Raw genomic sequence first — 124,279 nt, 5'->3', positions numbered from 1 at the left:
CCCTGCCCGTGGTGGGGAATGGGATGAGTTTTAAAGTCCTTCCAACCCAAAGCATTCCATGATTCAGACACTTACAGAGAGTGACAAGGTCCCCCCTGAACGTCTTTGTCTCCAGGCTAAGCTCCGCAGCTCCCTCAGCTGCTCCTGGTGTTCCAGACCCTTCCCTACCTCCATTCCCATCTCTGGATACACCCCAGCCCCTCCAAGTCTTTCTTTCCATGCAGGGCCCAAAATTGCCTTCAGGATTTGAGGTGAAGCTTCACCAGTGGTCACACAGGAGGATGGTCACTGCCCTGGTCTTGTGGCCACACCAGTGCCATTGGCCTCCTTGGGCACACCTGGGCACACCTGGGCCTGTGCTCAGGCACTGCACACCTCTCGGACCTTTCCCAGCCACTCATTCCCAGCCTGCAGTGCTCCATGGGGTTGTTGTGACCCGGGTGCAGGACCAGTCACTTCACCCTCTGGGATCTCCCCCCATTGCCCTGTGGCCTGTCCAGCATGGGAATGCTGAGCTGAAGGCACTGCTCCTTCCCACCTGGCCCACACCAGTAGGACAAGAGGGGACAGGGACAAAAACAAGAAAAGGAGGAAGACCCAGGTGAAACAAACATGAGCTGTTAACACAAGGCAAACTGAACACATCTCCTGTGGCATGGGAAGGAAACAAGGGAGTTCTGGATATTCAGACCCGGCCCCAACACTGGCCTTGCATGGGGACATTTGGGACCAAGGTGGATCAAGGCCATGAGTGTTCCCCCCTCCACGGGAAGGGACTGGGATTTGGGGAACCAGCATCCTGAGGGTGTGGCTGAAAGGCACTGGAATTTCTCTGCTCCAACCTCTCTGCTCCCTGAACCTGTGACACGAGTCACTGCCTGCTGCACTCTTCCCAAAGAATAGAACCATTCCTAATCCACTTTGAAGCCTTTTCCATCTGGGAAGAAAAACCTCCGACAAATCACTCCCAGACTTCTTTGACTTGCAAAGCTGCTTATTCACTGCACATTCCCAGGCTTTGGTGACAGGTATTGAATTTTCCTCCCAGCTTCCCACATCTTGAAGCCATCAGCAGCCAAGGAAGGGCTCCTGGAGTTGGAGGCCCTGAGGAAAGGGGAGAAGGAAAACTCACTAAAACTGCTGCAAGAAGTTGGAGCATCTTCCATGCAGATCCAGCAGCACTGCTTTTCCTTCAGATGTTGGGTATTCCTTCCCTGTGGATCTAGCATCTCCCAGGGAGCAGGACGAGACCAGGGACAGACATTTGTCCCATGCCTGTCATTTGTGGTCAGCATTTGCCACACGAGTGCACTTTGATCTGGCTGCATTCCTCACTGCTCCTGCTGGCTTTGCAATTTTTGGGAACAAAGCAATGGAAAAGCTTTGGATTCTGTGGGCTGCAGAGTGGGAATGGCCCTTGCATCAGGATGCAGTTGTCCCACTAACACGGGGTGAGGAAGAGAAGTTTGTGCAAAAGAGGAATTAAAGAAATAAACAAGAGCACGCAGGACCATAAAGAGGATTTCAGCAGCTCCCCAAAATCCCCTGATTTGGGTCATTTCTTTGCAGCAGGTTGGGTTCTGCTCCAGCTCCAGAGGGCTTGTTGCACAACCTGACGTGAGGAAGAGGCTGGTGCATGGAGAGGGAGGAAAAAGTCAGAGGGGAGAAATCAGAGGAGAAGCTCTCAGGTGAGGTTTGTGATAGGAAAGGCCTGGAAGCAGCTGGCAGGAGCCAGTCTCACCCTTTGGCACTTGGATACCTAGCTGCCATCCTCCTGCTCCTCATGGCATATGGAACACTGGAGTTGCCTTTTTTGGAGCAGGTGACAGATTTCCATCCTCACAGCCCAAACTCAACAGTTGTTGGGGGGTATCCACACAAACCACTCATGGTTTTTAGCCCCTGACTCACCAGATCTCCCCAAGCAGCATCCCCCATTCCTGCTGCCCAGCTTTGGGAATCAGGTGGCATTTGGCCCTAAGAACACCTCCTGGGACAGCAGGAGAGGGAAAAGGGCAACTGATGTCAAAGGAAGGAGAGGAAAACCTTTCCTGGACACAAAGCCTGCCTGCCTGAGCAGCAGGACTGGCCCTGAACCAGCTAAACCAGTCGCTACCCAAGGTTATCCGATCCATCAGCAGCAAGGTGTCTGTGTTCATCTGCTGTGTCCTGCCCCAGAGGGAGAGATCCTTATCCTCACAGCTTCTCCTCCCACAGGATCCCTCTCTGCAGGGATCCCCAGCTCTCCCTTGGCAGGATCCCAGCAATGCAGGTGCCTGAGTCTGACCCCTTTTCTGCAGTTTCACTTCAGAGCATCGACTCTGTTTCCTCACCAGACTTTTGGGAGACCTCAGAGTCAACAGAACCTTTGGGAAATCAGATTGTTTAGCAGAAATGGCACTTGGCAATCAGACTGGTGGGTTTTTGTCTGCTGAGGGTTTTCCCCCCTGGCTATTTCTGTGTTTTTATTTTCATTTTGCTAAATCATTCCTTTATTTCTGCTTCCTCTTTGGGCCTATTTTTATTTCAGTTTGCAGGGGCTCCTGTTCTCTCAAATGCCAAACTCCTTTGGCAACACGTCCTTAGCTGAGGGCAGCTGGCCCGTTTGTGCTCAGTGCTAAACCCCAGGCACAGGATGCAGCTCCCAAACAATTTGCAGGGAAAAACTGAACATTTTGTGATGCCACTAAAATGCTTTTTTCTTGCTGTGCCTGCTCTGGGCACTGGGACACGCTGCAGCTCTTACCGGGCACATCCTGTCCCTTGGCTCAGCTGGTTCTTCCCAGAACAATTTCTCCTGCTCTGCAAATCACTTTGGACAAACAAAGGTTGGACATTGGCTTTTCCCACCCTGCTTCTCCTTTCTCAGAAGTGCTTCTGTCCCAGCTTAAACCAAAGAACCCCAAAGCCCAGTTTCAAGTATGTTTTCGATTCATCCACAGCTTCTCCCTTCTTTATTATTGTGAAATTCACGTCATGAAAATAAATAATTTGCCCTTTCAGTTCCCATTGAGCTACTCCATTCAGGTTTTAGAGGAGGGTTTGATGGGATATTGGGGAGAAATCCTTCCCTGTGAGGGTGAGGAGGTCCTGGCACATCTTGTCCAGAGATTCTGTGGCTGTCTCATCCCTGGAAGTGTCCAAGGCCAGGATGGATGGGGCACAAATCCTATGACAACAGAAAGGGTTGTAAAGAGGCTGCCAGGGAAGTGGTGGAATCATCATCCCTGGAATTGCTCAAAAAAACCTGTGGATGTGGCACTTGAGGACGTGGTTTAGTGGTGAACATGGTGGTGGTGATGCCTGACGGTTGGACTTGATGATCTGAAAGGTCTTTCCTAAGCTTAACTCCCATCCAGGAGGGAGAGGGGATGGCACAACCTCCCTCCACTCCAGACAGAACAGCCCCTCCTGTGTGCCAGAAGCCAGGATTTTAGCTGGGATAAGTCAGCAGAGCCCAGACTCACACAGATTTATGCTAATCCATGTCACGAGCACATGGAATGTTGGGAACAGGGCTGTACCTATGCCCAGGCTGTACCTATGGCTGCATCAGTTCCCATCAGACCCACAAAGTAGTTTCTTAAGCACCATATCAGAGAATTCCAGAATCCCAGAATGTTTTGGGTCGTAAAGGACCTTAAAGATGGTCCAGCCTCACCTCTTGCCATGGGCAGGGACACCTTCCACTATCCCAGGGTGCTCCAAGCCCTGTCAGCTTGGCCTGGAACACTCCCAGGCATGGGGCATTCTCTGGGATAATGTTCACAGCTCAAACACAGGCAGCCATGGAGCCAAATGGTTATTGTTGGGAATAATGGACAAGGATCCTTGGTGCCAAATGCCAGGGAAATGAATAAGACGTGACTGGAGAAGGAGCCATGCAGAAGTAGGGCAGGGCTGTTCTGGAACAAACACCCTTGTTCCAGTTCACGGGGACACAACAACAACAACAACAACAACAACAACAACAACAACAAAACGAGAATGTCAGCACAGAATTCTTTCTTCCTTTATTTTGGAGCCCCTTCAGGCACTGAAAGGGGTTCTAAGATCTCCCTGGATCTCTCTTAGATCTCCTCCTTCTCTTTGTCAGTTCTGATGCAGATTGAGCCAAAGATCGGATACATCTTCACCCCACCTCCTCTCTGAAAAGGAGTTTAGGAAACTAGAGGGCTCATTCTCAATCTCCCTTACCCTTTCCTCCCTTTTACACCCCTGGCTTCCATCACAATCCCCCTACATGGATTCTGATTATTCTTTATCCTGGGATGATTTGGGTGGGAAGGAACTTTAAACATGACCCAGTTCCTTGCCATGCACTGGGAAACTTTCAACTATCCCAAGTCACTCCAACCTGGCCTGGAACACTTCTAGAGATGGAGCAGCCACAGCTTCTCTGGGCAACTCTTCCAGTGCCTCGCCACCCTCACAGGGAAGAATTACTTTCCAACATCCCGTCTAAACATATTTAAAGACAGTCTAGCACAGCCCCAGGCTGCGAGCTGGGCGATCCGCGACGGAAGCGGCCACGGGAGGACAGCAGTCACCAACCACCACCAACAGCGCTCGGCGGGACTGTGGCACTTTGAAATGGCAATTCTGGGGGGAAATCTCCCCTCGGGATGTGCCGAGAGGCGCTGGATTCCCGCCAGGACACACCGGGAGCAGCCGCGTTCCCCCGGCAGCGCCGCGGGCGCCCCGTGAGGCGCGGCCATGGCGGCGCGGGCGCGCGCGGGGCAGGGCGGGAGCGCCAAGATGGCCGCGCCCGCGTGAGGGGCCGCCGGTGCTGCTCCCCGCGCGTCCCGGTGCCCGCGGGAGCCGCCGGAGCGTCCCGGAAATAATGTGGATATCGGGGCCCCATGTCGGACCACTGTGACGAGAGGGCGACGATGATTGCGGCCGGCGACCTGCAGGAGTTCGCGCCGCGGGGCCGCGAGCAGAGCCGGCGGCACCCGAGCGCCCTGAGCCTGCAGCTGCGGCGGCTGCAGCCCGCGCCGGAGCTCTGCTCCTCCGACGGCGCCGCGGGGCTCGTGGGCTCCCTCCGAGAGGTCACCATCCACGACCGGCACCGGGTACGGGCCTGGCTGAGCCGGGGGTTGGGAGGGAAGGGAACTTAAAGCCCGTGCGGTTCCCGCCCGCCGCCGTGGGCTGGGGCAGCTTCCAGCAGAGAGAGTTGCTCCAAGCTTCTCCAGGCTGGCCTTGACTTCCAGGGATATGGGGCAGCCTGTGCCAGGGCCTCAGCACCCTTCCAGGGGAGAATTCCTTCCCAGTGCCCCATCTAACCCTGCCTCTGGCAGCAGGAAGCCATTTCCCCTTGTCTTGTCAGTGCAGACTCGTGTCCAAGTCCCACTTCAGCTCTCTTGGCGCCCCTTTGGGGTTTTAAGGTCTCCTTGGAGGCTTCTCTTCTCCAGGTGAACATCCCCAGCTCTGATGGAGATCGAGCCTAAGATTGGATCCATCCATATCCCAGCTCCTCTCTGAGAAGGAGTTTGGGAAGCAAGGGGGTTCACTCTAAATCTCAGAACTCTACAAAGGGTCTCCCTTACCCATTCCTCCCTGGCTTCCATCAAAATAAATCCAAATGGATCCTGATTGTCCTTTTCCGTGGAATGCCAGGGGTTTTTGGGTTGGAAGGGATCTTATGGATCGCCTCATTTCACCCCCTGCCATGATCAGGGACACCTTCCACTATCCCAGGGTGCTCCAAGCCCCGTCCATCCTGGCCTGGGACACTTCCAGGGACGGAGCAGCCACAACTTCTCTGTGCCAAACTCATCACACCCATGGCTCTTGTGGCTTTCCCTTGACAAACCTCTGTTTTCCAGGAAAGCTGGCAGCTGAGAAAGGGCATCAGTGATGTTGGGGAGGAGGTGGACTACGACGAGGAGCTGTACGTGGCCAGCAACGTGGTCATCTGGAGCAAGGGCAGCAGAAGCCAAGTGTCTGCCGTGTACAAGGCATTCACCGTCGACAGCCCCGTCCTGCAGGTACAGAAATGTGGGAAAGGGGCACTGAGAGAATGCACAAACCCTTCCCAGACAGGGAACACGGGAAGGTGATATTTTGTGGGAGCAGCTCGTTCTGGAGAATTAATGATGCTGTGTTGGGTTTCAGGCCTTGTGGTGTGACTTCATTATCCCCCAGGAAAAGTCGGAAAAAGCTGATGGTGAGTGTCCTGCTTCTTGTGCTGCTGGGCAAATGCTCAGAGCTCGGCTCCCTTGGCTTGGAATCATGGAATTGTTTAGGTTGGGAAAGCCCTCAGAGACTGCCCAGTCCAGCTGTTGCCAAAACCACATCCCTAAGTGCCACATCCACGTGGCTTTTATAGCCCTGTGCCTGTGTCAGGGCTGGATACTCTTTGGGGGAAGAGATTTTCCCAATATCCACCCTGAATCTCTCCTGGTGCAGCTTGGGGCTGTTTCTTGTCATCCTGTCCCTTGTTCCCTGGAAGCAGAGCCTGACCCCCACCTGGCTGCAGCCTCCTGTCAGGGAGTTGTGCAGAGCCAGAAGGTCTCCCCTGAGCCTTCTTTTCTCCAGGCTGAGCTTTCTCAGCCAGTCCTTGTTTTCCAGCCCCTTCCCAGCTCCATTCCCTTCTCTGGACACACTCCAGGAGCTCATTCACCACCACTTGAAATGTCAGAATTTACTTTTTGTGTACAAGGGATGTCTGAAACGGAGTAAAACTTCACTGTGTAATTGTTTTGTTCCTTCCTTTCCAGTGCCAGGCAGTGAGGAAACACTGGAGAAATGTATCTGCATTTTGCAGAATTCCTGCATAAACGTGCACAGCATGGAGGGGAAGGATTACATCGCTGCTCTGCCTTTCCAGGTAACTTCTGCCACGCTTTTTGTCCACAACTGTAACATTTTTATCCACATTTATGTTTCCCTGCTCTGCATAAAAACCCTGGACATCTTATTTTCCTATAAGACATCATCAACACACCACATGGTTGATTTTTTTTATCCCACCATAAATCCATTTTTTTTTATAGGTTGCAAGTGTCTGGCCAAGCAAGTATGGGTTGTTATTTGAGCGCAGCAGTTCTTCCCATGAGGTGCCTCCAAGTCCACCCAGGTATGGGATGAGGAATGTGGGTGGTTTCCTGTTGGATAATCTAATAAGGAATGGAGGAGTTGGAGGGCAGTGGTGAAAGATCTGTGTGTTTCTGATGGGAAAAGGTAAAATTGGGTGGAAAAGGAGGAAGTTGTGTTTGGGCCGTTCCTGGAAGTGTTCAAGGACAGCTTGGATGGGGCTTGGAGCAACCTGGGATAGTGGAAGTGTCCCTGCCCATGGCAGGGGGGGGAATGGGATCATTTTAAGATCCCTTCCTACCCAAACCATTCTGGGATTTTATTGATGTGCTTCTTCCAGTCTTTTTATCCCATCCCAGTGACTCTGAATGAGCACACTCAAAGCTGAGTGTTAAAAACTGTTTGGGAGTGCTGGTCCTGGGAATAGGATCTGGGAAGCACCAGCCTGATTCCATTGAGGTTTGTCCGAGGAATTGATTCCAGGCTGTCATGGACAGCTGGGAGAGCCACTGAGGCATTGCCATTGAGACATTTTCTCTCAGCTGCAGGATCCCATTTCCTCTTTGGTGGGGATCCCATCCCATTCCCTGTAGGCTGAGGCTCCCAGCCCCTGTGGAAGCCCTCTGTGGATCCCAAAGGAAGCAGTTGGGCAATGCACTAATGAGCAGCTTTCATCCCCTCTTTTGGGTTTTCCCCTGGGATTCTCTAGTGCCCAGAAGAGCTGGGATTAGGAACAGAGATCCTGAAAAAGTCTACTCAGTGAATCCAGCAAGCTTTTTGAGATGAGATCTATGTGCCTGCTGTCACATTCCAGGCTCTGATTTGTGTGCCTTTTCCCTAGGGAGCCTCTGCCGACGATGTTCAGCATGCTGCACCCCCTGGATGAGATCGCCCCTCTGGTCTGCAAGTCTGGAGGTACATTGGATGTCACCAGAGTCCCTCGGGGTGGCAGCAAATCCCAGTGTGTCCCTGTAGCAAAAAATTCGGGAAGAGTCACTTCCAAGCATGCAGTTAGAGTGGCTGCGTGAACAGGGAGGCTGCCCAGGGGAGAAACCCAGATTGTGGAAGGGAGAGAGTGTGAGAGATGCTCACAGTATCATTGTGGGGCTGATCTTTTGGGATGCATCCCTGTTTTCCAGGAGTGTTTGGGTCGTCCCGGGTGCAGTACGTGGCTGACCACACGCTGAGGATCGTGTTCCTCAGCGCTGACCCTTCCATTGTGATGACCTACGACACTGTGCAGAGCTTACACACAGTCTGGGCCCTCAGGAGAGTCAAGCCAGAGGTACACATTCCCTGGGGAATGAAGATCCCTGGAAAACAGCTCTGTTCATTTCTGTGCCCTTATGTGTGTTAGGAATGGCTGGGATTTGGGATTTGTTTCATTTATAAAAGTAAGATATCTAATGAGGCTGGTTCTTTTGGTTTTTAAGAAAATTTTTCCATGGATTTGCCTGGAGCAGGGGGATCATGGGGTGGTGATGGTCATGTATTATATTATTAATATATTATTCCATACATTGGACCAGAAGGCTTAGGAAAAGTGGAAAGTCACTTAGTGCCATGAAAACTTTGACAGTGAGGGTTGTGAGGCCCTGGCAGAGTTTCCCAGAGAATCTGTGGCTGCTCCATTCCTGGAAATGTCCCAGGTTGGACAGGGCTTGGGATAGGGGAGGGTGTTCCCATGGCAGAGGGTGGAACTGGCTGGGCACTAAGGTCTTTTCCAACCAAATCCTGTGATTTTGTGAAAAAAAAAAAAAAAAAAAAAAAAAAAAAACCAAACATTGGAGCAGTTTCTGTGGGAGTAGAGGAGCAGGGTTAATGGGATTAACTCAGTAGGCTGAGCATGAATTTGTAACACGTAACTGATGGGAAAAGCTGTTGGAAAAGCCTCTCCCTGGCTGCCCTTGCCCACATGCCATCAGTTTTCCTTCCAGGAGCAGAGCCTGGTGCTGAAATTCCCAGATCAGGGGGGCACCCCCCAGCACATGGCCACCAGCAGCTCCCTGACCGCTCATCTCCGCAGCCTCTCCAAAGGAGACTCCCCTGGGGGCTCCCCTTTCCAGAACTACTCCTCCATCCACAGCCAGAGCAGATCCAGCTCCTCTCCCAACCTGCAATCCCGCTCTCCCACCATCTCCAACATGGCAGCTTTGAGGTGAGCACCCACAGCAAATCCCAAAGGATGGCACCCATGGAATAGCATGGACACGTTTTGCTCTTGATCTTTCCATGCAAGGCTCTGGTGCCTCTTGTGTTGCAGCACCTGAAATGTCCCTTGGAATGCCCTTCCTGTGCCATTATCCCAGTAGTACAGGAGGGTGGTGCCTGTGCCAGAGCCATGGAGTCTGTTCTGGCATGGATCAAGGAATGCCTGCAGGGTATTTGAGTCCCAGGATGTTTTGGGCTGGCTTCTCTAAAGAAATTGGAGGGAAGAGTTTGGAAGGGATTTTTGATGGAATGGACCATCTGAAATCTTTTGAAATCTCATCTGTTGGATTTGGACAGAGATGCCTGGAAAATAATTAGAGAATCATTTTCTTGTGCTAGAAAACTAAAGGACATCATCAATGAGCTTTTTGCTGCTTTAGCGTTTGGTTGGGTTTTAAAGTCAGTGGATGGGCCCCCTGGGATTCTCCCTGATTTTGAGAATCCACTTTTGGGCCATATCCAGTGACTGATTCTATCCCAATTTCGAAGATCCACTTTTTGACTGCATCAATATCTGATTTTTCCGTGAGTTTGAAGATCTCCTTCTCATCCATACCCTTTCTCTGCCTGCAGCCGTTCCCATTCCCCAGCCCTGGGAGTCCATTCCTTCTCTGGAGTGCACAGGTTCAACCTTTCCAGCAGTGCCCAGTCCCCAAGGAGACCCAGCGTTACCCATTCCCCAAATTCCATTGCCAACGACTCCTTCCTCGTGCCGGAGACAGAGCCGATCGTTCCTGAGCTCTGCATCGACCACCTGTGGACAGAAACAGTCCCAAGCATGAGGTCAGCTGGTTTTCTTGGGATGAGAGTTGGGAAGCAGGAATTTAAGTGAAATCACTGCTTATTTGAGTGGTTTTTCTTCATTTGGAGCCATCTTGGAGTCTTCATGGACTTGCACTCCGTGATTTTTTTGGGAAATGATGTTCCCTTAGTGCCTGGCTCCCTTGCAGAGAACTGAGCACTCAGACCAGTTTTTCCTGGTGTGTTATTCCAGGCTTTCTGAATGTTTCATGGAGTCTCCAAAGCAAAGCACGTTCTAACCTGGTCCTTGGGCCTCTTTTCCAGAGAGAAGAATTCCCAGGCATCCAAAGTGTTCATTTCCACCGACCTTTGTGGGCAGAAATTCCTGTGCTTTTTAGTGGAATCCCAGCTCCAGCTGAGGTGAGCATTCCTTGGGGACAGGTGAACCAGGAGAAGCACTCCAGAAATTCCCAGCTGGAATCCATACATCAGGGGTTTTAATTAACTAGAAAATTAAAAATAAGTTGATTTATTTTGTGCAAAGCAGGGAAAAGGATGAAGGAACCACAAAACCCACAGATAATTCACTGCACTGTTGGAAGTCTGTGGTTTTTTTCTGTAACAGCACCCAAAACAAATCTTTTATGTTTCCTGTTCTCCCTAATCCCTAGGTGTGTAAAATTCCAAGAGAGCAACGATAAATCACAGCTGATCTTTGGATCTGTCACCAATATTCCAGCAAAGGATGCAGCTCCAGTGGAGGTATTGTTACCTGTGGAATGTCCTTGTCATGCAGCTGGTGCCTCCTTAATTAAGCACAAGGAGCTGAATGTGCTGCTTGATTATTCCAGGGAATTGACACACTGCTGGTTCTGGAAGGCAGTGGGAATCTGGTGCTTTATTCCGGAGTGGTTCGGGTAAGCGACGCCTTTCCCATCCCTAATTTATGAGCAGTGCTGGAAAGGGGAGCTCTGAAGCATCCATAGCATTAATGGGGCAGTTAAATAATTTTTGTGAGGGTTATTTTTAGAGAAAAACTTAACTTTGTTTCCCTTTTCCACCAAAAAGGTAGGAAAGGTTTTTATTCCTGGGCTTCCTGCTCCATCCCTGACAATGTCCAACCCAATGCCTCGGCCAAGCACTCCCTTGGATAGTGTCAGTACTCCATCCAAGCCTTTGAACAAGCATCTGGGACCCCTGGAAGAGGTAACAAATAAGGAAATATTCCTTTTTTTTGTAATGATCAATGTTTTTTTATCTTCTAAGGTGACTTTTGCAATTGAATCTTTCCTTCTTGTTCTGTAAATCCTCTGAATAAACTGTGTTTAAAGAAGATTTCTGTGGTGCTGCCCTGTTTATTTATTTCTGTTTGCCATAAAACTTCCAAGGCAGGGATTGGAAAGTTTTATAGTAATTTCCAAGATTCTTGTTAGTACCTCAAACCCAACAATTCTAGCTGTTCTTTGCTCAGATCCACTTTAATTCTGAATTCCACTTCAATTTGAACTCTAAACTGGGCTCATTTTTCCCACTTTCCAGAGCGTGCTTTTGTCACCAGTTCCGGAATTAAGGGATTCTTCCAAGCTCCACGACTCCCCCTACGTTGAGGACTGCACTTTCCAGCAGCTTGGGACTTTCATCCAAGCTCTGAGGGATCCTGTCCACAACAGAGTAACTTTAGTAGGTATTTCCCTGTCATTTGGGGCAACACTTTTCAGAACAAAGATTATTTCAAGATCATTCCAAGATTTCCAGTGTTTCACAGAGCTGGCGTCTGAATTCCACATTTTAATGTAGCAAAAGCCGGGATTTGGGAATATCTTTACCCACTAAGGAGTTCTGAATTGATAGAAAATTGTTCTGCCTGCACTTGATGCATTTCCTGATTTATTTCCACTTTTGTTGGATTTTCCAGGAGCTCAGCAATAACACCATGGTTCGGATCAGTATTCCTGAAATCGCCACCTCGGAATTAGGTAGGACTCCAAAGCTTTGGGTGGCTTTTGCTTTGCTTGGGGAAGGGCTGAGGTGCCAGTTCAGACATGGCTGGTTTCAGTAATAAGCAAAAAAAGGAGTATTTTTCCTTATTTTTGTTCCAAATTGGAGGGTTTGTGCTCATCTCAGGGAAGAGCTGTTGGAGTTTTGTGGCTTTATTTTGAGTTGAAAGCAGGTCCAGCCAGAGGAACCTGTGGAGAATTCCACCACTGGTGAAGCAAATCCCAGGAAACCAGAGCTGATGGATGGTTTCCTTCTTTTCCAACAGTGAAAAGATGCCTGCAGGGGCTGAAAGCCATCCTGCCCAAGGAAACAGCTGTGCAGATGTTGGTGAAGTGGTACAACGCCTACAACGCCCCGGGAGGGCCCAGCTACCACTCAGAGTGGAATTTATTTGTCACCTGTCTCATGAACATGATGGGGTACAACACTGAGAGGCTCTGCTGGACACGGAATGTGAGTAAATCCATTCTTCACTTCTAATTTTCAGGCCTGTTTTACTCTGTCTTTGTCATGAGGTACATTTACAGGGTGCTTATTATAAAAATAAATGATGAAGATTTGATTCCACCTCAACATGTAACACTGTATTAAATTTGGTTAATCCCATCCATATTAAATCAATTCTGAGTTTAAACACAGGTCACAACTCAGATTGTTGTTTCCTAAAGAGGATTTTGTATTTCTGGGGTTTGTTCAGCAAATCCAGAAGTACCTCAAGCCACATCATGTCCTACTTGGCTTGAGTTCAGATGTTGTGATTCACCTAGGAAACCTTGGTTCCAAAGAAATTGCAAGAAACCCTGGTTCCTAAGAAATCACAAAGAAACCTCTTTATTTAACTTTTCTATTTATTTCTTCTATTTTTATTTCTTTTTCTTTAATTTGTTGCAGCTTGATTTTGAAGGATCACTCTCCCCAGTCATTGCTCCAAAGAAGGCAAGGCCATCAGAAACTGGGTCAGATGAGGTAAGAAATGGTTCCCTCTGTTATATTTGGATTGGTTTTTAGGGAAAAAATTCCTCTGTAACAGTGCTTTGGAATTACCTTTCTGGAAATTATTTTCACCATGGATCCTCTGTCTTTCTTTCTGTTTCTTTGCTCTAGGACTGGGAATATCTCCTGAGCTCTGACTACCACAGGAATTTCGAGTCTCACCCCATTGCCAAAGCTCTGCGCCTGGACCCTCTGGAAGTTTCAGCTTCCAGGGATGACTTTTCCCAGAGCCTCAGTTTGGATTCCTCCACCCTCCTTTTCTCCCACATTCCTGCCATTTTCTTTGTTCTCCACCTCATCTATGAGGAGCTCAAACTGAACAGTCTGATGGGAGAAGGACTCCGCTCCCTCGTGGTTCTCCTGGTTCAGCTGGCCAGGTATTCCCACTGGAAAATTGTTTCTTTTGGTGGGATTGCCCAAATTTGAGCAAACTTGCCCTGTATTTGAAGGAAAAGAATATTTAAAACCTTTCCTGTTTGTTCCATGGCTCCAGATTCTCCCCCAGTAGCAGCAACTGCCCAAAGGTGGCATCTAGGAGGTTGGAATGGTTTTTTCCCAGTCTGTGACTCCCCTCTGTCTCATTCCAGGGATTTGAAACTGGAAGCTTACATGGATTATTACTACAGGGACTACCCAGCCCTTGTCAAAACTTCCAGGCAGACCTGCATAATTGACCAGGGTGAGTTTAAGCCTTTGGCTATTCTGTGATACTTGGGTATTCCCTTTGTTGTTAACATTATCCTCATTCTGGAGGATTATCCCCTACGTATTCCTTTGAGATAATTCTCCTTCCTTAAATAGATGCCTTGAGTTTTCCTTCCTGTCATAAAATCCCATCTGACACGGGGGATCTGTGACATTTTGTGGGGAGATGCTGGATTTTTGTTTTTGAAGGAAACGCTGGAGGAGTTGGGAATGGTGAGGAATTCTTGTGCCTTTTCCCTGAGCTCATGGTCTTTGCTGTTCATCTTAAGTCCAAACAGGTTTCATGCTACATCCTTCCTTTTTTTCTGCTGAGCCTCCAAGTATCTTCCAGTGGCTGAGTTCCTGCCTGAAGGGAGAGGGAGTGCAGCCTTATCCCTACTTACCAGGGATCTGTGAGAGGAGCAAACTGGTGGTACTGGTGAGTACTGGGGGACAGGGAATACAGGGAATGTGCCTCGTTCTGTCAGCACTGCCCTGTGGGCAGGGCTTGCTCCAGCTGCTGAATTTCCTGGGAGTGAAACATCCCTAAAGGAGGGTGAAATAATAGAGGGATTCATTTACTGGATGTATTGGAGCTGAGCAGCTTCACCACTTCTGTGTTTTTCTGTGGTTTGTGCAAAGTAATAATGGAACTTGGAATTATCTATATTTGGGGAATGAGAATTCCCCAGTTTTCTCCTTGGGCATGCCCCAACATCAGTATTTAGTCCTGTGAGTGCCCATGGTATCTCCTGGTCAGCATCACTTCCTGAGTCATTGATGGGAAAACCCTTCCGACTGGGAGCAGAGGTGTCAAGCCTGAGGTGCCTAAGGAGAAAAACAGGGAAGAAAAGCCAGGATCTATTTTCCTCCTCTCTCTGCCTGATCTGCCCTTGTAGAGCTCAGAGTTAAAAGATTTTCATAAAGCCAACAGAGTCATTTTACCTGGATATGATTTTTCCCAGAATTTTCAAAATGTAGTGACTGATCCCTTGGATTTTGCTGGCTGGACCCAACAGCTTTTCACTTGGAACCTTCACAAAATAGCCAAGATGTGGAGGAGACCAAGTGGAAAATGTGTGTGTCCTGCAAGAGAAATGAAATATGAGAAACACAAGAAGGATAACTGGGAACATGTTTTTCTGTTGGGAAGATATTTATCTTTTATCTCTGAAGCAATGAGGGAAAATTCAGTGCATTGTTTCAGGGTGGATTTTTTTCCCCTCCAAAATTTAAAGCTTCAAAGTTTGTTGTTGTTCAGTTGTTTCAATCTCCTTTTCCCCACAATACACCTGCACCATTTCTGAGGTAGTATTCCAGTTACTTCCTGCCTGTTTTTCTGGGAAGCAAAGGAATATCAGGAATATAACCCCAAATATATCAGGAATATAACCCCAAAATGATGTTTTTTGGTGTCTCTCCTCCCCAGAGTGTGGCTCTGTACATCCTTGGGGATGAGAGTGCTGTGCTGAATGAAGCCTCCCATTATTTGTACAAGATCACATCAGGTAAGGATGCTTTGACTCCATCCTGGGAGTGCCTTGAGCTTGAAAAACATGGAATTAACACAGCCTTGTCTTTCCTAGGCCAACGGAAGCAGCAGATGGAGCAGGATGACAATCGGTATGGAAACTTTTTTGGTGTTGTTCTGTTGAGTCTGTGACTTCCTGCTGACTTCTGGATGAGCTTTTATTGGCTTCTCCTTAATTTTCCAGGTGCAATTTCAAATCCAGCACTTCTGTTTCCAGCCTGGCTGAAAAATTGGTCCTTTGGATGACCAGTGTTGGTAAGAGCGGATCAACAACACTCCCAAATAACCACATGCTTGGATAACAGGAAACACTCTTTTTGTCTGGGATTGATAACACTTATTTAGGGGTTTTTTTTTCCTCCTTAATTTTTAAGGTTTCACCTTGAGGGATCTGGAATCTCTTCCCTTTGGCGTGGCTCTTCCCATCCGGGATGCCATCTACCAGTGCCGGGAGCAGCCGTCCTCGGACTGGCCGGAAGCCGTGTGCCTCCTCATCGGCCGCCAGGATTTGTCCAAGCAGGCCTGGGAAGGGAGCCTGCAGAAGGGGAAATCCGTGAGTATGGCCACAAAGGGATTTCCCAATCCCAGGGTTTGGGCACAGCAGGCAGCTCAGGGATTTCCAGCTTAATTCCCAAACTGAGGGCGACAAAATGGAGGATTTACACGTACAAGGGTTTTGGTGTGAAAAGCAACATCCAGTAGGGATGGGTAATCATGGATAGCTGGGAAAAAACTCAAGATAAATCACATTTTTAAATTTAGACAAAAGTTTTACCTCCAGAGCTGTTGGATTCCTCCTCCTCCTCCCATTCTTTGGTGCTTTCTCCAGAGGCTCTGCCATCAAGCCATGACAGAAGGAGAAGGAAGTGAGTATTTGTCAGAGGCTCATTGTGTTGGCATGGCTGGCATCCTCCTTTCCACTAGAAGAGCTGGATTTGGAAATACACTTGCCACATTTCTCTTTTTTTCCCCAAAAAAGGTTTTAGTTATTTGTATCCTGAGGTAAAATGATTAAAAAAACCAGTGTGATGTTTTTCTCTTCAACATTTTCTTCTGATAGTGGCTATCACCGGCATCCCAAGGAATTGTATCTCACTGAAAGCCCTTTGTTGAAAACCAAAATTGTTCTTTAGGCTGACATAAAACCCTATCATGGCAGAAGATTGGAGCCTTTTCCAAAGTCAGGAATTGGAATTGAAATCTGAAGTTCACCTTGCTCAAGATCCTTTTTTGCTGTCTCAACTTTGGAAGGGACAATAAAGTTATTCCAGTTCTCTGCAGCAAAGGCTTTATGACTAATTGCATATAAAAACTGTAATTAATTTGGCAGAAAGGTTAATTAACTCCAGGTCAGACCCCACCTGCCACCACACGAAAAATCCTTTTTGTTTACTGCTGGTGGAAGCTGTGCCCAACCGAAACCCTCACGAATCATCGAAAATGATGATAAATTTGATTTTATCACTGACTTTATAACAATGCCTCGAATTGATGTGACCTTAAAAGGCCAAAGTGAGCTTCAAACCCCAAATTGTTTGTCATTTCTCAGGAGGGCAGGGTGGAGTTTCCTGTTTCAGAACGGACGCTGCAGCTCTGGGTGGTGCAGTTGTGTGTTGAGATTGAGTGTGGATTTACCAGAAGAAATTGAGTTTCATTCATCAGCTCTTCATTTACTTGCCTTCCTGGGGCCACACGTTCCCTGAGAACCACGGGAAGATCTGTTCCCTTTGGGTCCTCTCATCACTTGTGTGATGTGAGCAAACAGGAGAGCAGAATTTTAGAAAAGCATTTCTTAAATCTCACATAGGAAAAGGGTTTTCCAAGAGTGCTCCTAAGCTTTGGTGCTTTTCTGGTCATGTGTAGAAGTTCCAAAACCATTCTGGTGCTGTGATGAATCCCAAGTCTTCTGATAGTGAGGAATTTTGGGATTTTCTGCTGTGCAGGCTGCTTTAATGGGTAATTTGCTTTTCAAGGTAGTTGTGGAGGGAATCCAAATTGATGTGTGAAAACATCAACACTTTGAAAAATAACACATGGTTTGGAGCAGAATCTGCAGAACAGCAGCTGAGGTTGGACTCATCACAAATTGGGATCATCACAGACTGGGCTGATGGAGTAGGCAGGGAAAGGAAAACCCTTTCCTACAATTGCTCCAAAACAAGGAAAGATTTTGAAAGGGCAAGAACTTCATCACACGTCACCTCCTCAATGCATTTGAGGTGTCATATCCTCTTGTCTTTAGTTATTTATCCCATTTGGTTGTGCAAAACGACTTGATTTCCATCTTTGGAAATCCTCCAGGCCTTTAAATTCCTGTGAGGAACATGGGAATGCTGTGACCCTCCATCAGTGTGTCCATCCCTTCTGTGTACAGACCCATCACATTGTGCTGGCTGAGTTCAGGCTGTGGTGCCTTCCTGGCACTTTTTCCCCCCTGGAATTGTCTCTTCCCTTTCCCTTGCAGTCCGTGGGCACGGTGCCGTCCTCGGACATTCCGTCGGCAGCCGAGTCGGAGGAGGATGAGGATGGCATGAACGACATGAACGAGGAGGTGATGTCCCTGATCTGGAGCGAGGACCTGCGGGTGCAGGAGGTGAGGAGGCTCCTGCAGAGCGCCCGGCCCGTCCGCGTCAACGTGGTGCAGATGCCAGAGGCCAGTGACCACGAGTACATCGAGGAGAAGGAAAACAGGTAGGGAGTCCTGGAAGCATGGAATGGCTTGGCTTGGCTTGGGTCTGGAAGGACCTTAAAGCTCATCTCATTCCAAGCGTGGCCATGGATACCTTCCACTATCCCTGATTGCTCCAAGCTCCATCCAATGTGGCCTTGGAAATTTCTCCATTTCCAGCTGTTTCTATTTCCCAGTATTTCGTTCAGCTGAAAGGTTGTGGGGATATTTTTGGAGGCTCAGAATCTAATTACAAGAAAAACCCATAATCCAAGTCTTTCAATTCCATTCCAAAGCACTGTTGGAATAGGGGGTTCTTGGGAAGGGCAAACAGCACACTGAGGTCTGTTGGGTTTGAAGGGATTTTGTAGCAGTTTGTTCTGCCCAAAATATGTGAAATATAAGCAGGACCTACTCTGTAGAGACCAAACCATCCATGCCATGCCCAAAGCTGGAGAACCCTTTATGACAGGCTGGTCTTGAGACAGGGGACCTTGGAATTCCGCAGAAAGCACATTCACTGTCCCATGCCATTCCTTTGGAACCTGTGTCCAGTGGCCTTGATTATCCCTGTCCTGCTTTATTCAATTTGGGGGGAGTTAAAAACCTCTTCTTTAAAAACCAAATTGAAAAGCAAACCTGAGAACACCATTACCATGCAGCATTCATGGTTCTGAATCTGACCTAGGGAGCTGAGTAATCTAAGGAGTTTAGAAAGTGTTTCCAGACTAAGTCATAGAGAATTGTGGTCGGCATTCTTGGAAGCACCTTATCACCTCTGTACGTGAGTTATTACTCGGTGTTATCACCACTCATAGCAGGATCCCACAGGGCAACCACTTTTACTTGACTTTTTCCCCTCACCTCGCTTCCAGCACAGCTGGGAAGTGTCTGTGGAATGGATTTATTGAACCAGCTTTAAGGGAAAAATAGTGCCACGTTCCAGCAGCTAAAAGGTATCTTGGAGATGAACCTTGTTAGGACCAAAGATTTGGTTCAAAAGGAGAAGGAAGGAGCCACAGTGAGGGGAAAATGGTTCTGTCCAGTGCCTGTTGTTTGTAGGTGTTTATATTTGGGAAATTTTTCCATGTCATTTTTGGATTCACCTCCCCACCAGGTTGCTGCAGCTGTGCCAGCGAACCATGGCACTCCCAGTTGGACGAGGAATGTTCACCCTGTTCTCCTACCATCCTGTGCCAACAGAGCAGCTGCCCATCCCTAAGCTGAACCTCACTGGTACGTTTGTCAGGGCTTCCTTCCCAGTCCATCCCAGAGCAGGATGGGCTTTCTTCCAGCTGTTATCCCACTACAGTAATTTTTACAGCATCTTCTCCACCAAGAATTTCACGGCTCAGGTGTGGGTTTTGTGAGGAAGCAGCTCCTTTGGGCTTTGAATCTGCCACCTGGAATGGTGGAAGATCCTTCTGGAATGGTCAGGGCCAGTGTTATCAAACACTGAAACCTTTTATTAGGTGCAGAAGGAGAGAGAAGTAGAAAAATGGCCTAAGCAGTCCTGGGGTCATACAGGATCCTGCAAAGGGCTGTCCTGACATTCCTGAACAGAGCTGTTCAGAGCTGTTCCCTCACTTGGCCCTGGATGAAGAGCTTGGCTTTTCCTGACCCTGTTACCCCCTCTCCCATGGCAGGCCGTGCCCCTCCGAGGAACACCACTGTGGATCTGAACAGCGGGAACATCGATGTTCCCCCCAACATGGCCTGCTGGGCCAGCTTCCACAACGGCGTGGCCGCCGGCCTGAAGATCGCTCCCGCTTCCCAGATCGACTCCGCCTGGATCGTCTACAACAAGCCCAAAATCGCCGAGCTGGCCAACGAGTACGCCGGCTTCCTCATGGCCCTGGGCCTCAGCGGGCACCTCACCAAGCTGGCCACCCTCAACATCCACGACTACCTGACCAAGGTGAGGAATTCTGGCGCATCCAAGAGGCAGGTCCCAGTGGGATTGGATTCTTTAGGCAAAAAAAGCAAGGAAGGTTTCTTTGAACTGCTGCTGCATTGGGAGTTTCTTGGTGTGGGAGAATGTCTGAGTTGCTTCGTTATGGTTGGGGTGCATGGTTTGGGTTGGGTTGGAAGGATCCTTTCTCAATGTGAGGAAAAAAAAGGACTGCTTTTTTGGAAGAAGTGATAGAGAGCTGGCTGTCCAGGGAGGGCATGGAGCCTCTGAATAAACTCCATTCCAAACCCACCTGGATGCCTTCCTGTGTCACCTGCTCTGAGTGAGCAGAGGGGATGGACTGGATGATCTCCAGAGGTCGCTCCCAATCCTAATTTCCGCAGAATGAGTAACCTCCATTTCCATCCTGCAGTGTTACCACCAGACCTCTCCACCCTGCACACAGCTCATTGGGATAAGCCAGTGGAACACTGGGACAGGGGTTTTCCCATTCCTCACTGGGAATGTGCCTCACTGCTCCTTGTCCCCTTGCCCAGGGCCACGAGATGACGAGCATCGGGCTCCTGCTCGGCGTCTCCGCTGCCAAGCTGGGCACCATGGACATGTCCATCACCCGCCTGCTGAGCATCCACATCCCTGCCCTGCTGCCTCCCACCTCCACGGAGCTGGATGTGCCCCACAACGTCCAGGTGGCTGCTGTGGTTGGGATAGGCCTGGTCTACCAGGGCACTGCCCACAGGCACACTGCTGAGGTGCTGCTGGCTGAGATAGGTGGGTGCCAACACTGGAAAAACAGGATGAGGGCTGGACACTGTGTGCACCAGGGAGTTGGGATTGTAACCTTGGCACCTTTTCCCACCACATTTTCTTCCCATTTTTCCAAACCTCATGGTCCCTCTTGGGAGCTTGTGCAGCATAAAAAGGAAAGTCACTGAACTTAGGAAAAGAAACATGGCAGCTTTGTTACTGTTCCTACTTATTCCACCTGGAAATTTGGTGTCCTAAATTCCCCTGTTTGGAATTTTAAGGGTTTTTAACCACTAGGCCTTAAGAACTGATGTGAGCAGCAGATTTGTGATCTCACTTGTGCTCTCATTCTGAGTTAATTTGTTTTTCTCCATGTTTACATGGGACTATACTTGGAGACTGTGTGGTTTATTAAACAGGGAATGGGATAAATTTTAAGGGTGAAATCGTTGTGTTTCTAGAAATTGGATATGTGCAATCCTTTTATAGCAATAGCATTTGGATTGGTTCGGGATCTTAAAGTATCCTCAGTTAAACTTGGCATTTTCACCATGGCTCTGAACTCCAACCATAACATTTAGGAGGGAGTTGCTATTTGGGAGTGGATGGATGAACTGCCAGCTCCTTGTCATTCCAATGAGGACTTCCCTAAGGAGGGACAGATAATTTTTTCTCCTTTCACTAGGAATTAAGCAATAAGCTGGAATTTTCAAAGGTGAATTTTGCTCATTTGGTTTCTCCAGGGCGTCCCCCCGGCCCAGAAATGGAATATTGCACAGACAGAGAGTCCTATTCCCTGGCATCAGGGCTGGCCTTGGGAATGGTGTGCCTTGGGGTAAGTCAGGAGACTCAATATCCACTGGGATGGCATTCCAAGAGCTGTTCCATACTTGGCTCCCTGCTGCCTGTGGGTTTTTCTCCTAGAGGAAGGCACTTCCATGTTTTCCTTCTTTCCCTTCCTTAGCATGGCAGTAACCTGATTGGGATGTCAGACCTCAACGTTCCCGAGCAGCTCTACCAGTACATGGTGGGGGGACACAGGAGATTCCAGGCAGGAATGCACAGGGAGAAGCACAAATCTCCCAGTTACCAAATCAAGGTACGTGGTGCCAGTGCTGCCTCATTTAAGCTGGAATTCTGGGAGGTGTCTCCATGACTTTGGGAGCATCATTCCCTTCCAAGTGAACCTGTGGGAAGTGTTCCCTGTGTTTTCCCAGGAAGGAGACACCATCAACGTGGATGTGACGTGTCCAGGTGCCACCCTTGCACTTGCCATGATCTACCTGAAGACCAACAACAGGTATTGATTGACCAGGGAATTCCTGCAGGGTTAAACTGCCCTGGTGTTGGCTCTGCTGAGGTTTGGAATTGCTGGAATGTGACCTGGAAACCCTTTTCTTTTGCCATGCCCTGCAGATCCATTGCTGACTGGCTCAAAGCACCAGACACCATGTATCTGCTGGACTTTGTCAAACCAGAATTCCTTTTGTTGAGGGTAAGATTTCCCTTGGGTTCCTTCCTCAATCCATTTAAATGATGTTTAGGAATTCCAGCCCAACATGCCCATCATCCAGAGCCCTTTGCTTCCCAGCCAAATTCACCCCTTCCAAGAATTCCTCCTTGTAGTGTGGCAGCTTCCTTATCATGGAGACAGAATTTGGGGAGAAATAGATGAATGACACAATTTATGGGGAATGTTACATTAAATTTTAGGTATATTTTTATAGCTTTTCCCAATTCCACAGATACATTTTCTCCCTTTTTCCAGACCCTGGCTCGATGCCTGATTTTGTGGGATGACATCCTGCCCAATTCCAAGTGGGTCAACAGCAATGTGCCTCAGGTGGGTGTTTGTTTATGTGTGGTGTGTTTGCTTCTCAATTTCACACCTCCCTGGATTGTTTTCTGTGTGGGTATTTCCATTGTCATGCCAGGAGCACAAGGAAATGAGCATTAACATGACGCAGGTGACTGTCCCCTGGGATGTATGGATTTAGGAGCACCAGGACTGGAAAGGAGATGATTGAGGAGAGATGGGATTATTCCAGACACAAAATGATGTCAGGGAAAGAAGGGATTCAACTTTTCCCTGCATTGCCAGGTCCAAAACTGCTGCATGGAGTTGAGCATTAGGAGTAACTTCCCAGCAGTGGAATCAGTGATATTCCAAGATATTGTATGGAATTTTTAAGAGCTCAATACATATGAGAACTACAGGATGGTGATGGTCTCTGTTGGGGGAAGAAACAGCTTTTCCTTCCCTTAGACCTGTTTGGTATCACTTATGAACTCTTGGTGGCCAAAGTTTCAATGAGCCATCAGTTTTCCCTTGGATTTATTTTCCTTCCTTGCTTTTTACAGATCATAAGAGAGAACATTATCTCTCTTCATGCAACAGAGCTGCCTTCCTCTGAAGACCTGAGCTTGGAAACACTGGCGTGAGTAACATCCCAAAAATCTCCTCCCAGGGAATTTTACTGTCCTGTAAAGGGGAGTTTTGTTATATGGGATATCCTATAAAGGATGAGTCTTCCCTTTTATTTTTAAGGGATGAAGGGGTTTGTGCTGTGTATTCAGATGAGGAGAAGAGGAGCATTTAGTCATTTCCCGTTTGTGTTGTTCCTTAGGCAAGCTCACGTCTACATCATCGCCGGAGCGTGTTTATCCCTGGGATTTCGTTTTGCCGGCTCAGAAAATCTGGCAGCATTTCAGTGCCTGGTAAGAGGAGGGTTATTTGATTCCATTCACTTCCCAGGGAGCTGTCACTCACCTTTTGGATCCATATTCACTGGGCATTCCTTTTCTTTCTAGTACAAATATGCCACGGATTTCCTGAAGTGCTTGTCGGCTCCAACGGCGTCCATAGTAAGTTTTTCCGAGCAAAAAGATGGCTTTGTGTGACCCTCAGCAAAAGTTCAATGGGAACAAACCCAGCCCTTTTAATTTCCTGGATTACACATGATCTATAGGATGTGGCAGAGCTGCAAATCATTGAAGGACTTTGCTGGCTCTCCCTCCTTCTGGGGAATGTGGTTTTCAAGCGCTGGGGTAGAAAGTGGTGGATCATCCCACCTGGAATGTGCTGTTGGCCATGGAATTGTGATGAAACCTCTCTGTTGTGCTTGAAGACAGGTCACTATAACCTGGAAACGTGCCTGAGTGTCCTTCTCCTGGCCTTGGCCATGGTGATGGCTGGCTCTGGGAACCTCAAAGTGCTCCAGCTTTGCCGTTTCATGCACAAGAAGACGGGGGGAGAGATGAACTATGGCTTCCACCTGGCTCACCACATGGCTTTGGGGCTCCTCTTCCTGGGAGGAGGAAGGTAATGGGCCTTTTCCAAAGGCAGATCTCTGCCCTTATTTCCATTTCCTCTATTTCTCTGTTTTTATTATATGGATGCATAAATGCGCCTTCTGTTGGCAGAGGGAGTCATGTTGTCTTCATGCACTTTTGGAAATTCCTTTCCTCATCCCACCAAAATATTTTGGCCTCCTGTGTTTTTTAGAAGGAAAACTAAAGGACAATGTTGTCTTTTTCCTACAGATATTCTCTGAGTACCTCCAACTCCTCCATTGCTGCTCTTCTCTGTGCTCTGTACCCTCACTTCCCTGTTCACAGCACGGACAATCGGTAAGGCTTTCGTGGGGATTCCATTTCCTTTGGCTGAACCATCTTTTTACAAAAGACAAGTGATGGACTTTTACCAAAAATCAATTTTTAGAGGTTCTCCATTAAAAAAAAAAGTGGGAAATGGAAGAAGTAAGTGACAGTGGTAGGGATCTTTGGGCAGTGAGGAAACACCAGCTCTGCTGTGATGAGGCTGCTCCAGTTTGCTCAGCTGGAAAGATTTCCCTGGAAGATCTGTCCATTTATGACCCTTAATTACTTTTGGTTCTGCTCCATTAAGCCCTGTTCTGTTAATTACCCAATACCACGGCTACACGAGCTGTATTTGGGTGTGGAGCAGGAATTGGGTGTCTGGGACCATTCCTAGCCCGTGCTGAGCTCCTGGTTGCCACCCCAGGTACCACCTGCAGGCTCTGCGTCACCTGTACGTGCTGGCGGCCGAGCCCAGGCTCCTCACTCCCGTGGATGTGGACACCAACTCCCCCTGCTACGCCCTCATAGAGGTCACCTACAAGGTAATGTGACTGGGAGGCCCTGAGGAGATGTGGGATGGCCAAACACTCGGATTCATCCCAGTTTTCATTGCAGTGGCCTCCAGTCTTGGGTTTGGTTTCAAGCTGTGGTGGAGACGAGTTGAATTCTGCCCAAATGAGTGAAGGATTGGGCTGAACCCACTCACACCTCAGGTGTGCTTTGGTGGCGCCTGGAGAGCAGAAGGGAGGACAGGGAGAGTCACCAGAGTCTTCAAGGGTGTCCTGACTGACCCATGTTCTTCTCCCTCTTCAGAAGAATTTCCAAAGGCTCAGAGGTGGCTGGAAGCATTTGTGGTTTTCCAAGCCTTCTCCTAATTCTGAGATGAGCAACTTGGTGTTTCTCCTTGGTGCTTCCATCAGGTGTCCTTCAGGGAAGAGTCCTTTCTGTGGGATTTATTTTATATGGGAGAAGCTCAGAACTGATTTCTTGGATTTTTTAGGGGGAAGAAGTGCATCTCTGTGATTCTGACAAAGAGTTCTCCATGTTCCCATTACAGCTTGCTTCCCAAACCTTCACGTTTCAGCCTTGCCCAGCATTAGGTGTTGGTCCCTCCATCCATGGAAAATACAGCTTGGGTAGTCTGTGTTTCCTGACATGAGTCCTGTGTTTACTTAGGAACAGAACCCCCTGCCTGCTGCCAGGGCAATTGTTCCCCACAAGGTTCCCTTTTCCTTCCTTTTCCCATGGAAATGAGCTTTTCCAACCCATGGCTGTTGTGATGTTTTGCAGGGCACGCAGTGGTACGGGGAGGCCACCGAGGAGCTGATGGCACCCACGCTTCTCCCAGAGCTCCACTTACTGAAGCAGGTAGAGGAAATCTCTTTTTAATGGAAAATCACCTGGATTTTGTGTCACAAATCTCAAGAGCTGAGATCTGATGGGTTTTGATTCCTTAGCCTGACTCTGGATGACATTGTCCCATTATGATTCCAAAGAAAATTCTCTGTCTTGATCAAGATCTTCCAAGATCTGATGCAGCAGGGAATTCCCTGTAGGAGACACAAACCTCCTCCTGAATTTTCTGTGTGGGCAACACTATAAACCAGCCCTGAAAAAAAAAAAGTAAAAGCCTCTTAATTCAATGATTCTGGTTATATTTAGTAATAAAATGTTTCTATTGACAGATCAGAGTGAAGGGCCCCCGGTACTGGGAATTATTAATAGATTTAAGCAAGGGAACGACTCATCTCCAGTAAGTGTTTTTAACGCTCAACTGAATCATGACCTCGTAGTAATCGTATTTCATGGTTTTTTTTAAACCCTCCCACAGCTCTGGGTTTCATCAAGTCACTGTTGTGCATCTGACAGCACTTTAGGGGTAAAGGAAGAAACTGCAGAGTTGGGTTTCACCCATTGAGGTGAATAATTCATGCAAAAAAACAGGTCGGGGAAAACCTGATAGTAAAACCCGCAGAGACTGGCAGTGGGATGGAGGCACCAGAGAGCAGCTACTACTCATGGTTTTGGTTTGGTTTTGAGTGGTGGTGATATCACATTTCCCAGACTGTTGGGGACTGTTACAAAGCCCTGTGAAGTGCTTTTTCTCGTGTCACCCCATGTCACAAAAGTGCCACCCGCCCTCGTGACGCACTCGAAAGGTGGCGGGCAGCTGTGGGAACCAGAGATTTTATCGGAACACAGGATCTGGGGTGGGGGTGTGGAAATCATTCTCATCTTTGCACTCCCAGTGAAGGGTGGGAGAAACCAGCTCAATCTTTGCTCAGCAGTGGGGTGCTTTTAGGTCATTTACTTGCCCTTGATCAATCCCAGAATCATTTAGGTTGGAGAAGACCTCCAAGATAATGAGTCTAATCGTTGATTGCCCCCTTGTCAAGTGGAAGGATTAAATTAAGCTCAGTCCATTAGTACAGCATGGGTTGGGAGGGATTTAAGGATCACCCAGTGCCACCCTGCCATGGGTAGGGACACCTTCCACTACCCCAGGTTGCTCCATCCAACCTGGCCTGGAACACTTCTATGGATGGGGCAGCCAGAGCTTCTCTGGGAAACCTGTGCCAGGGCCTCCCCACCCTCACAGGGAAGAATTCCTTCCCAATATCCAGCCTGAATTTCCTCCTGATTCCATAAATCAGCCCCATTGTGCCATTCCAGGTCGATCCTTTCCAAGGGTGGCATCCTGTACGTGAAGCTCCGGGCTGGGCAGCTCTCCTACAAGGAGGATCCCATGGGATGGCGCAGCCTCCTGGCGCAGACCGTCACCCACCGCAGCTCCGAAGCGCGCGCCTTCAAGGTACTGCTCCCAGGGTGCTTCCTGCCAGGAACGCTGCTGAGGGAGGGAATTCTGGTGGCTTTCACAGGAATTCTTGTGTAGGTGCATCTGCATGGGCAGACATGAGTGTTGGACACGTCCTGCCCATGAAGTGCTTGATCGTGGAATCATTTAGGGCGGAAAAGTCCTCCAGGGTCATGGAGTCCAACCTTTACATGATTGAATCCAAATTTTAGATCATGGAATCCAGCCTTCAGATCGTGGAATCCAACTTTTAGATTGCATCCAGCCTTTAGATCATTGAATCAAAATTTTAGATCACTGAGTCCAGACTTTCAATCATCTAGTCTAGCCTTTAAATTGAGTCCAGCTTTTAGATCATTGAGTCCAACCTTTAGACATTGATTCCAACTTTTGGCATGGGTTCCAGTTTTCTCCCCTGTGTTCTGGACGCTTTGGAAATCAGTTGTTGCTACCTTTGTGCACAAATTCAAAAAGTTCACTTTAGGAATGTGTTTCAATCCTTTTTTTTTTTTCCAGCCAGAAGCAATTTCCGCTTTCACTTCCGATCCCGCTCTCTTTTCCTTCGCCGATTATTTTTGCAAACCGACTATGGACATGGGCCAGGTAGGATGTGTTGGTGTGGACCAGCACTTACTCCATGGATAAAAAGTTGGGAAAACCTGCCTTAAACTCTAGAGCAGAATTTAGCCCTGCAACCAGCAGGAGCAGGGAATATCCTGCAGGATGTTGTGTAATACGAGGATGATCCTCTGATTCCTGTTGGTTGATATCGGGATTTTTTGTCTCATTCCTTGAGGAATGTGTTTAACAAATCCAGAGAGCCATGAAGCATTTAGGGGAAGTCACAGAAGGTGCTTTATATGGAATTTCTTTAAAAATTATTTAAGGGAAGGCATAAAACCCAGTTTAATTATCCCAAGGATGAAGTCAAGTGGTATCATTAATTATCCCAAATTCCTGTGATGCCACTGCATGGATTAACTTCAGTCAATTAATTCCAGGCAGGGACCTGGAATAAATTGTGCCTGACGCCTGTCTTTCTTCAGAAACAGGAAATCCTGGATCTTTTCTCCTCCATCCTTTACGAGTGCGTGACCCAGGAGAATCCAGAGATGCTGCCCACCTACATTGCCATCGACCAGGTAGGAAACTCCTGTTCCTGGTGGAAGCAACACTTTTCTCCACTTTTTGGGGGGCACACAGTGGCCATTCCTCACTTTTCCAGAAGAGTGAGGGCAGGGGTTGAGGAGTCATTTACTTGTTTCATTCCTGCTCCAATTCCCACTACCAGGCCGTGAGGAGGCTGGAAAGGAGGGAAATGTCCGAGACCTTTGAGCTGTGGCAGATGAAGCTGGTGCTGGAATTCTTCAGCTCCCGGAGCCACCGGGAGAGGATGAGCAGGAATCCAACCCGAGGGCTCTTCATGAACTCGGAATTCCTGCCAGTGATGAAGTGCACCATAGATAACACCTTGGATCAGTGGCTTCAAGGTAAGGAGGAATTTCAATCCAAGAATCCTGAAATGGTTTGGGTGGGAAGGGACCTTAAAGACCATCTCATTCCACCCCCTGTTGCTCACCTGGTTCTTGTCTTGTTGATTGTTCTTGTCTTGTCCATGTTGATTGTTGCCTCAAAATTGTGGAAAACTGATGAGGGAAGGGAGGGCATTTTCAGTGCAGTGTGGAACATTCCCTGGAGAATTGTGTTTGCCTGGAGTGATGGGGGTTTTTAGCAGGGAAGGTGATGTTTCCCGGGGAAAATTCCTTCCTCATCTTGGACAGGGAGAATTTTCCCAGAGCAAAAGCAAACAGTTACCACAGCAGGGTGGCCATGGCAGAAGGAAGGAGGTGGGAAAACAACCTCCCAGCCCACCTTCTGTGGGGAATGGAGACTTCGGTGGGGTCTATCTGTGGAAATCCTGCTTCCCAAATGTCACCAAGGGTATTCCTTGTGCCTTGCAGCCGGAGGGGACGTGTCCCTGCATTCCTACCTGAGCGGGCAGGCTCCAGAGGAATCCCAGCTGAGCATGCTGGCGTGCTTCCTGATCTACCACTCTGTGCCCACACCGGGGCAGCTGGCAGCTGGAGGCCTGGAAGGTGAGTCTGGAACTGGGATTTGGGGAAATCCTGGATCCTTCACTGGGCAGCTTCTCCTTGCTCTCCAGCAGCCTGAGAATACACCAGTCCTGAGGTTACTGAGGGAAAAGAAAGGCAGCTGGACCTTAATTTTGGGAGCTCTGTTCCTTGCTTAGGGCTGGGGCAGAAATGTCACCACATCCATGAGGGATCAGGGGCCTATCCCGGGAATCCTATGCTGGCCTCAAATTCCTGTGTCTGGGCATGGAAGATTCCAGTTACCTGTTACAAATCCCTTTCTGGCTGTTCTTTTCCTCTGTGTTCTCCTTCTTCCTGGATTTGGGATCTCTTTTCAAAGAGATTTGAGGTCTCCTGTAGAATTTCACTTTCCAACCAGCACACAACAGACGGATCCATGGGATGACACCTCCAGAGCTCTCTGGAGCTTCCCCCTCCAATTTTGTGCAAATCTTTGCTCATTTTTACACCCTTTTCCTTTGCTTTGGATGTTTTTAGGGAGCAGGAACTTCTCGGAGCTGCTGCTGAAGCTGAGGAGGCTGCACGTGCCCGTGCGGGCGCTGCTGCGCCTGGCCCCGCTGCTCCTCGGGAATCCCCAGGCCATGGTGCTGTAGTCCCACCAGGCTTCCCAAAAATCTCCCTCTTTTTGTACCTTCCCAAACAGCAGACTCGCTCCCAGCTGTGGCAACCACGACCAGGAGTTATTTATAAATTGTTATGAGGAATTTAAAAAAAAAAAAAGAGCTATAAAAGTGAGGTCATAATAAATTTACTTTTGTAACGAAGGTTTGTTTGCAGATGTGTGGTTTCTGTGGGGGATTTGGGAAAGACCTTGGCTGGGAATGGTGCTTTTCCTTGGCTGTATAACTCCTTTGCTTGTGGATCTTATTTCCGGACAATGGAAATAATTCCTGGTTTAAACACTTTGTGTTCCCTTCCTTCATGTGCATCCCCCTGGATGAACTTGGAGCAGGGCGCATTCCTTGTTGGTTCTGGGCAGAGCAGATCCTTAATTTGTCACCAAACACATGGAATTACTCCATGAAAAGCAGCCAGAAATTGAGGGATTATTCAGGCAGAGCCAAAGGCTTGGATTCTGATTGTTTTTCCAAATTTAATCCTGTTCTGTGGGATTTGTGCCAGTTCCTCCCTGGTTTTTTCCCATATCCTCAAGGATTTTGCAAAGGGTCAAATGGAGGGAGGAGGACAACCAAGAGTGATTAAAAATAGAGCAAAAGCAGGAAAATGATGCAAACCTGATTCTTACAAAAAACCAATTTATTGTGTATTAACTGAGGTTTTCCAATTGCTTGAGGTGTCCTGAAGGAGGCGGAGCCTGTGCCAAATTCCAACCCTCATCCTTTTTTTTTTAAGCTGTTCAGAAACTTCTCTAATTTAATAAAAACAGTTTAATTAATTTAATTTGTCACACCTCTTCCACAAGCACATTTAAGTAATTTATCACACCTCCACAAGCACAAGCACCCAATTTCAATGGACCCTTGAATAGATGGGAAATCAGAGGAGCCAGGAGGTCTCATGGGACAATCCTGGATGTTCCTTCCCCTAGGAATTGGGTGCAGCTCAGGGAAGTTCCTTCTAAACTGAGGAAATGGGAAGCATGAAGTGCTAATTTTCCAGAGGGAATTTCCAGACAGTGGCATATCATGGCATCCTGGAATGGTTTGGGTTGGAAAGGACCTTAAAGACCAGGAGCAGGGACACCTTACTTAAAGCCCCATCCAACGCTGGCCTCAAACACTTCCAGGGATGGGGAATTAAATTCCCCACAAGTTTTCCAAGGACAAACACTTTTTTGCCTCCTCAAGCCTCTACCCCAGCCCCAGAATGAACCTCCGGGTTTATCTCAGCTGGACAAAGAGGCAAAAATCCAAATGCTGGATTTGGGGTGGAAAGCTAAGGTGTCCTAAACCCTCTGGCTGTCCCGATGGATCCATGGGGTTTATCCCGCATTCCCAGGGTGATGCTGCCTTGTGGCCGAGCAGGCTGCAAGGCGACGATCCATTTCACCACGGATACGATGAAAAATGACAACACGAAACCGATCATCTCCAGCAACTCCCCGCCGCGACCCCGGCGCTTCGGGATGCTCCCGGTTTCCGCCGGATGCGGGAACAGCCCCATTCCCCATTCCCGGCGTCTGGCGATGGGGAGAGGCGAGCTGTGGGCGGGGGTGGGCGCGGGAGGCTCTGGCGAGGAGCTCTGGGGCTTCCTGTTTCCTTCCGAGCGCGATTTGAAAGCAGCGGCTCCGTGAGCTGGACCAATGATCGGGGCACAGCGCGCCCGGGCCGCCCGCGCCCGTTACGGCCCCGCCGCGGCGCCGCCCGGCTCCAGCGGGAACACCGGGAACGCACACCGGGAACGCACACCGGGAACACGCACCGGGAACACACACCGAGAACGCACACCGGGAACACGCCGCCCACTAAGGTAAGGCGCTGCTCCCTTCGCCTGCTGCCAGGAATTGCGAGGCGGGGGGAAAAAACAATCCATGGAAGCAGCGGGGTAGGTTTGGGATGTGGCGCGGGGTGCATCGCCCCGCAGGGATCTGCTGGGAGGGATTTAGGGATGCTCCGGGAGCCACAATGGGGGAAGCAGCGCTGCTCGGGCACGGAGAAGGGGGAGGTGGGATGTGCAGGTTCTCCTGCACCCGGGTAACTCCATTCTCCATCCCTGGAAGTGTCCCAGGAAAGGTTGGACAGGGCTTGGAGCATCCTCGGCGAGGGGAAGGTGGCCCTGCCCATGGCAAGGGGTGGAAAGGGATGGGCTCTATGGGACATTCCCACCCCAGTCATTCCCTGATAACGGTGATAATGGCACAGCTGGGAGCGGAGTTTGGGCTCCGCTGGCGTCATGCTGCCCCCACAGTGCTTAGTCACCTTTTTGGGTGTTTTGTGCCGCCTTCTCCCGCTCGTTCTGCGCTCTCCTTTGGGACTTGGGCTGGGGAAGGCAGCAGCGAGTTCCCCTCCTGCCTCTCCCGCTCTCCCGCCACCCGATACATCCCAAACTGCGGTTCCCTGTGTCCCATGGGCTGTCCCGGAGCTGAGGGGCTCTGCCAGGGCTCAGCATTCCCGAGCTCCCTCCTTTTCCTGCTCTGGCTCCGCTTTCGCCCTCGGGATCATCCGGCGGCAGCACATTCCCTCTCCAGGGAGGAATTATCCTCCTGACCCTTCTTTAGTCCTGGGATGTCCCGCGGTGGCTGCGGGCAGAGCGCGGCTCCTCCAGCCCAGCCCAGCCCATGGATCGCGGTGCTTTCTTTTCCCGCTGCATCATTCCCGGGAAGTCCCCACACAGCTGGGACGCGGTGCTGTTCCAGCCCGGCCCCATCGCCGCCTTCCCCACCGAGTTCCCTTTGGGTTTTTTGGCTGGGCCTCGCAACTTTTCGGCAACAGTGACCTCTGTCGGCATCGCCACCGCGGCCCCGCTGTCACCCGCCTGCATCCCGCAACTCCACCGCAATTCCCACCTCGGGCACGGGCGGGACGAGGTCATTTGGGACCGATCCCACCGTTCCAGCCGCTGCGGGATCCCACGGAGGCGGCTGCGAGGCCCGGGCGCCGCTTACCGAAAGGTGTCCCCGGGACAACCCCGGAGCCGGGAACCCGAAAATCCCGGGTTTACTGGGCGGCCAAACCTCCGTGACTCATGTCAGAACCCGTGACTAATCCCGGGAGCGCTCTCTGCCCGGGCTCGGCTCCATCCCCGTCCTCACCAGCGTTTGGCACCGTTCGATAGCAATAAAAATAAAAAATCCAGGTGAGGTTATGGGAGAGAAGGGATGAGTGGAAGCTGCCAGGTTGGTTTGGGCATCCCCTCAGCTCCTCCATCCATCCTGTGCGCTCTCAGAGAGGCTTTCCCTGCTGGGAAACCCTTCCCAGCCCCTTTGGAGCGGCCTTTTGGAGCACGGATCAGCGGCTGCAGGTGGCGGCGAATTTTGGGAGGGCTGTGGGGCCGTGGCGGCGGCCGGGGAGTGACTCAGAGGCGCTTTGGGGCTCTGTGGTTTTGCTTTCATGGTTTTGCTGTGACTTAGCAACTTGTTTGTGCGCTCTGCGGGAAGGCAGGTGCCGGCATGCCCGGCAAAGCAGCCCGATCCCGTGGGGGATCCCAGATATCCCGAGGGATCCTTTGGGGTGCTGCGTCGCCCAGGTGGATGTGGCTGAACCCTACAGGTGATGCAGGCAGTGGTGTGACATGATTCTTTTGGGATCTGTATCCTCCACAGATATTCCATCCCACTGGGAAAATCCAGCAGGAGCAGTTCCCACCCCTTTCTCTTTAGAAGGAAAATGGGATTTTTGACGATGATTCTGGCATTCCCTAAAGCTCACAGTCTCTCTGGGGGTTTCTGGAGAGTTGGATCTGGAAGCTGGGCTGGCATTTTCCAGGGAGATGCTAATGACTGCCAGCACATTTTCCTGTTTTGTTGCAATATTGGGGAGAATAAAAGGTGGAAAGAGAGCAGGCTGAGTGTAGAAAGTACTCCCGTTCTCGTGTTTCTCCTTCCCATAGGATGCTTGTGATGGGATTTCTTCCAGGCAGGGCATTTCCCACTGGCTTGTGCTGTGCTGGGAGGAGCTCCAGGGATGTTGGTGGGAAGCACTGGACAAAGAGGAGGAATTTTCCATCCATCTACCAGTTTTTTGGGGGGAGTAGCCAAGCTTTTGGTGCCACTGTAGCCAGTGTGGTGCTCCGATGCCTCCAGAATTCCACAGTTCCTGAGTTCATTTGGAGGTTTGTGATCCCTGGAGTCTCAGGCAAGGGAGCTGGATGGGAAATGGGTGAAAGCCACAGATGAGGACAAAAAGGGATGGTTTTTGGGTGGTTTTCCTCCTTCAGCTAAGCCAGGCCATCGCTGATCCCGTGTCAGCTCCCTCAGGCACTGCTGGGTTTTTCCTTGCGCTGCAGTGATGGTGCTGGAAGGGTTAAAGCCACCAGCAAGTCCTGAAGACAGGGATTGAGGTTGGAATGCTCAGCCGGACCATGGCATGGCCATGGAGCACTCAGTGCCAACCCCTCTGCATCCGAGCTGCCTCTCCGGTGCCATAAATCCGAGTGTGATTAGCGTGGATTTGGAAAAGGCTGATTAAAGGTTCCCCGAGTTTCCTTTCCCCTTGTCAGCCCCTGGGGCTCCCCCTCTGCACTCTGTCACTGCTCCCAGGGCTGCTGGTGCCCCTGAGTCATCTCCAAACTCCAGCTGTCTCCAGCAGCACGGCCCTGCCCCAAGCAGACCGTGGGGCGCGTTGTTTTCCCAAAATACATCAGCTCCAAAGCACATGGAACAGAAACTTAGTGGGAAAAACCCAAAGTGGGGACAGCAGCAGGGTGACAGCCACCCCCGTGCTGCAGGAGAGAGGGAAAAGGGCCCTGAGCTGGGAGGGAGAGGGCTTGGAGTGGGGTGAGCATCTCCGGAGCTGTTCCCTGGGGAATGGGGATGGTTTCCATCCCTCCCGTGCAGCCAGAGCCTTTCCTGGGGGATTTGCTGGGAGGTCACGGCTTCTTTTAGATGGCAATGGGGGAAAAACGGGGCTTTCCAGGCTGGAAGAATATCCAAGGTGCTTGAGAGCTCAGGGATGCATTCCCTGGGTGAAAGAGCCTCCCACTCCCATCCTGGGATTTCTCATCCCCTTCCCAAGCTCCTCAGCCAGCAGTCCCCATGGATTTGGCTCCAGGCCCTGGGAAACGAGACCTTTCCCAGCAAAAGCTCTTTCTGATGAGAAAAAACTCCTGATCCTCTCCCGATGGGGGAAGTGGGAGAGCCCCTGGGCCATGGGAAAATCTCCCTCCCCACATCCTGGCGGGAGGGACGGGGCCATAAAAACCCTCGGCACATCCCGGGCTGGGAGTGCGGCGAGGAGAGGCCAGGTAGGATGGGGCATGGATTTGGTCTGCTCTGGGATCCACGGAGGGATCCCATGGCAGGGGATCCATGGGTGGCCTCGGGAATTGGGGTGTGGGGAATTTGCTCCTGTGCCTGGGAATTAGGGGGCTCTGAGCAGAGGGAAAGTGAGACTGGAATTAGTGGAATTCTTACAGTTTTCCCTGGCTGATGGATTTTTTATCCGTGCTTTGCTCTGCCTGCACAATTCCTGCAGCCCAGGGAAGGATGCTGTAGCCAAGGTTGCTGCTCTCATCCCAGCATCCCCCCACTATTCCCCTTAATCCTCAATATCAAAGGATTCATTCCAGCAGCAACTGTGCTGGATGGGATTGGAGTTTCCCAGGGAAGCTGATCCTCACCCCTTGCCATCAAACGACTGTGGAAGGAGAAGTGTGGGAAGCACAGGGGTGAATCCCTGTGGTGGAGCATTCTGCCTGTGATCCCAGGGCCACAAAGCCATGGATCATTCCCACCCTGCAGCCCAAAACCCACCGGCATAAACCTGGGAGCAAAGGGGCAGAAATCCTGCTCTTCTCCTGCTTCCAGCATTCCCAGTGCTGCTTCCTCCATAGGTGATTCCCTGCTTCTGGAACAGAAGAAGCACCAGGGGTTTTTGAAGCAGCATAAACTAAAAAAAGCCTTTATTCCTTATTTTTCCCCAGGGAATCAGCAGAAGCATGGGATTAAGACTGGAAAGGGGGATCTTGTCCCCTTCCCAGTTATTTAATGGTGGGAAACAAGTGCAGCTAGCACTTTGGGATTTTTCCACCCACTGCCATGAAAACATACCCAGTTCTGGATGTTCCCTCTTCCCATCTCAGATGCTCCAGAGGATGTGGGGAAGGAGCCGTGCATCCGGTGAGTGCCTCCATGGGATGGATAAATGTCTCTGTGGGAAGGGCAGGGAGTGGCTTTGGGATGAGTTTTTGGCATGAGAGCACCGAGCTGAGGGGCCCAGCTTGGGAATGCCAGGCGCGCGAGCGGTGTCGCGCTGCCGGAGCAAGGCTCTGGGTGCCACCAGCACTTCCAACAGCACCAGTTCAGCTCCTGGGCTGGAAACCGGGCTGTGGGGAGCTGAGCAGTTCCTGGAACTGCAGCCCCACGTCATGGAGGGGTTGGGTAATTCGGTGGCAGAGGAGGAAGGGAAAACCCCACGGAGCAGCAGCACCGGGAGGCTCCGGCAGAAAATGAGTCAGCAGCGACTGGGTGGCTGCCAGGGCTGGGGATGCTGGGGCTCCTGGGGCTGCTTCTGTGGGGGCTGCTGGGTGTGCTGGCACTGGTTCTGGTTGTGCTGGGTTTGCTGGGGCTGGTTCTGGTTGTGCTGGGTTTGCTGGGGCTGGTTCTGGTTGTGCTGGGTTTGCTGGTGCTGCTGGTGCTGGTTGTACTGGTGATGCTGGTGCTGTGGTGCTGCTGGTTCTGGTTTTACTGCTGGTGCTGGTGGTGCTGGTGTTGATCCTGGGATTCCTCATCTCCCAGCTGCTCCTCTCCCTCTCCCTGCGCCCATTCCCAGGACTTTTAGGCAGCTGATCTTTCCTCTTGCCGGCCATTCCCAGGAATCCCATACAAGGATTTTGCCCAGCACCCAGATCCAATCCAGGTCCCCCTGGAGCCCATTCCTGGGGTGTTGTGATGCCAAGGGCACCCAGGCCATGTTTTTTAGGGATTTGGGGCTTTCCAGATGTTTGGGATCTATTTTCTTTTGAAAATATTAGCCAAACTTTTAGGACTACTTCCTAGCACAAAAGCGCCTCTTCCCGGGCTCTCGGAGCTCTTCCACACTTTTCCATGGCATTAAAATCAGGGAGGGGAATTTAAGTCAGGAAAGACAATTAAAATCCAGCAGGACAATTAATTAAAATCTGTCAGGGCATAAAATGTATCAGGGCAATTAGTTAAAATCCAGCAGCTCCCAACATTCCCCTGCTTTTTATATTTGAATAAATCCTATATTTGTATATTCATTTAAAAATTAAATTTATGTAAATATATTTCTACTTATATGTAAATGTATTTTTCTATATTTATATATTGCATACAAAGACATTTATTTCTGTTCAAATAAAATTATTAAATGTATTCTCACACATAAACTGTTTGTATGTTTATTGAATAATATGCTGATTAATACATCAAAATATTTGTTTATTAAATAAAGTTAAAATATAAAAATATATTTAGTAAATTTAATTTAATAACAGTGTGATAGAATAGAATTAATGTAATGTGATAAGTATAACGAAAATAATATAATTCATATAATAGCAATTATATTTTTAATGATATAAATAAGGCCAAGTGGGGGGTTAATTTAAAAAAAAAAGTGAAAAAAGGATTATTTTAAAAGGATTCTTTTTATAATGGGAAAGGATTGGGAATAAATGGAAGCATTGGGAGTAAATGCAAGGATTGGGAATAAATGCAAAGATTGGGAATAAATGGAAGCACCCACAGATTTAATGGCTACTGCTGAGAGAATCATGGCAGGTGGGTTTCTTTGTATTGAATTTTCCAGATTAATTCCTAGAGGCAAATCCCCGTCTCTGGGAAAGGCCTGTGTGATTTTCCAGCAGGGTTTTTTGATATTGAATTTTTCAGCTTAAATCTCAGAGGCAAATTCCCAACCCCTGGGGAAGTCCTGCACGATTTTCTGGGTGGGACATTTTTAAGCCAACTGTTACCATTTTCCTGGGATAAAACCCCTTCCCCCTCGGGTCAGAGTGATCCCTCTCAAGCATCCACTGAGAAATTATGATGGAGCAAAATCAGATCAGCCACAAATTCCCTTTTCTCCCTTATTTTTCCATTCAGCTGCCCAAGGGATGCTCAGGGAGCAGTGTGGGCAGGAGGGCAATTTCAGAAGTGCTGGAAATTTGACTGGTAGAATATCCCGAGTTGAAATGGACACACAAACGTTATCAAAGTTCAATTCCTGGTGTTGAACTTCCCAAAAACCTTGTTTTCTTCACCCGTGGTGAACGGAGTGGGAAAAGCCTGAGGATTTTGGGGGCTCTCAAGTGTTCCACTCTCCCCAAGCAGATTTGCCTCGATTTTCCTTCTCTGCAAATATTCCCAGCCTGTGTGTCCCCCGCACAGGGAAATGGATGAGCCAAACCCCAAATTTCTCCCCTGTCCCCCCCTTTTGCCACCTTTGGCTCAGGTTTGAGATCAGTGACGTGGGGAAGGAGGGGGGAAGGAGGTGGGGGGAGACGAAAATAGCGACGTGGAAATTCAGCCCAACTCGAGATTTGCACTGAAATCGTTTGAAATGACACATTCCGTGCCTTGCTGAGGCTGCCCCGTGCTCAGCCCGGGGTGTGCACGGCTCGGGAAAGGGAGCAGCATCCCGGCAGGGCTTGGAGGGCGCCTTTGGTCATCGCTTCTCGGCACTAAATAGAGGAAGAATGAGTTTCAAACGAAGCGTGTTTTGTTTTGTCACAGGAAGTGGAGAGAGCTTTGGGAGAGCCCTGAGACATTGACTTGAAATTCTGTATTTTCGCGTTTTCCCGGCCCAGCCGGTGGCGTGGATCGGTGCCTGGGGAAATCCGGGGGATAACGGGATGGGATGAGCGGGGCGACGCGACCCCCCCATTCCCAGTTATCCCGAGTGGGGAGATGTGGGGCCGGAGGGGTTTGTGGGCTGAGGGCAGCCCTTCCTGAGGGAGCTGCAGGCTGCTGCTCCCGCTCGGGGGAGCCCGAAATTGTGCCGTGTTTTGGGCACGGGCCGGGCTGCCGGGGGTGTCCCGGCCCCGGGAATCCGTTTGGAGCCGCTGCCCGGGATCCCGGGGGCTCCCTCCCGCCGGCAGCCGCAGCGCCAGGAAAAGGAGCCGCGTTTCACAAAGGCTCAGTGCTCCCCCGGCCGGGCAGCCCGGGCCGGGCCCCTGTTGCCCTGGAAAAGCCCGAAATTGGTTTTTCCCCGTGCCCGGGGCCGCTCGGCGCGGCGCTTCCCCCGGCGGCGCTCCGGGACAGCCGCGGCTGCTGCGGCATCACCGAGCCCGGCCCGGCGGGGGCACGGCCCCGAGCCCTCCCCTGCAGCTCCGAACCCCAAAAAACCCCTGGGGTATCCCCCCTGCTCCTCCCGATCTGCTGCTGCTGCTGGCCAGCATCGCCTCCCACACCGAGCGTGGCGCGCCCCGGGGTGACTCTGCTTGAATTTCAGCCAAATCGCCGAATTCCCGCTTGCTCCTGCGGTATTAATTTGCTTTTTGGTTTCGCTATTAATGTTGAAGGGCTGCGAGGTCGGCGGCGTTGGCTTTCGGTGGTAATTGACAGCCCCACTGATTTAATTCACGCTCTGCTCCCCAAAAGCGGGGCTCACCCCGGGGTGTTTGGGCTATTTGGGGGTGTTTGGGATGGGGTGGTGCCCGCTGGTGTGAAAATGCTGGGAAATGCTGTTTGGGATCAGGAAGAATCCAGTGGGTCAGGCAGGGCTGGGTTTGGCTTCTCCTGCGAGGGGGAGATGGAATTAATTCCAATTAAACTGAGGGGGTGGGCAGGGGCAGGTTTGGTGTCACCCAGCACTGCCCTGGGGCTCGTCCCTGCCTCGGGGGCACAGATTTGGGCAAACGCTGATTTTGGGGTTAAATCTGCCCTTTTTCTCGTTGTGCTGTGGTTCTGCTGTGCCTGTCCTCGCCACTGTACTGCAAGCACTTTTGGGAACACGTTGTCTGCTTGAAACATGTCAGAATCGGCCACAAATTGCAGATGAGACTGATAACAAAAGCCAACAACAGAAAATAGGTAGAAAAACAACACGGTGGAGGCTGAGACCACTGAAGGGCTTTTTTGTGTGTTTTTTTAACCAGCTCTCTCACGATGGAAGTGAAAACACATGAAAAGAGAAATGTCTTTTGTTCTCCCACTCGAATTAAGATGCTCCAGCACCAAACCAGGGTTGAACCCTGTGGCCAGAGCTGCTGCCCAGTCCAGGGACTCACAAATCAGCATTTTGGCACCTATGAGGGTGCTTGGATGTGTTTTGGGGGAAGTTTATGGTATTTTTTAACCTTAAAACATGTGCCCTGCAGCACGTGGGTAACACAGCTCATTTTCTCGACCCAGGCTGCTCTACCTGAACGTCTCTGCTCGAATAAATCAGGCTCCAGCTCAGAAATTAGGATGAGGTTTTTGTTTTCGTTCTACTTATTTCGTCTTTGTTTTTATAAATAAATACAAATCACTCAAACTGAAACTCGATGGCTTTGGTGATAATCAAAGAGCAGCCCTGGGGAAATTTTTCTTCATTACCATGTTCTTTCACAGCCCACACTTGGGGTTTCGGGAGGAAAACTTCTTAACCTTTGCAGAGCAGCAGCACCCGACAGTTTTTGAAGTCCCGGCACGCTCAGACATCGCGGAGCTGCTTTGGCATCACCTTTATTTCAGGGCCATGTGGGGAGCAGAAATTATCTCAGCCCCCAGCCCTTTTCTCCCCTCAGTTTGCCCCTTTTCCTTCCTTCAAAAAACATTTAAAAATAAACCCCCAAGAAAATGTTGGACTCCCCCCTCGCAGGAGTTCTGTTGTTGTTTTTTCGGTTCTGTGGGGCAGCTCTGTTCTCTACCACCTTTGTACAACATGTTTTAGTATTTGCAGCTCACTTCCTGTATGAGGTTACCTTGTTTATCATAAAACCCCTATTTTTAAACCCATTTCTGCCAATAACTCATTTGAATGGCAATAGCAGGCGCGTGTGACTGTCCCCTCTGCCCCTGGCTGACAGGGGGACTCTGGTGGCTCCAGAAGGGACAGGCTTTGGAATGTGGGCCTAGGGCATCCCGTGGCTCTTCCCTCAAATCTCAGGGGGATTATTTGTGTGAAAATCACCAGGATTTCTGAAAATCCTGACTTTTTCAGCATGGGGTCACACGTGGTGTGAGGATGTGGAAAGGCAGAGCTGCAGCCCTCACCATCCCTTCCATCCTTAGGGAATGGCCTTGTTGCCATCTTCCAACTTGATTTCCATTAATTACCAGCCAGGAGAAGTGTGGGATTGTCAAAGCAGTGTTGGCTCGGCCCTCTCTGCCCATAATTGAGGTGTGGGTTAATGAGCAGCCTGCCAGGCCGGGAAACACTGGATACCTGTGTGTGCTCCTGGGAAAAGGGATGGAGGAGCCTGTCACAAACCCAGCCAGGAGAAATCCATCAAATCCAGGAACAACAGGCCCTGTTATCCCCACAAGGGCTGTGTGAGGCCCCCGGAGCTCCACAGGACCAGCTTGTGTTGGAACAGCAGTGTCTCCATCAGGGGTAACCTCATTGTCTGCCTTTCCTTGGGTTGCAGGGCTTAATTTTTCAAAATTCCACAGAAAAGAGGTTTGGGGTGCTCAGGAAGGGCAGCAGGAAGGTCTCCTTGATCCAGCCATCCCTGAACTTATCTTACACCCTATAAAAACCCTGCTAGAACACTTTTAAGATCCCTTTACTGCTTTTAGGAACCTCCCTGGTATCCAACACTTCTGTCTGCACCAGGTGTGACCCCCAGGAGAGCTCGAGCATCCAAGGAGCTGCCAGAAAGGCAGAAAAGCTGCTGGAAAGAGTGAGCTTTGTTGCAATATGAAAATCAAATGCAAAGCTCTGGGGGTATTTTTAGCTGGTTTAGGCTGCACAGGTGTTTGAAAGGTCAGTGGCGAGTCATTGGAAAAAAAAAATTCTATTTATTTCTGTGTGTGGGGAGAGCCTGGTGTCGCTCCCGTGGCTCTGGATGACTGGAATCATCCTCAGCTTGGGTTGCTTGGCATTCCTGAGGCAGGCAGGGGTGTGGGAGTGCAGGAATGTCCCAGTTTTGTGTGTCCCCACCAGCATGAGCACGTGGCAGCCATGAGTGTCCAGCTCTGACAGACACAGGGAGCTGTGGCTTTTTCTATGAATAAAATCTGGGAGTTTGCTCCTTTTCAAGGAATGAAGGCCTCCTTTTAAAACAATTGTGTGGGGGCCTTTATGAGCTCCTGGAATTTAAGAGCATGGAAAGGGCCTGGCTGGTGATGTGGCTTGGTGGGCCTGGGCCATGGCCAATGTGGCTGAGGCCAACCTGAGTTTGGTGGAACTGTGACCACTTTGGGCTTGGCCACGACAAACAGGCCACAACCACCTTGTCTGAGCCAGGAACACCTTGGGCTTGGCCTTGGCCAACCTAAACCATGACCACCTTGGATTTGGCCATGTCCAGTGTGGGCTGAGGCCAGCCTGAGTTTGGTGGACTATTTTGGGCTTGTCCATGACCAACAGGCCGCGACCCCCTTGCCTGGGCCAGGAACACCTCCAAGGTGGTCATGAACCCTTCGGACTTGGCCTAGCTGGACCGTGACCACCTTGGATTTGGCCACATCCAATGTCGGCTGAGGCCAACCTGAGTTTGGTGGGCTATTTTAGGCTTGGGCACGACCAACAGGCCACAATCACCTTGTCTGGGTCAGGAACACCTTGGACTTGGATTTGGCCAACCTAAACTGTGACCACCTTGGATTTGCCCATGTCCAGCATGGGCTGTGAGCCGTCCTGAGCCTGGCCATGGCCAAACTGGGCTGGTGACACCTCCAAGGTGACTATGAACCCCTTGGACTTGGCCTAGCTGGACCGTGACCACCTTGGATTTGGCCATGTCCAGTGTGGGCTGAGGCCAGACTGAGTTTGTTGAACCATTTTGGGCTTGGGCACAACCAACAGGCCACGACCACCTTGTCTGGGCCGGGAACACCTTGGACTTGGATTTGGCCAACCTAAACTGTGACCACCTTGGATTTGGCCACAGCCAGCAGGGGCTATGGCCAGCATGAGCCTGGCCATGGCCAAGCTGGGCTGGGAACAACTCCAAGGTGGCCATGACCCCCTTGGACTAGGCCTTGGCCAGGCTGGGCCTGGCACGTGCCGAGGGCAGATCCCAGAGAGGGGCTTCACTTCCCTCCTGTGCTGTCACCAAGGTCACCAGGTTCCGGCAGGACATGAGCTCCTCCCAACCTGAGTGACAGCAGGGCCACCTCCATGAGCTCCCAAATCCCAACAGGAGCGCAGAGGCACCAGGAGAGCAGAGACAGCAGCTGCCACAGGCTCGGCTGGGCAATTAAACCTTTTTTTTGTGAGTTAAAGAAGCCCCCTAAAATAGCACCTGAAACCAATAAACTTCCCTTTCAGGAACTTCTGTAATTTGAAACATACTCAAGAACAAAACAAAAAAAAAAAAATCCAGAATTTTTTTAGGTTGTTTATCAAGTAGGACTTGGTGGGGTTGTTTTTAAATCCCTTCCATGTGGTGACTGCTGAGGAATAATATTCCTTCCTGAGGGATAGGAAGGCCTGGAGGGACAAATGGGATGGAGGGTCCAGGCAGAAGAAAGGTGGGATGGGAATTTTTAGGAGCAGATTTTAAACTACAAAATAAAAACTGCCATGTGAAATAATAAAAGGGAAAAAATAGTGATGCTCCATAACAAAAAATAATGCTAATAAATGCATTAAATAAAATAAAAATAAAAGAAGATACAAAGCATAAAATAACCCCCAAAACTTCTTCAATGCCAGTGAAAACCAGCTGAGGACAAGCATTGCATGGAACGTGCCCATCAGCTGGGCTTGAGCCCACAACCACATAAATGTGAGGAAAAGCGAAGAAATTCCAAGGAATCCCCAAATAACTTCCAGCTGGAGCAGCCTTTGGGGTTGGGAACACTCAAGGCAGCACCTGACAAAGCAAATTCATTCAAGAGCTGCATTTTGGGTGGCCTGAAGCATCTTGGAGCTCCAGGACACCAAAATGGAGAGGGGAACACCAGGTCTGGAGGGAGAATGGGTGAAAAATGGGTGAAATTGGTGATAAAGCCACAAATATCCTCTTAGGAGAACCTCAATCCCCACAAAGAACGATCACTGGGGACAAATAGTTGGAAGTATTTATTCATATAAAACTCATATTAAAGAACATAAAAGATTCTTAAAAACAAAACCAAAAAACAACCCCCAAAAAACAAGGCTCTTGCAATTATTTACAGCAGTATTGCACAAGTAAAGTGGCAATTACCCTGTCCAAAATTCATCAGTGCAAAACACAAGGAAGGCAGGGAAATTGCAGTCAAAAATGCTACATTAGCTGGGTCCTGCGACACGATTTAGTGATTCACGTGATCCCATGGGATGGCTGCTCCAGGAAAACCTGGCTGAAGCAATCCCGGGGGGTGGAGGAACCAAATTCCAAATTCCCACTGAATTTCACTAATGCTGAAGTCTTTGATGTGCCTAAATCACTCTTGGGAAGTGGAGACTTAGGCACTTGGAGAAAAATAAGATTAAAATCTTGTTATCCACACCACGATGGCTTTGGAAGGGGATCCAACACTTCTGGCAGGGAGGAAACCGAATCTTCACAGGAACTTAAATAAGCAGGAAATAAATATACAACATTTCTACAAGTTACAGCATTAAACAGTAGAGTGCATTAATTACACAGGGAAAAAAAAAGAAAAAAAAAAGAAAAAAAAAGGACCTACAGTATTTACCAATTCCACTCTAAAAAAGTGTAGGAAAAAAACAGGAACTTTTTTAAAAAAATTTTTTAGGTTTTTTAAAAGTATTTCTAAGCTGTACAAAACTTACAGGAGAGAAAGGAGAAGGAGTACATTGCACACAGATATTTGGCTCAGATGATGAAAATAATATGGTACTCTACTCTAATAAATATTTGAGTATTTACAGTTTGGTGCAAAAGAGGAGAAGCAAGAACAGGAACAATCTGGTTTCCAAGGAAAACTCTTCATCCTTTTGGTGCAACACAGAGCACAGGCTACACTTAAACACGACCCAGAGCAGGCAGCCAACGTGGCTGAAAGGAGCAAAAATCCCTATTTTATATCATTCTACTGTTTTGAGGCTTTTTTGGGGGCTTTTTCTCACTAAACCTCACAATGCCACAGGAATCCTATTTTTTGAGGGTTCCTTTTCCTATGATTTTTGGCTGGGAACTCCTCCTGTAGAGAAGGCCCTGGGAGACTTTGCCAATTTTTTTTTCCTTAAAATGAATCTCTTTTTTGTCTCCATGGGAGGACAGGGTAAAGTGCTCTTTGGTGATTCTTTGGTGTACTCCAAGGGACACATTCTGGGATGCCCAAAGCTGGGAGATCCCAAAGCACCATTTCATCCACCAGCAACGATGGAACTCAACTGGGAGGAAAAAAAAAAAATCTCACTGGGTCTCCCCTCCCGCTGCTGCCGAGTTTTATCCTTTTAATTTTAATTTTACCAGTGGAATTCCATGGGAAATCCCTGGTGGTAGGTCTGGCTGGGGCAGCAAAGCCACAGAGAGCCAAAGCCAGAGGTAAATCCCAAGGGATGAGGAGCAGGATCTGCCCTGGCCAAGCCCCCTCGATATTTGAACCGCTCGCTCTCCACCAGTGCAAAGTTTCCCCCCAAAGGGCTCCCAAATGCCCTTCCCAAAACAACCCCTGCTCCTGCAACCGCTGCTCACCTTGCACTTCCAAGGAAAAAAAGGGAATAAAATTGGCAATCGAGGTTAAAACCAGCTCCATGATCCTCCAGGAGCAGGAGGGGAGGCCCCGCCCCACGAGGCAGAGAGCTCCCACTGGGGTCTGTCCATCGTTAATTAACACTAATTATCATCCATGGCACTCAGCAGCTTCTCCCTGTGGGAAGAACTGCTCCAAGGGGGGGAGGGCTTGGGATGGGCTTTTCCTTCTTGTCTTTTCCTATGCTGCTGGTGAGACCAGAAACAAGCCCGCAGCTTTTGGGGAGCACCTGCACCAGCCTGAGGGAAGGGGATGTTTGTGCATAGATATGGGATGGCTGGAGCAGCCAATCCCCCAAAAACATCTGCTGGGAAGGGGAACACCCACGGATCCATGGCTCCAGGGAGGAAAGGGGAGAGGCCCTGGGACATGGAGCACCTGGGAACTTCTCTGGGAGGACACAGAGCAGTCAGGTCCCCTTGGAAAGTCCTGGATAGATCCATGTCGGGCTGGCATCCTTCCATCTGCATCTGGGGGCTCATCCCCGTCCGAACACGGAGAGGATCCCAGGAAAACACAATCTTGGACACCTCTTTTGACAGCCACGACTCCCAACAGGTCCTGCTGCCGTCGCCTCCGGCTGCGGCGTTCCGGGAGCTGCTCCCTGCCTCCGGAAGGGTTTATTGCTGGATTACTCAGTCCCCCACATCTGATAGCAGACACTACAGAAGAGTTTTCACACGTTTTATAGAAAGAATTTCTTTTTAAAAAAAGGCAACCTGGTGGCTTGGGGTTTGGTTGGTTGGTTGGTTGTGATGGTTTGGACCCTGGAGTTCGACAGCGAAGTCTTGAAATTCAGAGTGGATCAAAAAAATAGAGATATCAAAAAAAAAAAAAAATTAAAAAATCAGTCAGCAGGAAATAGGCTGATTTGCATTATGCAAATGAAGTTGGATTTGGGATAGCATTAGGTATTTACAGGTAAAAGAAGTGCTGATATTAAATCCCTCTGCCCTTTTTTTCCAGCCTTTTTTGGGAGGCAAAGGGAGAGGGGAGGAATCCGAGCCTCTGCAAGGCAAACTCCAAGGGCTCTGCCCATCAGCTGGCTCAGGTTTCCCTCATTCCTGCCATGGGGCTCATGCCACAGAATTCCAGGAACGATGACAAAACACGATTCCACATTTTCGCTGAGACTCTTTTGGGGGGAAAAAAAAGGCAAAAAAATGAATAAAAAGAGTGGAGAGAAACAGCGAGTAAACACCACTCTGCCATAAAAACGCCGCGCTCGGAATGGGATGTCCACCCTCATCCTGCCACGTGTCCTGGGGGAGAGGCAGGGTGGGAGCCCCACATCCATCCATGAGTCCGTCCTTCCCGGGCTTTCCCAGCGAGGAATTCAGTCCTGGCGGCTTGGGATGCGCCGGGCGCTCTCACTGGAGCCTCCAGATGCGGCTGATGATGTAACGCAGCAGGCGCAGGATCATGACCTGGGGGTTCCCCAGCTGGTGATCCAAGAAACCCTGAAAGATAGGGGAGGGAAAAAAAAAAAAAAAAAGAAAAAAAAAAAAAAAAAAAAAAAAAAAAGAGAAAAACCAAACGAAGTGGTGATTTTAAATCCCACCATGAAGCCCCCCATTCTGTATAAATGGAAAATATTCCAGAGGCACAAAGTGTTCAACACTTAGCAGCCAGCGGAGCTTGGGGCTCATGACAGCAGTCAAGGGATGCCCCCTCTTCCAGGAAAAGCCCAGGACCCATGAGCCTTGCTGGGACAAGGAGTGTCTGGATGACGAATTGCCCCATTTCCCGGTGTCCTGTCCAAGGAACGGTGCCGGGCGGAGGCCCCACCCTGGGGAACGTGACAGGGAAGGCGCCGGCACCGCGCAGGGACCCGTCCGACAGCCCCAACCTGCCCGGCGAGTGCGGCTCTGGCACTGCTGCAGTTCCCCATTTCTAACCTCAGGCTGAAAGGGCAAACCTCAGAGCCAGGCAGGGCTGGCAGGCACGAGCCCTTACGCCCTCCCCTCCGGAGCCCAGACAGCTCAGGAGCAGCCAGAACGCTTCCAGAAGGAAAAGGGACCTTTCCACCAAGTGCCTCAGGGATGATAATTAAACAATGGCTGAAACGCTCTGAAACCTCCCCGGTTTTGGGTGCAGGGAGTGAGAATTTGTCACATGCTGGCTGCACCAGGTACAAAGTGTTTTTAGGGTCACGCATGACGTCTCCTGCTCGTGTCACCTGAGCAGGCAGGACGTGTCCTCTGCGTTCCACTCCTCGCCCCGGGCCAGCCCTGGTTGGAATTGCAGCCACAGCACTGGGAACAGCCTCGTGCAACCCTGGGGGATGCTCCCTGCACCTCACCCTGCTGCTGCCTGGGAAACACCCCCATTCCCATTAAATTCACCCCCTTATCCACCACAGGGTTGTGGGGAACAGCAGGATGTGCCCAGAGACTTCCAGCACCAAAGGAGCCAGGATAATGCAGGAAGGACGTTCCTGCTCCTCACAAAGTGCTCCAAATTTAAGGCACGGCTCTGGGAGGCAGGCAGGAGGTGGGAGATGGGTAATCCAGCACTGAACAGGCTCCCCAGGGAATGGTCACAGCCCCAAGGCTGCCAGAGTTCAAGGAATATGTGGACAATGCTCTCAGGCACAGGGTGGGATTGCTGGGGCTGTGCAGGGCAAGGAGTTCGCACTTGGATTATCCTTGTGGGTCTGTTCCAGCTCAGGATATTCCAGGGCACTCTGCATTTCTTCCAGCTCCTCTGGATCTGCCTGCTGCTACCAGGTGCCTCCAGCTTTCTGGACAGCCTGATCCCTCCCTTTCATGGAAAAGATGTCCTTTCATCCCAAAAAGCAGCCACTTTGCATCACAAGGGATCAGCCTGGGTGGGGGAGATCTGAAGATGCACATTCTGGATTTTGGATTCTGGACTGGGGTATCAGCTTATCACCATTTTGTTGCAGGTCAGGAATGCCAGGACATGTGGGAAAAGTGGAGCAGGTGGAGATGATGTGGAAAAAGCAGGATCACAGCAGCCTGATCCCCCTTTTGTGGGAAAGCCAACCCTGGGAGCAGTGAGAAAGCACTGCAGGAGTTATTGGGGAGCCGAAGAGGATGGATGAGGATCCAGCAGCCAGCATTCCATCACCAACACTGCTCCTGGCCCCTCTTCCCACAGCCTGAGTGGATGGAGCAGAACCCACAAGCAGGGACATGCAGGAGCTCATCCTGGCGAGCCCAGCTTGCTTCATCCCCTGGGCTGGGGTGCCTTGGGATTGGGATTGGGCTCCTCTGGGGCATTACTGCATCAACTCGGGTTGCAACACCCCAAGGTGAGCGAGTTCATGGGCTTATAAAAGCTCTGTCAAAACAGTCTTTGCCAGAGAAGTAAGTTCTAGGACCGAGTCTCTTCTTTGCAGCAGCTGGGATTTGGGAGCTGGGCTGGGAATCCCACTGGAAGCTTCCCTAAAAGCGATGGTGCCGGGCAGTGCATCCCCCAAACTTTCCCTGCCTCTTCCTTTCTAAAAGCTTCCTCATCACCATCAGGTCCAGGCCCAACCCGACACCTCTGCCCCAAAACCCCCGTGCAAACCTGGTGCCCTAAAGCTTCCAGCCCCCATTTCAAGGTTCTTTTCAATTGCTTTAAAGGTTATTTTTCATTGATTTGAGGCTGCCGCCGCCGCTGATTTGCCTGGTCCAGGCCACCCCCCGCCCGCGCAGCCTTTTCTCGTCTGAGTGAGCGAAATGCTCACCGCAGAGAGAGTTTCCAGAAATGATTCAGCCCTCCCCTTCGAGAGACACGGGAGGTGAAGAGGGGAAAGTTACCCTGCGTGGACAATAGGAGGCATTGAACTCGTCACCGATGCGCCGCAGCTCCTGCGCGATCCAGATCTCCGGCTGCACCTCCTCGGCTGGAGAGTGGGATTGCCACCGGGAAGCTGCAGGGGATGGAACAGGAGAGTTGGGAACACGGGAAGAACAACAAATTGTACAGAATTTACTACACAAAACTCTCTAGTAACCCATCAGCTCTTGCCATCTTATGCCTATTTTTTATTACTATCATATTTAAACTCTCTTAAATCCCAGAGGCGCATGTGGGGGCTCACTGCGTACAACAAACAGGCTTTTATTCCTGGTTATTTCTGTATTATTATTACTACTATTAGGCTTTTATTTATTTATTGTAGACTTTCCATGGGAGCATCTCCAAGCTTTGGTCCTTCTTAAACAGGGATAAGAGACAAGATGCCACTCTCCAATTTCCTTCCCTCACCAAAGCTCCTCTTCCCCCTTTTTTTTCCTTCAGCAGCAACTCCTTCCCTAACCTTAAAAACCCTCTGCCTCATTCAATTTCCACATTTCTTCCCCAAATCATCTTCAAGTGCCCAACAAGGAAAACCAATGGGTTTGTCACAGGGAGGAGAAAGCCACAGTTGGATTTACGTGTGGAGAAGAAACCACACTTCCAGCAAATCCAAGAGCTGGCTTGAAAGAGAAAAGAAAGAGTTATTGTGTTTATTATACTGCAAGATACTGTAATTATTTAGGTCCCCATCTTAAAAAGTTTTAAACATGTGATAAATCCTCCAAAGAGCCAGGGGGGGAAAAAAAAGAAACAGGACCATGTTTGATACCCAGCACCACCTTATTCCCCCTTTCTTAAAGTTCAGGATCCAAGTGGGAACTGCAGACTTAAGGAATATTTAAAAATTTTAAAAAAAAAAAAGAAAAAAAATAAATAACCTAAAAAAATAAAACAACCAAAAAACCAAAAAATACTGCACAAAACAAAGCAGCGTTTTGGCACAACAGCTTCGGAGGAATCACAAGGGAACAGGAATAGCTTCCAATCTTCCAAACATTCAAAGGATTAGTAGGGCAGTTAGAGAGAGACAAAAAAAAAAAAAAAAAAAAAAAAAAGAAAGAAATTAAATAAAAGCCTGGCTCCAACCTGATTGGAAAATGCGTTTCCGAGCCAAGGCGCGCCGCTTGGCCGGCCGGGGGCTGTGTTGCTGTGTTTTGTTTTCGCGCTGTAGTAGCAGCGCCCGCCGCCCGCCCCGAGCGCGTCCCCGCCGGCCCCGGGCGCGCCACGCGCGGCGCTGCGATCCCGGCGGGAGCGGCCGGGGCGGAGCCGCTTCCCAAATCCCTCCCCGAAAAACAACAACACGCGGCCAGCCCGGGCAGGAAGCGGCCAGCAGCGCCGGGGACGGGAGGAGCACCACGCGAGGGAGCCGCTGCCGTCGCCGCTCCATCCTTCCCCTGTGCCATCCTCCCGCCCGCCCGCCCCAGGGACTCGGGCTCGGCTCGGTGGCTGAGAGCGAAATCGGGCTGAGGTTTTCGGAAAGGACTTTCTGCAGCGAAAGGGGCCAGTCATAACCGGGTCTCCGAACCAGTCACAGGCGCTTTCGGGGGCGGGGGGACACAGTCATAGCGGGAGCCACCACCGAGGGTGACAGCCCCGGGCACCGGGACGTCACCGACGGGAAGCCGCGCCTGGCTCCGGCCCCAGGGATGCTCCAGCATGGAATTGCTGCGGTTCCGGCTCGGAAGGGCAAAGAAAGCAACCCCGAAGTGCAACGTCAGCTCCTAGGTTAGGTATCCAATCCCTCAGTGAAGGAAATCTTGGAGGGCCGGGAGAAAACAGCAGCGATTCCAACACAAGAGCATCAGGACATCACCAGCAGATTCCCAGCTCAAGGTTTTCCCCTTAAATCCAACTATTTGGAATCTCCTTTGAGAGCAACAGGTTTATACTGCTCCTCTCCTCATGGGAATACACACCAGGATCAAACCAGCACTAGGAAAGCCATTTCCAGAGCACCTGCTCCAGCCACATTCCCAAAATCTGCATGCAAACAAACACATTGCCTTCAGACCAAAAATCCAATGGAAGGAAAGGAAGGAAAGACATGAAATACCACGAACAGTCACCCAACCCCTCCAGAAAGCGTGAGTTTGTCTTGGGTGACTTACGCTCCCAGCTGGGAATTCCCCATCCCTGCCAACCTCTTCCCCCAGAACAAACAAATCAACTCACCCTTGCTCCTCTGCTTCCCATCCCAAAAGCATCATCCTGGATATCCAGGCTGGCACTGCAGCCCTTGTTCCCTTCCATCCCAGAGCATCCCCTCGCTGCTTTTGTCTCGTTTCCCAAAAGAAACAGCTTTGGAGGCAGCTGGATGTGTCCCTGAACTGTCAGAAAGGCGGCACAGCCCAAAGCATCACTTCCCGAAACCTCCACACCAACAGCTCCTCCTTACACAACCCAGGGCATTCCCAAGGGCTGCCTCCACCTTCATTTGCCCTCATCAAAACCTTTGGGGAAGGTTTTGCAAGATTTAGAGAGGGACTTTTGAGGCAGAGCATGAGCTTGCCGTACTGGAGCAGCCTTGGAGCAGCACTGCCCAGGGGAGAGGCCAGGAGCATCCGTCGCTCCTGCTTGCAGGAAACGCCTGTTTATTTTAATAAAAATAATAATTATTATTATTATTGCTTATGCTTCCGAGAGAAACTCTCCACCTTGTGAGCCTCTGCTCACAACAGATAAAATCAGTGGGTAAAAGCACAACAAAAATATCTCCTTTGCTTCCTTCCCGAGGGACTGACCCGCTTCCATGTGGAAAACTCCACGGCACGCATCCAGCTGGACACTGCCAAGGCACAGGGATTGAGGAGGAGGTGTGCAGGGCCAAGGCATGGATATTTCACAAGGAGAGCTGCATGGGATGTCACAGCCTGGGAGCTGCAGGCCTGGATGGGGATAAAACAGCTCTGTAACTCCATGTTCCCAGCTTAATCCGTTCAGGAGTATCCAAGAGTCCCAGTGAAACAGCACTGAGGATTTTCCATTTGCTTATAGCTGTTTAGGATGATGCCCCTAGCAACACTCACAGAGCAAAAGCTCCAATAAAACAGCTGATGAGAGCATAGGATTTTGGGGAAAAAAAAAAAAAAACAGGGAAAACTTCAATTTCTTCCCAGATAAAAGAAACTGAAGCCTTGGCTCTCCTGGCGAGGAATTCAGGGAGCATCCCTGCCCAGCCGTGCCAGGGCGAGGTTGTGAAACACGAATTAAGCTGTAATTACTGCAATAATGTCACAAAATCTATCCTAAGGGCACATTACAGCCAGGCCTCCGCAGCCAGAGCCAGGAGGGAGCAAAAACACCACCAACCAAAAAAGACTGTGTTGAGATCCCAAAAAAAGCTCGGAGCTGGTGTTTGTTATCCCCATGCCTCGCTCCCACCGTGCCCTGGTGCGAGTTCAAAGGTTTCCTCCAATTCACCAGGGAATTCATCAGGAGAGGGGAATGCTGGACACTCGTGCAAGCTCCCGCGGGCAGGTTTTCCCTGCTGGAGAGGCTTCACCTGGCAAAGCCAGTCGCAAACACGCCCCCGCCCGCCCCCGGGCCGCTTCCCAGCGGGATTTCGGGATGCAGGACCCCAGCACCTCTGCCACCGATCCATGGGAGAGCCGGAGCGGCGCACGAGCCAGGAGCCACTTGCTTGCTTGGCAAAACACCCTGCGACAGCGAGCCCCGAGCAGAAAACTGGACTCAACAACCCTTGTCCCCTCCTCCCCTGGCAGCGGCTGACCGAGCCCGGAAAAGAATAAACATCATAGTAATAAAAACCCCGGCACTGGACGCGCGGGAGTTCCCCGGCGCTGTGTTTGCCCGGCCAGCTTCCACAAATCCCAGAGCGCCGGGAGAGCCTCCAGCCCAACTCCAACGGCACGGCTGCTCCCAAAACCCACGGGCTGGGCGGGATGCGGGAGCTGCTGCAGGTGCCTGGCATGGATACCCGCGTTCTCCATCCTTCCAAGGGAAGCCAAAGGGCAGGACCCCTCATGCACCTCTCAACAACTCCCCGGCACCGTGTGCTCACAGCTTTACACACCCCTCCCTCCTCTCCATCCACACCTGTACACAAACCCCGGCACTCCACACACCCCACGAGAATCCGTGTTTTCCGCGGTGCTGAGGAAAGCCAAGCCAGGTGAGGAAGGCAAGGGGAGGAAAGCCAAGCCAGGTGAAGGGTCGGAAAAGCGCTCCCGCACTTTCAGCCTACCCCTGACCCGCGTATTCACCCTCCACACATTTCCCCGGCACTTCACTTTCACATCATCGCACGCCCCCACAGCAACTCGGCTCTGAGGGAAGCCACGCCAGGTGAGGAGGGGGAGCGAGGGCAGCGGAGTCCGGCGGGGAGGAGAGGCGAGGAGGAGGAGGATGGGGAGCCGCGCCCCGGAGCTTACCCATGGCGCTGAGGCAGTGGCTGAGCGCCTGGCAGGGCGGGCTGGGGGTCTGCGTGGCCTTGTCGCAGCCCAGGGGCGCGGGGCTGCGCTCGGCTTCGAACGAGAAGTACCCGCTGGAGGAGCGCGGCAGCAGCGGCGACCTCCGCACGAAGATGAAGAGCGGCGAGCGGGTGGCGAAGGGGCCGGGGCTGGCGGGCGGGCCCCGCGCCGCGGACACCGCGCCGGCCCCGGGCAGGGCGGCGGGAGCGCCGGGGCGCAGCTGCGCGCCCGGGCCCGGCCCCTCCGCCGCCGGCAGCCGCCCGCCCTCGCCGTCGCGTCGCGCCTTCACCTCGGGGGGCTGCTTGGCCATCGGGGCTGCCTGCGGGGAGCGGAGCGCGGTGAGCGGCCGAGCGCGCCCAGGCCGGCCCGGCCCCCGCCCGCCCGCCCCATTGTTCTGCCGAGCGCGCCCCCGCCCCGGCCCGGGCCCGGCCCCCGCCCCGCGCCCCCGGCCCCGCTCACGGTGCTGCCGCCGCTGGAGCGGCCCCGGCCGCGGCTGCGCTCGGGTGTGCGCGGGAGCGGCCCCGGCCCCGCTCCGCCCCGTGTTTACAGCCCCAGCACCGCCCCGGCCTCCCCCGGCCCCGGCACCGCCCCGGCCCCGGCACCGCCCCGGCCTCGGCGCCGCCCCGAGCCCGCCCCGGCCCCGGCCCCGGCCCCCGCCCCGCCCGCGGGGAGCGCCCGGGCTCGGGCACTGCCTCACACACGCTCGGGGACTGATAAACACAGCCCGGGGCACGGCGCGGCCTTACACGCGCACACGTGCACCGCCAGCCTCACACACACATCGCACACAAACACTCACACACACACATATCCCACACAAACACAGCCCGGGGCACGGCGCGGCCTTACACACGCACACGTGCACCGCCAGCCTCTCTCACACAAACACACACACACCGTTCACAAACACAAATCCCACACGAACACACATTGCACACAGACACAGCCAGAGTGCTGCGTTCTGATACTTTCGCCCTTCCCACCCTGCAGCACACACTCACACCGTGCACACACAGTACACACCCCGCAGGGTTCACCCCTACACGCCCCCCGTGTACTGTGGGTGCTCCCCTTACCTGCACACCCCTTACACGCCCCAGGCACTCCTTGTTACACCCCATGTGTGCACACACTTCACACCCGGGTGCTTGCTCTTCACACACATTTTACACACACGCCCCTGCTGCAGGGCATCTCCTGCACCCCACAACCCCTCCTGCTGCACCCCTTGCACACTTGTGTGCACACACACCCAGCACTGGTGCATCCCTCGAGCAGCAGCAGCAGCATCTCCAGCCTGTGGAGAAACACAGCTGTGGAGAGGAAAGGCCATGGGAAGGAAGAAGGACCATGGGGTGGAAGAAGCCTTATGGAGAGGAAGAACCCGGCCTATGCAGCAGAGGGGCTGAGCGCCGCTGCTGGAGCAGATTCCGGGATATCACAGGTCCCCCATCCCACCCCAGTGTCTCTCACCTCAGCCAGGGATGGTCCCACACACTGCTGGAGCTTCTCTGGCTGCTCCAGCTCTGTTCCCATCCCCTTCACGCCTCTCCAAGGCGAGGGGAAGGAAAAGGGCCTCTGGGTGTTTGAGTGGGCAAAAATAATTAGGGAAATTTGTTAGGAAGGCACATTAGGGAAAAACTTGAAGACAGGGACCAGCAGCAGAAAGGAAGGGCTCAAAATGTCAGGCAATCACATTTCCACACCAGAAATGGAGATGCAGGGCTGAAAATCAGGCTTGTTCTCTTTCCCAGCCCTCCAGCAGCGGTACCCACGGGGCTCCACAAGGCCGCGCTTCCCTCACGCTTCCCTTGGATCCAGGAGCCACCCGAGGCTTTTCCCCATGTCTGGGGCCTGCAGAGCATCCTGTGCTGGTGGGGCAGAGCAAGGGGCACACTCTGGAGGCACCTGGGCTGCCGGGACGCAGGGCCAGCCAGCAGATGTTGAGTCTATTTTCTCCTCCTGGGTCGTTTTCGTTTCTGCGTGGGCGGCTCATGCGAGCAGAAAGGGGATGGGGAGCAGCCCGGCCTTTCCAGCACCCAGCCTTGAGCTGGCGCTTCTGCTCCTGCCCTCGGGATTCTGGAGAGCCAGGACAGGCACCAAGTGCATTTTCCCACCGTGAATCACGGCTCCAGCCTCACGTAAGAAATCCATTTCGACGTTATCCTTGTTCCTCTTGTCGTGAGCCATCTCGGAGGAATTTGCACCAAAGCCCATCCCAAAGTCCTTCATTTTCGGCACTGTGGGCACAGGTTGAGGGAGGGGGAGTTGAAGCCTGCCCCTCAGGCCCTGCAGCATCCATTCCCAGCTCCCTGGGAATGCTGTTTTGGACTGCCTCATCCCAGCCCTCCTTGGCACCCATTAGCATCCATGTGCAGGGAGCTTTCCCATGTCCCACATGGAAATGAGGGAGAAAGGACAAGGATGGAGGAGGATGGTGGGGGTCCCATGGTGCAGCAGCACTGCAGTTGTGGCATCTCCCACCCAGCCTTCCCTCTGTGCCATCACATAATCACTTAGGTTGGAAATGACCTCCCAGATGATGGAGCCCAGCCCAATCCCAGCAGGTTGGGAAGCAGACTGGGAGGAGGCTGGAGCAAAGATGATGGAGCCTGGCTGGAGGGAACAGGCTCCTCACAGTGCCCTGAAAACCCCCAGGGAAAACCACCCCCAAGCCCTCCACCCCAGCCAGCAGGTGTTCACCAAACCCTTTCTGACCTGAACAAAGCAGCAATGGAAAAAAATGACACCTTGTTCTCCTTCTCCTGCACCCATCATGATAAATGTTACTTCACTCGTGCTGCCAGATAAAATCAGGTTTGAGCCTCAAGCATGAGGCTTTGTGTGAGCCAGTCTTGGAGCCTGACCTTTACAGAGCTCCCAGTTTCAAACACCAACCCAAAATCAAACCCTGTGTCATCAGCGTGGGGGTGCTCGAACAGCAAAGGTTGGATTGAGATAAGAACAGGTGGGTTTTGTTAAAAAAAATGTGTATTTTAGTTAAAGAAACCCCCAAACCCTCTCTGGGGGATCCCCACACATGCACAGTGCTGACAGTGATGTGGGGGTGAATCAAGTGACAAGAATGGTCCTGTTGTGATCTGAGTGGTCCCTGGGCTGAGCACAGGGGTGACACTTGGATTCCCTGCTGCCACCAGTGAATTTGGGACCTGTTAATATATGTTTAAATTTATTTATTGTTCCTAATGGGGTAAGTGACATTGCTGTGGGTAACCCCAAGGAGGGAGACCAGCACTGCTGCTTCATTAGAGTGCACCTGACTAATTACTGAGGTGGCTGCAGCTTTCAACAACCTCACACTTTATCCCTGTTAATGCCTTCAAAGCCAAAATTAAGGATTTTGGCCAGGAATTGCAGGGAGGTGGCAGCAGAAAGGGCTTGGCCGGGGCTGAGTGGTGATGGGCCAGCACCAGCAAGGGATGGAGGAGCTGGGGGAGAGCCTCAGAGCCCAGGGGGGGCCCCGGCTCGATGGGAGAGGGTGAACGATGAGCAAAACCTGGGTTTTCTGCAGAAGAAAGGGCAGAGGCACCCACCCACGCGCCAGGAAATCTCTCCTCTCCCGTGTGGGTGGTGGAGGCCCCGAGATGGGTTATCTCTAAAGGGCGACTCTGGGGATGCCTCGAGATCTGCAGCGGAGTGGAGCCGGCGCGTGCCGGCGAGGAAGCAGCGCCCTGCCAGCCGGGCCCTCCCGGGCTCCACTCTTGGGACTTTCAGCAACTTGGTTTAAATAAAATAAAATACAATAGCAGAGCCTCCACCCCGCCTCATCGCCCCACTGATCCATTTTTACCCCTTGTGGGGTGGTTTTAACCTTTCTCCTCCCTGCCTCTCATGGGGTGATGGTGGGATGGGGGCAGGAGCAGGTGGCTGGGACGCAGGGCTGGTTTTAAGGGTGTTTAATGTGGAGTAACCGCATTTATTAAGGGCAGAGCTGCAGATAAAAACTCCATCGTGCTCATAATGTTCTGAAAAGTGCTCCTCCACATATCCCTCTGCATTATATGAGGAACTAAAAATATATAATTTACAATATACATCTAAAATCTTAAGCCTGGCAGAGATTTTGGCCTGGCCGGAGAACAGCTGGCTCTGGCTCAGCTCGTAAAAAAAATGCAACTAAGGGGAGAAAGGAACAAAAAAAGCCACCCCAGCATCCAATGTTTATGTTTCCACCAGCTCTGAGGTTGCTCCAGCTGATCTGCCTCCTGGTGCAACTCACTGCAGCTGAGTCAGGAACCAGCTGCTTCGGATCAAAGCCCAAGGCTTTTCCACGTGCCACAGGAAGCAGACTGCTTCCAAGGGGAATCTGAGAGGTTCTGCCATCAGGGCAGGGAGAGGAGCCCCAGCTGGAGGGAGAGCAGCAATGCCTAGAACACATCTCAGTTCCTCCTGACCATCCCAGATCTACCAGGTGCTCAGGCTCACCATGGTTTTCCAGCTGAACAATTTGAGCAGAGGAAAAACACCCCTGAAACAGAAGTAGGAGGAGGGAGAATAGGAAAGGCTGTTGTCTCCCTCCTGTGGGGAGATGCAAAAATCAAATTAATGCCCTCTCCTACCTCGTGGGGGTTGTGCTGCTAAAATATTCCTTTTAAAGGAACACTTTCTTCCCAAAATTCTGCTGTTACAGTCAAACAAGAGACATTTGTCTTCTGAGTTTCCCCTGAGCTTGAATAATGATGTGGAGAGAGGTCAGAAGTGGAGGTGCCAAGGGTGGGTTCAGTCCTGTCCAACTTACATCTGACCTGCAAACCTCCATTTCCTCCATCTTAGAAATTCCTAAGGACAGGCAGAGCAGAAAGAGCCCAGTCCAAGTACACCCACCAATCAACAACTCAATTTAGCTTTTTTTTTGCCCCCAAAAAAAGCACAGAAAGATGCAAGCCATCATTGCTGAAGTCAACCCCAAACCCGTTTATTATTTGAAACCAAGTTATTACAAAAATATTCCACACCCATAAAACCCCAAGTCCTTGGAAACTGGGCAAACTCAACCCTTATTTCCGTGAGCGTTTGTTCTCGAGGAGCAACACAACAAGTCTGTTCCGAAGGAACTTGATTTCCTTAGCGTAGGACCTGCAAAATAAATCCTTGAGCTTCTGGCGCAGGGCTCGGAGGGAAGGCAGGCTGTGGCAGCTGGGAATGTTCAGCAGGCTCTCAAAGAACTCCTTCCACAGCTCAGCATTGGCAAGTCTGCAAAAAGGGACAAAAATCATCAAAAAAAGGCACTAAATTCTGCTGTTAAAATACTCGTTTTTACTCTGCTCCAGTTAGGAAAGGTGTGACAGAACCTGACCTCAGAGCAATGTGGTACTAACGTGGGTTTCTAGGAAATCTGGGCAAAGATTTGGGGGATATTTAGGACACCCACCTCCTGAAGGTTCCATCAGGCTTCCAGACCCCGTTGTCTTCCTTGAGGCGCATGTAGGACCCAAAGAGCAGGCAGTACACGGTGGCTGCGATCCCAAAGTAGTCTGTCTAAACCAAAACCACACCAGTCTTGTGTCAAAAACACACCCAGAGCACTAAAAATGAGCTGAAAACACCCCATGGAAGAGGAGAGGCTCTAACTCTGGTACCAGGGTCCAGTTGTTTGGTGTGCAGTAATTGCTGAGACTCCAGGCCATCCCTTACCTGGTAGTTCCATGGTTTGTTTGTCAGCATTTCCACACACTGGAACCCAGATGTTTCACACCTGGCAGTGAAGGCTGTTCCCTCAGGGAAGAGCTTCATGTCAATGCTCTGTCCCAGGTCAATGAGGGCCAGGCCATGGCAGAGCCCGTCGATGTCACACGTGTCATTGTCCAGGAACCTTCAACCAGGACAAGAAACAATCCCATCAGTGTCTCCAGGCTCCTCCCGTGTGGTGACACCTGGTGACAACAGGACACACTTGCCTTTCTCCCAGGATGAAATTGTCAGGCTTGATGTCCCCGTGGATGATGTGGCAGCTGTGCAACTCCTCCACCATGTGAAGGATTTTGACAGCGAAGTAGATGACGAGGGCTTGGGGCATCACCTTCTCCGGGAGCTTCTTGTAAAGGTTGACGGCGTTCTGGAAACCAGGGACACAAAGCATGGGTTAAGCCACAACACACATCCCCCAAAGGAGGTGGAAATCAGGAGGAGGAAAGGCTCTGTGAGGGCAGAGCAGAAGCTGGTGGCACTCACGAGCAGCGTTCCGTAGTTGTGGAGCTCCCCCACCAAGACGCTGCCGTTGAGGAAGAAATGGGCGGAATAGAAGCGGATGTAGAGGTGGTGCAGGCTGGGGCTCAGCCTCTGCTCCAGCTGGGTTGCAATGTAGAACTCCCAGGGGTTGGCTGGTTTCTGGACCTGGAAGAAAGGAGGGGGTTTTCCTGGGAAAACCTGGGAGCGGTAAAAGCTGGGGTTCCTCTCAGGTTGGGCTTTTAGTGGCAGATCAGGCATCCTCCCTCTTGAACTTATCCCAAAATGGTTTGGTTGAAAGATGATCCAGTCCCATCTTCCATCCCCTGCCACAGGACACCTTCCACTATCCCAGGTTGCTCCAGGCCCTGTCCATCCTGGCCTTGGACACTTCCAGGGATCCAGGAGCAGCCACAGCTTCTCTGGGCAGCCTGTGCCAGGGCCTGCCCACCCTCACAATAATTAACCTCAGCTGATAAACTCCTTATGATTAATCCTCTCAAATCTAGACTTCAATCCCATGCCACAATTCCACACACTTCTTGTGAATCCCTGATGGTCCAAAGAAAGCATAAATCACCTTTGTCTCCTGAAAAAGTTTCACTTCAGGGGTTAAAGAGGAGTTTAGTTTTTCCTGAAGGGCTAAATGTGGGAGAGGAGATCCACAAAAAGGTCCCGAGGCAGATCTGACATGGAAAGGCCAAGGATGTGTGTGAATCCACCCAGGGGGAGGGTCAGACTCCAGGATTATTCCAGGAGAGCTGCTGTGGCCCAGCACCACTGACCTTGAATATCACTTTCTGGTTTTTCTGAGGGTTACTGGCATCCAGGATGGAAGCTTGATACACTTGGGCAAAAGCTCCTTCTCCAACCAAGCAGTCCACATGGAATGAGCTGGGACCTTTAAAAGATTAACATTAAATCCTGCTTGCCAACTCCACAGAGGAAAAACAGGAGAAAAAAAAAGAGAAAAGTACCAGCCCATATGAATGGTTTAATCCTAGATCTAGTCTTTCCCTACAAATCTCTTCCTGCTAGGAACAGGAGAGAGCAGGAGTGCTGGACGTGCCACACACTCAACCCCAGTGTTTCTATTTTTGCCTGACCCCCTGGAAGCAGTCAAATTCCAAAGGGCATGCCCTGAAAAGTAAACACCAATGTTTAAGTCCCACAGGGATGTTGCAATCCCTGTCCTACAGCTTTTGTTGACATGGGCCCGCTGCTGCTCCACACAAAGCTGGAGAGCTGTGGCCCAGTTTGCAGGGAGAACTGGGAAAAATGCCTCATCCAAAAGGCTCGTGCTACAAAAGGCAAACAAAGCAACCCCAGGCCTAATTCCCAACCTGAGGCTGAGATAAGCTGGAGATACACACACTCAAGGAAGCTGAATTCCCACACACTTCCAAGAGGTTCTCCTGGAAGAAGCTTCAAGAAATGCTTGGCAGTGATGAGTTGGAAGGAGCTCTTACCCAGTGAGAGTTCAGCCTTCACCTGGATGAAGGGAAGGGGAGATTTCCACTCAAAGTAGTTGGCGCAGGTGTGGAGCGGCTCCGGGAGCTCCGACAAGAATTTGCCAATCAATTCCTTGTCCCAGGGGTTCTCAACAAGGACTTCATGGAAAAAGGGAAAGTGTTTAAGCTCTGGCTGTCATTCCAAGGAGGTAACACAAGCTTGGGCTTGAGAGAGCATCACTGATTTAAAGAAAATAAACCAAAACCCCCAGGAGGGATAAGGATACGTGAAGTATTCCTTGATATGTGAAGTATTCCTTGATTTTGATGCTCCAGGTTTTGCACACACCCAGAAATCCAGAGTTTCCCAAAGTGCTCTCTGGAGTATCCATGGCAATATGCAATCCAGGTCCAGCCCACACTCATCCCTGCTCACATCCCTCACAGGAATCATGGAATTGCTCCCTCCAGTGCACAGAGCACAGCCCTTGGAATGCAGGGAGGAGAACCAGGGAATGCTGTGTACCTGCAGGCCTCCCGTTCCACGCTGTCCTGTCCTGCCCAGCTCCACGGAGCATCTTCTGGGAAGGTCTCTCCACCCCAGGGCAGGAGGAATGTCCAGTTCTGCTCTGAGCAGCTGCAGCAATTCCCTGGATTCCAGTCCCTTGTTTCAGGACGTTACCACGAAGCCCTCTCTGTTCTGGGACGTGTTCGAGAACAGGGCTGTGGATTTAAACAAAATATCAGTAATTATTAATAATGTTACAATAACTATATTATATGTAGTTATATAAAATTTATATAATAGATTAACATTTATATCCTATAAATTATAAATAGTTTATATTATATATATTATATTTATATATTATTAATAGATATTGCATTGTATTATATATATTCTATTCCATTCCATTCCTTCTGCCTTTGGGGTTTGGCACCTTTAGGGAGAAAAAATGTGTCAAATGCCACCGTGGCCAACGTGGAGGCGAATAAAACGGAATTTTTAAAGGAAAATTAGATTTGATCCAGTCACTTTACCCATCCCCTAATAATTCTCAGGTTCACCAAGAGAAGAAAACAGCGGATTTTTGGCCAGTTAATTTTTAATTTCCATGGGGCAGAACTTAAATCTTGTAAGGATTTTGGGGGCATGGTCACCAAACCCAGGTCCATTTATCCCCAGAGTGCTGGGCAGAGGCATGCTGATACAGTGGAAAACCTTGGGACACTTACATTGCAGCAGCATACCTTAACTTCTTGGGCCTTGGCTGCCTGTGCAGTTCTCCAGAGAATTCCAAATTCATCTGGGGCAAATTTTCCTTACAGGCTGAGCAAAGGGAGCAAGAACAAGAGCAAATCAATGTTTATTTCCCCAAAAGCAGGAATATTTGGAGTATTCTCACCCAGCAGCTCTGAAAGCTGCTGCCACGAAAACCAGAGCTCAACAAAGCCTCATTTCAAATATCCAAGTTAAAATAACACCTGGATTTCTCCAGGGAGCAGATCCCAATACTTAAAAAGGGGCAGGAGCAGCATAAAGGTGCTCCCAGATGTGATTCAGCCAATGTTTGGATATTCCCAACCCCTTGGAATTGTTCACAGCAGCAGCAGCTGGACACACAAAGCCTCTCTTGTCCCTCACCACCTCCTCTTATCCCAATTAAAAATCCTTGGAGAGCTTATGAGCTGCTGTTCCACAGGGAATGTGGATTCAGGAATGGCAGCCACACCTGGGTGGGATTTGGATTTGGGCAGAAATGGAGTCATGAGGCACCAAATTCAACGTTTTCCCCACAAAACATTCCTTATTTTACCTCTGTCCTGCAAAGGGGGCTGGGAGGGAGCTGCCAGGTAATTGAAGGGTGTGGACATGAGCTGGGCAGCTCGGGCAAAATCCCTGGTGTTGTCTGGACTGGGAGCCAGGGCTTTGTTGCTGCAGGGGCCATTCCACACCGTGTAATCATCCCGCAGGAATTCCGTGGTCCCTGTTTCTTCCTAGGCAGGAAAAACAACAAAAATCAAAGACTTAAAACGAAATCATCAAAATTATCCTGAAATATAAACAAAATCCCATGTTTCCATAGGTTTAGACTAGGTCTGAATGTTGGTAATAGTCAAAGCCACAGCAAAATGTCAGACCACCAGAGATTGCTGGGGGAGCCTGGAAAAGCCAATCCCATGGGAAGGGATCTCTTCTATCCAAGTTTTATCCATCTCCTTGGCTATGGAAGCTGCAAGGTGGCTGCAGGAAGATGAAATGCCTCTTTTTCCCCCCAAACTGATGCCAAGTCCACACATTTGAGAAGTGGAATTCTCCACCAATTTTATGTCAATCAACAATTAAAAATGCTCAAGAAATGGGAAGAAGTATCCAGCCTCCAGCAGGCATCATTCCTAGGAATATTATGGGGTTGGGACAGAGCAGAGGTGAATCCACCCACCCTGGTAACCCTCCCGAGTGCATAACCCACTTCCAAGGCTGATCCCTGCAGGATCCCCACTCACTTCTGCTGCACAGTCAGTCATGGGATGTTCTCCAAAAGTTCTGGGCTCTTCTGGTTTGTTCTTGTGCTGTGGGATCCTGAAAAGTGACCCAAAGAGTTCAGAGCAGCTTTTCCCCAGGAGCTTTCCCAGGCACACTGGTCACAACAAAGGTTGGTTTGCTTTAATGTGAATTTTTAATTTTATATTAAGAGCCCCATTTGCAGCAACTTGGAGAAGCTGCAGCAGCTCAGAGTTATACCCAAGTTTGCAGGGAATGGAAGCACTGTCCAAGCACTGTCCAAACAGGGAAGTTGTGCAATCCCAGAGCAGCTTTTCTCCTGCCACTCCACCAGTTGTGCCATCCTGGCACAGCCACAGCAAAGTCCCATGGAATGGGATCCATTTTTTCCATAATTTTTAGGGAGCTGAGCTCAGCTGCTCCTTTTTCCCTCCTTACCCTCCATTCTCCTTCTCCTCCTCATCCTCAAAGATGGCAAAGGCAGGAGTGGCAGGGACAGCAATGCTCGTTTTCAAACCTCCACCAGGCTCTGAAATTAAAAGATAACCCCTGTTATCTTCACCCCATAAAGATTATTTACACAGCCACCTTCTCCCCCTCTCCAGGCACGTGGTGCTCAGGGCTCCATCCAGCTGCACCTGCACAATTCCCACCCAAATCACCTTTCCTACAAACTCTTGGAAAGATTTTGTGTGAAATCTCTCTCTGCTCACTCTTGTAAAGCCCCTGGGTTTCAGACTGGCTCAACTCTCACAGCAAGGGCTGGTGGGAGGTGCCAATGGGAAATAAGGGATGGAATTCCATGGAAAATAAAGAGCACGCACCACTTTTTCTGCAAAAGGCTTCAAATTGTTCCTCGCTGTCTTCCAGGGGAGATGGCTCAGGCAGGAAGGGTGTTTGGAACATATCCATGAGAACACCTAAGAAAGGAAGAAATAATAAAGGAATAAATAATGAAGGAATAACACTCCCAGAAAAAGAAAGAAATTTTCAGAGGTTCTTCCATTGTGTAGCAGCCAAATCAAATGCCCATTAACTCTAACAGCCTTAAATGCCAATTAATAATATTCTTATAAATTATCAGCAGTCAATAACCAATTATTCCTCCCTCTTGCATTTAAAATCAGACACAGGAAGGGCCAATTTGGCCAACACACACTTGGTCATGGCCCTTTTTATTCCCTATCCAAGGGGAGATTCCAAGTTTCCTAAGAGAGCAAGTTCTCCTTTAATTTCTCAATTTTTTGGAAAACTTAGATATTTGTAGGACTAATGAATGCCACAGGCCTTTTGGGTTTATTTTCTTTTCATTTTTATTCAGCTCAGCACCAAGCAGAGCTGACTGTGAACTGTAAATTAATGTGGTTTGGGTCTTCACCTCCCAAACAGGATTCCCTGAAAAAGCAGCTCAGACAACACACTCCCAAAGAAGCCTGGCAGTGATTTATCCAGGAATTGATGGGAATTGTGGGATGTTGTTAAAACATCAATTTCTGGTCAGAGGTTTTGGGTCACCCAGATAATCCCAACAGACAATTAATGATGTAATGCTATTTTCCTCTTTGTTTGGTGCACATGCCCATCCCTGAGCAGCTCCCTTGGCTGGAAAAGGCTCCACTAATGTTTCCAGGGATGATCCCAGGGATTCCAGGGGAGGGAAAACTTCACTCCAGCCCTTACCCAAGGCTTCCTTTGTGTGGACCGTGGGCGACGGCTGCACCTTGAAGGGCGTTGTCATCCCCATTGCTCCTCCCAGCGAGGTGTTGGGGGTGGCCTGGGAAACATTCCCATAGGCAAAGGAAGAATTCCCAGCTCTGCAGGCTGGAAAACACAAGGGCAAGATCATTCCTGGGATTGTTTATGAGCATTCCAGCAAAACGTTTGTGAGGGAAGTAAACAAAAGGAGCGGCAGCGACGCAGGATTTGGGGAGAGATTTTGGCTTGTTCAGAGATTTGCGTGGCAGAGTCCCAAGGGAGGCTGCCCTGGGGGGCAAGAGGGACCTGGGACAGCCGGGTGGCTTCCAAGGAATCCATCTGCCATTCCCAGGAATGCTCTATCCTGACACAGAAAGTGAAGCAGGACAAACAGCGATTCCCAGCCATGCTCCAAAAGGAGCTGCTCAGAACATGGGAACAGGGGCTGGATCTATGTTCCATGGAAGGGATAGGATAGAGAAACTCTGGACAGACATGCAGGGATGGAGGCTGGGAAGTCAAGAAGCTTTGCCAGGGTTGGAATTGGTGTCCACACACAGTTGATGATTCCCAGCTGGGAACAGCCACACCAATCTCCATCCAAAGGCTCCTTACCTTCCTTCACATCCACAGCAGGAGTTAATCCAGTGCATCCTTTGTTAGGAGACCTTCAGAAGAAAGTCACAACATTTCCTTGGAATAAAAGCTATTTAAATCCCCTTTTAATCTCTGTTTCAGTGAAGTGAGAGGTCCCTTAATAAAGATCACCCTGGAAAGTTTCTCCTACAGCTGCCAATAACCTGGGAGGCAGCAGAGTCCTTTAAAAATGTTTAAATGCATTAAAAGCTCTCGTTGGACACAGTTTGCCTCCAAGGAATTCCAGAACATGAGTGAACAATCTGTTCCCACCTTGGCCAAGTCCACTGAGCCACCCTTGCTTTGCCAGCCTGGGTTTCTCCCTCTGCCCCCCCATTTTGTGGCCAAGTCCCACAGCAAAAGTGCAGGAGAGCAATACCAGCACTTTTTATCTTTCTCTGGAGCCCTTGGAGTGGGATCTGCAGGAGCAAAGCACATCCTGGGATTTATTCCAGGCATTGCACACCAAATTCCCTCTTACTGCAATTAAGTAAACCTGTGCAATTAAACCACAGGGTAAAGGGAATTAAACGTGGCCATGAGGACCAAGTTTGATTTAAGTCTAATAAACAATGGCTTCATTAAGGTATTTTTTCCAGAAGGGAAAGAAAGGCTCATTTTTAGCTAATTCTCACAACTCAGAGGGGGAGCCTGTTCACACTCACAGTTCTCCCGCGCTCCGAGGGTCAGGACCAGCCCGTTCCTGGGCTGGAGCAGCACTGAAGGCAGGGTGCAGCAAACTCTTCTGGAGCTCCCCAAGCCCCGCCCGAGCTCCAGCTGGGTCCTTGTCCTGTGGTGTTTCCCATGGGGAGGTTTTTGGGATGTGGTTTCCGAGGGGCTTCGCCGGCTGCAGGGCAGGAGCGGTGGCTGGTGGCGCCTGGAATTGGGGCTGCTCAGGCACCAGAGCTGGGCCCTTTGGCACATCCAGCCCTGCAGCAGGGGCCATCCAGCTCCCTGGGATGTGAGATGTGCTGGGCCTCGCAGGTGGGGGCACCTTTGGGGATGAGAAGTGTTCTGTGACACCCAGATTCCCCCCACATGCAGCCATTCCCATTTTCTGTACCAGCTCCGTGTGACCAGAATGTAACAGAACCTTTAGGTTCCCCCCAAATACAGCCATTCCCATTTTTCCTGTAAGCTTCACATGCCCAGAACCTCAGAGAACTTCTAGCTGCATCTCAAACTAAACTGTGGAGAAGCAAAGCCACAGCTCAGGGTGAAACCTTTAAAATGTGGGTGCTGCAAGTTGTGACAGGTTTCCATGCTGGCATTGCAGCCTCCAGGCTGGAGGAAGATCCTATCCCGCAGTGCTCTCTTAGGAAAACATATCAAACATATTTTTACTCCTTTTTTTTTTTTTTCCCCTCTCCTCTTTCCTTTTTGCAATAAGCTCTGAATAAAGCCCAGAGCCAGAACCTGGTGCCTGCCTGGGTCAGTGACACGCACTGGATGAGCTGAGCCCATCCCAGTTTGAAGGATGCATTCCCAGGAAGAATTCAGCTCATTTTGGGGCTCTGGAAGAAGCCTGCAGGCTCCTCCTGGAGCTGGTGGAAGCTGTAGCTCAGCTTTGTGACACCCTGAGGGGGGTTTATCCCATCCAAGAGGATTGGGCAGCTCAGGGTCACATCTTGCTCTGTGTGGAGCAGCAGATCCCAGCTGATGGGGCTCTGGTGGGGCTTCCCACCAGGGAAAAACCAACCCTGGCTCCTACAGCATGGCTGGATTTTGTGGGGAGAGCCTTCCTGTCCATCCCAGAGCCACTCACCACGCTCTGGCCTGGCTCAGCTGCTGGCTCCAGCCTCGTTTCCTCCAGGCTCCTGGAGAGCTGGGTGAGCTGGTCCAGCTTCTGCTGCAGCGCCTGGAGCTCCAGGACTGCCGACTCCTTCTTCTTCATGGAGTCCTTCTGCTCCTCCTCTAGGGATTAAGCAGTGACACTAAATGAATATGTGTGCTCTGCATGGCCCCAAACAATGAGATTAAATGAAAATACGAGGCGCTGATGGCTCGCTGTGCCTCCTCAGGAGAGAGGCACAAATGTGGCACTGACAGGAGAAGCCCAAGCCATGAGCTTGGCCAGCAAACAGCCATTTGGAGAGCTGGGAAAGGGAGGATACCCAGTGCCTGCTGCCTCCTGAGGAGCTCATATTTCCTGAAGTATCTCTTGGCCCTGAGCTCCTCGAAGGAGAGCTCGGAGCCCGGGCACAGGAGCAGGTTCTTGTCGTACATGGGCACCTGCTCCCACCCGGCGGTGCCCGACGGCGGCTTCGGAGCAACCTCGGACTTGGAGATGTAGGTGATGTAGTTCCTGGCAGGGAGAGGAGAAAAGGGCCAGGATTGGGGGGTTTGTCCCAGCTGAGAGCTTGTTTCCTCACTGTGGGGGCTTTGAAAGGGACACCCAGCCACTTACACTTCTTTCCCAGCAGCACAGGGTTGAGAACCAGCACCGTCCAGACCCTAAAGCAGGGAAATAAAACACAAAAAACCAAAATAAAACTAAGTTCAAGCAGCACAGCTGGCACAGAATCCACTGCTAATATTATCCTGCGATTCTGGGAATGTGTCAGGCCACTGGGTGTGTCCCAGTGCTTCCCAGATGAGACATTCCTATGGAGATGTTTTCCTGCTGCAAGCATCACAGCAGCAATATCCTCTCTACATCAGTTTTGAGATGCACCAGACACAGCCAGTCTGCCCCGTTCAGCCAAGCTCACCAACCCAAACTCTACATGAAACATCTCCCCCAAATAATTCATAACGATTTACCTGAGTTTTGCAGGGATTAGGACTTGAGACACCTTTTGGAGGAGCCATTTGATTTGCAGCATGGGAAGGCTGAAGTGGTTTTAGAACAGCAGCATCTGGGACAGGAAATATAATGCAAGTATTTTCTAGTCATTAATGAGTAAAAATTGTTTGCTCCTGTGTGAATTTAGATTAACCTGAAGCACTAGAAAATTAATAACTTGTTTTGAATACATTGCCCTTAAGAATTTTTCACATAAAGAGGGAAAATAAAGTGATTTCTATGGGGAATTTGGTTTTTTCACTCACTGAGGTAAAAAATTCATTTAGAGGAGCTACAGATCAAACAGGACTCTTCATCCTCACCTTGCAAAGGAGGATTCTGAGGATCATAACTCTGCAGGGAGCTAAAGTGAAAAAAAACCCTCAGTTATTACCATGAAACCACCTGTCCCTCACCCTTCCCACCTCGCAGCAATGTTGGACTTCCTTGTACAATCATGCCATGAAATGCAACACTGAAAAGCTAGATTTTTACTGGATATGGACACCTCCACAGCTGCAAAACTAAAAAAGCCTTCAAGAGGCAGCAGGAGAACAGACTTGGGTATTGGTTTTATGTTTTATATTACATTTCACTTTTGGCTTTTTGCATTTAGCTTCCCAGAATTAAAGGCTTAACTCCAAGGATCTGCTTCACTCTGGGATGTGTTTTTTTTTTTTAAATACACATCCCAGAACATCCAATAAATATTCAGCAGCAAAGAAACGTTATTAAGTTTAAACCTCCCTTTACCAAAAGTAAGAACACTGAAAAAAAAAAAAAAAACTTTAAAAAATAAAAATATGGTTAATTATGAGTAATTATGAGCACTGAGTAAATGAGCAGAAGAGTTACCAGTGGAGCTGCTGCAGGTTCTCGCGGGGCTGTGCCTGGTTCAGGAGCCCTTTTTGGAGCACGGCCGCTGCTCCCTGCACGTTTCCCTCCTTGAGCAGCAGCCGAGCCCAGGCCAGGTAGAAATCCGAGCTCCTGGCCCCGATGCCCTGCCCGTGCAGGTACTCAAAGTACTGGCCCGGGGAGGAGATGAACTCTGCCTGCACAACAACAATTTCTGAGTCACCATAACGGGAGAGTATCAGAGAAGTTCAGGCAAACCTCTCCAAACTACACAGCTTAAAAAACACACTCTTCGTTCTTTCTGATCCCCTTGCCTCCTCCCAAAGCTCTCCGCAGTGCCAGAACCGCGGGGTGGGTGAATCGGGAAAATTTAATTTAATTTAATTCCCAGAGAAGCGCAGCCGTACCCACCAGCTTGAGGCAGTATCTGACGAACCGCGGGTCCTGCTGGTACCGCCGGTCGCTCACGAACAGCTCCACCAGCCGCTCCAGGAGCCCCGGCCAGCGGCTCTGCCTCTCTGGGAGCGGGAGGCATCCCTCTGCCCACTGCAGGTACCTGGAACGATCCCATGGTCAGCTCCGGCCCGGGAAGGGGCAGATCCCGAACCGGGGATGGGAAACACCCGAACCGGGGATGGGGCACCCCGAGCCAGGCCCAGCGCTCACCTGTCCCAGGGCTCCAGAGGGTCGGGCCCTCGGTAATTCCGGATCTGAGCCTCGTAATTCCTGCAGGGAAATCCCGCGTCAGGCCGGCATCAGGGAGGCTGGGAAGGGCCCACGGCGGGCGGAGGCTCTGCCGCCCCCACGGCGCCGCTTGGCCACGGCACCCGCAGCCCCCGGTCCCGTTCCCCATCCCGTTATCCCGCTCTCCATCCCGTTATCCCATTCCCCGTCCCGCTGTCCCGTTTTCTCTTTCCCCGCTCACCGCCCGGGCTCGTCCATGCCCAACCGCTCGCGCCGATTCAAACTGGCCGCGCGCGGCCCCGCACCGCCTCCCCATTGGCCAGCCCTCGGGCCGCACTGCATCCCCATTGGCCAGCCCTCTGCCCGCACTGCACTCCTATTGGCCGCTGGCCCCATCAATCACGCAGGAAACACCGCCCCCCGGGTACAGTTCCCGCCGCGGCCGCTGGACGGCGCCCTGGGGCCAGGCCCAAGGGAAATGGGAGGGAGGAAAAAAAAGAAAAAGGGGAAAAAAAAAAAAAAGAAAAAGGGAAAAATGAGGAATTGGGAAAAGGGAAAGGGCTGGGCCAGCCCTGGGAGCAAGAAGCAGCCTCCACTCCTCTCCCCCCTCCTCATTTCCCACCTCCAAGCCCCGCAGGTTATCATGGAGCAGCCGCAACCCTCTCCCATCATTAACTCGGAGATATTCCATCGTTTTTCCAAACTGCTGAATTTATTGTGCTAAAGAGCTGCTTCATTCAGCGTACACCGCTCCAGAGCTGCATATAAAAGTGCTGCGATACAATTCCAGTTACAAAAGTAGTTATTCCATAACATGCTGCCCGCGGCACCGTCCCAGCCCGGGCATGGCCGGGGACTCCGACTCCTGCCCGCATTCATTCCAGAGGTTTATATGAGACTTTACATGAGATAAAGCTCCTGTACAGGACAGAGCTGTTTGTTCCCACCGTGTGACCCGGGCCCCACGCGTGGGAGCGGCCAGGGAGCGCCTGGACAGCCGGGAATGAGCTCCATTCCCTGATCTCCCCTCAGGCCGCGCTCTCGGAACTCGGGCTCCTGGGAACGGCCGAGCTGGGGGACAAGTTCAGGATCTCCTCAAAGGAAGGGCCTTCGTCCTCCAGGGGTATCTCTGCCTCGAACATGCGCTGGAGCAGAGCATCCACTGTCCTGTATCCTGGGGGGACAAAAGAATGCCCTGTGAGCACCAGATGTGCCCCTCTGGATGCCTTAAAACAGGCAAGAAAATCCCCCAAATCACACTCCCTGCTGCTCCATCCCAGCTACTTTAAGTACCCCAAGCCCTTCTTGAAGGTAAGGCCATTATTTGGGATTTTAAGCCCCTCTATTCCCACACAGTGGAGAGCTGAGGTACAGCAGGAAAGCCAGGAGAAGGAGGGAATAGTCACCGAGCCAGAAGAAAGGATCCAAGGCAGCAGGAATGCAAAGCCCACAGAGGAAGGAGAAAGGCAAACAGGGGTCTTGGCACAGCAGGATCTCATCCAGCAGGGCAGTGTCTCCAGAGGGAGGCTACTGAGGACAAGAAACACAGAAGGGCTGAGGTAGGACAGGAGAAATACAGAAGTAAAAACAAACAACAAACATCACACATCCACAGCTGTCCCAAAGTTTCCAGGTGGGGTTTAGCTCCTTTGTAGCCCCAAGGGAGCAGCAGGGATTGGGAGCTTCCCCAGGAACAGCTGGGAGATTTGGGCCTGGACACCCTGGAGGGTCACACTTACGTTTGGAGGCAATTTTGAACACCAGCCCTTTGCTCTGTGCCTTGGCTCCACCTTCCCCCTCCAGCTCCTGCTCTGCACTCTCCATGTTGTCGAGGAGCTGCTCCTGCTGGAGCTCATCCCTGCACAGCAAGGGCCAGGAATTACCCTGGGAAGGGGCCACATCCCACCCTGGGAGCCCGCAGTGATGGGCTCTCAGTGGGGCAGGACAAGCACCAGCCATGGGGTTATTTTCCAGCATCTCTCCTGTCCTCTGGGCTGGAATTCCAGCAGAGCCAACACCAGTGGCCTTCTACTGGCACCTAAGCCAGCAGAGGAGCCAGAACTTCAAGACAGTGAAGAGGAATCTCCATTTTTCAGAAAGATGAGCCAGAACTTTGTGACAAGGAAGGGGAATGTCAGCTCACACCTCGACACAGAGGGTGATTTTCCCCCATCAGTGGTGCCAAACTGGCCACATCCAGCTTGGGTACATCTGGGGCCTTACTCTTGAACTCCCATTCCCAGCTCCTGGATTTTCTGCTCGATGGCAGTTTCCACTTCACTCTTCTCCAGGGAGTACTCCACAAAGAAAGCTTCCAGGATGAACGACACGAAGATGCTGCAAGAAACAACGAGCAGAACTGAGACAGCATTTCCTCCCTGGCTGTCCCAGCATGCCCAGGCTCATTCCCCAGTGCTCCATCCCCTCCAGGTCAGAGCAGCACCCAGTGGTGTCGCCATGATATTTTCTGAAAAATCCCTTTGCCAGGGTTTTTCTCCTGAGAAGCCTTAGAGGAAAAGAAAATCAATGATTATCTGCTGCTGTGGAATGCAACAGGTGCATCTGTGATTGGTCTCATGTGGTTGTTTCTAATTAATGGCCAATCACAGCCCAGCTGGCTCAGACTCTCTGAGAGTCACCAGCTTTTATTATAATTACATTCCTTTCCTTGCAAGCCTTCTGATAAAATCCTTTCTTCTATTCTTTAGTGTAGTTTTAATGTGTAATTTTCTTTTAATATAATATATATAATAAAATAATAAATCAGCCTTCTGAAACATGGAGTCAAGATTCTCATCTCTTCCCTCGTCCTGGCACCCCTGTGAACACCACCACACAGTGGGGACAAGAGTGCAGCAGATCCCTCTAAACCCATCCCACCCATCTCCAGGGGGTCACCCCAGCAGTGCCCTGACAGGGCAGATCCCCTTTTCCCCTAAAGCAGAGGAAATCACCCCAAAAAAACGTACTTGACAATGATTATCACCATCACAATGTGGAAGGCGATGAAGTAGAGCTTGGCAGGCTGAGCTGTCACGTTGGCAAATCCATTGGCAAAGAGTGGAGTGGGAGTCAAGGCAAAAGAGGAAAGGAGGAGCTGAGGGGGGAGCCAGAAGCCCAGCCAATGTCCCAAGGGAATTTCCAGCTGGGAATGTGGCCCACAAAGGATATCGTGCCACTGGTTGACCACAGTGAGCTCCATGAGGACGATGAAGGACGAGGCGAAGTTGTTGAAGTTGTTCTTGCAGTACTTGCCACGGGCAAACAGGGAATCCTTGAGAGCTGGATTCCCACACTCCAGGGCGTGAGGAGCACTGGAGCTGGCTGGGAAGTACTGGATTTTCCCGTGGAATAGCTCCATGCCAATGATAGCAAACACACAATACACAACCTGGGGAGAGAAACCCCATCACCTGCTTCTCCAGCAAGCTGCAAGCCCCAGGGCAAGCTCAGCACCCCAGCAGGTTTCCCCGTTTCCACAGGCACAGCAAGGGGCTGGAGGGCAGCACAGACTCCAAGAGCCCCAAGCCACCCAACAGCAATCACCAAGCAGGAATAATCAGCCAAGAACTACAAATACACGGATAGGAAATATTCCCAAATCACAACAAAAGCTCATTTTAGGAAATCATTTGAAATCCACGTTTCTCATTCAGCCTCTTGCCCAAACCATGATTTGATTCCTCGTGATGCAAAGCCCAGGCTGCCATAACACCCCATGGATCCAAGGAGGATGTCCTGATCCAGGAAAAAGCAGGAATGCAGCGCTTTGCTTGCACAATGGCCACGACTCAAACAGGTACTTACAGTTCCAAGGGCCTGCCATCCAGGGAATTGCATTTATCCCCTTGGAAACAGCATGAGCGTGAGATTTATGACACACTTCTGTGAAACTGGAGTGCTTTGAGCCAAGACACCGGGATTTCTTACCAGAGTGAGCCCACCAAAGGTCAGCATGGTCGGGACGATGTTTATCAGGGTGTTCATGATCACCTGGAACCTGCAGAGAGCCCACAATGGTTACTGTTACACCCTGGCCACCCACACTCCCCACGTCCCCAGAGAGGCTCCTGCAGCCCCTGGGATCCTCCCAAGGCCTTGGGAAGCTCTGAGGGGTGGCCATGGTCAGTGTGGGCACACAGAGCACCAACCCCTCCCCAAAATCCAGCTCCCACTTCCCTCCTCACCTCTGGATGCTGTCAACAATCCGGATCAGCCTGAGCACTCTCAGGATGAACACAATGTCCAGGATCTGCTGGCTGTTGTACTTCATGGCTGAAAAACAGAACAAAGACGTTTTTGTTATGAAAATAAAGCAGGGAGGTGTTTAGATAAAATTCTTTCATTTGTTACGATTGTGTCCTTGTTAAACACTATGACAGGGAGCTAAAAAAAAAAAAAAAAAGAAAAGAGAAAAAAAGAGGAAGACTGGGTTAGTTCTTAGAAACCCTCCAGAAATTCCTTGTCTGGTCACAAAGCCTCTCAAGGCAGAAGGCTGGGGAGGACACCAGGGTTCCCAAGGCATGCAGGCTGCTCAAGCTGCACTTACTGGACTTGAGGGTGGCATTGAGAATCGTTGCAGTCAGGGCAGCAAAGATGATGAGAGTATCAAACCTGGCACGAGGGAAGGCACTGCTGTTAGATTTGGGGGGACAGGGACAGGAGTGGGGTTTAATCAAGGAGTGACCCCTGCTCCTCTCATCAGGGCCAGCTCAGGCTATGGGCACACGGGAGAGCTTTGTCACAACATCCTCTGATTCACCTTAAACACAGCCTGGCACAGGAGTTCGGAGCCTTTCAGTCCTTGAGGAGCTAAGCACAGCACTCACCACACTCCACACAAACCTCCAGCCCACTCACCAGTTCCAGAACTGGGTTTTGCCAAAGAACTCCCTGGGTTCATAGGTGTAGACCTTCAGGAGGATCTCGATGACGTACAGAGCAAGGAACACCCACTCTGCATAGGAAATGTAGGGGCTCTCCTCATCCAGAGCAATGAAGACAGCGTTTATCAGGATGATGGCATCAAAAGTCCAAACAAAAGCCCTGCAAGAACCAAGAGAGATCAGTCTACAGCTCCCAGGAAGGCCAAAGCCACACAGTTATTTCAGAAGCTCTTTGCCTTCTCTCTCAAAAATCCTTTACCCATCAGTTCTCCTCAAACCTGAGAATCTGAGGGAGTCACTGGACAGTTTAGTTTTGCCCTTGAAGTCCAACACAGAATTTGGTTAACAGGGGAAGTGATTTTTCCCCACCCACTCAGTACTGGTGAGGCCACACTTGGAGGTGCTGGGGGAGGAACCACGGTGAGCTGGGCTCCCCAGCACTGCAGAGGCCTGAGCACACAGAGCTGGTGCAGCAAAGGTCACAGAGCTGACAGAATGACGGCACAGTGCAATGGGATGTGTTGGGAGAGCTGGGCTACTCCAGCCTGACAGGGAGAAGGGTCAGGAGCAGCTCCTGTGCATAAATACCTGATGGGAAGGTGCAGGGAAGATGGAGCCAGACTCTTCTCAGTGATATCCAGTGGAAGCACAAGAGGAAAGGGGCACAAGTTGAAATTCAGGCACTTCCATTTAAACAAAGAAGTTGCTTGGGCTTTTTTTTTTTTTTAACCAGGGGTGAATAAGCACTGGAAGGGGTTGCAGAGAGGTTATGGAGCCTCCATCCTTTGGGGATACTCTAGACCCAGCTAGGACAGCCCTGAGTACCCTCCTGTAGCTGACCTTGCTTGGAGCAGGGGCTTCCACTAGATGTTCCTTGCAACCTCAGCTATTCTGGGATCCTGGGAAGGCTCAGAGGGGAAAGAGAGCTCTAGGGAACTCGCAGAGCTGATGAGGCAGCAGGACAGAGCTCTGCAGCAGACACTGCTGAGCTAGGAGCAGATCTGAGTGCGCGGCAGGGCACAAAGCAGAGCCTGATGTCAGCAAAACCCAGCTCGGGCAGCGGGGCCTCGCCCACAGCCACAGCTGGTTCCTCCACACTGAGCAGGAGCAGCAGCAGAGCCCTGAGGGTCTGTCAGCACATCCAGGGGAGCCCTGGGCCGTGTCAGAGCTCACCTGTGCCTGACGAGGCCGCGCAGGAGCCGGCTGGGCGCGGATCCGTACAGCGCCGGCGCCCAGCGCGCCAGGGGGTGCCTGCGGATCTTCAGCGTCACCACCTGGATGTTGAGCAGGTCTGCCAGCTGCACGAAGGACTTCTTGTCTGCAGCAGTCAGAGGGTCAGCGTCAGCCTGAGCTCATGGCAAGCAAACAGTGCCTGCTAAAGGCACATTCGAGCCCACGGGAGCAGCTGCCGTCCGGGCTCCTCGGTCTCTGCTCCCAGCAAAGCCAATCCCAGAGTGGTGTCCACCACAATGGGCTGGACTTGGAATTCAAGCGGCTTCTCCGCCCCATTCCCGGGGAATTGGCTCAAGCCATGGGCCAACAACTGCCACAGAAGGATTCAGAACAAGGAGAGTGACCCATCTCTCTGGATATTCCCGCTCCAGAGGACTGTGTGGGAGCCACATTGCATCGGATAACAAGGGAGGCTTTCCACATCCTCTGCTGAGAGCAGGAGGGCCCACATCCCATGGAGAGCCTGGCCTGATGTCAAATGGCCATGAAGGGCCAGTCACAGTGTGTGGGACATGGGCTATAGCACAGGCAGCAAGAACAACCTTTAGGGACTCCAGGAATCTGGAGGGAAACAGGAAGAGGGGCCCAGAGACCTCATTCCTGGAAGGGCTCAAGGAATGACTGGAAATGACACTCAGTGCTCTGGGCTGGGGAACAGGCACAGGTTGGACTCCACCTTGGAGTCTTTTCCAACCTCAATGACTGTGATTCTGAGTCCCTCTGGGGCCATTACAGATCAAAACTCCCAATGCCAAACCCCTGGAAGGATCAGGCTCCTGGCTCCTCCCCAGTCCCCACTGCTCACCTACGAACCCTTTCTGCTCGTCATCCGAGATGCGGAGCAGCAGCTCCCGGTGGGAATTGCTGGTGTCAGGAGCCACCAGCTTTACCAGCTGCTTCCAGCGACCCTCCCGGACCACAAATTGCTCTCCCTCCTCTTCCTTCAGCAGGTTGAAGGCCTCGATCATCTTGCGGCGCTTCATGTAGGCGAGTTTGCGGATCTCGTTCTGGAGAGAGCGCTGGGAGTCAGTCCCAGGTGCCCTCTCCCCCTTCCTTAACAAATAAACTCTTTTGCACAGCACAGAAATGCAAGGAGAGACCCAAGGGAATGGCACTGGACACAAAGCACAGTTAATGTATGTAGGTGTGAGGGTGAGAATTGGTGTTTAACAGGCAGCTGTGGGTTCTCCACACCGAGCTCTGGAAGGATCAGCAGATTGCTGGATGCTGGGACAGCACTGAAAAACCGGAAGGAAAGACAAAGGGTAGTGTGAAACAGGAAGGAGGTGACAAAAATCACGGGATCTGCATGGCCACAGAAGCAAAGAGGATGTGACCGCACATGCTTCCCATCCACAAGAGAATCCTGCTGAGAGCAGGGCTGGGGATCCCCTTCTGCACATGACTGTGAGCAGAGGGACATCCAGCACTCTGCTTCCTGAGAAAGATCCAATTCCCTCATGGGAGCACCCAGGAATTCCCAGCTCTCCTCCTTTGATCACAAGTCCCAAACTGCCCCTACAAAAATTCTGATTTACTCAGACCTCCAATTTCCAATTCACTTGCTCTCAGAGCACAGGCAAAGATGCTGTGCAAAAACAGTTCCCTGCATGGAGACAGCATTCCTGAGCTAGGACTAAGCCTCCAAGATAATGCAGAATGTGCTTCTTATCAGCGGGAAACACCATAGAATGTTTCAATCAATGCCAACAGCAGAACTCCCAATAATCCCATGATAGGAAAAGCGGGACTGTGCTTGTTGTTTGCAAGAAGCTCTTTCCCCTTCTCAAAGCTTTCCAAGGGAAAGACAGAGGTTCCTGACAGAACAGAAGGAAGGCCACAAGCCCCTCCAGGCATTACCTTCAGGTGCTTTTTGTAGTTGTTGTAGACCACAGCCAGGAAGAGAGACATGAAGATGTAAGTGTTGACGATGACAAAGGCGATGAAGAACAGGGCGTACCAGGAGCTGAAGTCAAACGCTGGCATCCTAGAGAAGGGGAGAGGGATTGCTGCTTGCCAGACTGACAAAAGTGAGCCCATGAGAAAACAGACTACCACATGGATTTCCAAGTGCTGTTTTGGACTGCCAGATCAAACTCATCAGACAAAAGCTAAAAACTGCATTAGTTCAGTTAGAGAACACTTTTCCTCTGCTGGGTTTTCATTCTGGCTTGTCAGGCCCTGATTGAAGGGTTGCAGAAGACAGCACAGAGATGAAATCTCTGCCAGTGCAGCCAAATTTAAGAGCACACATGAGGCAATGCCTCAGCCAGATGCTATTTTTTGGCCTCAGACCCTTGCTGCGCTCACATCTGCTTTTCCACTTGCTCTAGGATGAGCAGCATTTTATTTCTCAGTTTAAATTCCCAGAGTCACTGAGCCATCACAGTTGTGCTGAAGATATTTCCAGCACATGGATGACCGAGCCCTTCCTCCCTGCCCTACTCCTGACAGCACTTCCCAGCACAAACTACAATGGGAACCCAGAAGAGAAAGGGATGAAAAGCCCAACACCCACAGAATTTTAACTCTGCTGTGCAAATTAGAGGCTGCACAGAGAGCCCTGAGAGCACAGTGAGAGAAAGAGATCTGATCATCCACACGTGACATCCATACATGACATCCGGGCTGTTTGCTGTGGTCACCAGCACGTAGAGGTCAAACACAATCTCCAGGTAGTTTCTGAAGTAGGGGAGGCCTTCTGCTGTCTGGAGATTCCTGGGAGGAAGAGGAGAGCCTGGAGTTAAGCACTGGGACCACATGTCCCTTGCATTCCCTAGGAATTGCCTGGAGTGTGCCCAGAGTACCCCAGGAGCAAAGGAATTACCCACACCTCTCTCCAAACAGCTTCAGGGCCATGAGGGAGAACATGAGGAGGCTGAACATGAAGAGCAGGAAGACGTAGGTGATCTCAGGCAGCGTGTTCCGGATGCTGCGGAACGCCCTCCGGATCTGCCGGGACAAGGGAATGTTCAGAGGCAACGTGGCACCCCTTTTCCCCCAGCCCACCTGGATCAAACCCCTGAAATGGGGTGCAAGAGACCCAGGCCTTTCCTCCTTGTTCCTCAGGGGGATCCTAGAAGGAAAGGCCTCACCTACAAATCACAGTGAGCTCAGGAGCCAAGGGACAGAGGGCCCCAGGGCACTGCCGAGATGCTCTTGCTGCAAGGAACCACTCAGGGACAGAAATCCATCGCTCCAGGCCACAAAACACAGGCTCTGAGCCCAAATGCTGAGCTGCTCCCTCCCCCAGGCCTCCACATTGCAGTGTGTTCATTTGTAAGTCAGGCCCAGACCAGTCTTGGGCAGCAGGACAAAGATCTCTCCATGCTGAGGAGAATCAGAGTCCAAACCCAGACTACAGCACTTGTTTACCCAGGAGACTTCCAGCAATCAGTAACCTGGTCCCTGACTCAGGGAGAAACACAAGGGTTTTTCCTGTGATACTGTGTGAATCCACCCTTTTGCCCACCTCAAATTATTGCTTCAGGCCACTTCTGAAACAAATCTTCTCTCACAGGATCCTAAATTCTGCCTGAGGGCTTCTCCTCCCCAGCAGAGCCCTGGGCCATGGCAGAGCTCACCTGTTCCAGGGCTCATAAAACCTTTCTGCTAAATCCCCTGGATTGTGGAAAGCAGCAGGCTGTCTGAAAAAACCAGGACCCTGGACATGCCACCAGACCTTTTCTTTACCTGGCGGCTCTCTGCGAAGTTGATGAGGAAGATGGGCCTCACAATCCTTGACCACCGGATGCTCCTCACACCATACAGCCTGAGGACCCCATATATGCCCAGGTCTGTCAGGGATAGCTGTGGGAGAAAGAAGGAAAGCTCCCAGAATTAATGCTGGAATGTGTCTAGACAGTGAAATGTTCATTGATAGAGGAGAGGTGACACATGACAGGTTTGTGAGATCTGGTTGGCTTGGCCATGGCTTGTGTATGCCACGTCTGGGATCCCAGGAAAGCAACATGAGGGGGGGGGGGGGGAATCCATCTCCCCAGGGCCCAACTCACCAGGATTGCCACCATGATGCAGATGTTCTTGGTGTCCTTCCAGAACACGTTGTGCAGGGTGACTTTGGCAAAGTGTGTCAGGCGGCCGAGGAACACCAGCAGGCACAACACCTCCAGCACTGATGTGGCCTGCAGAGAGAGCAGGGCTCAGCCAGCGCAACCAGGAGCTGCAATATTCCTTTTTGCACAATAAAAAACAGGCAGAGCAGTATTTTCAGACTTCCTTTTGCAGAATTCCCTGCCACAGGCAGGTTAAAGCCAGCAAGTCTGTGTGTGCTTAGGATTCAAGGAGTGCATCTTTCACAATCACACTGGTGCAGGACAAATTAAAAGGCTGCAGAAAAGTCTGGCCTGAAGTAAAACTTGGCTTCTACTTTCACGCATGAGGACTGGACTTGAATCCCAAAGAAGGCTGGAATTGGTCTCTGAGAGGGAGACCAGCAATATGACTTTAACCACAGTCACATGGGCCGTTGCTGGTGGCCACAATGGCTCCTACAGTCCCTGGCCAGCTCCTGTGCCTTTTTTGTCCCCATTTCAGACAGATCACAGAATTATGAAGTCACAGAATCACTTGGGTTGAAGGGGACCATAAAGATGATCCCATTCCACCCCCTGCCATGGGCAGGGATACCTTCCACTATCCCAGGTTGCTCCAAGCTCTGTCCAGCCTGGCCTGGAACACTTCCAGGGATGGGGCAGCCACAGCTTCTCTGGGAAACCCATGCCAGGGCTTCACCACCCTCACAGGGGACAATTTATTTCCAATATCCCATCTAATCCTGCCCCCTTGCAATGGGAAGCCATTCCCCCTTATCCCGGCTCCATGCCCTTGGACTCTTTCTCCGTCTTTCTTGTTGGTCATTTCAAGCACTGGAAGAGCCAATTAGGTCACTCTGAAGTTTCTCCAGGCTGAACAACCCCAATTCTCTCAGTTTTTCCTCACAGCAGAGCTGTTCCACCCCTCTGATCAACTTGGTGACCTCCTCTGGACTCACTCCAACTTTCCACGTCCTTCCTGTGCTGGGGACCTAGAGCTGGATGCAGGACTCCAGGTGAGGTCTCACCAGAGCAGAGGATCAAAGACACCCACAAAAACATCTCCATTTACTGTCTCTTAGCACCTCTGACAACCACTTTGAAGCAAGAGGCCCTTGCTGGCTCCAGCAGCTGCATTGGCTGCTCCTACACCACAAACTCACCAGGAAGGGGAGAGGATACACAGCAGGTTCCTCAAACAGGGCAAGGGACAGGTTGAGGAAGATGAAGAAGTAGGTGGCTGTTCGCATCATCCAGTGGTTGTAGAGGTGATAGAGCCTGGAGGAAGAAGGCACAGGCACCATAAATAAAGGCTACAGGGCACATCCCCAGGGCATCACCAAATGTGTCCTGGAAGAACAGCACTTGCTGTCCCAAACAAACATTACTGCCAGCAAGGAATTTGGCAATTTGCTTCCAAATCAGTCTTAGAGCTGATGGATATGGTACTGCCTTCCAGAGCAGGGTTAAATAACAGAATATTTACTATAGCGAACAAAAAATATTTAACTTGATTCTGCCACTCCAGCACCTTCCACACAGCTGAGAGCTGACCAAGCCTCCCACACCCTTCATTGCCCCAGAGGCTTGGAAGACTTTACGTTAGTTTTATTTTCTCCCCTCCAGCAAACCACAACTTTTTAATGTCAATTCCCCATCCACAACATACAGATGTGCTGAGCTCCGTTTTAAGCATTTCAGCTTAAGTCCAGTTTTTAGCACCCCACCCATCCACCCCTCTCAGCCCCCCTGACTTTTCCGGGCTGTTGCTGTTTGCCCACGGATGCCGCTGGCTCTCCGCAGGTGCGGTCAGGGCGGGGGCGCATCCCTGCTTACCTGACAGCCTCCGGAGAGGTCTTGAAAGGAATATTCCTGTTGTACTGCGCGTCGGACACGAACGCCGCTGCCAGCAGCAGATCCTGGGGGAAACACAGGACAGCGAGTGAGGAGCTGCGGGGGACTCCGCGGGGTTACTGAGGGGAAGGAGAAGAGGGAGAAAGGAGGCAGAGTGCCTGGAGGCGAGCCGCTACCTGCGCTGCCGCCTCGGCCATGGCGCGGGCGGACGAGGCGCCTCCGCGGCCCCGCCGCCTTTAACGGGGCCGGTCCCGCCCCCGCGGCGGCGGAAGCGGGAGGCGGCGCCGGGCCCGGCGGAGCGGGAGCGGCCCGGGATGGTGCTGGAGGCGCTGCGGCCGCGGGTGGTGCGCTGGGCGCTGCTGGCCGCCTTCGCCGCCGGGGTGGCCGTGGGCTGGCAGGCGGGCCGGGCGCGCCGCCGCTTCCTGCGCTGGCGGCAGCGATACCTCCAGCGCCGCCTCGCCGCCGCGCAGGAGAAGCTGGAAGCGGCCTGAGCCCGGCATGGCCTGGCAGCGGGCTCCGAGCGGATCCTCCGATGGGTTCGGCTCCTCCGGAGCTCCCGTGAGCGCTGCCTGAGCCGCTGGGAACGGGGGAAGCGATGCTGGGGGAGGTCAACGTCCCTGGCAGGGATAGGCGGCTGGACAGCATCCGGGGAATAGCGGCAAGGACAGCATCCGTGGAATGGCAAGGCTTCTGGGGAAGGACATCATCCGTGGAATAGCAGTGCTGCCAGAGAGAACAGTATCCATGGAATGGCAGGACTTGTCTTCCTCCCTTCACAAAGCAAGATGCCGAACTGTGTCAGACTAACCTAAGAACTGAGGGTATGCAAGCAGCGATCCCAGGCCTGGAACGGACTGTTCAGGGAGGTTTGGAGTCCCTATCCCTGGAGGTGCCCAAGGAACAACTGGACGTGGCACTCGGTGCTCTGGGCTGGGTGACCAGGTGGGGATCGGTCACGGGTTGCACTCGGTGATCTCGGAGGTCATTTCTAAGCTCAGTGATTCCATGATTCTCGGATTTCCATATTCAACAGAAGGGTTGTCTGCACTTGTCCGGCTCTAAGCCCGCTGCTCTGCCCTTGCCAGGAAGCGCTGCCAACACAATAAACTAGCAAAAGTCATCGCATGGTGCTCCTAGGTGTTTATTTCTGGAATAAATGTGAAAACGTGCCTTATGGGCACATGTAACAAGTCTCATTATGGGTGTGCATGGGGACAATTAAGTGGTGAAAGAGCTCATGCTTTGGCTGGGCGAATGAACAAGTGAAATAATAAAGGAGTAAGAATTCCTCCTGGCACTTTGGATAAGGAATTGTGAAGGTAGCTGTAGCAAGTTCCTTATTCCCATTGCTAGAGAATGCCAGGAGACGGGAGTGCTGGGGGATTCATTGCAGGCTGCTAGTTTTCGGACGTATTATGGAGTTCTCAGATCGGGCGGGGGGGAAGCACTGCCCAGAGCCCCTTTAGGCTTGGTCTTGATCTTGGACCTCCTTCCCAAACATAACGATCCTGCCATCAGACTGGGGGGTCTCCAGAGGTGCCTTCCCCACCTATTCTGTGATTCCGTGGCTTGGATCACAAATCGTTTGTCCCCAGATGGGCCCCGCGGGGGCTGCTGGGGGTGCGAGGGACCTTCCCGAGTTCGGGGCTGCGGGGGCCGGGCCGTGGAGCGCTCCGGCCCCGCCCCGGGCTCGTCATCCGACGGCGCCGGGGCTGCCCCGTTGCCCGGCGACGATGTCGGAGCGGCGGGCGCGGGGGCCGCTGCAGCGAGTGCAGCGCCGGAGCCGGGAGCTGCGGGCACAGGTACCGGGGCTGCACCGGGGCCGTACCGGGTTTGTACCGGGGCTGCACCGGGGATGTACTGGGGCCGGTCCCGGGGATGCACCAGGGTTGTACCGGTGCCGGTGCCATACCGGGTGTCTTGCCCCATACCGGGTGTCTCGTCCCCCCTGGCCCTGACCGCCCCGTCCCGTTGCAGGTGGAGGCGCTGCGGGCGGAGAGCGAGGCCGCAGCCCCCGGGCAGCGGGAGCCCCTTCGGCTGAGGTGAGGGGATCCCGACCCCCATCCCGCAGCCCCTATCCCGAGCCCCCATCCCGAACCTCATCCCGACCCCCATTCCAAACCCCATCCCGGACCCCCATCCCGACCCTCCATCCCGAGCCCCCATCCCGCGCCCAATCAATCCCTCGATCCCAGCGCCCCGGCACTGCCCTCACCCTCTCCTCTGGCGCCCTCAGCAGTGTTCGCTCCCTCCATGCCCTTTCTCTCCTAATCGTACAGTTTTCTCCTTGCCCTTCCCGCTCCTGTTGTCCAGGCTGGCTCTTTCCCAGCCCTCTGGGGCTGAGGATGGTCTGGAGAAGGGAAGGCTGAGATGGGACTTCACCAATCCATATAAATATTTCCAAGGTGATGGTGCCAGGCTCTTTCCGGTGTTCCCAACAACGGCATGAGGAGAAATAGCCATAAATTAAAACACAAATCCAACGTGAGGGTGGCAGAGAATTGGAAGAGCTGCCCAGGGAGGGTGTGGAGTCTCCCTCCCCTCTCTGGAAAGATCCCAAACCCAGCTGGATGCATCCCTGTGTCACCTGCTCTGGGTGATCCTGCCCCCTGAGCAGTGGGGTTGGACTGGGTGAGATCCGGAGGTCCATCCCAGTTCCAGCTATTCTGGGATTCTGGCAATTGCTGCTGGTTGGGCTTGGATTTCTCAACCTGAAGGGACACACAGCACCTAAAATGACACCTTTCAGCCAGCAGGTGTGGTTTGGGTCAGAATTTTAAGAAAATAGCATCTGCCTGTCTTGCTCTCAATGCAGATGTACAGAGCTGAAGGAATTGGTGGAGGAGAATACAAAGGCTCTCCGTGCTTTGAAAAAAGTAAGTATGGAGATTAATTTGTGGTTTCCTCCAAAATTCACTATGGAAAGCGTTTAAAAAAAATCAGTGTTCCATTTTAGATGCCTCACAAAAGCAGTGCCCAGCACTGCACAATCCCTGCCTGTCATCTCTCCAATTTATATTTTTTATATCCATTATAATTTAAAAACTCAGTGCTTTATTTTGTCCAAGTCCCATGTGAAAACAGAGAATTTCATCTTGGCAGAGTGAAAGGGTAAGAAAATTGTCACTGAAGAGGGTGTGACAGCAGCCCAGGAAGGGGAAAACTTGTAAGGCATGTCTGAAAAACTTAATTTATAGAGGGACTTTGATTCTTTGAGCAATTTATTGGGGAACTTTGATTGTTTGGGGCATTTGTTGGGTTCTCTGCCAGGCTGACGAGCCTGCGCCGGTGGGGAATTACAGCCAGAGGAAGGAAGAGGAAGAAAAGCTGTTGCTGAGACTCTCCCAGCAGCTGCAGAAACTCCTTCTTGTCTTGGATCAGGATAATGTGACAAGAAATTATCCAGGGTGAGTAGCTTAAACATACAAATGCTACTGTTTTTTTAAAGGATGGCTGGAATGGACCTTGAAAAATCATTATCTCACCCCCTTAATTAGCTGAAAAATAACAGAAGGATAAAAAAGTGCTCAGGAATGAAGTAATTTATGACTTGTTGGGATTTTCTCAGGGTGCTGGATATTCCATGGCTGGAATATAAGGTTTGGAGGAGTTTCTTCAGGACAGAGAGCAAAACAGAGGAATGGAAGTGCTGTTTCTGAATATTGTCCTTGCAGAGGCTTGACAGCATTTCAGAAAGTTTGGTGGGAATGATACTGAAAAACAGTTTGATTTGTTTTGGGTAGGGGTGAGGAACACCAGAAAGGCCCTCATGCAGAAGAGGGAAATGAAGAAGAGGAGGAGAATGAAGATGAAGAAAGTGAGGAGGAAGACACTGAAGAAGAAGAAGAAGATGAGGAGAAGTTGTTGGATGATCCAAATGTTAGAGAATGTGTTGCTGTTGGGAACTTTGATGCCCAGCAGGAAGGGGATCTCACATTTGTGGTAAATATCTCTCTGCAAAGGGCTTTTACTGCAGATCACTCTGAGTTAAGCAGTAACCATAATGAAATCCTGTGCTTTTGGGCTTCAGCCAGCTGTGGGATTTGGGGAGAAACTGGAGTTAGGTCCTTTTTCATTTAAATGTTTGCCTGTTTTTTTGTCTCTGTCTCTTTTTCCAATGCCAAAGAAAGGTGAAATCCTGCTCATACATGACAAGAAGGAGGATGGCTGGTGGGTAGCTGAAAATTCCAAGGGGGAGAGAGGCCTCGTTCCCAGGACCTACCTTGCGGTGGGTGTGCTGCAACCTCTGACCTCACCTCTGCTCTTTTGTGTAGATTAATGATCTATAATCAATGATCTGGCCACAATGCCATGTGTTGTTTGGAAATAAAGCCAGGTATTTGGAAATAACCCCATGGTTTTGTCCATGGGGCTGGAGGTATCCATCAAAAGCAGCATTTCTGTGCCTTGGGAAGTTGTGGCAGAGAAGTTTCCTGAATATCAAAGTCAGAATCTTTGTCACTTAAAGATCAACTCTGAAGACTCCAAGCTGCTGTGGCTTGATTTGGGGTTTTAATAATTTATCTGAAATGGGAGTCCATGTAAATGTGGGAAAATTTTCTTCATCACAGGGTGAAAATCTCCTTTTCTAAACTTACTTAATTTATTCTAAACTGACATTAATACGGGCTGTGGTTGGAGAAGGCATTTTAAAGAACAGAACTGGGAAGAAATCAAGCCTTTTGCCATTTTTAATGTGAATTCCAGGTTCCTAAGGAAGAGGAAGAAAGCCAGGAGGAGTCAGAAGAACACATAGAAGTGGTGGATGAAACAGCAGATGGAGCTGAAATAAAAAAAAGGTAAATGGAATGCCTCAGATATGGTTGTGAAGCTGCTGCCCTTTGGAGACAGAGCAACATTAAGTGGCTAAATTTTTGTTCATGTGAGGATTTATTATAAATCCCTCTATTTTCTTCCAGAACAGATTCCCACTGGAGTGCTGTCCGAGCCATTGTAGAGGTAGGTGCCCCTCCTACAGGGCAGCTTCACCTGCCATAATCTTCATTATTTTGTAGAAAATCTGTGCCTTTTCCCAAACAGTGTGCCTCATATCAAAGACCATTGTTCTTAATTAACATCTGTGTTTTGGGAGTTTTTGGTAGCAAGAAATGCCACAAAAATGCTTCAGAAGAGGTGACTGATACCCCAAGTTTCTGGTTGTAAACAGAGCTGTAATTTAGGATGAATTTTGCTGGTAAATATCAGGACCAGTAATTTCTTTTTTCCTTTGTTTTTGCTAGAATGACACAGTGGAGGTGCTGACCACCACAGGGGCAGTTCCTGCAGGGTTTCGCCCATCCATGCTGTTCCAGCTCCTGGAGGAAGGTAGGGATCTCACCTGGCAGGATTCTCAGGTTTCTGTGGAGGCTTTCTCACCCTGTCACCAGCCTGCTGGACCCCAATCCATACTGCTCCATTTTAATTAATTGGCTAACTGGCTATGTTTGACCCATTAAAAAATGTATAAAAGATTTTTTTTTCCCTTAAATTTCAATTTATCAATGTGAAATCCCGACAAATTTCCTCGTGATTTCAGAGAGTTTCCTCTTTGGAAGTTTGTTCCTGTTGACTTTGCAGGAAATTCTGATTTTTTTGATTTTATTTTAATCTTCCCTTTTTCTCAAAGGTCTTTTCTAGTCTCTTCACCAAATACATTAAGATATCTCATGTTTTGTTAGTATTTCTGTTTAAAGCTGTTTAATCTCTTTTTAAAATTAAGTTATTGTGCTTTTGAGATGAAGTACTTCAGAACACTCACAAATAGCAGACAGTGCTCATGACAGATAATTCCATGGTTTTGTTTAGTCAAACATTCAACTGGACATGAATTTTGGGTGTTGTCCTTTTGGGCACAATAAAGATAATTTGAAAAATGAAGAGTTTTTAAATTTACTCTTGTTGTAGGTGAAGAATTTCGAGCAAGTTACTACTTGCAACCCAAGCTTACTCCATCCCAGCTGGCTTTCAAAGACTTGGTGTGGAACTCTGAGAGAAATACTGTGAGCATTGCTGCTAAGGGGGACACAAACTCTATTTGCCTTCTTTCCTTTTGGCTGGTGATTATGTCTTAATTTGCACCACTTCTGGTGCAAATATTTCTTCTGCTGGGACCTTCTGTCTGTCTCTAAAAGATCCTTGGGGCAGAGCTAAAGGCTTGTGAAGAAATCCTGCTGCGGCCTCTCACTGGGTTTGTGGTTGGGAGAATAACCTCAATCCACAAACACAAGATGAGACCACGTGCAGAAGGGCCTGTAGGTTTAATCCTCCTTCTGCTGTGTTTCAGATCCATCCTAGAGCCACCAGAGTGTCCCTGATTGTCACTTTATGCAGCTGCAAGATGATCCCTCCCCCTGGGAGCGGCGTGCGCGTCCTCAGCCGGCACGTACGGCTCTGCCTCTTCGATGGCAGCCGGGTAAGGAGCGTGTCTGCTTCCCAAAAAGGGACTACAGGAGGTTTGGAGCTTCCAGCATCCTTCAGGTTCTGCTTCCTCTCTGTCTCAGAGACACACACACCTCCCAAGCTGCTTAATTTATGCTCGGATGAGTCTGGTTTGAGCCCACTCGCCCAGAAGAATGGAACTGAATGATAAACAGGCCAGACTGCATTGATGGGCATTGGGCATGGCCAGGCAAGCCAATCTTCCCACCCAAGGTGCTCCACAAGGCACTTGGACCCCTCCCTTTTTCTGCCTTTGGTTTCTCCCCTCTGCTTTCCTCTCGTGGTAAATCAGGTGCAGCCCCAGGATGCCCCAGAGCAGAGTGAGGTGAGGCAGGGAGCTGCTCCTGACTCAGGTGACAGTCACACCCTGCCCCTGGGGCTGTGCTGGGTGGCCTGGGAGGGGCTGGGTGGGAGCTCCAGTTCCCTGAGTCCCTAATTTCGGGTCCCCCACCTGCCATTGTGCCTCCTGGCTCCTTTGTGTTCCTGACAATGAGTGTTTCCTGGGCTAATCTGTCTCCTGGGAAGGGCCTGGAGCAGCTGGGTCAGGGGCAGATTCCTCCATGTGCCCTTGATCCTCTGTTCCTTTGGGTGTGTGCAGAGCAGCTTTTTGTAAAAACAAAACCCTGATTATCCAGCAGTTTTCTTCCAGTTGTCTTGGTTGTGTGCAGTGTTGGATCCATCTGGGATAACCCTGCACTTTCTGAAAGGGCTTTCCAGAAAAACTGACCTTAGCTTTTTTCCCCACTTTAGGTGCTGAGTAACATTCACACAGTGAGAGCCACGTGGCTGCCTAAAAATCCTCAAACTTGGACCTTTTCTCCAAGGGTAGGTGACACAGCCCCTGGCTGTTTACAGCTTCTTCCTTCAGTGTCACAGTGTCACTAAGTGTTCTTTGGTGGCACAGTTATGCTCCATGGAAAGACAATAAGGGGAGCAAGGTTTTGACTGGAATTTGTTCTCTCCTCATTTTTATATGGATTGGGATTGGGTCTGAGATCTTGTGTTGAGTGAGGGATGTGCTTGATGGCCTTTAAAAATCAAGATTTTTTTTATAAGTATATTAACTTTTTGTTTTTCTCCTCCTTCTTTCTGTACCAGGTGATGGGCATCTTACCCAGCTTGCTTGATGGTGACTGTTTTGTCAGGTCCAGCTCCCTGTCTGCAGACATTGGGATCTTGTTTGAGCTTGGCATCACGTACAAGTGCAGTGTGAGTGTGGGGAGGTGCAGTGGGAATCCCTCCAAGGGCAGGTTTATGAAGGGAACCAGCTGGTCCCAGTCAGAGAATTGGACTAGAGAATATCCCTCATTAGAGAACAGGATTGGAGAATAGGATTACCTGGAAGGAGCCTACAGGAAAGATGGAGAGGGACTTTTCACAATCTCATGTAATGATAGGAGAAGGGGGAATGACTTCCCACTATCAGAGGGCAGGGATAGATGGGATATTGGGAAAGAATTCTTCTTTGTGAGGGTGGGGAGGCTGTGGCTTGCCCAGAGCAGCTGTGGCTGCCCCTGGATCCCTGTAAGTGTCCAAGGCCAGGTTGGACAGGGCTTGGAGCAACCAGGGATAGTGGAAGATGTCCCTGCCCATGGCAGGGGGTGGAACAAGATGATCCTTAAAATCCCTTCCAACCCAAACCATTCTGGGATTCTCTGATGGGACAATATCCCTAATTAGAGAACAAAAATCCCCCTGGCTCATGGATATGAGTGTCCCTGTACCAACACTGAAATAATTTATGCCAAAGATCCCATGCCATGGGATCACAATGGACCAGTTCTCCCCTCACTCCTGCAGTTTTCCATCTCTGTGATTTATTTCAGACTAATGCCCTGTACAGTTGGAAAACTAAAGTTTTAACTGTTTCAGCAGCATGGGCAGTGGTCTCCAGCTCCAGTTTACACAGATAGAGCCTGTCCATCTGGGATATGCTGCTGGAAAGCACAACAGGTAGTAAGACAATAGATGGTAAAGCCAGAAAAAGGACCCTCAGAGAAGGCAGACTGTGATTTTTGAACACACAAAGGTGAAAGAGGAAAATGGGATAACTACAACAATTTTCATGTGGTTACTGTAATTAATTGTGGTTCAGTCACTCATTCTGGGTCAGCTGCTCAAATAATTTACATTTCTCTTTTTTTTCCTAGTCAACAGGTGAAAGAGGAGAGCTGAGCTGTGGCTGGGCCTTTCTGAAGCTTTTCACTTCCAGTGGGATTCCTATTCCTTCCAAGTGAGTTTGTTGCCTTTTCCTGCTCTCCCTGTATTTACACACAGATGTAATTTATACATCTGGTTTAGACTGAGAGTAAAGCCCATCTTTCATAATTACACACTGCTGGGGCAGGGGGCATCCAGCCCAATCCTTTGGGATTCTGGCTCTTCTTTGCTGCATTATCCCTTTCCCAGGTGGAAATTGGGAGACTGGTTCCCAAGACCTGGAAGTTATTGTGAATGAATCTCTCACTGCTCTTGGAATTATGATTTATGATTAGTGGGTCCAGTCATCTGAAAGAATAATGAAGTGTGTATATTTTTATTTTATTAAATGTAGGAAAACTTTCTGTTTATTGACAGAAATAATTCATTGTACCTCAGACTTTCAAGACTTTGTTTTTGCCAAATATTGGTAGACACACACACACACACACACATATATATATATATATATATATATTTATATATATAGTGTGTATGTATTCTGAATTTATCTGGGTTACAGCTCAAAAAAATACCCACAGGACACCTCTACTGTTCTAAAACTCTCTAAATCTCTTCTAAGTCTCATATTTTAAATATTGTTCTATTATTTCATTAAGTAAGACGGTATTACAAATTCAATTTCATGCTTGTTTCAGCAGTGACTTACTCTTGGCAGAACTGGGGTTACATTATTCTTTAACAAATTTTAAATTTGAAAGATTTTAATTGTTGAAGTGATGATTCCTCAAAACCATTGTAGAGAAACAATTGCTAAATTCCATGCAAGAAAAATATTTGGGCTGTGGAAAAGAAACAATGTTGTTAATGGCTTTTAAAAGAATTGACCTCCCAGTACAATTAAATTCCAAAAATAGTTGAATTCCCAATATCATACAGGCTTCAAATTTATCTTTATTGGCAGGATGCATGAGCTGGTCCTGAGTGGTGGAACTCCCTATGAGAGAGGCGTTGAGGTTGACCCATCAATATCGAGGAGAGGTCTGGCTTCTTTTCAATATAATATAAACATAATAATATGATTGATGCTGCATCTCTTTCACAACAGTCCCCACAGCCTGGCTTGGGTTTGTGTCTTCTATTTTTGCATGCATTTCATTATTTATCTTCTTTTGCCTTGGCTGTGGGGAGCTGAGTGCTACCAGGCTTACTAAACTCGAAAGAGTTCTCAACCCACAGAAATGCCCATTTTTGTAATATAATTGTTACTGTTGTTTCAAACTGACTGTGTGAACCTGGGCTGTCTCTTCCTGCAGCAGGCTCTGGGGTTTTTCAGCAGTTTATGAGCCTCAGGAAGCAGCCTGTGCTTCTGGTGAAGGTGAAGTCACCGAGTGTGCACTCAAAAGACATCCTGAAGTGAGTCCTCGTGCTTCCATAAAATGAAAAAATATTCTAGATAGCCCAGAGGAGTCTGCAGTGTTTGCAGTGAACACTTCAGCTGCTGTCCCTTATTTTCCCAACAGTTTTCTCCCTGAAACATTAGTTGGGGGCATGTGCTACATCCATCTCCTGGTGTTTTATCGGCAAATCCTTGGAGATGCCCTCCTGAAGGACAGGATGAGCATGCAGAGCACAGGTGAGCACTGCAGGAAGATCAGGTTCATCCAGGGAATGGTTCTTGCCAGGTCCCCCTTTGGTAAGAGATGTTTTTGGCACCCAGGCTAAGTTATCATCTTTATTTTTAGTTTTTAATTATTATTTACTTACTGACAGTAGGGAGAGACAAAGTTGGAGAATTCTGGATTTAGAACTCAGTGTCTTGCCCTGATTATTCAACAGAACTAATGATAGTTCATAGCCTTCTCCATTTTAAAACCAACTTGAAATAAGGAAAAATTACATTTCTTAACTGTACTACATATGAATTTATATAGGTGTAAGGTGCCACACTTACCTGATTTGATCTGAATAATTTATGACAGTAGATCAGGCTGATGACCTCTCCTGGGGTTAAATTGCATCCCTTTGGATTCAGACTCCATGTGAAGCCATTGCAAGGCTTTATCCCAGGAGTTGTTCTGGTAGCTGTGCAACAAAAGAAGATTTCTGTTATTTCAAAATCCACCATCACTTTGGGAATAAACAACTGGCAATGTCTGTGCTCCTTCCCAGAAGTCATCAGTCCTGGCTCTCTTTCCTGAAATGTTTGGGCATTAGTAAATGCTTCATGTTTACCAAACTTACCATCAGCTTCAAGGTGAAGGGACAAGTGTACATTCAATATTTGAAATCACATGATAAAGAGTACACTTCAGCCAAAATCCTGCTCTCCGTCACTTGGAATCTTATCCACAGTCTCATTAATTAAAATAATCACAGGAGCAGAGTGATTTCTCATGGAAGTGACCCAAAAAGCACCAGGACACCTGTGCAGTGGGATATGTGTATTTCCATTGGGAGAATTCACTGCGCACTTGGTCCTTGGTTCTCCTAAAATGCCACACCAGGCTGAGGTAGAACCCAAGTGTGTTTATCCATAACATCCAAACCAAGCAGCACAATTGCAGCTGTGTGTAAAAAAGGCAGGTGTAGAAATGAGGGAAAACACCTCTGGCAGGTAAATCAGGAAGGGTTCATGTTTACTGATGTTCCCAATAAAGAGCACTGGGGCTTGTGTGTCCCCTCTCCTGCTTTAACTGTCTCTCAGCCACTGAGGATTGGCTGCAGTCAGAACAGTTTTTAGGGAGTTCTACCTTCCCTGCTCTGGAGAACTGTCACAGCTCATTTTCCCTTTGGAATAACCTGACAGGAGGGGTGTGCTGAATACCTGCATGTGCCAATACTTTGCAAACTGATTCTTCCTTAGCCTTGAATGTGTTTGTTTTCTGTTTCAGACTTAATCTGTAATCCTGTGCTAGCTACTTTCCCTCAACTCCTGGATCAGCCAGACCTGATGGATGCACTTCGGGTATGTTACCTTGTCAGCATTTCCAGGCTGAATTTGAGTTTTTCTTTTGTCCTGGGAGAAAAGTTCTCCAGCCTTGCTCTGATTTTTCATTTAATTTTAGAGTGCCTGGGCAGAGAAAGAAAGAACATTGAAGAGAATTGAGAAGGTAACAAACCACAGGTTTTTCTTTCCATATATTCACGGTAATTCCATCTAGCTGCTCCCTGCCAGTGCAATTGCTGCTTAGCTTTTCCTCTCACCATACAGCTATTTAGAAAACAGATATATGTAAATGCAGTTCTTAACATTTCTCACCCAGATTTATAACAGTAAACCAGGAGCAGGAGGAAAATTAAATTAACTTGTAACTTTATTTCAGTGTTGTTAGGGGTTACCTGTTAGAGATTGGTACCCAGAGTGGCTCCCTGTCAAGATGTGCTTCTAACAGTCATGGATACAAAAAGGGGCTGTGTATGCCCACAAAATCATCTTCCCTCCTCCAAACTCTGAGCTTCAGTCCTCCCACAATCTGCCTGGGAAAAGGCCCCCTAAATTCCTGAGATCTCCCTACCCCAGAGAGTTGTGATCCATGTTTTGGCACAAAGACTGCTGGAGAATTTACCTGGTTGTCCCCAGGCTCACCCTGACCTTGTCCTACATCCTGTCCCCTGGACAGAGAGCAGCTGCAGGAACTGAATGAGAAAGCCATTGCCTCTCAGTGCTGGATTTCCTGGAAGCAGCAGTGGGATATTTCATTCCTGTGCATGCTCCTGAATTGATGCACAAGGATGGCTCCCCGTTTACGCAGAACAAACACCCGCTGAGTCAGAGCAGCTTTGTCAGGGCCATTCATCCAAGAGGAGAGCAGATCTGCTCACAGAATTGGCAACTCCCTGGGCTCCCAGAAGCATCCAGTTCTACCTGACTGGCATGTGCCACTCCCAGGAGAGGATTGCTGAGGGCTCACCCCTGGTGTGGCTCCGTGAGGCTGAGCTGTGAAACGCTCCCTGCCAGGCACAGCACTCCTGGGGCTGGGACACTCTGGACTTGGATCTTTCCCATGGGTTTGATAATTGACCAGGCTGATCCTTTGTCTCTGGGTTTTCCAAGCTGATCTTCACAGGGGAGCCCACAGGTCACACCGTGCACACAGAGTGGGACAGCAGTGCCCAGGGGCAGCATCAGCTCTGGCTCCAAGGAGCGGGATCAGAGCCATGCTCCACCTAGGACAGCTGGGAAATGAGAGGAGTTTGGGTTTCCAGAGCAGGGAGGATGTGGCACTGCTTTTAAGGAATATAAATACCCCACAGCAAGGGGCTCTCAGTGCCTGTAGTTTGTGGGAAGGCTGGCAGAGTTCAGGTTTGTGGATATACTGGAGGCTTATCCAAGATAACGGATGCATGTTTAGGAAGGTCAGATCTCTTCCCAGTGTTTTCCTAGGAACTGGGAATGAGTTGTTTGGGGTTTTTTCCCATGTACAATACTTTGGAAAGTGCTTGACAACACCACATGTTGGCACTGAGGTATTTTCACCACTCTTGTCTGCAGAGAGATCAAGAATTCCTGAAGGCTGCATTTGTCCTGGTGTACCACGACTCTGTGTTCCCTCTGCTCTTCTCCACGTCCCTCCCCAGCTACAGATGGGCTGAGGAGGAGGTGGAATTGTCTCGCTGGAAGGTGATCCATGACTTCCTGAAGAGGAGCCAGGAGAAAGATGGTGCCCTGGAGTACCTGCTGTCATCAGAAAACACCCACAGAGCCTTTGACATCTCAGAGCTGGCCTATGATTTCTTAGGAGAAGTGAGGGAAAACAATCCTGGAGAATGAAAAATTCAGGCTCTCTAAGGACATGGTAAAAATAAAATTAAATTCTTACCAAAGAGATTGTGCAGGAGCTGAATTGTAATGGATATTTTAGCACAATTAAGATTTTGAGAGAGATTAAAATTATTTTATCTGTTTATCTACTGGAAATTGTATTTTAAGTTTTTAACTTTGCAGCGTTAAACAAGGCTCTGGTTGCCTGTTACTACCTGTTGTAGCCATGTCAGGTGTCATACTTTGCCAAAGCTGAGGTAGCCCTTTCCTCCTCTCATGCAGCTTCCAATTAATTTCCAGTGTTGTTTTAATCAGGGTGAACAAAAGGCTCTTTGTCCCAGTCCCCCAGCAGCCTGGGAGCAGGGAAGGGAAAGAGCAGAGATCTCTAAGAATGCTGCTGAGCAAGGACAGCCAGCTTAGGGGAAGAATCCTCTCTTGCCCAACCAGTGACCAGCAGGTTGCTCCGTTTTTAGGCTGTTTGCCTGTTCCTCTCCCCCACTCAGGAGAAGGCTGGGTTCCTCCCAGGAATGTGCCAACACAAATAGCAGCAGGTGGGAATCCTGGAATGCTGTGTTTCCCCAGGATTGTTTCTTCTGCTGACCCCTGAGCACCTTGTGACCACAGGCTCTGTGTGCTGCCCATTCCCATAGGGAAGTGATTAATCCACTTTCTCTTCAGTGCTGGAGCATCTGGATGCTTCCTGCAGGGCGATGGGGACATTGCCACCGAGTCACACCTGGATTCAAGCCCAGGCCAGGCTCAGTTTTGTCTGGCAAGATATGAAACAAGATTTTTGAAAATGTCCACTGCATGGAGCCAAAAACCAGCTCCCACTGGAGTATCTGTAAACTGGAGCCTCCAGAAATACCACAGGAGACTTCCCCCAGCCTAGGAAGCGCTCAGAGACATGGATTTGATCTTTGCTCTGTGTTGTGCAAGAGCTTGGCATAGAAGCCAAGTTCCTGGGGCATCACCTGTCTCGCCTAGCAGAGCTGGGATAACTCACTGGGACAGTGTCTTCCTGCTGCTGTAGCCCATTGCCCTGGTTAATGGGGTCAGTCTGTCCTCTCTGGGCCACCAGGCAGAAGTGCCACCCCCAGCCTTTCATCCCACCCCTTATCTGGGAGTTCTGGGGCCAGGCAGAGTGCACTGGATGGGACAGCAAGCCCTTCCCGAATCCAAACTGCATTTGCCGGGAGGCAGAAATTCCTGCAGCTCCCCTTCACACCTTACTGGGCACTCGGGAGCACATTGCCAAACCCTCCTGGCGTGTTTGTAAAATTTACCTGCCAGTTTCTGAAAGCTGGATGTGCCTGGAGGGTGTGGAGGTGTCTGACGTGACCGCGGAGCAGAAACCTGAACAGAAAGGGGAGGAGGCAACAACAGTGGAAGCTAAAATATTTCAGGATTGGAAGCGTGCCAAGAGAACTGTTCGCAGGAAACATTTCTGTGCCGGCAAGGTGTAGGAAGTTTTTTCCTTCCCTCTCTAGTTAATGACCTTGCCCTGGCGCCCGGCGGGGTGGGGTCCCGCGTGTCCCATCGCGGCTGGCCGGGGGATGCACCAAGCGGCGCGGCCTCGGGCGGTGCCAGGGCTCGGCGGGCCGGGCCCGGGGCAGCGGCGCGGTGCCAGCCCGGGCCGGTTCCTGCGCTTACGTCCCGCGGGCGTGTCCCTTAAATCCCGCACGGGAGCGGCGCGGGGCAGGCGAGCGCCGGCGGAGCCGAGCGGAGCGGAGCGCTGTCGGCGGGGCAGAGATGGCCTCGGTGGGTCCCTCCGCAGCCTCCGCGCAGCCCGCCCTGCCCTCCGGACCCGCCGTCTTCAAAACCATCCCCTACGCCTTCATCCTGCCCGAGATCGTGAGTATGCCTCGCCGCGCTGCCTCACGGAGCCCGCTCCGGGCTAAAATCCCCCGAAGACATCCTGAAGGCATCCTGACTGGGGAGTGACAGTTTGGCTTTGAGCTTATGCTGAATGCACAAAGTATTCCTGAAGGGGATTTTAGGAACAGCTTGAGGACAAGGCACGCTCGGCTCCATCACAGCCTGCGTGAGGGTCACCGGCTGCCGTGGGGCTGGGAGAGGCTGAAGAGCTGCTGGCTCATCCAGGGCAGACTGGCAGCTCTCGTTATCGTGAAGCAGCTCTCTGTAGAAATGGCTGGAAAATCAAGGCAATTTTGCTCTCTGTATCAAGTCGTTCCAGGGGTTGAAGGCAATTGGGCGTCTGGTAATGTGTGATGACATTCCATGATTCTTTCAATTGCTTCTGGGTCCAGAGGGCATCCAGTGGGACCGGCCAAGATAGCACCTGATGTACTTTGTCATGGTGCACGGGGCTGGCAACCCACACCCTGTGCTCCACAGCCACGATCCCTGGCCGTGGTGATGGGCTCAGCTCCCTGCTGCAATTCCAGGGGTCTCACCCACAGCAGCTGGGATGGCACAGGGTGGCATGGGCTCATCCCGATGACCTTGTGGGCTTTTTGTGCTCAGTAAATATTTTGGGTGGATCCAGAGCGAGCAACTCGCTCCAGGCTGGTGCGTGGAGCTGAGAGGAGACTTCCTTGTGCTCTGATTCCAAGCCCTGGAGATTAACGAGCGGGCAGGGCTGGGTTGAGGCAGCCGCTCACTTTTCCCAGATAAAAGCACATTTTCTGGCTTCTCCACCAAATCCCTCGGGGTGAGACATTTCCTTGTGTGCAAGGCGGCAGCAAACCCTTCCCTTTCGTGTGAACACTCATTTCCCCTGAGTTTTCAGGGGAACCGATGCCAACTTGCTTCCTTGCTTCCCTTAGCACTGGGATGCTCTGGGAAAGATGCAGGGGTTCCGCTGGCTGCTGCAGCTGGCTCAGGAGGGAGGGAGGAGGGAACTGGGGAGGAAAAGAGCTTTTCCTCATCCCACACTCATCAGCGGCGCCTGTTTGTACCCGGCAGGTCTGCGGGACCTGGGTGTGGATCCTCGTTGCTGCTACCTCTGTCTCCTTGCCGCTGCTGCAGGGATGGGTGATGTACGTGTCCCTCACCTCCTGCCTCATCTCCCTGCTGCTCCTCTTAAGCTACCTCCTCGGCTTCCACAGGAACAGCGAGAACTGGAAAGTGCTGGTAAGAAGGGATGGAACACGGGCAGATGTTGGCAGCAGCAACGTGGGTGCAGGATCACCATGGCTGGTGACCCACCAACCCTTTCTTCCTTTTGCCTTGACTGGAAAGTCCAGGGGAGCTGTGCAGTGAAACCACTGCTTGGTTTGGTCCCAGGCCTCTCCAGGCACCTGTCCCCCTTTGGGGCACTCACAGGTGTCTCGTTTTGCAGGACAGTTTGTACCACGGCACCACGGCCATTCTGTACATGAGCGCCGCGGTCCTGCAGGCCAACGCCACCATCAACTCTGAGTTCGGCGTCAACGCGCCCCTCAACTACCAACTCAACAGCGCTGCATCGGTGAGTCCAGAGCACCTGCCGGGCTGCAGGACACACACTCACCCCTGCAAGGGCAGCAGCACCTGCTAAAGCCACAGCAGAGCCACCCCAAGTGCCAACAGGGCAGAGTTTCAGCTCCTCAGCTCTGTGGGTCGTGCAGCTGGCGTTGTCTTCTTAGAGTCCACCAGTTCACAGACAGCCTGATGTGGCTGGATGATGGGAAAAGCTGAGGCTTTGCCTCTCCTTTGAGGCTGGAGGGAGCTCTGTGCTGGGAGGCTTCCCCATGCTGAGAGCACTGGGAAGAGATGGGGTTTGACTCTGCCAGCTGACCCTTCCTCTTCTTCCTCTCGTGCAGTTCTTCGCCTTCCTCACGACCTTCCTGTACATCCTCCACGCCTTCAGCATCTACTACCAGTGATCCTGGCAGCACCAGATTGACCTTGACAGGACGAGGGCTTTCCCAGTGTGAGAGACCTTGCTGTCATCCCAAGGTGTCCCTGCTCCAGCCTTGTCACCAGGCCTCAGAAACAGCAAGTCCTTTTGCACTTCATCACAGGAGGGATTTTGCTGGCACACCTTGGTGTGCCTGTGGGACATTTCCTGCCTTGCCTGGGGGAGGGACTTGTGAGGGGAGGGACTGGGTGCAGGCCCCAAGCCTCCAATACCAACATTCTGCCAAATATTGACAACCATGGGAAGAGGAAAAAAAAACAAAACACTGTTCCTTCAGCAAACAACCTCCTTTCTTATGTAATTTACCTTTCTCCGGTTCAGCTCCATCCCTCCCCAACACAAGTTCTTAACAATGATACAAGATTGTGTTCCTTGACTTTCAGATGGTTTCATTTGGTAAATGCTGTATTTGGAATAAAGTGTCAATGGGCAGATTTTGACTACTCTGTAAGCTGTGTTCACTGAAAAAGCTCATTTTACTTCCCAAGAGTTAGAAAAGAAACAGAAAATGTTCACTTACAAAGCTACAACAGATTGTAAACAAGCAAATCATAGAACCCATAGGAAATTTCTAGATGTAGTACAAAACTACAGCGTGAAAAGAATGATTACACGGGAGGAGAAGAGACATTTACAGCAGCTCTCCTCCCGTGTCTCCTGATTCCCATTACAAAACCTGTGGCCGTGGAGTCCAGGCACCGGCACCGCCGTCACGGAGCGCTGGTGTTACTGCTGTCCCTCCTCCGTGTCCTTTGCCTGGGAGTGACTGCAAGGAGCTCCCTCCTGCCCCTGCTCCAGGCAGTCCTGCAGCTCTGGGACGCTGTGGGCTCGCAGCACATCCAGGTAGAGCAGGTAGTCCTGGAGGCAGGCTGGCAGCGGCAGCTCCCGGATCACGCGCTCCAAGCGCAGGCGCTCGCTGCCCAGCAGGGACCGGATCTCCAGGCGGCACAGGTGGGACAGGGGAGGAAGGAAGGCTGGAAAATGGAATCCCCAGTCAAACACACAGCAGCTCTTACTACACCAATATATTTACTACTAAAAAAGGAAATAAAGAGAGAATTTAACCTGCATTTCCCCAAATAACTCCCATTTTTTTGACTCCAAAAACATCCTCATTAGCATCAAGCATTCTAAAGGAAATATTATTAAATGACATTATCACTTGGACAACTTAAAAATTATTACAGACTCTTTTAAAGAATAATTTCCTTTGAAAGGAATCATTAAAAAAGACACCTAAGTGCAGTTTCTCAGTCACATAACGCAAGACCTGCTTTTCTGAAGGCTGAACTATGAAAAATTCCTGCACAACCAATTGAATCTTTTTGGCTGGTCACATTTTGATTATGTTTGATTTTTATGGTTTGTATTTAGTTACTGTCCAATGCTTACAAAAAAGGACAGATGCTTCATTGTAAATACAAATCAAATTAGAAAAATAAAACATAACTAAGTCCTATTGTCATCTTCTCCTAAATGTCCCCATCTGCAGCCTGGAAGCTGGACACATGGAAACATTATTTTCCTGCCTGTAGTCCTTACCAAAATGGCTCTTGGAAGTCCAAGTGAACTTCTCCTTGTATTGGGAAAGGTGTTGCTCCACAATTGGAGGAAGTCTGCTCCAATTCGTGAACTCCAGGACAAAATTAAGGACATCCTCACTCATGGAGAAAATCCTGTGTAACAAAGACTTCTTTACTTTTAAATACCTTTTTAAAGTATTTGTAGATTACAGAATAAAAGACCAAAAAGCATCACATGTAATACACAAGGACAGTGACATTCATTCAGTCATTGAGTAGCAAGCTTGTAATGTGTTTACTACAGCCTGCAGAAAATACAAATATTTCACAACTCTAAGTTAAGCCTGTAGTGCCCAATTAAATATCAAACATCACCAAGCTGTTGTTTATATGTAGAAAAACTTCAATAATAATAATAATAATAAAAAATTCTGACTGGAATTTTTGCTACATTGAGTTAAACAAAACAGTCTCAAACTGCATCCGTTTCCTCTCCTCCCAGCCTTGGCCCAGCTTCATTTCCCATTTGTTTCACATCCCTCCTGACCTATTTCTCCCATTGAAATTTCTTCTTACCATGGCTGTATTAAAGTCTCACACACACAATTTGCAGCTAAATTTGGGGGTTAAGTAGAGATGTTAGATATAAACTTGGGAAGTGATGCTTTATTGCTATTCTAGAGAAAGACAATTTCCAGTCTGGCTTTCTTCCTAAAGAAAATTGTTTTACTGCCTCCAGACGTGACGTGTGAATGATTTATTTCAGACTTTCCACAACCACTCCCGTTCCTGATGGTGGCAACAGATTATCAAGGGCCATCCTGTAGCAGCTTTGCACATTAGCATGGGATGTTTGAGTTAAGAAAGACCAGGCTCCCTGCTCTACCAGAACCTGCACATGAAATTCACGGGGTTGAAGCCAGCCAGGAGCAGGCAGGGCAGCCATTCCTTGTATTCCTTCTGCACCATGCTGCTGTAGAGGATGAAGTCTGTTAACTCCTCCTCTGAGGGCAGGGAACAGCCAGACCTCAGGAAGCGCCGGAACAGAGCAAATTTCTTATGGCACAGGCAGTGAGCCAAGTTGATGCCACGCAGGGTGATGCCATATTTCAGCAGGACATCAACAAACAGATAATACCTGTGAGCAGGAGAAGGAACAGGGCATCCCATGAGCTTTGCCTCAGAAAGCACCCACCACTTGTTATATCTGTCAGCAATAAAACGTTTCAAAATGTTTTTATTAAAATCCTTTTACCATTATCCCCAATAGGATAAGGACTGAGACTGTGACTGGTGTTGCCTTTTAGGGATTAGAGGGCACGTTACTCCACAGAAGTGGTGACATGTGTTACCTGCCTCGTTCAGAGCAATCACCTGCTCTGCATCCCTTCCTAAATTATTTATTATAAAGCAGCATCAGGACAGAAAGGGAAAAATGGTGTCCAAGGATTTTTAAAGGCAGCTTCCTAGGAGCAGGCCACAAACTAAATTCACTACTAACAAACCTTGTTAATTTAAATGGCAGCCTACTAACAAACTAAATTCATTACTAACAAACCTCGTTAATTTAAATTTTATAATTTATTTATAAAATAAATAAATTATAAATAATATAAATATTTTATATAATTAATTATAACTATAAAAATATAGATATTTATTTATTATAAATATTATAATAAATATTTATTTACTATAAATAAATAAAATCCATGTACAAAGAAATAATCTGTTAAAATCTGAGAGGATTCAAAAGCCGATTTGGAAGATGTTTTCCTTAGTGCAGCACGTGAGTCACACTCCAGGCCTTCACATTAATATTCCCAAGGAAATGGGAATAATGAGGAGTGTCTGCAAAGGGGGAACACACTGGAATTCTGGAAAAATATCAGATAGACAGCAGTTGAGAGAAGAAAGTGGGAAACGACACGTTTAAAATAAGTTAATTAACGCAAATATGATTACGAATAACTCCAAAACAGAAGAGGTTTGCTTACTGCTTTTGGAAAACCATGCACATGGGGGACCTGCAGCCAAAGTCTGGGCACTCCTGAGCATCTGGGCTGAAGCCCTGCCTGAGCAGCATCTCCAGGCACTCGCCGTCCCCGCCGTACAGCGCCGAGTACACCGGGCTCACTTTGCCCTCGCCCTTGTCACACACACGGTCAGTGACTGGAATCAGCAGCTCCAGTATCCTGCAGGTGTTTAGAACCACTGCTTTCTGATCTCATTGCAATGATTAATCTTAAACACACAGCCATTTTTTCATTGCAGCTTTGGAAGAAAATAATGTTTTTTTCATTCTTGAATTTGCAGCTTTATAATTCCATACATAGACGCCTGGCAAATGTGCTTTGGGATGGATTTGGGCTAGAAAGAAGTATTTTAAACCAAACCAGGGACAGCTACTTCCTATTACTCAGCAACTCTTTTTACAGCAACAGAACACCACTGCACATTAAATCCCAACTCCAAGGAAGTTTGGAAGCAAACTGTAAATGTGAATTGCAAATTAAATGAATTCTTAGTTCTATGAAACAGAAAAATCATTCAGTTTACAGCTCACACCCCAGGCCACATCACATTAGTGACAAACACCAGTTCCTGTGCTGCTGGCACCTACTGGTGCTGCATAAGAGTTGCCAGTGATGTATCATCATTTATGTACTTAAGTGCTGTCCATGTGTGAATCATGGAGTTCCTGAGAGATCCTTCTCCCCAATGGTCTACTCCCAAAACTTCCTTCCACTCTTGGCTCGCTGCTGTGGAGCTGACTTGTATATCTGAAATTGGGCAAAGCTGCAAATGCATCTCTGGAAAGATTAAAGAAACTGTTTTTGTGGCTTTGATTTTTCTGGCTGGTCCAGCTAATTCAATATTTGCATATAATTACTTCTGCTACTTAATATAGAATTCTAATTAGCAGCTGTTCAAGTCGTGTATAATGTATAACATGTTTATTTGCATTTTAAAATGGAAAGTAAAATGGCCATGGAGTGAATTGGTATCTGGTTCAGCACTGTAGAAAACCCTCTAAATTCATCAGGCTATGGATCAAATCCAGGTTAGATGCTGAATTAAAAATCATAAATCATAGAATGGTTGGGGTTGGAAGGGATCTTCAAGGTGATCTAGTTCTACCCCCTACCTGGACACTTCCCTATCCCAGGTTGCTCCAAGCCCCATGCATCCTGGCCTGGAACACTTCCAGGGATGCCACAGCCACAGGTTCTCTGGCAAACCTGTGCCAGGGTCTCACCACCCCCACAGGGAAGCATTTTTCCTTAATATGTCATCTAAACCTACTCCCTGTCAGTGCGGAAGAAACTACTAAGAGACATTTAAAATACAAAAATAATCAGAACTTCTAAACTACTGATCAGTTTGAACACTCAATTTTCCTCCCTTTTAGGGTTGAACTTCCTCCTTTGGGGATCAGATTTGTGTGACCAGGACCTTCTGTCTGAATGCCTCTGCAACCACCTACTTTGCATGGCCCATCTCAGCTGCTGCATGGATGGGTAGCTGCCAGTTATCACTGTTGCAGTAGAGGTTTGGGTCTGCCCCTGCAGCCAGCAGCAGCTTCACACAGTCCAGGTGTCCCTCCTGAGCAGCAATCAGCAGGGGAGTGGCCCTGTCCTTGGCCTGGCAGTTGACGTCCGCACCTGACACGAGACAAAACCAAAGTCATCTCCATCAGTCATTATCCTTCACAGGGTGGCTTCCAATTCAGCAAGTTCTCCTCAGCAATAAGGAAATAAAACCTCTAACATTTGAAATGATGAGAGCTCCAACTGCACTCAGTGGGAGTTGCTGGGAGCGTGGCCAGGGAAATGGAGGATGTGGTTACCGTGGGACAGCAGCAGGCGCAGACTCTGCAGCTGGCCATACTGAGCAGCCACAAACAGAGGGGTGATTCCAAAGTCATCACGACAGTCCGTGCTGGCCCCTTTCTCCAGGAGCATTTCCATTATCTCAGTGGAGCCCTGGAATCAAGGTTTTTATTCTCAACCAGCAGGAAAACAAGTAAATCACACTACCCGTTTTTCCCCACATGCTCCAGATAGAAATAATAAAACCCACAATATATTCAATATATATTCAATATATTCAATATCCTAAAGATACACTTAAAAATTTATGGTAAAAGAAATTAGGCAAGTTCAAATTGATCACTTTTGCTCATTTACATGATAAAGTAATTTGTATGTGTTAGAACTATTAAGCCAACATATTTTTAAGAACAAGCTTATAAGTGCTAGGGTAGGATAGGAAAAATTATCTGACAAAAATCCAATAATTATTAAATAAGTATTTATCCCCCAGAACATACCAGTTACACAAAAATTACATGATGTTCTCACAGGTTACCTGAAAGGAAGCTTGGTGCAAAGAATTCCATCCAGACCAAGAATGAGACCCTTCAATATTTGCTCCATGTTGGAGAAGGAACTTGACAACCTCTGTATGTTTATTTTCAACAGCTTCCATAGAACAGTAATAAAAAGAAAAAAATATTATTGAAAATTTTGAAAAAGAAATAATTTAAGTATTTGTATTTAAAAGCTCAAAAGGTCTCACTGCCAACTTCCTGAAACAACAACCATAATTCCTTTAAACTTGCCCATTATATACTGGTTTGCCTTTTATATTTAGATCCCCAAAACAGTGTTGGGGAATGGAAATTATGCCAAAATTCCCCCAAACTTGGAAAAGACTTGGAATCAAAGGTAAATGGCATACATGATGTCTGGGCAGAGAGGCAAGTAAACCAATAAATGTATTTAATCAGATGATTTAGAAGCATTCAATTAAGTCAAACATAAGTCATAGAAAAAAATGCTCAAATAATGGACCTTAATTGCTAAACTAGGAATGTCAATAATAATAATAAAATAATAATTCTTATTTTTTACATAAGAATTAGGAAGGAATTATAAAAATCAAAAAGGCTTTGAAAGAGGCTCATAGAGATGTAATCCTGAACCTCCTGAAGTTTTTCTGCGCTTGATGCAGAAAATACATTTGCTTTTATAATTTGTAATTTGCTTTTATAATTTGTTTTAAAACACTGTCTGAAGCAGATTTACCCATGAACAAAAGGTTATTTCCACACCTCTGAATCTAAAGCCTGGTTATTTAGGGCTACAAAAGATGCAACATGGCAGGCAAGTAAGAAAGTCCAGTGAGTTTAAACTCAGAGAAACTTGAGTTTTAACTGGTGAGTTCAAGCTCTGCTGCTTGAGGAAAGCTTGTGTCACCTAGGAAGAGTGGGGTGGTGGCAGATTCGGTGGTGACATTGTCCAGGTCAGCCCCAGCTTCCAGAAGAATCCGGAGACACTCCACAGAGCCGTGACGGGCAGAGAGGTGCAGAGCACACATCCCTTCAAACGTCCTCGAGTGGATGTAGTCATCAGCTGGAGCTGCAGAGGAGCATAACGAGGGGAAAAAGGGATATTTGGCAGTGAATTATAAAATACAATCATTTTAAGAAAATAACAAAGTTATTTGAGATATGTGATCCATGAATATGCTGTTATCGCCTCAAGTATGACCCATGAACTGCAATATGTCAATTTCTACTTAGCGCAGTTGGGAAACTACACAGAAAAATCCCCAAACAAAATAGGGTAAATCTATGTAACTTGTATTTTCTGTGATAGGGTAATTTAGCACAAAACCACAGCGTTTCCCATTAGGTTTTCCTTACCTCTATCAATGAGGAGCTTCAGGCACTCACTGGAATTGTGCGCTGCCGCTTCGTGGATGGGCAGCCACCTCCTGTTATCCGGAACGTCGACGCTGTATCCCCGATTTATCAATTCCCTCAGAATCTCAACGTTTCCTTCTCTGGCTGCAAGGCCCACAGCCGAGCACCTGTCTGAATAGGCTTCTGTGAAATCCATCCCTGGCATGGAACTCTGCAGCAGGAGGAAAAGAGGGGGGGGAAAAAAAAAGAGAGATGTGTGTTGGTACAATATAGATCTGGGGGATTTTTTGGTTGTTAGTTTTACAGAGGATTTGGTTTGGTTTGTAGGGAGATGGTGGTTTGAGGAGCTTAGGGAGAGGTAATTGCCTGGTGTGAAAAATGCCAATCACTTGTTTTTAATTTTTTTATAAGTTTAATAGTAATAAAATGGTTATAAAAATAGTAATACAATTAGAGTAATAATAATTTGGACAATTTGAATTAGGACAATATGAGACAATAGAAACAAAGAGCTATGGATGTCCAGGTATCTTTTTCTGGGCAGCATAAGCCTGAAAAAGGACACACGTTAACAGAGGATTAACCCTTAATAACCTATTGCATATTCATACATGATGCATAAATTCCATTCAAACACAAGATTCTGTCTGGTCATCCTCACCGTTTTCCTCTGAATCCTAAATGGCACCTTCAAGCCTGAGCAGGCAGGAAGAAGTTAGGTTCTCCTGATAATGGAGCAATAAATTCTCTTTCTCTGAAAGATTTAGGTGTCCTGTGGCTGCTATCTCAGGGCGAGTCCTTTCTTTAAAAAAAAAAAGTATCCTACATAGCATAGCTTCTATTTTAATATTTTGTTATAACCTAAAACTAGATTTAACACACTACTTAAAAGAATTAATACAGCATTACTTTCTAACACAACACATATAATATTAATTTTAATATTTGCGAAAAGCCAATCATAAAATACGTATTTTTCACACCAGGGGTTGTGAGAAATGAAACCAAATTTATCACAGGGTGGGCTGGGGAAGGTCGTTTGTGGGTTTTGAGAGGAGGTGGTTGAGGTGTGAAGGGAGGTGGTTGTTTGGAAGGTGTTTGGGGATTTAAGGGGAGGCTGAGTTGGAGGAGAGATGTTTTTTGTGGGGTTAAGGAGTGGTTCTTTGTGGGGTTTGAAGGCAGAGGTGGTCGGGGTTTTGGGGCGAGGTGATTGCTTGGGGGGGATGCGGTTGTTGGCAGGACTGGGCGGCAAGGCAGGTGCTCGGGGGAGGTCGTTTGTGGGTTTGGGACGTGGTCGCTGGGAGGTTTTGGGGGACACGATCGTTTGTGGCCTTGGGGGAGGCTGTCCAGGCCCAGGACCGGCTCCCTCAGAGCCGCCACACCGCCGGCCCCGCCAGGCTCCACATCGGGGCCGCCCCGCCGGCGCTCGGGGCCGCCGCCTCCGGCCGGGGCCGCCCCGCGGCTCTGCGCAGGCCCCGCCGGGCCGGGCCGCCATGTGGGTGTTCGGCTACGGCTCCCTCATCTGGAAGGTGGATTTCCCCTACCAGGAGAAGCTGGTGGGGAGCATCCGCGGCTACAGCCGGCGCTTCTGGCAGGGCAGCACCGACCACCGCGGGGTGCCGGGCAAGGTGAGCCGGGGCCGGGGGGAGCGCGTCGGGCCCGGCTTCGGGCCCTGCCCCGCGGCCGGAGCCGCCCGCAAGGGCTGCACAAAAACACTCGGACAGCAAACACACCACCAACAAACACAACCCGCTTTAAACAGGGCTCCGAAATGCCGCATTTGTCATTCAGGGCGTTAAATACCCTCGGTGAGGGGCGGGTGTCAGACTGCCCACGGGGAATAGGACAAGCCAGAATTATTGATCCAAGTAACCCCCCACTGTGTTTTGACTTATCTTACTCTCAGGTGAAAATTCATGCATTAGGAAATACTTGAAGTACTAAAATTCTTCACTGTTTGGAAAAGGAGAAAAAAAAAAAAAAACAGTGAGAAGAAGAAACTAAAATTCCCAATGTCATGTTTTTTTAAACCACGGGGATAAGGTATAACCTTGCACCCAGGTAACTCCACTGTAAAACCTGAAGCGACTTTAAGAGAGAAAAAGCATCAGGATTATTTTAAAAAACACATCTTGTTTCTTGGAAGGTTCCAGATGAAACAACACATTAGAATATCAAACACCATAAAATAACTTGCACAGAGCTCAAAGAACACAGCTTGAGCCACCACTGACACACAGTAAAGAACAGCAACAAGGGAAAAAACAGCTCTTACAAATATACAGCAAATTACTTGTTAGCTGCGTTTTAAAAATATTTTCAGAGGATTATTCCCAGTAGTACAAACAGTACTTAATTCCTCTGATCAATAAGTGTTTAGTAATTTGTTTGTTAATGTTTGTTTTGGGTAGTTCCAGGCAAGACAAGGACTCTGCAAGCAATTAAGTAAATATCTTGCCCTTCCTTAGGCAAACAGATCCTTCTTCCTTCACACAGCCCACCTGAACATGAAGTTCACCTCAGTACTGTCCTTCATATTAAATCAAATCAGATTTAAATGAAATTTAATGAATTTAGGCTACAGTTACAGACATTCCTAGCAAGGACAAGAAAGTTGATTTCCATCCACCACAGAATGTCTCTTTAATCCGTAATTCACAAAAATCTTCGTGATCCATTGCGAGTGCACAAGTCAGAGAACTATCAATGACTATGGAAAAAACAATCCAAAAGGAACACTGAAGTTATCTTTGGTGTATCATGGGAACAGACTCATTTCTGCTCAGGAAATAGGAGTCATTTAGTGTTCATGTAGCTTTATTGCCTTATTTTATCAGTCAGATCAGGAATAAATTGCTCACGCTGGGAGAGAACTAATTTAATGCCAAAAGCAGCAATTTTAAACTGCAGATGTAGTTCAACATAGGGTTTTATGTTTTAAAGTTTTATACAACAAACTTCAACTATTTTATTTCCAGTGTTGACAAACTGGATTCTTACTTTTTCCTACAAGAATTGACTTCCTGGGGAAAACAAGCCATTTGGAAGGTATCCTCCCTCCATCCAGTGAGGCTCCAAGGGCTCCTTGAGGATAGTTTTACATTAATGAAACTCTTAATTAGCACTGTTATTGTATTGTTAATTAATTGTCACTTTTAAGTTGCAGTGGAATTGAGTCTGGACAGCACATGTAAAGCAAGGACATTCAAACCCTCCCAATTTCTGACTGCCTTTATTTTTGTGTTGGACAGGCACTGTCCAACCCAGAATTTAACATGTTTATTTTATTTAATACACATCCAAAGCTACTCCCCAAAAATACTTACACTGGATCTGGACCTTACTGGAATTGTGCTGGATTAATTCTCTGAGCATTTCATTCCTGTTCCTTGGTTTTTTCTCGTTTTGGTTTGGTTTTGCTCATGATTTAGGGCAAAAGCCTCTGACTGAATGATGATTTCGTCTTTTAAATTTTAGCCTGGAAGAGTTGTGACCCTGGTTGAAGATGCTGAGGTACAGTACTGTTGCATAGAATGTCCTGTTGCATTTCCACTCATTAATTTTTGCTTTTCTACAAGCAGATAACTGTCTTATCTTAATAGAAAAGTTCTCTCAGTGTTTCCCAGAATTACACCACTGGCTCTTGACTGTTTCAAATAATATAAACTGGAAGGAGTTTGCATCTGTTATTGCCACAGGGATATTTTAAAGTATATTCTGGAATAGTCACTTTGGCTATCCAGTTGTGAGATGCAGAATTTGATAGAAAGATATATTAAACATACATGATTTGATATCAGCATTGAATGATAAATGTAATTGCTTTAATTTCAGCTCCACAAGGTTTGACCACATTGTGAAGGTATCTCAGCACACCACACCAGTTCAGGTGTGTAACAGGTGCAGGTGACCCTCAGGTCCCTACCAAACTATCACTAAACACAAGGAACCTGATCAAAATTCCTTCAAATTCAGCATTATTTAAATTTGCCATTTTCAGACATAATTTTTATGAGGTCAGGGAGAAACTGGGTCCTTTTTGCCAGTTCCTCAGTGGCCTGTACCAAGGCTATTTATTACTCCAAATATTAACAAAACAAGATGTTGCTCTGTTAGGAAAACCTTAAATGCAGAGGATAAACCATTTTATTGTAAAGGAAATCATTCCTTCCCTTGGCTGCTGATGTCAGGCCCTGAAAACCAAAGCTCTGGGCGCTCTGACTCAAACAAGCCATAACCCGTCAGTGCCTCGTTTTAATTTTTAATCCTAATATAAAGAACAACCCCAAAATAGCAGAAAGAGGATGATCACTGATAATTGCCTGAATAAAGCAGGGACTGAATACTTTGGGACTCTTACAAACACTGCAAAAAGCAGCAGAAGGGCAGGTGTGACTGTGTTTACAGGGGTCTCAGGTTGAGGGAAGCGATGAGGATGTGATTCTATGTCTCAGAAGGCTTGATTAATTATTTTATGATATATATTACATTAAAACTATTCTAAAAGAATAGAAGTTTTTTTTCAGAAAGCTAGCTAAGAACAGAATAAAAAAGAATGATAACAAAAGTTTGTGGCTCGGACTCTCTGTCCAAGCTAGCTAAGCTGTGATTGGCTCTTAATTAAAAACAACTAACATAGGCCAATCAAAAATCTACTTGTTGCATTCCACAGCAGCAGATAATCAATGTTTACATTTTGTTCCTGAAGCCTCTCAGCTTCTCAAGAGGAAAAATCCTAAAGAAAGGATGTGTCCTTTTTGCCAGATGTGTCCTTTTTGCCAGCTCCTTAGTGGCCTCTACCGAAGCTGTCTACTACTCCAGATACTAACAAAACAAGAAATTGCTCTGTTAGGCAAACCTTAAATGCAGAGGATAAACCATTGCAGAGGATAAACCTAAAGAAAGGATTTTTCATAAAAGATGTCTGTGACAGGCAGGAAATGGGTTTCCTGAAAGCTTTGCCTAAACGCGGCAATTCCCGAGCATCCCTTTGACCGCGTTTCCTCGGGCAGGGCTGCGTGTGGGGCGTCGCCTACCGGCTGCCAGCCGGGAAGGAAGGAGAGGTGAAGGCCTACCTGGATTTCCGGGAGAAGGGCGGCTACAGGACCACCACGGTGATCTTCTACCCCAAGGACGCGTCGGTGCAGCCCTTTGACGTGCTGCTCTACATCGGCACCCGCGACAACCCCAACTACCTGGGCCCCGCGCCGCTCGAGGACATCGCGCGCCAGATCCTCGGCGCCGCCGGGCCCAGCGGCCGGAACACCGAGTACCTGTTCGAGCTGGCCAACTCCATCAGGAACCTCGTGCCCGAGGACGTGGACGAGCACCTCTTCTCCTTAGAGACACTGGTCAAGGAGCTCCTGAGCAAGCACCAAAATCTCAACTGTCTGTGAAGTGACCTCGTAACACGCCTGGTTCTGGTGTTCTGACCCCCCGGGAGGAATGCTCCTCTGCATTGTGCTGGCCTAATTAGTGCTGCATATCTTAATTAATGCTGCGTTCAGAATAGGAGTTGGTTACTTGAAACTGCCAAAATCATTCTTCCATTCTTTCTCAAGAAAGGAGAGCAACAAAAATCTTCTAAGTTCAAATTGGTATCTCAGCTTTTCGTCCAAAACTACACCTCAAGACAACCACCTAAACTTCTCTTTATGTTTCATTATTATTTCAGGTTTAAAATACATCTTTAGAATATTTTTGAGGTCAAAATCAGCATGCAGAGACAAGTTCCTTAGATTTAAGTGATAGTTTGTTCTGATCCCAGACCACAGTGCAGGAATTTTAAGTGGTTGGCCTAAATTGTGTAGTAGAACATTTATATCAACATTCAACTCCTCTGAAATAAAGTTAAGCTACTGAATTAGTCATCTCACCCTTTATATGTTAATTTATCCTTAAATGCAGAGGATAAACCATTTTATTGTAAAGGAGATCATTCCTTCCCTTGGCTGCTGATGTCAAGCCCTGAAAACCAAAGCTTTGGGTGCTCTGACTCAAACAAGCCATAACCTGTCAGTGCCTCGTTTTAATTTTTAATCCTAACATAATATAAAGAAGAACCTCAAAACATTAAAATTAACTAAGAGCATGACTTGAAGTCACAACACAGCAAGAAGAGAAACTTTCATCTCTGTTACTTCAGATGCTGTTGTTGTCCCCATCTCTTCAAAGATCCCAGCTGCAAGGATAGATTTTAGTTTCAAGGATTCACCAACAGAAGGAACCCTCTGGGAGGTTCCCAGAGACAAAATTAAGGAAGGAACCCTCTCTCCAGCTACCTTAGGGATTGTTTGGACATCCCAAGAAGGTTGGGAAGCCCCAGTTTAGGCTGGTAGGCTTCCTGATGCAGTCCGTCCCAACATGGACTTGTCTTGCTCCTCAAAACTTTATTTTTATTAACTTTTAACCGAGTATATTTTTATATATTAATATAAAAGGTCCTGTTTCAAACACCATGTAACATCCTGTTTTCCCATCCAGGGAATGTGTAAGTGTTTAGTAGCAGCCTGGCAGCCTGGATTCTGCATCAGTAATTGCAAAAAAAGTGTGGTTTTCCCCTAAAAAGTTTGACCCTTTCTGTCCTTTACATCTTCCTGGTTTATATTTGTGAAGGTAAAAGTGTGCAATGTCATTCTCTGCTTTCTTGAAAATTCTTTTTAGATTTAAAAATTCTTTCCTCAAAGACTTATCCTTATTCCTTAAAAGAGGGCAGGGGATTCAGAACCATCAGGGCTGATCCTCCCTTTAAAATGCTAATTATTTAAGTACTGTGATTCTGTGTAGCTCCACATTCTCTGTCTTTGCCTCCAAGATTTTGTTGGTTCTTTGCTTCTTAAATGCATAAACCATTGCAATAATACACGTTCCTGTGTACAACTTCAGTGCAATAAAAAAGCATTACAATGACTAACAGGGTTGGAAATTTCCAGAAATGTTATGTCTAAAATGTGTCTGTGTGAGGGGGGACATCAAGGGGTGTGTTCATTGTGCCTCACTATAAAATTGTTGTTGGGGCTGAGAATGACAAACAACACACAGGGTCTGCTATAATTTGTGGCACATTAGGAACTAATTAAAGCATGGGAAATATAAATAGATACATTTGTCCTTGCTGTGTGGGATTAAAGCCACTGCTCTGCCCCCAGCTTTGGTCCCTACCAAAAGCCTCCCAGATCTGCTACCTTAAAAATTTTAGACCATTTAGGCTTCATTTTTTCCTGACTGGTTAAAGTCAGTCTTAATTTATGCAAATACAGATTCATATCTGTATTTCACTACACAACCACGCTAAACCTGTTCTCAAACAGTGTCTGGGGAAACAACAGGCACATCCATGACTATTTACAGGAGATAATGCAGAGAGGAGGGAGAGGGAAATCCAGACTTAAGGGTTGGACTCCATCATCTCCAAGGTATTTTCCAACCAGAATAACTCCAAGGCTCTGCAATAAGGGCATTCTCTGTAGCATGGCCAATTAATTTCTCACTCTCACATCCTTCAATTATTTATCTGCTCCATGTTTCCCATGAATCAGATGGGACTGGCCTAACCTACTCTGATGTGAGGACTGTTTGGGTTCTCAGGTGTATAGATACCCACACACATATATATACACACACGGGTGTATAGAGAAACACACAGAGGAGCCCTTGAAGTGCTCTTTTACACTCATAACCTCGTACCTGTTGGCTGTGTTTAACCCTTAGCGCTGCCACTGATGACCAAAGTTCACTACTCGCATCCCATTCCCCCACTCCTCTTACTTGCCCCCATTTTACCCCTCGCTCGCTCATTCCCCATTCACACTCCTGCCTCCCTCACACTCCTCCCTCACACTCATTCCCTCACTTACACTCCTCATTCAAATTCCTCACTCCCTCACACTTCTACTCACTGCCATCACTCACTCACTCACTCACTTACTTCCATCACTCACTTCCATCACTCCCCCACCCCTCACCCCGGTCCTGGGCTCTCTCCGTGCCCGCCCGGCCCCTCACCTGCGGCGGCGAGCGCTGCCCCGGATGCCGCTGCTGGCGCCGGGCGCTGCCCCGGTTGTTGATCGCGGCTGCCGGAAGCCGACGTGGCGGCGGCGCGGCGCGGCCTCGGCGGAGCCGCCGGCCGGCATGAGGGGCTGCGGGCTGCGGCCGCCGAGCCCGGCCCCGGCCCCGCGGAGGGGCTGCGAGCTGCGGCCGCCCTGCCCGGCCCCGGCGCTGCTCTGCGGGCTCCTGGCGGCCGTGGCCGCGGTGGCCGAGGGCGGCCGGGCGCTGCCGCAGCTCAGCGACGACATCCCGTTCAGGGTGAACTGGCCCGGCACCGAGCTCAGCCTGGTGAGCTGCCCCCTCACCGCAGGGCCGGCAGAGGGGCTCGGAGCCGCCCCGGCGCTCAGCGGGGCTCGGGTGGGGCTGGCCCGCCGCCGGAGGGAGCCTGGCAGCTGGGAGAGAGAGAATCCCGGGGGATTCTGTGCCGAAAGCGGCGGGGGGAGAGCTGGGGGTGGAGGGGAATGGCTGGGGCTGGGGGCTGTAATGAAGGTCTGAAATGGGAGAGCAGGAGTGAGGGGGCATGGAGGGATTTAGGGATCTGGAGGGGATCGGGCATCTGGAAGGCGTTGGGGATCTGGAAGGGATCGGAGATCTGGAAGGAATCGGTATCTGGAGAGCATCAGGGATCTGGAGGTGATCGGGGATCTGAAAGGGATTGGATATCTGGAAGGGATTTGGGATCTGGACTCTGGAGGGGATCAGGGAATGGCTGGAAGTAGAAGATCCAAAGCGAAGGCAGCAGCAAGCAGCTCCCAGCCAGCTGAACCACCAAACTCGAGCCTTGTGGTGTAATTAAATCCCAGGAAATACTCTGAAGCAGCGCTCAGGAATTCAGGGGTGTTTCTAGTGAGTAGCATTAAAAAGCCCCTGCCTGGCTGATCCATGGGTTGGTTGTTTTCTCAGCCGACCACCGGTGTCTTGTACAAGGAGGACAATTATATCATCATGACCACTGTGGATAAAGAGAAGTACAAGTGTCTCCTGCCATTGATAGCCAGTGGCAACGAGGTGAGTTCAGACGAGTTATTCTGTAAATATAAACTGTAGCTGAGTCTTTACATTGTCAGTTTCAATATCATGAGATATCCTTTTGTTGCAGGAAGAAGAAAAGGACTATAAAGGTCCTACTCCGGGGGAACTGCTGGAGCCTCTCTTTAAGCAAAGCAGCTGTTCCTATAGAGTATGTTACTTTTGTCCTGTTCATTAAATGCCAGTTAAAAGGTTACAGGCCAGTGCATGTCAAGGTTTTAGGGTAGTAAATTAAATACTAATACAGTCTGAAACACGGTCTTTACAACTTTATGCCTTAATATTGCTGACAAAATTCTGTGTGATTGAAGATGTCAGAATTCAGATAAATGGGTTGCTATGGTAGCAGTTAAAAATATGGATTTTTTTAAAAAAATTAATTTTTTCCTTTATTTTATTTGTGTGAAAGTCAAGGAAGTCTTCTCTGGTGTGTTTGTTTGGGCAACACTGAGACCACTCGCTGTGCTCTCGTTTTTGAGGGTGCTCTAGCATTTTGCTGCAAAAGCCAACATTTGGTGGTTTTGTGGTGTGTAAATACATCTAAAGATAATTTTTAAAATGTATTTTATGTCTCAGATTGAATCCTACTGGACTTACGAGGTGTGCCATGGGAAGCACATCCGTCAGTACCACGAGGAGAAGGAAACAGGGCAGGTAGGCTGCTCACAACCCCCTTCCCACTGGCACGGTCCTGCTGAACTCCTCCAGCAGACTTGAATTTCTGTAATAATTTAGCCATGATTCCATTTTCTTGATACAGAAAAACTGCATCTTTACTGTACAGGACATATTTTTATAGGATTATCAGAAGGCACTGTGTCAGATCTTACTGGTTCTCAGTACACACTTAGTTCATTGCTCAGTACATGGTATTTTGCATGTCTATTAAACTTCTGTGTTTTTAATTAGGTTACATACTGTTTTATTGATTCTCATGAGACAGCTCTCTAGTTATTACAGATTCCATTTGTTCTTCACCCTAGAAGTAGATTGTTGTGTTAATGAACTCTCATTCCCAAAATTGTTTTGTATGGGAACTTGCAGGCTATCTGCACTTAGAAGTGACAGCCTAGCTTTGGCACTTTAGCATAGCAAGGCCTGATTTCGTAAGACCTTTCTTTTATAATGTCTTTTATCTGTTTGCAACATTGAATTCCTTGAAATAACTTAGAAAGTGTTAACTGATGTTTGTTTTGATTGTAGAAAATAAACATCCAAGAATACTACCTGGGGAATATGATAATGAAGAACCCGTTGTCAGAACCAGGTGTGTTTTAGATTATTTAATTCTGCTGATAATGATAATTTTTGGGTTTTAATTATTCCTGTCTGACCAGTTTGAGAGCCTTTTTTTAGGGAACCTGAAATCCTCAGAAATATTCAAGTGCCTAGAGTGGGACTTGGGTGGAAATGAGGTTGCTGAGCCCCAAACTCAAGGGGCAGTTTAGAATAACTGATTTTTGGAGCATTTTTTGCCTGTAAATTAGTTGAAAGAAGTCTTCCAAATCCACAGACTAAGTGTTAATTCAGGATTGAACAGAATAGAACAGAACAGAATTGAACAGAAATAGAATAGACAAATATCACCTAGGCTGGGGTGTTTGTTTCATTCTAGGCCAGTGTGTGAAAGGCAGACACCATTGTTTTCCTAGAAGTGATGAACTGGAATGGTGCAGTTTCCTGGGGGGGGATTTAGTGCTGTTCATCCCACTTCTGGATCTCTGGCTGCAGCCCTGAGTGAGGGATCTTAGTCCTGGAAAGAACCAGGGCTCCAGAATGTGCCTTGTTTGGCTTTTCTGGGTGCAGCCTCTGTGCAGGGGGGCCTCATTCTGCTGCTGCTGCACAGAATGTTTGATTTGAGTCACCCATTTTGTGGGGCTGGATGTTGAAGCCTGATGGGACCTCAGGTGACCATAGCTGAGGCTGTCAGGCTGTTGTCCCTCTGCCCTTGCTGCTTGGGTGGCAGATTTTGTTCTGTGTCCTTTCCCTGCTTCCTGTCTGGCAGCTCCTGCCCCTTCCAAAGCACCTGCCTGTTTCCTGTCCAATTCCCACCCTTCCCAAACAGCTGCAGTGACGTGTTCTGCGGCCCTGCCTTGCTGTCAGGGCTGGATTTGGCCTGTCCTGCCAGCTCCAGGTGGTTTTGTGATGAGCTGACGTGTAGTTTGCTGTGGGCCTCAGATCACTGGTTATTTCCTTTCTTTCCTCTTTTGCACCTGCAAGTGGCTCTTAGCAGTGTATAAAGCACCAGCAAATACACAAACCAGAAAAGCTTCTCTCTGAAATTCCTTTTTTTTTTTTTCCAAGTGTACAAACTTACCTCATTCTTAATTATTCCCTAGATCAAGAAGAGAAGGAAAATTCCAAAGACGGTGCAAAAGAGGCAAGTGAAAAACATCTGTTTTAACTTCTGCCATCAACAGTGGAGGCAATTTATATATGATCATAGAATCTCAGAATGGCTTGTGTTGGAGGGGACCTCTAAGGTATCCAGTGCCACCTGCTATGGGCAGGGACACTTTCCCTATCCCTCATCCAGCCTGGCCTTGGACACTTCCAGGGATGGGGCAGCCACAGCTTCTCTGGGACACCTGTGCCAGGGCCTCCCCACCTTCACAGGGAGGAATTTCTTCCTAATATCCAATCTAATGATAAGATGATGTAATTATTCCCCTCACAAAATGAATATCAAGAAGTGGAACTGTTCCTGAGCTGCACTTCTCTTGCTTTTAATAATCAGTCCTAGCTCAGAAAATTTATTTCATCTTGCTGCTTAAATTACTTACACTTATCAAAGCTCTACAGCACAGAATCCCTAAGAGATGGAGTTGACTTGCTGAGCCGTAGTCTGTGCTTCTCATCCCCTTAGAGGACTTCCCCACTTGTTCAGGCCCCAAAACTCAACTCTTGAGCAGCTGGTTCTATAGCAGAGCAATGGGAGTACCTGAAGCACGCTGGAGTTTGGAATTAGTGAGGGCAGGTTGGACCTTGCTGCCAGTTCCCCTTGATTTTCATGCTGAAATGAAATTTTTGTGTCCTTGGCCTTTGGAATAGCCCAGGGTTGTGTAGGGTTCTCAGCAGTACCCAGGCCTGAGGAGCATTTTGAAAGTCATGTGGGGGCAGAACGGGGCCTGTTCTGGTGGCAGTGGCAGCTGTGCCTCCTGTAAAGCCAAGCAAACCAAGTGTTTTGCAGTGCAGCTTTTTTCCTTCAGCTTCAGAAGAAATGAAGTCTTTTATTGCCTTTTTCTTGGGCAGTATTTATGATGCACTTGCCGTGTCAGGATTTCCTGGAATCTCTTATCAGGGAAGGGCATGTAGGTTCCTTAATCTCGTGAATGTCTTCACTGGTGGTGCAGCAGTTTGTGGGAGGAGTCAGTGGCCTGGGACAGGGTGACGTGGCTTGGAAGCCAGAGCGGGTGAGGGGCAGGAAGGTCCTGGATCCCTGGAGTGTCCTGACCCCAGGAAATACCTCTGTCTTTTAGCACACACCCCTGCCTGTTCAGCACTGAAAACCTTCAGCAGCTCAAGCAACCTGGGTAAAAAAAGAGTCAGTTTGTGGGTTTGGGCACTTTGGGAAGGCAGGAACTCCAGCTAATTCCAGGATAGAGATTTACCACTTTAGGGAATTGATGTCTTAAAGGGGGAGCTGCATGAAACACAAAGGGGCAAACCTGAAGGGAGCAGACTGGAAGGTGTGAAAAAATGGGATTTACATTGTATACACCAAATATTTGTTAGCCACAGCCACTGGTGCTGTGGGATCCTCTGAATAAGGAGCAGCCTGGGCTGGGAATGCTGAGGGGTGTAGTGCAGGTGCCAGGGTGACTTTGCAGGGTTTCTTTGGATTCTTTAGGGCCTGGTGCTGCAGGTGATGAGCCTGGCAGATCCAGTTTGGGGGTGAGCACCAGGACAGTTTGGATGTTGCAGAAACACTGAGCAGCCACACAGGCTCTGATTTTAACCTGGTAATGCTGGCTCTGCACACAGGAATAACATTTTTTGTTTCAGAGGGGTCTCAGGAGCTCTTCTGTGGTTATGACCTGTTCCTTTCCCTCACCCAGATCCCCACAAAGAACATCGAGGGGCAGATGACTCCCTACTACCCCGTGGAGCTGGGCAATGGCACTCCCTGCAGCCTGAGGCAGAACCTGCCCAGGTCCAGCACAGTGATGTACATCTGCCACCCCGAGGCCAAGCACGAGATCCTGTCCGTGGCAGAGGTCACCACCTGTGAGTACGAGGTGGTGATCCTGACCCCGCTGCTCTGCAACCACCCCAAGTACAGGTACAGGGCACCTTTGTCTCCTCCTAGTTTGGGATTTCTTGAGGGGTCATCTTTGTGGTATTTGAAGACTGTAGATGCCATGTGTGTATGCTTTAAAAGTCTATAAAACCAAAAAGTATCTTCTCCAACCACAACCTTGACTTTAGCTCCTCCCAACATGAGGAGCTCTCTAGAAGCCATTTCCTTATGGAGAATTCACAATTTCAGTGTTATTTTCCAAAAATGAAGTGTAGGCTTCTTGTTTCCTCCCCTTCCCTGAACTGTACCACGTATCTGAGGGTCTTTAGACCTTCCAAGGGATGTAAAGAGAACTGCAAAGGGAATGTGCTATACAGACAAGGGGGGATAATGGACAGGATTCCTGGATTTACATAGATGTTGGGACAAGTGAGTATTTAATCAGGGATCTGAAACAGGCCACAAGGGCTGAAGGCAAAATCCTGCATTTTGTAAACACATGGCAGTTGGAGTTACTAAGTGCTAAAAACATTTTTAATGTTTGGTGTCCACTGTAAATTTTCTCATGTGGATGGGTTTGGTCATTCTGCTGCACTTATCAGGGGCACTTTTATCTGTTTAATGTGTGAGTCTCTTAAGCCTCTGTAGCAGTAGGAAAAAAGCATAGAAAGTGCACAGGGAAATTGTTCTGTTGCTTGATAAGGGTAAAATCTGAAGCTGCTGCCTCCTTCCAAAGGGTTCCTGGCCACCAGCAGGAAACACTGAAAATAAACACAGGATCATCATTGGTAAAAAAGGAAAGGTGGAGGTGGCAGCCTGGGAATGCTGCCCAGTGACATCACAGGGATCACCACCCAAATTCCAAGTTCAGTGCACCTTTTTTCCTGTTGTGTGTTCCCAAAGCAGCCCTGAGCAGTGCCTCAGCCCCTGGGCTTTCCCTGTACACCTGGCATCTCATCCAGGGATGCACCTGCACCACCTGGGCAGCAGCAGATCCAGAAGCTCAAAGCACTGATTCCTGTACTGGAAGGTGTGACAGTGACACGTTCTTACCTTGCTGGGCAGGTTCAGGGCTTCCCCTGTGAATGACATCTTCTGCCAGTCCCTGCCAGGATCCCCACTTAAACCCCACAACCTGGAGCAGCTGGAGAAACAGCAGGAAATGCTGAAGATGCCTTTTAGGAGGGTTAAGGAGGTAGGATTTGTTTCATTTACTTTCCATCTTTAGGACATTTTGTAAGATGATGTCAGTCTTTCATTGGTCTTTAAGCTTGTTGAAACCATCTGTAACTCACCCTACTTGGAAGGAAAACAAAGCAAGTGTGGGCTACTGATTTAAATTTTTGTAGACTTTGTAGCCTACAGTTCACAAATGTGTGAAGATTTTGAGTGGAATTTTCTTTCTTTCAGCTAAAATTGCCCAAAACAGCCAGCCTGATTCAGTGTTCAGTAATTTCATGTAAGTTGTAAGGCTTTGTAGGGGACTTAATTGTATCCTTTAATTGCAGGAAGAAATGCCTTCAACAAAGGAAGAGAAATTCTCTTCCATCCACAAGCCTGTGGCTGTGGGGAGCCACCAGCTGCTAACGGTGGGGACAACCCACATCTCCAAACTGACCGATGAGCAGCTCATCAAGGAATTCCTCAGTGGCTCCTACTGCTTCCATGGGGTGAGCAGCAAAACCGTGTGGAGTACATTCTAATTTGTGTACTTGTTTAGTTTTTATCTTTAATTTTTCTGTTGAAATTCAGTTTATTTGAGCAGACAGTGAAATGAAAGTAGCTAACAGAATTAGCCATGAAGGATTTTTGTTAACCAACAAATACTGAGTTTTACAGCTGAAACAGCTGGTTTAGGGTCTGGGGGAAAAGGATGGGTTTGTTTTGGCGTGTTCTGTTAGTTTTAGGGGTTCTGTTTGGTTCTTTCTAACACTGAGGTTGTTCCTCTCCCCAGGGCGTTGGCTGGTGGAAATACGAATTCTGCTACGGCAAATACGTCCACCAGTACCACGAGGTGTGTTCAGAGAGTTCTGTTCGTTCCTTAAAGTTCCTGTTAAGAAAATATAATCATCTGGACATGGTGTAGTGCTCAGCTTTTCCTGTTTTAGGATAAGGAAAGTGGCAAGACCTCCGTGGTGGTGGGCACGTGGAGCAAGGAGGAGCACATAGAGTGGTCGAGGAAGAACGCGGCCAGGACCTTCTACCTGCGAGAGGATGGCACCCAGACAGTCAGGTACCAACCAGGCCCTGCCCTGCTGTCACACCTGGGACACAGGGCCCAGCCCTGTGAAATTTGGGTTATCAGCAGGTAAAATAAACTGCCAAGAGCAGCATGTTCAGCTTTACCCCCCAGTCAGCATCACAAATGAGGAATTCTGCCCTTCGGATGTGGCACAGAGGAAAATCTTTCAACACTGAACAACTCTTTCCCTCTGCAGTAACTGCAATACAACCTATTGCTATATAATAATATGATAGCTATATAGAACAGTAGGATAATATACAGTATAATAATACATAGTGTAGTACATTATACTTGTTGCTTTTTATTAGTATATTAAATATTTAACCAATGATGAGGTGCTGGATCGCACCACTGAACTGACTGCTTAAAAATTGTGTTTGATACTTCCCAAACTCTTCCATTCTGATCTTTTGTGGCAGGATGGTGTCTCATTTCTATGGAAATGGAGATGTTTGTGACTTGACAGACAAGCCAAGGCAGGTGACTGTGAAATTGAAGTAAGTGAACTTTTATTACAAGGTGATGTTTTGTGTCTGTTTCCTGGGTCAGGGGGGAAAGCTGCTGCTGTTGTCACAAGGCTGAGATGGCCTTAGCTGTTAATAAAATGTTGCAGACAGCAGTGAAATACATGTTACTGTGTGTTTATTGCCTACCAACCCCCCAATTTCCCCTCTGTTTTCAGATGTAAAGAATCAGACTCCCCTCACGCTGTGACCATTTACATGCTGGAGCCTCACTCTTGCCAATACATCCTTGGGGTAGGTACAGACACGCCCTGAGGTCAGGGCTGGCAGTAGAGCACATCTCCAGGAGTATGTTTAAGGTGGCCCCTTTCTCCCAGTGACTGTTCCCAAGATTCCTGCAGGCCTGAGTTCATGTTTGGTCTCTCTGTTCCAGGTGGAATCTCCAGTCATCTGTAAAATCCTGGACACAGCAGATGAATATGGGCTCCTCTCAGTGCCCAGCTGAGGACAGCAAAGCCCCCAGGGCCAAATCCTGGCATTCCCATGGGAACAGTGTCTGTGAGCTGACAAAGGCCTCACCAGCACAGCTCTCCAAGCTGAGGGACTCGTGAACCACTTTGTGTATAACTATGTGTATATAAGAGCTTATTGATAAACTTTTAATGATTAAAACCTTGTCTTGCACTTCCTGCCTGGCTCGTGTGTGGCACGTTCCCCCCTCGCCGATGCCATTGTTAAGGTGTAAACTCAACTCAGAAAAGGCACAAAAATTACTGAAGCTTCAAGGGAGGAGTTCAGCTGCCAACAGAAGGAAAAGGTGAAGCCAACACTTCCTGCTCAGGAGCCACAGCACCACTCATGGTTTTCCTACTGTTCCTGCTGCCTCCCAACATCCATGTTACCTCACTGTAACTGCTGGGAATTGTATTCTCCGGTCACTGTACCTCAGCCCTCTTCAGCTGCTCTTTCTGGGCTGCTTCCCAGGGCATTCAGTTTATTTATTTATATTTAACACTGTAGGGACTTATTTTGCTGAACATCATTCCTGCCACCAGGTCCAGTTCCCTGTAATGTGCCTACCTCGCCAAGAATATTTGGGAAGTTTTAATTTGCTGGCACTAGACATTCCTAGAAGTAAATGGTGAGGGATCAGATAAATGGAAATACTGCTGACAGGAGGATCTGAAGTAGACTTACATTATATTTTTGAACAAGTTTGTAATGGCCCACACCCAGCAGAGCCTGGAATGTCTGGGGCTGTAGCAACAGTGTCCGGTCAGTGCATGTTG

At 49.4% G+C, this 124,279-nt stretch overlaps 10 protein-coding genes across 11 annotated transcripts; 6 read left to right on the top strand and 4 right to left on the bottom strand.

Moving 5' to 3' along the window:
- The first annotated feature begins 4,851 nt into the window (after positions 1 to 4,851).
- On the top strand, positions 4,852 to 29,762 carry ANAPC1 (anaphase promoting complex subunit 1). The gene is made up of 47 exons (XM_058801209.1): positions 4,852 to 5,075; positions 5,829 to 5,990; positions 6,118 to 6,169; positions 6,723 to 6,832; positions 6,999 to 7,081; positions 7,880 to 7,953; positions 8,178 to 8,323; positions 8,976 to 9,196; positions 9,823 to 10,032; positions 10,315 to 10,410; positions 10,662 to 10,752; positions 10,842 to 10,907; positions 11,059 to 11,196; positions 11,530 to 11,670; positions 11,906 to 11,966; positions 12,254 to 12,441; positions 12,880 to 12,954; positions 13,093 to 13,358; positions 13,569 to 13,660; positions 13,956 to 14,104; positions 15,095 to 15,173; positions 15,252 to 15,288; positions 15,381 to 15,451; positions 15,571 to 15,749; positions 17,661 to 17,887; positions 18,982 to 19,100; positions 19,511 to 19,782; positions 20,313 to 20,547; positions 21,267 to 21,358; positions 21,488 to 21,622; positions 21,741 to 21,823; positions 21,940 to 22,018; positions 22,292 to 22,366; positions 22,885 to 22,961; positions 23,151 to 23,241; positions 23,335 to 23,388; positions 23,652 to 23,845; positions 24,067 to 24,153; positions 24,548 to 24,665; positions 25,414 to 25,491; positions 25,809 to 25,876; positions 26,797 to 26,935; positions 27,455 to 27,541; positions 27,985 to 28,080; positions 28,230 to 28,428; positions 28,900 to 29,034; positions 29,530 to 29,762. Exons 1-47 carry the CDS (start codon positions 4,863 to 4,865, stop codon positions 29,643 to 29,645), a joined length of 5,856 nt encoding a protein of 1,951 aa, XP_058657192.1. The 5' UTR covers positions 4,852 to 4,862; the 3' UTR covers positions 29,646 to 29,762.
- Positions 29,763 to 43,818: 14,056 nt separating this feature from the next.
- On the bottom strand, positions 43,819 to 54,004 carry BCL2L11 (BCL2 like 11). Its single transcript, XM_058802154.1, has 3 exons — positions 53,641 to 54,004; positions 49,207 to 49,319; positions 43,819 to 46,896 (listed from the first exon to the last, which is right to left on the bottom strand). Exons 1-3 carry the CDS (start codon positions 53,987 to 53,989, stop codon positions 46,807 to 46,809), a joined length of 552 nt encoding a protein of 183 aa, XP_058658137.1. The 5' UTR covers positions 53,990 to 54,004; the 3' UTR covers positions 43,819 to 46,806.
- Positions 54,005 to 58,697: 4,693 nt separating this feature from the next.
- On the bottom strand, positions 58,698 to 70,746 carry BUB1 (BUB1 mitotic checkpoint serine/threonine kinase). Its single transcript, XM_058802279.1, has 25 exons — positions 70,719 to 70,746; positions 70,460 to 70,519; positions 70,205 to 70,349; positions 69,794 to 69,990; positions 69,262 to 69,302; positions 68,917 to 69,011; positions 68,561 to 68,607; positions 68,268 to 68,458; positions 67,919 to 68,067; positions 66,819 to 67,147; positions 66,133 to 66,185; positions 65,503 to 65,643; positions 64,647 to 64,742; positions 64,261 to 64,351; positions 63,825 to 63,900; positions 63,134 to 63,314; positions 62,553 to 62,646; positions 61,843 to 62,039; positions 61,335 to 61,475; positions 60,651 to 60,766; positions 59,872 to 60,033; positions 59,598 to 59,755; positions 59,335 to 59,512; positions 59,072 to 59,178; positions 58,698 to 58,893 (listed from the first exon to the last, which is right to left on the bottom strand). Exons 1-25 carry the CDS (start codon positions 70,733 to 70,735, stop codon positions 58,698 to 58,700), a joined length of 3,258 nt encoding a protein of 1,085 aa, XP_058658262.1. The 5' UTR covers positions 70,736 to 70,746.
- Positions 70,747 to 71,214: 468 nt separating this feature from the next.
- Positions 71,215 to 82,890, bottom strand: LOC131555795 (two pore calcium channel protein 1-like). Its single transcript, XM_058802037.1, has 19 exons — positions 82,682 to 82,890; positions 82,488 to 82,570; positions 81,815 to 81,929; positions 80,613 to 80,741; positions 80,290 to 80,406; positions 79,430 to 79,548; positions 79,213 to 79,314; positions 78,457 to 78,583; positions 77,402 to 77,603; positions 76,537 to 76,681; positions 75,338 to 75,523; positions 75,027 to 75,091; positions 74,665 to 74,752; positions 74,408 to 74,477; positions 73,649 to 73,868; positions 73,447 to 73,537; positions 72,701 to 72,814; positions 72,217 to 72,335; positions 71,215 to 71,651 (listed from the first exon to the last, which is right to left on the bottom strand). The coding sequence occupies exons 1-19, from the start codon at positions 82,700 to 82,702 to the stop codon at positions 71,506 to 71,508; spliced, it is 2,259 nt and encodes a 752-aa protein (XP_058658020.1). The 5' UTR covers positions 82,703 to 82,890; the 3' UTR covers positions 71,215 to 71,505.
- Positions 82,810 to 83,623, top strand: MTLN (mitoregulin). Its single transcript, XM_058802038.1, has one exon. It carries the CDS (start codon positions 82,820 to 82,822, stop codon positions 82,994 to 82,996), a length of 177 nt encoding a protein of 58 aa, XP_058658021.1. The 5' UTR covers positions 82,810 to 82,819; the 3' UTR covers positions 82,997 to 83,623.
- Positions 83,101 to 95,934, top strand: NPHP1 (nephrocystin 1). The gene is made up of 21 exons (XM_058802891.1): positions 83,101 to 83,163; positions 84,101 to 84,307; positions 84,483 to 84,547; positions 85,321 to 85,381; positions 85,776 to 85,912; positions 86,249 to 86,447; positions 86,632 to 86,733; positions 87,213 to 87,304; positions 87,425 to 87,464; positions 87,746 to 87,830; positions 88,410 to 88,504; positions 88,789 to 88,917; positions 89,694 to 89,768; positions 90,042 to 90,152; positions 91,094 to 91,176; positions 92,068 to 92,144; positions 92,420 to 92,519; positions 92,627 to 92,739; positions 93,998 to 94,071; positions 94,172 to 94,216; positions 95,599 to 95,934. Exons 1-21 carry the CDS (start codon positions 83,101 to 83,103, stop codon positions 95,875 to 95,877), a joined length of 2,232 nt encoding a protein of 743 aa, XP_058658874.1. The 3' UTR covers positions 95,878 to 95,934.
- Positions 95,935 to 97,558: 1,624 nt separating this feature from the next.
- Positions 97,559 to 100,325, top strand: MALL (mal, T cell differentiation protein like). Its single transcript, XM_058802705.1, has 4 exons — positions 97,559 to 97,722; positions 98,797 to 98,964; positions 99,173 to 99,301; positions 99,636 to 100,325. Exons 1-4 carry the CDS (start codon positions 97,621 to 97,623, stop codon positions 99,696 to 99,698), a joined length of 462 nt encoding a protein of 153 aa, XP_058658688.1. The 5' UTR covers positions 97,559 to 97,620; the 3' UTR covers positions 99,699 to 100,325.
- ASB3 (ankyrin repeat and SOCS box containing 3) lies at positions 100,118 to 115,166 on the bottom strand. Its single transcript, XM_058802701.1, has 10 exons — positions 114,971 to 115,166; positions 106,967 to 107,177; positions 106,518 to 106,679; positions 105,628 to 105,740; positions 105,107 to 105,242; positions 104,744 to 104,921; positions 103,254 to 103,451; positions 102,149 to 102,394; positions 101,276 to 101,409; positions 100,118 to 100,707 (listed from the first exon to the last, which is right to left on the bottom strand). Exons 2-10 carry the CDS (start codon positions 107,169 to 107,171, stop codon positions 100,460 to 100,462), a joined length of 1,620 nt encoding a protein of 539 aa, XP_058658684.1. The 5' UTR covers positions 107,172 to 107,177; positions 114,971 to 115,166; the 3' UTR covers positions 100,118 to 100,459.
- CHAC2 (ChaC glutathione specific gamma-glutamylcyclotransferase 2) lies at positions 108,384 to 113,875 on the top strand. 2 transcript variants are annotated; one of them, XM_058802704.1, is made up of 4 exons: positions 108,490 to 108,594; positions 110,444 to 110,479; positions 110,801 to 110,855; positions 111,979 to 113,875. In XM_058802704.1, the coding sequence occupies exons 2-4, from the start codon at positions 110,472 to 110,474 to the stop codon at positions 112,360 to 112,362; spliced, it is 447 nt and encodes a 148-aa protein (XP_058658687.1). In that variant the 5' UTR covers positions 108,490 to 108,594; positions 110,444 to 110,471; the 3' UTR covers positions 112,363 to 113,875. The 2 variants fall into 2 exon arrangements, with proteins under 2 accessions (XP_058658686.1, XP_058658687.1); XM_058802703.1 differs by lacking the exon at positions 110,801 to 110,855 and having other exon boundaries at positions 108,384 to 108,594.
- ERLEC1 (endoplasmic reticulum lectin 1) lies at positions 114,995 to 123,674 on the top strand. Its single transcript, XM_058802702.1, has 14 exons — positions 114,995 to 115,300; positions 115,916 to 116,020; positions 116,112 to 116,192; positions 116,618 to 116,695; positions 117,245 to 117,308; positions 118,381 to 118,421; positions 120,100 to 120,323; positions 121,347 to 121,476; positions 121,790 to 121,951; positions 122,236 to 122,295; positions 122,390 to 122,514; positions 122,946 to 123,023; positions 123,209 to 123,284; positions 123,424 to 123,674. Exons 1-14 carry the CDS (start codon positions 114,995 to 114,997, stop codon positions 123,493 to 123,495), a joined length of 1,602 nt encoding a protein of 533 aa, XP_058658685.1. The 3' UTR covers positions 123,496 to 123,674.
- Positions 123,675 to 124,279: the final 605 nt, after the last annotated feature.

Source organism: Ammospiza caudacuta, chromosome 3, assembly GCF_027887145.1.
Source record: "Ammospiza caudacuta isolate bAmmCau1 chromosome 3, bAmmCau1.pri, whole genome shotgun sequence".
Classification (NCBI taxonomy): domain Eukaryota; kingdom Metazoa; phylum Chordata; class Aves; order Passeriformes; family Passerellidae; genus Ammospiza; species Ammospiza caudacuta.
Note: the sequence above shows the minus strand (reverse complement) of the source record. Positions and strands in the feature narration are given on the sequence as shown.

What these genes read in the sequence shown, in the direction of transcription:
- ANAPC1 (XM_058801209.1), top strand. Translation starts at nt 4,863, where the DNA reads ATGTCGGACCACTGTGACGAGAGGGCGACGATGATTGCGGCCGGCGAC. An exon ending in TTTGTACAAGATCACATCAG is followed by an intron (nt 15,174 to 15,251) that starts GTAAGGATGCTT and finishes TGTCTTTCCTAG; the next exon opens with GCCAACGGAAGCAGCAGATG. An exon ending in TGGGAATGGTGTGCCTTGGG is followed by an intron (nt 21,359 to 21,487) that starts GTAAGTCAGGAG and finishes TCCCTTCCTTAG; the next exon opens with CATGGCAGTAACCTGATTGG.
- BCL2L11 (XM_058802154.1), bottom strand. Translation starts at nt 53,989, where the DNA reads ATGGCCAAGCAGCCCCCCGAGGTGAAGGCGCGACGCGACGGCGAGGGC. An exon ending in CCACTGCCTCAGCGCCATGG is followed by an intron (nt 49,320 to 53,640) that starts GTAAGCTCCGGG and finishes CATCCCCTGCAG; the next exon opens with CTTCCCGGTGGCAATCCCAC. An exon ending in CCTCCTATTGTCCACGCAGG is followed by an intron (nt 46,897 to 49,206) that starts GTAACTTTCCCC and finishes CCTATCTTTCAG; the next exon opens with GGTTTCTTGGATCACCAGCT.
- BUB1 (XM_058802279.1), bottom strand. An exon ending in TGCTGTGGATGTGAAGGAAG is followed by an intron (nt 65,644 to 66,132) that starts GTAAGGAGCCTT and finishes TGTGTTTTCCAG; the next exon opens with CCTGCAGAGCTGGGAATTCT. An exon ending in AATTTCATCCTGGGAGAAAG is followed by an intron (nt 59,513 to 59,597) that starts GCAAGTGTGTCC and finishes TCCTGGTTGAAG; the next exon opens with GTTCCTGGACAATGACACGT.
- LOC131555795 (XM_058802037.1), bottom strand. Translation starts at nt 82,702, where the DNA reads ATGGCCGAGGCGGCAGCGCAG. An exon ending in CGCGGCCTCGTCAGGCACAG is followed by an intron (nt 75,524 to 76,536) that starts GTGAGCTCTGAC and finishes TGGTTCTTGCAG; the next exon opens with GGCTTTTGTTTGGACTTTTG. An exon ending in CAATGCCACCCTCAAGTCCA is followed by an intron (nt 74,753 to 75,026) that starts GTAAGTGCAGCT and finishes TCTGTTTTTCAG; the next exon opens with CCATGAAGTACAACAGCCAG.
- MTLN (XM_058802038.1), top strand. Translation starts at nt 82,820, where the DNA reads ATGGTGCTGGAGGCGCTGCGGCCGCGGGTGGTGCGCTGGGCGCTGCTG.
- NPHP1 (XM_058802891.1), top strand. Translation starts at nt 83,101, where the DNA reads ATGCTGGGGGAGGTCAACGTCCCTGGCAGGGATAGGCGGCTGGACAGC. An exon ending in GCCGGGAGCTGCGGGCACAG is followed by an intron (nt 84,308 to 84,482) that starts GTACCGGGGCTG and finishes GTCCCGTTGCAG; the next exon opens with GTGGAGGCGCTGCGGGCGGA. An exon ending in CATTGAAGAGAATTGAGAAG is followed by an intron (nt 94,217 to 95,598) that starts GTAACAAACCAC and finishes TCTTGTCTGCAG; the next exon opens with AGAGATCAAGAATTCCTGAA.
- MALL (XM_058802705.1), top strand. Translation starts at nt 97,621, where the DNA reads ATGGCCTCGGTGGGTCCCTCCGCAGCCTCCGCGCAGCCCGCCCTGCCC. An exon ending in CCTTCATCCTGCCCGAGATC is followed by an intron (nt 97,723 to 98,796) that starts GTGAGTATGCCT and finishes TGTACCCGGCAG; the next exon opens with GTCTGCGGGACCTGGGTGTG. An exon ending in GCGAGAACTGGAAAGTGCTG is followed by an intron (nt 98,965 to 99,172) that starts GTAAGAAGGGAT and finishes CTCGTTTTGCAG; the next exon opens with GACAGTTTGTACCACGGCAC.
- ASB3 (XM_058802701.1), bottom strand. Translation starts at nt 107,171, where the DNA reads ATGCCAGGGATGGATTTCACAGAAGCCTATTCAGACAGGTGCTCGGCT. An exon ending in GAAGCTCCTCATTGATAGAG is followed by an intron (nt 106,680 to 106,966) that starts GTAAGGAAAACC and finishes GCTCCTCTGCAG; the next exon opens with CTCCAGCTGATGACTACATC. An exon ending in GCTGAGATGGGCCATGCAAA is followed by an intron (nt 103,452 to 104,743) that starts GTAGGTGGTTGC and finishes AAACACCTGCAG; the next exon opens with GATACTGGAGCTGCTGATTC.
- CHAC2 (XM_058802703.1), top strand. Translation starts at nt 108,460, where the DNA reads ATGTGGGTGTTCGGCTACGGCTCCCTCATCTGGAAGGTGGATTTCCCC. An exon ending in ACCGCGGGGTGCCGGGCAAG is followed by an intron (nt 108,595 to 110,443) that starts GTGAGCCGGGGC and finishes TTTAAATTTTAG; the next exon opens with CCTGGAAGAGTTGTGACCCT. An exon ending in CCCTGGTTGAAGATGCTGAG is followed by an intron (nt 110,480 to 111,978) that starts GTACAGTACTGT and finishes TTCCTCGGGCAG; the next exon opens with GGCTGCGTGTGGGGCGTCGC.
- ERLEC1 (XM_058802702.1), top strand. Translation starts at nt 114,995, where the DNA reads ATGCCGCTGCTGGCGCCGGGCGCTGCCCCGGTTGTTGATCGCGGCTGC. An exon ending in AAAGCAGCTGTTCCTATAGA is followed by an intron (nt 116,193 to 116,617) that starts GTATGTTACTTT and finishes TTTATGTCTCAG; the next exon opens with ATTGAATCCTACTGGACTTA. An exon ending in AGGAGAAGGAAACAGGGCAG is followed by an intron (nt 116,696 to 117,244) that starts GTAGGCTGCTCA and finishes TTTTGATTGTAG; the next exon opens with AAAATAAACATCCAAGAATA.